The sequence below is a fragment of the Temnothorax curvispinosus genome, unplaced genomic scaffold (genome assembly GCF_003070985.1).
Source record: "Temnothorax curvispinosus isolate PA1 unplaced genomic scaffold, ASM307098v1 QBEX01000740.1, whole genome shotgun sequence".
Classification (NCBI taxonomy): domain Eukaryota; kingdom Metazoa; phylum Arthropoda; class Insecta; order Hymenoptera; family Formicidae; genus Temnothorax; species Temnothorax curvispinosus.
The window spans coordinates 593,775-697,070 of NW_020210520.1; the positions used below are offsets into that span (position 1 = coordinate 593,775).

At 35.0% G+C, this 103,296-nt stretch overlaps 7 protein-coding genes across 18 annotated transcripts in view; 5 read left to right on the forward strand and 2 right to left on the reverse strand.

The window, feature by feature from the left end:
* The first annotated feature begins 420 nt into the window (after nucleotides 1–420).
* LOC112457792 (alpha-N-acetylglucosaminidase) lies at nucleotides 421–6,125 on the forward strand. Of its 5 annotated transcripts, none has more exons than XM_025021030.1 (15): nucleotides 421–622; nucleotides 751–866; nucleotides 1,084–1,250; nucleotides 1,354–1,532; nucleotides 1,626–1,844; nucleotides 1,916–2,143; nucleotides 2,393–2,456; nucleotides 2,527–2,672; nucleotides 2,811–2,895; nucleotides 3,254–3,403; nucleotides 3,922–4,064; nucleotides 4,272–4,431; nucleotides 4,685–4,875; nucleotides 5,190–5,575; nucleotides 5,937–6,125. In XM_025021030.1, exons 2-15 carry the CDS (start codon nucleotides 782–784, stop codon nucleotides 6,044–6,046), a joined length of 2,313 nt encoding a protein of 770 aa, XP_024876798.1. In that variant the 5' UTR covers nucleotides 421–622; nucleotides 751–781; the 3' UTR covers nucleotides 6,047–6,125. The 5 variants fall into 5 exon arrangements, with proteins under 5 accessions (XP_024876798.1, XP_024876804.1, XP_024876810.1 ...); XM_025021062.1 differs by having other exon boundaries at nucleotides 515–622; nucleotides 1,087–1,250; XM_025021036.1 differs by having other exon boundaries at nucleotides 421–866; nucleotides 1,087–1,250.
* An 85-nt stretch (nucleotides 6,126–6,210) lies between these two features.
* On the reverse strand, nucleotides 6,211–9,410 carry LOC112457840 (flocculation protein FLO11). Of its 2 annotated transcripts, XM_025021143.1 has the most exons (5): nucleotides 9,044–9,410; nucleotides 8,817–8,915; nucleotides 8,307–8,387; nucleotides 7,097–7,851; nucleotides 6,211–6,766 (listed from the first exon to the last, which is right to left on the reverse strand). In XM_025021143.1, exons 2-5 carry the CDS (start codon nucleotides 8,859–8,861, stop codon nucleotides 6,385–6,387), a joined length of 1,263 nt encoding a protein of 420 aa, XP_024876911.1. In that variant the 5' UTR covers nucleotides 8,862–8,915; nucleotides 9,044–9,410; the 3' UTR covers nucleotides 6,211–6,384. The 2 variants fall into 2 exon arrangements, with proteins under 2 accessions (XP_024876911.1, XP_024876902.1); XM_025021134.1 differs by having other exon boundaries at nucleotides 8,817–9,410.
* A 2,178-nt stretch (nucleotides 9,411–11,588) lies between these two features.
* On the forward strand, nucleotides 11,589–13,230 carry LOC112457747. The gene is made up of 3 exons (XM_025020966.1): nucleotides 11,589–11,630; nucleotides 12,095–12,313; nucleotides 12,865–13,230. The coding sequence occupies exons 1-3, from the start codon at nucleotides 11,589–11,591 to the stop codon at nucleotides 13,228–13,230; spliced, it is 627 nt and encodes a 208-aa protein (XP_024876734.1).
* A 4,151-nt stretch (nucleotides 13,231–17,381) lies between these two features.
* Nucleotides 17,382–83,946, forward strand: LOC112457810 (calcium/calmodulin-dependent protein kinase kinase-like). 4 transcript variants are annotated; one of them, XM_025021089.1, is made up of 11 exons: nucleotides 17,382–17,828; nucleotides 29,046–29,516; nucleotides 41,629–41,698; nucleotides 65,791–66,374; nucleotides 66,750–66,896; nucleotides 66,960–67,180; nucleotides 70,073–70,433; nucleotides 71,228–71,424; nucleotides 79,915–80,277; nucleotides 81,824–82,020; nucleotides 82,499–83,946. In XM_025021089.1, exons 2-11 carry the CDS (start codon nucleotides 29,477–29,479, stop codon nucleotides 82,551–82,553), a joined length of 2,235 nt encoding a protein of 744 aa, XP_024876857.1. In that variant the 5' UTR covers nucleotides 17,382–17,828; nucleotides 29,046–29,476; the 3' UTR covers nucleotides 82,554–83,946. The 4 variants fall into 4 exon arrangements, with proteins under 4 accessions (XP_024876857.1, XP_024876867.1, XP_024876846.1 ...); XM_025021099.1 differs by having other exon boundaries at nucleotides 66,990–67,180; XM_025021078.1 differs by having other exon boundaries at nucleotides 66,750–67,180.
* Nucleotides 83,947–88,099: 4,153 nt separating this feature from the next.
* LOC112457829 (zinc finger protein 184-like) lies at nucleotides 88,100–97,176 on the reverse strand. Of its 2 annotated transcripts, XM_025021120.1 has the most exons (6): nucleotides 97,093–97,176; nucleotides 96,698–96,952; nucleotides 96,343–96,591; nucleotides 95,042–95,530; nucleotides 94,598–94,951; nucleotides 88,100–88,332 (listed from the first exon to the last, which is right to left on the reverse strand). In XM_025021120.1, exons 2-6 carry the CDS (start codon nucleotides 96,887–96,889, stop codon nucleotides 88,270–88,272), a joined length of 1,347 nt encoding a protein of 448 aa, XP_024876888.1. In that variant the 5' UTR covers nucleotides 96,890–96,952; nucleotides 97,093–97,176; the 3' UTR covers nucleotides 88,100–88,269. The 2 variants fall into 2 exon arrangements, with proteins under 2 accessions (XP_024876888.1, XP_024876880.1); XM_025021112.1 differs by lacking the exon at nucleotides 88,100–88,332 and having other exon boundaries at nucleotides 93,502–94,951; nucleotides 97,093–97,174.
* A 68-nt stretch (nucleotides 97,177–97,244) lies between these two features.
* On the forward strand, nucleotides 97,245–99,484 carry LOC112457853. Of its 2 annotated transcripts, none has more exons than XM_025021159.1 (3): nucleotides 97,245–97,503; nucleotides 97,895–98,010; nucleotides 98,085–99,484. In XM_025021159.1, exon 3 carries the CDS (start codon nucleotides 98,165–98,167, stop codon nucleotides 99,404–99,406), a length of 1,242 nt encoding a protein of 413 aa, XP_024876927.1. In that variant the 5' UTR covers nucleotides 97,245–97,503; nucleotides 97,895–98,010; nucleotides 98,085–98,164; the 3' UTR covers nucleotides 99,407–99,484. The 2 variants fall into 2 exon arrangements, with proteins under 2 accessions (XP_024876927.1, XP_024876922.1); XM_025021154.1 differs by having other exon boundaries at nucleotides 97,245–97,464.
* Nucleotides 99,401–103,296, forward strand: part of LOC112457888 (protein takeout-like) — an 8,327-nt gene continuing 4,431 nt past the window's right edge. Inside the window, exons 1-3 of one of the 2 annotated variants that reach the window (XM_025021197.1) lie at nucleotides 99,401–99,484; nucleotides 101,800–101,896; nucleotides 102,929–103,021. In XM_025021197.1, coding sequence (XP_024876965.1) covers nucleotides 101,839–101,896; nucleotides 102,929–103,021 — 151 coding nt within the window. In that variant the 5' untranslated portion in view covers nucleotides 99,401–99,484; nucleotides 101,800–101,838. Of the gene's footprint in view, nucleotides 99,485–101,691; nucleotides 101,897–102,928; nucleotides 103,022–103,296 lie in introns of those variants that run through there. The other variant, XM_025021190.1, reaches the window with a different exon arrangement.

Below are 103,296 nucleotides of genomic sequence, written 5' to 3' on the forward strand. Positions count from 1 at the left end.
AAATTATTTGCAGTATAAAAATCGATTTCTTTTTTCTAAAAAATAATGTATTTACATTTAATATTATAGTTGTATAGTCGATCCCAATAACCGTTATCAAATCAAAATCGATTATCTATACAATATTATTAAAAATTTTACGCAATATATTTCTTAATTCATAATAATTAATTATTACATAAACAAAATAACAAATTTAATGACACAATATATTGTATATTTATAATAAATAATTCAATTCGTAAATAGTGAATGAGCACTGCGAATACCGTATCATAAATGTAATTGTATCATCATAAGTCATTGAGAAACGGTTGTTACATGGTCAGAGGCCTCAGATAAGAAAGTCAAAGTAAGAGTAGGGATGATAATGTTGCGTGCATGCTGCCCGGTATGCTCTCGAACTCCGAGCTGAAGTGTGCAACGTGCCGTCTTTCCGTCAAGATGCAAAACATCCTTAGCAACGAGCTGTATTGATTTTAAACAACAATTGACGGATTTTGTCTTGAGCTGCTGGACCGTTCAAACATGTGTCCGCGCTCTTCTGTATCGCGACGATAATAAACGCTGAGTTAAACCGCAGTGTTTCCTTTATTTCCGCGAGCGTCGGGAGTGCGAGCGCGTGAGTGTCTGTGTGTGATTGAGCGACGTGGCCAGCGCAACAATAATATATATATATATATATATATATATATGTATATATATATGCGAAACGCACAATTGCTCTGTGTCCCTACTTCTATACGTCAGTCGATATACTGAGTTACTGAGGTTCATCAAGATGGGTATCACAACATCGTGGTTTCGATTATTTATAATAATATTTGGATTGCTTGTACTGTCCTGTCAATGTCGCAACTTGGACAGTAAGTAGAATGGATTACGTTTTTATTTCAGTGTATGCACGTTCTTTTTGGAGTATAAAATATACCGAAGTATCAAATTCTACAAAATGTTTAATAATTATGCCTCTGAATAAATTATTCGATCAACGTACGTTGCATCTTTTATTCGTTATTAATAATTAATTGAACTTTTTTGCAAAATAACACTTAAAATTTCAGGAATATCTGAAAGCGTTAGTAGTGTTTCAGGATACTTTGGGGCATATAAAATCACGTACGTCGCCAGAAATTCAAGCAAAAGCAGCTAAAGATGTCGCGGAAAGACTGCTGGGCAAAGAGATATCTAAAATGTTTATTATGATGCTGGATACCGATTTGGGACCTGTTGGCAAAGATACTTTCAAGGTGCAGTGTTCGTTCTCAAGTGCAAGAACTACACATTTATTTACAAATACCTATTTGCAAAAAAAAATAATCCGGCATTGTTGAGTGACTTCTTTTTTGACAGATAACAAAAAATCCTCTAGGTGAGATCGAAATTCGCGGTACTTCTGGGGTGGCGATCACATGGGGTTTGCATCATTACTTGAAAAACTATTGCAATGTTCATATATCATGGGACGGTACGCAAATTGCGCTGCCAAACACCCTGCCGGAAGTTTACATTAAAGTTATATCGAACGATAGGTGAGAACAAGCGATATTTGATTTGTGATAATCTGATATATCGAATCGCCCATGACATGGCGTATGTATTTACGTTATTCCGTAACTTTACAGATTCAGATATTATCAGAACGTGTGCACTGTGGGTTATAGTTCAGCCTGGTGGCAGTGGCAACAATGGGAAAGAAACATCGATTGGATGGCCCTTAATGGGATTAATCTTGCCCTCGCTTTTACCGCGCAAGAGGCGATCTGGCAAAGACTCTATCAAGAATTGAATCTGACGAAAGAGGAGATCGACGAGCACTTGGGCGGACCTGCTTTCTTACCCTGGTCGAGTGTTTATATTCCCCAAATTTCTCCACGTAGTATTACAATAAAATATACTTATTGCGATAACGTAGGGCAAGGATGGGCAATATTCGTGGTTTTGGTGGACCGTTATCATCAAATTGGCATAATCACACCATACGTCTGCAGCACCAGATTCTTCGGAGAATGAGAGATCTCGGAATCGTTCCAGTATTACCGGCATTCGCCGGTCATGTACCGCGAGGTTTTGCCAGACTTTTTCCAAATGCTAATATGACGAAGATCGACCCATGGAATAAATTTGAAGACAAATATTGCTGGTACGGTCAAAATGATCTGGTTATATTTCGTGCAATTTTCTCTTTCCCAATTGTGATCTTGTTTAAAATAATTTCTCGTTCCGCAAAATATATTTATAACTATATAGCTAAAATGTTGAAAATAGATCAATATTCTCATATTTGCTATCTATCGGATGAAAATATCTCGAATAAAACTTGTGTTTAATTATAATAAAATTAAATCAAATAATAAACTTTCGACTTATCTAAAATAATTGTTATTTTTAGTCCTTATTTGTTAGAACCGACGGATCCGCTATTTCGTATGATCGGAGAAAGATTCCTTCGAATGGTAAGTTAAAATAATTTCGATAGAGATGAATGATGTTCAGAAGTGAAGACATGAAATTTCATTGCTACAGTACATTGACGAGTTTGGTACTGATCATATTTATAATTGCGATACTTTTAACGAAAACGAACCCAGCAACAATGAACTTATCTATTTGAGAAACGTCGGCTACTCGGTTTTCTCGGCCATGAACGCGGTTGACTCTAAAGCGATATGGTAAGTAGGTAAATTGAAGAACAGATAGTTCTCGTTCCTTTTCGACATAAATATTAATTAAATATTATATATATGTACAATATGTATAATATAATAATCATGTTTCTACATCAGATACATCATGTGCGACTTTTCTAGGTTAATGCAAGCTTGGTTGTTCGTGCATGACATTACGTTTTGGACCAAGTCCAGAGTGAGAGCTTTCCTGACCTCGGTACCCACGGTAGGTTCGGAATATTAATAAATATCGATCGTACCTCATTGGCAAGTACGAAGCTATAACGTATAAATGAATAATTTCTGCAAGATACAGTAAATTATCTTTCATGTCTTGTAAATTTACTGTTAACATAATAATGTAATAAATTCAATGTATCTTGCTAATAGGACAAATTTAATATGTAGGACAGAGAAAAACAAGGTACTGATACAAACAAAAAATAGAGAGAATTATTTAAATACATATTTATCTATTTTCTTTCTCATTGATTAAAAAAATATTTTTTGTATATCGGCACATTATGTTATTTTACAACATTTAACTTGCTGGCTTTAAATTGCTGTACTAAAATCAACCGCAGGGACGAATGTTGGTATTAGATCTACAATCGGAACAGTTCCCACAATACGGCCGATTAAAATCATACTACGGTCAACCATTTATTTGGTGCATGCTGCATAATTTCGGCGGCACCTTGGGAATGTTTGGCTCCGCGCAGATCATTAATCAGGTATATTAGAAATCTATGTTGTCCTATATGTCGCTTCAGTTCTTTTTAAGAGACTAAGAATATGATTGCCTTTCGCTACTTGCATTGTTATTTGCATCGCGTGCCAAGATGTAAAAGAATTATTTCAAAACTTTAACATAATCAATTCTTTTTCTTTCAAACGTATCTTGACTTTTATAATTTTATAAAAGATATAATTCTATACCGCTTACAAAATGTTTTGAATTAAAAAAATAAATCTTTTTCTTATGCCAAGCATCGCGACACAAACGTGATTAAACGATCGCATACCTTTTTTCAATATTTAATCCTTCACAAATACATAATTTGCTTAATATTTTATATCTTTATTTAATAGTCAAGAATTATAATCAAGAATGAATTCAAGAATCTTTTGATAATAATAATGAGAAGCATTAAATTCTGGAGCATTAAAGAATGTCCTATCACATAGCCATTAGGATAATGAATTGGGTAGAACATAGATTGCAGAATAATCAGTCAACTCTTTCTTTCAGCGCACGTTCGAGGGTAGAAACATGAATGGCAGTACCATGGTGGGTACCGGTCTGACACCCGAGGGTATCAATCAGAACTATGTAATTTACGAACTGATGAACGAAATGGCGTATCGTCACGCGCCCGTCGACCTCGACAATTGGTGAGGACGCGCTTCTCATGTAATTCAGAAACAGTAGATGCGACGACCGGTTTTCGTTGAAGAAGTGTCGTCCGTCTTACCGTGTCTCGATAATCTATCGACAGAGTCGGCGTCTAATTCGCGATTAAAGCGAGGTTACGCAAAAAGCTGCTTAAGCTCGTTTGATCGATTAAATTGATACGACAAGAGGATTATTGTGATCGGCAGGTTCGAAAGTTACGCTACTCGAAGATACGGCGCATGGAATGAATATGCGGTGGCTGCTTGGCGACACCTCGGCAGAACAGTTTATAATTTTATCGGCACGCAAAAAATCAGAGGGCATTACGTTATTACCAGACGGCCGAGTTTAAATATTTCATCATGGGTAGACACATATATTAATAATCACAACTGATTTACGATCGTTATAGGATTATATAATTGGATTTCCAATAACGCGACAGGACATAAATGCAAAAGCTCGTTTTCATTTTAACGAGGGACAATTAAACGAATAATGGAAATTGGTAAAAATTACGGGGACGTTGGGAGAAAAATTATTCGAATTAATTACATTATTTAAATTGCGTATCAACATTAAATTAAATTATGACATAAAATGATTTCCTTTAATGCAGATCTGGTATGATCGGAAAAATTTTTATTCTATGTGGAACGTATTTCTAAAAGCGAGATATGGTAGAGGGAATAACACTCTCTACAGGCATGACGTGGTTGATATAACCAGACAAGCTCTCCAACTAATGGCCGACGATATCTACGTGACTATATTAGACTGCTATAACAAAAAGAATATCACTGCTTTTCGGTGAGTATATTGATACAATGTCAATATATTTCACAATTATATAGACGCAATATTTTTTTAACATTTCTAAACACAGTTTAAAATCGAATATTAAATACTGTAACTTTCTAAGAAAGAAATTAGAGATAGGAAGAGAAAATCGTTAAAATATGTAATTAATATCATAAAATAAAAGTATAATAAATATCTTTTAGTACGTAATTAACAGCTAAGTCTGTTAAGTGTTTCGTTTAGTCAGTACATAATCCATTGTTACATGAGAATTCGCAATATGTATTTGAAAAATGCTTTACAATTTTATAATAACTCCATAGATCGTCCGCGAACGCTCTGTTGGAATTGTTCGACGATCTCGAATCTATTCTGGCGTCAGGAAGTAACTTCTTGCTGGGCACCTGGCTAGCCCAGGCAAAAGATATGGCCGTCGACGAAGAGGAGAGACGATCTTATGAATATAATGCAAGAAATCAGATTACCTTGTGGGGCCCAAATGGCGAGATCAGAGACTACGCCAACAAGCAATGGTCGGGAGTGATGGCAGACTACTTTAAGCCTAGATGGGAGCTTTTCCTAAAAGCCCTCGAGAAATCACTGGTCCAAAGAACCGAACTCAATCTCACTGAGATTAACGACAGAATATTTCACGAAATCGAACAGCCTTTCACTTTTTCCACGAAGGTTTATCCGATAGAGACAAAAGGTATTATAACTTTTTAATTTCGATTTTCCACGAATGTTATATCAATCATTTTTATTTGACTAGCAGAGTTCTTCGTTACTCTATTTCTCCGGTTGTTCTAACAAGTGCATTTAATTGCTTGCACTGTTTTGCATCAATTTTTTTGTGGATTACAATTCAGAATTATATCCATGTTCCGTTTGTTTTATAAGATTATTGAAGTACAGTCTTTACTTATAGCAAAATATCTATAAAAAAAAAATAGTACAAAATATTAGTTTACCGCAACATTTAGAAAAAATTAAAGTAGCAAATAAATTTTTAAATTTATTTTTTATTAACTTTTCGAGAATCTAATCAATTTTATTTGCTCTCTTTTCAGGCGATACTATTGACATAGCAATGAAAATAATTTCCAAGTGGTTCAAAGGAGAATCAGCATCATCATCATTATCATCATCATTAAAATCATCAAGTATAAAGACATGCTAAAAAGAGATCTTTTTTCTTTTTTTATCTAAATAAGATAAAAATTATATTTCAAAAAATATATCCAACGACATATAATATATAATAAATATGTTTAATAAATATATATTCTAATATTAATAAAATTGTTTTCAGTGAGGTCATACTATAAATACGCATTTCCTAAGCTTTCACATTTACATTTATTGAATAAAAACATTTAGAAAGTTCAGTATCTTTCTATGATCCATAAAGATATAATAAAAACCTTTTATTTCATTAAAAAAATATATTTTTTTATTGCAATGTTCGAAACCTTTATTTCTAAAAATTACAAGAACGTTGCAACTGTTTTAAAAAAATTAGAGCGTATAACGTAACGGAAACAGACGTCTCAGATCCATATTGAGCGCACTGGCAGGATCGTCGAGATCACGCAGCGCCTGCGACGTCCTCATCTTTGCGTCGTCTCTGGTGAGCTCGTTCCGCTCTACCACCTTCTCTAACAGCTGCTTCAGCTGCGGTCCGACGCCACCCTCGGCGGATGACTGCAAAATTTTCAAAATATCATCCGTATAGCCAGCATACCGCGCGAATCCTTGCTTCCGCGCGTCTTTGCTGAGGGAGTCATAAAGGTTCGCCAGTTGTTGAAGAGCCGGCTTAGACGGCACTTTGGAACGCTTTAAGTACTGATTCAAACTTGGACGCGGCACTTGAGCTACTCTCTCGCCAAGTAAACAGAATCTGTAGCGACAAAAGCAAAAAAAAGCTTTATTAAATGTGTGTGTGTTTTTTTTAATGCTTTTTGATACCAGTATTTGCGTACTGTTGTGCTTTCTCTTTCTTTTAAAGCTATGGCACTTAGATTAAATTGTTCTTTTTATATTTAATTATACAATATACATTCTACTCATTTTTATTTCTAAAAATAAAAATTAGATACTTTTAGATGTAAATGCAATGTATATAAAGTTTTTTTTTTAAATAGAACCATATATATATACAAGATTCTATCCTTGAATCGTCTTCCTTACATATGTAATAATTATAATTTTATAATAAAAACGTTATCACCTGGTTTCTTCTTCTTCGTCCTCAATTTGCTCCGACTTTTCAATCGATGTCCCCACACTTTTCGACTCGTCGCTACCGTCAGATTCCTCGCTAAATAAGGATGTGGTTGTCCTCACGATTCCGTGAATTTTATCCACGACGCTGTCGACGGACGGTTCCGTCTTTTTCTGATCATCCGACACTTGCGTGACAGAAGCCTGTGTCGATTGTTGTTGCGATACAACGTCGTGTCGCGGAGTTTGTGTTGTCGATACTTCGCCGGAGGAGCGTTCAGTATTTGATGATTTTTCGGCGCTCTCCTCCGAGACTTCTTGATTCGGTTCTTGGGTCTCCTGTATGGGCTCCGGTAATTCGTGATTCGTTTCCGGAGTGGCCGGTAATTCGTAATTCGTTTCAGTCGTCTCTTCGTTCACTTCAGGTGTCTCTTTATGGTAATTATCGGATACAACGCTCGCTGTCGAAGTTACGAAGAGTTGAGCGATTTCTGTCGAATCGTCGTAAATCTTAGATGATCCTTGACTCGATACCTTATTCGCCTGAGTCGAAGTTAATACCATGGGAATATCTGTCTTCTGGTCATGGACTTTCGCGGTCGTAGCAGTTGGAATTATGGAAATTCCCTGAGGTGTCGTCGATTGCGGTTGCTGATCTTTCATCGACTGGGTCGTCGATGTCGGCGAGGCAGTTACTGTCTCTAACTGCAATAATTCTTCCGCTTGGAGCAGCTTCAATTGCTCGACCGCGTGGAAAATTACCTGATTCAGAAATGGATCATATAAATGGACTATCAATATTATATATTTTTCAAAAACTTGATGTATACAACATTTTACTGAAGTAAATAAAGATATAAAGATAAGAGTATACAGAATCCATATAATACTTTTACACCATTTTAATAAATTTTATTTTGTTATACTATATTAGATTAAAATTTATAAGAATTATATAAGACTTATTCAAATTTTTAATGTTTATACTATTTATAAAAAAATATAAAGTTAATAATAATATCTATCGCTACTAAAAATAATTAAAGCAAAGAGAAAATCAAATATGTATGATAACATGTTAACGAAGAAATATAAACACATAAAATATTTACGGATTGTTACGCGTGAGACAAGATAAAATATCGCAATTATATACGCAAGAAAACCTGATATGTTCAGAATTTCTTATCAAATTTAGTAATGAAGTAATGACTCACCTGCATGGCAGCGGGGAGATACGAATTCGAATATACTGGTGTTGAAAAGGCCGGCGGTTTCCTAACGATTCCGGCGATAGCCTGAAGGAATAAGGAATTTTAATTAACATTTCCGCTAAAGCACGCGAATACACGTAGTTCTCCAAGCCGTTAGACGCGATTATAGCTGTATAAGCGGGTATTTAAATCATTAAGCATAAATTAAGCGAGATTTATTACTATTTACGTTAAATATTAATGTTAATATTTACAGCGCAAAATTGTGCAAAATTAATATTACAAGTTGGATCAAGAATAAAATTTACATTTTTCATATAAACATCTTAATTTTTGTTCAAATTATGTAATAAATTTTGGTTATGATAACGCTTTCATATTTTCGATATATTGAGGTATAAAAATAATTATTTTCTGTAATTTGATATGCAGCAATGCCGCTAAATAACTCAATATCTCACTAATGCGAATATTAAATGTTAAAAACATATCGTAATAATAAATATCACTTACCTGCCGAAGAATCATTATCACCATCAAACTACATAATATCTTCATGACGAGTTATTTCCTTTATCAGTCCAAAATAATTTCCACGTCTTCAAAATGCACCTTGTAAAAGTTCACGAATTTGTTATACTCTTTAGCATAATAAGCTTATCACAATTCAGTAACGAGAATCACTAAAAAATTTTAATGCCTAAAACTATCAAAATCGATGTAAGATGTATCACACTGACCTTGAAAAATCTCAAATCGAGATAAAAAATGATATTCGTGAACAATTCTGAAACCACTCAAATTAAACAATTTGAATCTGAAATATTTTTAAATTGTTTTGCGAGAAAATATATTTCCGAAGGTTTCAGACGACCGCCTAGAAATCCACGATTTTCACGGACTATGTCGAGGTTCGCAGGCGGCCGTTGGGACAAGACTGGTCTCGAAAAGACTCATAACGGTCCCGGGTCGTCCTCGGCGTCGCGCACCTCTACACTCTTACGCGATCGCATATGTAAACGAGCGGGTCCCTATACAGGATTGTTAATTGCGTGACGAGCCGGCTAGGCGCACATGCGGCCGCGAGCCGGTGTTTATTGGTGCCGATGGGTAAATCACAGCATGATGCCTAAACTAAGCCATCATCCGTATGCCATCCACGTTTCGCGACGCGGAGTTGACGTACTTTCCGCTATGCATTCGTCCTCGATCTCTCTCCAACTGAAATATACGGTTTATATCAGGAACTGTGCATATAATTAGAATTGCATACACGGACTGTTGGAATAATATACCTACTAAAGCAACATTATCCTGATCAAAATCGTAACAATGTCAACAGCTTTTTAAGTTACAATTAATTAAACATTTAGAAAATTTTGCAAGATATGCTTGGAAAATAAGAAAATTAGAAATAATAAAAGTTTTGGATTCCTTGTCCAGTTTTAAGGCGAATTTAATATTTATGATAATGTAATTATTTAATTGCCTGAGATATTTAATAAATTGCAAATAAACTTATTAACCACTTTTGAAGATAATTACTATTTGTGCAAAGCCAATGTTTAGCAAAATAGCAAAAACAAAAAAGCTAACACTACTTTTACGTAGTGAAAATATGTATTCGCACTCTGCGCATGTATGTACTATTAACGCTGATCTATAATCCAGTTATTCCTATAGCTGTATTCGCTTCTTCCATTTTCCATTTTAATTAACTCCGAGGTTTAATAACTCAATCACTTCACCCTTCCGAGCGACAGCATTGCGCTTTTTTGTTGCATTCTGTCGTTTTAACTTTTCCTTTATGGCACAAAACCAATTTTTTTGCCAAGTAAGCTACTTCGATTAAAACCGATTTAAACACAGTGAGATCAACGCAAAAATTACAAGACTTTCAGATCACAATATCATATTAAACTTCTTGTAACCAGAAAGTTTAGTTTTTTTTTTGGTGTCTCCTTTATAATTTTTTTATAATCTCAAAACTTTTGTTTAAATCTTTAAAAACTTCTGTACGTTTTCTCAAGCAGTCATTTTTACATTTCGGATACATGTCATCTCTACTTTAAATTAGCCATGAATCGATGGAGTTTCGATTTTCGACCTTCACAACGATTTCGCGAGAACGGTCCAATAAGAGTAAAATTTCTCGGCCGAAAACAACTCTTTCAAGGAGAGTCGGTCACGGCACTTCGTCCCAGAACAATCGACAAAAATGACCCGACCGGTTTTTCGAGCGACTCACGTATCATTCTGTTCGCGACTTCGAAAATGTCGTTGCCTTATTAAAGACTGCTCTGTTTTCACGAAATTCGCGCGATTTCATAAAAAACAGAGTCTCATATCTCTTGTGTTCCGCGAATTAAAAATATTTCGTATTGACAGCAAAAGTTGATTCTGACATGATAGAACAGGCAGCTAAAATAAAACATTCTTTTTGGGTTAAAAACTTATATTGCAACAAAATACCAATATTTAATATAATAACATGTATTCGTTAAATATTGCGTGGTTATTAAATTGTTAAGTAAAAATAATTTTTATTTTACTCATGCAGTTTAACAAAATACAAAGAAATTTCTTCAATTTTTGCTATTCATTATTGTACCAGACGTCTTGTTCCTATCGTTAAAATACATTTGTGCATGTCATAAGATAAGACACAACTATATTATCCAAGTCACCAGTTCGCTTCGCTGTTGTATTTTCAATCAGTTCAGCATGTCATTTTGGTGCAAGGTTGATACGAACGTTGTAAAGTCAACAAAAACAGCGTTCAGTATTCATACATTGACTTTTCTCAGAATGTGTGCAATTTACTGATATTTTTCTTCGTGCATTATTATTAAAAGAGAGAAAAATTGTCGAGCTAACGATATTAAAAAACCTATCGAGGCAATTTCAAATAATATCGTGTCGCAATTATATATAGAATATTCAAGTTTAATGATTGAGTAATGACCGCGTACACCAAATGTTTATTTTCATCGAATCTGGGACTGCGTACCGCGCAATAACGGGAGCATTTCTCTTCGCGATTTGTTACTCAACGAAATACATTTCATGATTGCGACTTGACGTCTGCCGCTATAACACGCACATGTGGGCGCCCTTATGCGATTATATTCTGCTTATTACGCGTGAGACGGCATATATAAACGGTGTTAAAGCATATATACGATGTGTTGCTCGTGAATTCTAACCGGTATACTCCGTATCGCGAGAATAAGTTACGTAGAACACCGTCAGAGCTTCTTCCTTACCACAATATTCTATCTAATGATGGCAAAAGCGACAAGATTTATGTGTCTGTTACTTGCGGCGGTAAGACATTAACCCGTAAATCTCAATAATTTGCCTTAAAACTTGACAGCATATCATATGGACCTCTATTAAATTTTTTTGTCAAGATCAATAATATAATTTGTTAATTAAAATAAAGTTCTAAATTTATGACGTAAAGTAAATTAAATTTATCTGTTTTCAAATTTATAATTACTCTCCGTTTTACGAATAAATATGAAAGTTTGTACTGTTTAAAATATTTATGAGTTGAAAAACGTTTTCTCTAATATAATTTTAGGTTCATCTAATTTTATTACATTACATTTAAAACTGCTTTTATCATCTATTTTATCATATTTAAAGCTGCTTTTTGAGTTTAATGGGCACGTGCTTGATATTAATGACATTGTCGATATATGCAGGCATTATATTAAGTATAAATTAACTAACTCTTCGATAATGTGCTATCGTGCAATAATAAAAGTAAATGAAAATTTCTAAAGGCTGCAATAGCGCAGGCGAAACCGCTGAATCCATCGATCGATGAATCCATCAATGAGATCGATCATGATAACGCGAATCTGCAAAAAAATCCATTCGGATTGAAGAAACAGCAACGGAATTCTGCTTTGCCGACTAACGAGGCATTAATAAAGGCGACCACGCAAATTGATGCTACAAACTCGGCAGCTGGTACCATGATCGACACAACCGTACAGTCCGTAAGCGTCTCTTTGTAAATTAATATTAAAGTCAGAGTACTCAGAATTTAGATTGCAACCATTCCGTGAGATAGTGACGTCTCACGGCTCCATTCCACTAATTAATTATATTTTTAATGAGTATTGTTGATTTCTACTTTATTTCAGTAATTGGATAGCTTTATTCGCTAATTTCCTTTGCAGAAATTACTCGTCATCAATTTGGCTCATTAACTAATTAATTAAAATCAATCTGCCGCATTCAATTATCAATTAACATATTCAATAATTAAGATTATATACGTAATTATAGCATTAGTATGTCTATGGTATTAGTATGCCTAGTTGAAATACGACAAATTAAATTGATAACAAAGTTTATATAGTTTTTCCTTATACTGAAAAACTCTCTTCATATATATATATTGCAAGTAACATATTCTCGAACTAATTAACTTCACAAATAAAAAAGATTCTGTGTAACTTCCGTAGTTTCCCTTCGTATCAAGAAACCATGTTATACAAATGCACTCGAAAAATACTGACGTAAAATCAACTTTTTCGGCAATTAGTTCAAGGAAAATTCCACAACAAAACCGGGTCCATTCTCTTGGTTCCTGACACCGTTAGCGCAAAAAATACAGTTTTCACCATCATTCCTGCAAGATCGCCTGTTATTTTTGAAAGAGGCGCTAAACCATCTGGGCATCAACGTGCTACAAAACGTGACAGCGAAACAGCTAACTGCACCCACCGGTTTGGTGCATTTCTTGGGTCCGACTGACTCTGGTTTCTATACGAATCGGCTGGAACCGGCCGGTTTTCTGGGTGGTAACGGCTGGTTCGCCAACAAGGGCGGCATTCTAGGCGGACCGGGAGCTATAGTCTCCACCGGCAGCCTCCTCACAGATTATCCAACTGCTTACAGAAAGAAATAGGACGACCTATCGTTTATTCAGACCGTCTGTAAATAATCAAAGAGCGAAAACTGCGCTTTTGCATGTAATATAGTTCCGATTGAGCAAGTGTTTTGAAAATTTCAGATTTGTCAAGTAAGTCACTTAATGTCGCAGATTCATCATCTTACATTTTAATCGAGACTTCAAGGAGCAAAAAGCAGTGATATTAAAGAGCGAAAAGCAGTATTTTTTCCATAGCTTCTGTAAGAAATTACTAGTGAAAAGCTGTGACGAATTAAGCTTGAGAAATGCAAATAGATGATATTAAGTAAATTATTCAACTCAAACACTATATAACATTTTTATATATATTTATAATTTATTATTATTATTATTATTTATGTATTCCCGTAATGCAATAAAGCAAATTTGACGAACTAAAGCAAAAGTATCGTGGGATCAGAATCAATTTCTATTTCCTCGCATACTACAAAATAGTTATCAGATGTTATATCGTTAGCGTATATTTTATGCAATTCTTTCGACAGCAGCAACTCGACTCGCGCTCCGAACTTTTAATAAGACGCGATTCTCGAGTTACTAAAGACGAGAGAACGAGGGAGAAAAAGAAAAAATATATTATTAGCCGCGCGAAAAATGTGCAGCAATGCACAGCAATGAAAAGCGCGATGCGTTATTGGAAATGCATAAGATATCCGATATCTCGCGAATTCACAGGGAACGGCTACGCGCTCATCGTACTTTACCGAGTTGGACGCCGCGCAAAGCGGAAGGAATTTCATTTCTGCCAAATTGGGATTCGATCTCTCAAGCCCGGCCGATGGTCGACGGTCTCCGACGATCGGTGTACATACTCCTCTCGTCTACCGTCTACTACTCCCGATGCGATTCCACTACCTGTAATCCGACCATGCTGAAATATCGCCTGTTACACGAGCGATCGCGTGCCGACATCTCCAGAGACGAGGTTTATTAAAACCGATGACTGATTTGTGCGGTTGGTATCGCCGAGGAAAAACGATGCTCGTCACGCATGTTTGAGATGTGTGATAATTGGTAATGTGACCTATACGAGATCAATTTCCCTTGATGCAAAAACTAATCTGATTTTCAAAAGTAATAATAATATAACTTTCAGTCGTGTTCTCTTCATTATTCCAAATTCCAAATTTTCAAACTTTTTATTATGTTCACGCATTGTGTATGTGTGTGTCGGATTTTCTATATATGTTTTTTAAAATTATTATTTTAAATTTATTGTTTCCTAATTTTGCCAAATTCAGGATTGATAACATTTTAATTAAAACAGTTACGTGACGGACGTACATAAAAGTGAATAATAAATTGCGGGAGAATTTCTCAATCGAATTGAAATTCGATCTGTTTAATCCGGTCAGTAGCCATATTCGTCGTTTCCAGTTAAGATTAAATCTGTTTACTGCAATGTCTAGTTCAATACGAAGGAGGAGTAGCACTTGATAAATTGGCAATAATACGCTGCGCCCCGCGCTCGTACGAGCTTGTGTGTAGCTACACCTGTATAAGCAGCCGTGATCGATGAGAGTGGCGACGCAGTTTGCAGCGCCGTGTGTGTCGCTTATAGATTAATTCTGCATGTCGACAGTTTGCCGTCACGCTTTTATTGACTCGTTAATATATGATTACAAATTATGTAAGCTTTTCCTGTTCAAATATTCAAGAATATTTCGAGCGACACGGCTGACATTGAATTGATTAAGCTGTTGCAATTGAAAGTTAATTATTCTAAAAAGACCGTGCATCACGGTATTAATAATATCTGCATTAATCGTCTTCTATCCTGGCTATTTTACGTTGTTTACCTCTACGGTGCGTTGAGAAATTTATTACGTTGCTATATAATTAAGTCGTAACTGGGGCAATGTTAGATGTGGATATACTTAGGAAGTAATCTACGATGCACGCAAATTAAAAGATTTTTATAAGATCTGTAGCTAAGGGGCAAAATGATTACATTGGTATGTAGATCATTCTTGATATAGTTCTCGATAAGATCAATCATTTATTTAAAATAATTTTTTTATCACCTGCACAGTAATTTGCATTTCGTTATTAATAAATGCTCTACCGGAAGTTCCCGATTATCGTCAATAACAGTACGTAACCTTTGAACGCGATTAAAAGTAATATATCAATATACATGTCTTTAATTCAAAATCTACGATACTTTACTAAAAATATCAGTGACAAGTGACTTAAACAAAGTTATTTAAAAAATTAATAACTCCTATACGCGCAAAAGCATAATTTTTAATTCAGAAGCCGACAAAAGATTAGATTTATTAATTGGCTGTTTCCGTTGAGAACTTCGGTTTTCCAACAACTACGTGTACATTGCCCATAAATCGAAGTGTCATTATTAACTATAATATAACTGTGATAACTATTGCGATGGTTGCTACTATTACAATTGCAAAACGAGAACGTGGACAGCTGTGCTGACCAACGTTGTGTGCGTGAATGAAACTTTCCCGAGCCGAGCTCGATTGGAACACGACGAATCGCTAGTGCAGCTCGCGGAACTTTTTAATTAGCGACAACAGAGAGAGAATGTTACAATGGAAAATCCGCGTCGTGTGATTGGACGGGCTTGAAATGGTAATCGATAGATCGTATCCGAGGAAAAGAAATGACGTGGACTATAAACGGACTATAGCCGACTGTGTCCGGTAAATCATGTCGATGTTTCGAGGTTGAGGGAAAAGGCAAGACCATTGAGAGACTCTTTTCGGTATAACGATAATCGCCACGAAGAATTTATACAAGGTGTGTTAGGCAAGGTCTTTCGATCGGCGAGTGGGCGGATTAGCGACCGCCCCGCGCGGCTCACGAAACCGACGATGATCCGCTCACGATCGCCTAGAATTAGGTGGGTCAACGAACGCCCGCGAATCGATGTTCGTGACGTAAATACGCCGCTATTTCGCCCGTAACCTTGAACATAAACTTGAAAACTGGTTTGTCTGCGAGCGAGGGAAATTTTTCGCGCGATATATGTACGTGGTTGACGTAGCGAGGAAAATTTTGCCTTTATATCTTCGCAAAGTTAGCACACCGTTTTCAGAACTTTGAAATATAATATATTTCTATCAATCATATCGCAATCCTGAAGATGGAATATTTCAAACTTTACTTCAGATAGTTGGGTGAGTAAAAAAAACTATAATCAAAAAAGAAAATTATTAAAATGTAATTTAATTATTGTGTAGTGTATAATATAATTAACATTTTATTTAAAAATCTAAGATAATTATTTACTGATAAATAAATTAGAAATAAGAAATGTTTCACTAGTTGATATAAGAATTTTGGAACTTTTTATCATAAAGGTGAAACTTTTCAAACGCTGGCACATTGTGAGACTCTCAGCCTTCAACAAAGTCGAAGACGTAAGTCCTCTCATATATCTCTACAGGTAGTGAGAATTTGCCTGTAAGTACTTTGGGTGCTAAAATTGGGCACAGTCATTAGTTACATAAAAGAGTTTGGCTCAAGTAATTGAGAGGTTTATAAGGCTTAAAACTTTACACTATATAAGAACAATATTCAAAGGTGCATACATTTCTTTTTTTCCGTTGACTCCTATGGTGATTGTTTCAAAGAAGCTGCAGTCATATAAATCAAACGTATAAACACAATAATTATTTCTGTAAAAATAAGCATAATTAAATATAAATGTGTGACTAATTCAATCTTAATCAATCTCGTGTTATAATTTCAGGGGCATATTGCATGACCCTGGAATTACAACACGATCATGAATTTGAGATAAAATTATTGCACCGTAAAATAATTGTACTTTAACAAAAAACTCTTTAATTATCCAGGTGACAAGATCGGCTGTCAATAACACTGTTAATAACGTTAAGCCAACATTGCTCTTTTTAGACAATTATTTTTGTAAGAAGGAACAGACCTTTAATTGATCTTTGGATGATACCGGTCAACTATCAATTACATGGTCAACGACTAGGCTTGCGTTCGCCCTCAACGTTCACGCACCCCCGAGCATCTACGTCGGATCGCGAGTGGGTGTCACGAATGGGGTTTGTCGGGAAGAGGGAGCCGGTGGATTCTGGTGGGGATGGAATAAAATCTCCGAGTGTACGGGGAGGCAGTCCAGTCAAACCAGTCAGTCGACCGAGCGACGCGGGTAGCGACGGTCGATCGTCGTCGATTTCCATTTCCAATCGACTCCGCTCTCAAACTCTCGTAGAAAAAGCCCTGCGAAGGACAGCCGAAAAAGGCGGAGGGGGGTTAGTGATCATGCGTATACGTAGGGAGAAGTAATCTCGCGTCGAGTACGATACCGCGAAAATTCTCGCTCCAAACAACCCTACGACAACGACCAACGCGTATCTCGATCGGCTCGCACCCCTATCGACGCGTCGCGCTTTCAATCGTGAGAAAAAAGGGAGAATCCGTCAATCTGGTCGACTATTCTCAGCCTATCGGTGTCCTCGGCGAAGGGCACTCTTTCTTTGCTGAAAGGGATTTCCCGGCGCGATTAGTCGGGAGAGAAACGAAGAAGGAGCAAAGTTCCTGTGAGAGATTGCTACCCTCGTCTGATATAGCGAGTAAGTAATAAGAACATTACAACCCGAACGGAAAAGTTCCCACCCGCGCGTGTTGCACTGCTCTCGATCACGCTCTCGCGTGGACCGAGAAGGGAGGACGGACGTCCACGTGTGCGTGACGCGTAGATCGCGAGAGTCGCGTTTGTTTACGGATCTGTTGCACCGACAGCACTACAGTTCTGTTCAAGTGGCTTTGATTGACCAATTCCGGCTCTCTTCCTACACAACCCTAATAGTTACATAAAGTTTACCTAAATTGCACGAATAAAAGTCAACTTCGCGCTATTTTAAATAAAAATTGAGAAAACAAATTTTCAGCTCGTTAGTTTTTAATCGTACTTCAATAAATTTCCACAGATATCGAATTGTTCTATAAACTCCGTTCTAATTTACCGAAAATTTTCTTCCTCTTTCTCTCGCTGTCAGCTATTTTAATCTTTGTGCATCTATATAAATGGAAATGTTAAATAAGGGCTTCTTGCAATATGTGCTTGACATAAAAATCTTCCTTTCATATATCTAAGAAGACATAATGCACAAATGAGATGACCCAGAATCAATATTTACGTGGAGTTTTATCGTTTCTCCTTTTTCTCGTTTTATTTATTAAATGTAATATTATATGAATATTATATATATTATCTGACTATATATTTTGGATGCATCTAGTATTACAACAGAAAAATTAGTACGAAAAACATTAAGGTTATTATCGCTAACTGGCATTAATGTAAGAAGCTGATCTATTCTAAACATGGTTCTCACGTCAGCCTCTTGATTATTGCTAACAATTGTTCCTTTTCACTTTTCTTAATGCTTTATTTGTTTATTTTATTGCTTAAAACGATTTATCAATCTCTCGCAGGCAAAAAATCGCATTTTGTTTAAGGGACTTTTTTTTTGTTCCTCTTGTACTAATCAAAATAATATTTGAATTTATGTATATTAATAGAGAGAAGGAGAACGAATGAGAGAGAGAGAGAGGAGGAAGACAGAGAGAAAAAAAGAGAGAAGGAGAAAATATCAAGACGTTCGCAAATTTATGGTGAACATGAATGAGGACAAATGTATAGAGTGGATGGATTTCCTATTTCCTATTAGAATTATCTTATAAGCTACCGTTCCACAAAGATTCTTTGAATTTTGCATTTGGCCCTCTTTTTACATATGACAAAGCATAATCATAAAGACAAAGCTCGAAAGATAAAATAGAAAATTAGTTGAAAGTCTTTTAGTTTTCGCAGAATAAAACAATGATTCCGTGTGTGCATGTGTGTGTGTGTGTGTGTGTATGTGTGAAACGCTTTTTACTCTCACACTACTTATTATAATTACAAAATACAGTACGAAAAAGCAATTTTTCAAATAATAGTTGTTAATATGCAATGTCATATATCTACATGCACCGCGTGCATGCATACAACAAAATTTATTATTAAATGAAAAGAAGAAATAAGTTAAATCGTTCTAGAAAATCTAATAAAATAAATATTAAATTATATATCCCTTTTTTACATCAATTGAATTAATGTTATAAAATTTATTATCTTATACAATTACTTATTTATATTGTTGAGTAATTAATTAAGATATGATTCATTGTTTAAAACTAATACGTGGTTTTCAGTATTGTCATTAGAAAATACATACATATACTACTTTTCCCGGAAATTTTTACTGAAAGAAATTTCATTCCTTTGGCTTGCGTCACAACGTTAAATTACGCAGAATATTTCGTTACTCTTCTAATATCATAAAATTCTTTTAATAGCATCTCTACATCTTATTTTTTTTTTAACCTTTCAATTGATTGACTCACACAAATGACGAAAAATAAATAAAAGATTTATATAGTAAGATATAGATTATCCTTTACTCACGGATATCTTTTATTGACTATACTCACTATATAGTAAATTGCAGCTCTCTAATACTATCTAAATATCTAATAGTAAATATTCTGGCCACTAAACTTCAAGATAAATTTCTATAAATTTCAATAAAGTTTAGTTAAACTAATCGATGGATATTTACATATTCTCTTGAAATTTGGTTCACAAAGATTAAAAATATTGATATTAAACAAATACATAATTATTAACGCTAACAATAAGATATTGAAATAGCTTATACTATTTCGTTTAATACAGTTTTAATTACCACTAATAAAATTATGCTCCATTATCTCTTTTCCGTAAAAAAAGATTAAAATTGAAGTATTGCATTACATGCATTATATGGAAAAAAAATTAAAAACTGAAAGGATAAGCATACGCGGCAGGTGAATAAAGATATTATTTCGTACGATATTATGTGAACGTGAAATCCATATATACGCAAGAAAATGTCCGTACATTGCAATATGTGAAACATGAATAGGTATACCAACGTATTTTTAAAAACGTATACATAATATGTCGTATACATAATTAATATAATTAAAGTTGAAGAAATGTGATAAACAAGGTCTGTTAACGTTCTCGCTGAAAAAATTTCCAAATTTGCTATTTTAAATAATAAAAGAAATAATTTTGTGGAATATTCTGTATAATGTATAATGTTTTATGAAAACAGCTAAATTCTTTCATGACCAACTATCATGCATTATTTATTAATTAACTGTTAACATAAAAGAAGCAATTGCATTACATTTGATGAACACGCTAACGATAACAATTTTTTTAAGAGTTAGTTATAAATTTTGAAATAGCTGAAACAAGTTCCATCTATAATAACATCATATCTTCACTAATTTATTAAAGTATCCATGTCTAGCGGTGTTTATCTCGTTAAAGAAGTTTTCGTAATTCCGACATCTGATTAAGAAGAAAGATATTTCTAAGAACTCGAAACTTTCGAGATCAAAAAATGAGAGACCAGATTACGTTAAATCACGAATGAAGTTTGTGTTAACAGATGCGAAATAACATTTCGTACACTGTTAAAGGTTAGAGGGTGAAATTTAAACCAATACCATGAGTTAGATTTATTTTGTTATTTTTAACTACCACTTGTGCGTCACAATTTATTAGTTTGAAACAAAATAGGATTATTTTAACTCCATTGGTTTAATCAAATTAACATTGTTTTAGTTAAATTAACTACATATTGAGTAGGAGCAGTGGCGACCTATGGAATAGTTAAAAATTACTCAAAATTGAGTTTAATTTAACCCTATGAATTTAACAGTGTATTTATTTTACCATTATGTATGTGTATTGTGAGCAGAACATGATAATATTATCGATATTATTATGTATTCATTTTACGGTCGTTTCTCTAATTCACCAATGCGAGCAAGCCGTGTTATATCATCAATTTCTACTTGCAAATTAATGATTTTGCTCCCTGCAAAAGTCATTAATACAAATTACCATTCTCATTTCAATACATGTAACAAGTAGCGATATAAAAAGAGACAATAGAGAAGAAAATTTTAAAATAATATATCGACCATCGATTTTCTTTTCATAAAATGAGATGTAATATTTGTAATCGTGAAAATAATGTAATGTAAACAGTGTCAGAGAGAAAAAGGATTCTTTCATCTCGATTGAACTTCGTCTCAAACCGAACACTTGACTTCTCACATCCAATTCGCTATTATCCCTAATCACTCGATCTTCCGGGACGTATAAATTCTGACCTTGTTAAAACTAAATTAACCCTGAATCAAGATAATCTCGATGCTTCTATACATTTCGCATCTTTCCTTCGCGCGAAGAGATTTTCATATCAAGCGACATCGCTGCAAATCCAAGTGTGTTGTTTTAAGGACGTTCTCTCGTCCTTATACTAGAGAATATCGATTTTCTTAGGAATTTCTTGAAACTGTGAATATACGTTAATTTAGGTGTGCTTTATGCGTGGTATAAATTTCAGTACCTCTTCCGGTATAAAAAATCAAGATACTGAGCCTCAAAATTTCAACTTTTACTAATAAAAAGGTTTTCCAGGCCAAACGGTAAAAGATATGAGGTTGGCCAAGAGGACCAAAGTTGCTCCTCTCGTCGAGTTCTATAAGGAAAAAATGCCAAAACTAAAAAAAATTAAATTAAAAAAATTTTTTTTGAAACTTTGAGGCTCAGTATCTTTATTTTTTATACCGGAAGAGGTATTGAAATTTATACCACGCATAAAACACACCTAAATTAACGTATATTCACAGTTTCAAGAAAATCTTAAGAAAATCGATTTTCTCTAGTATATAAGAACGAGAGAACGTCCTTAACTGAAGCTCTTCTTGCACATCATTTCTTGCCGTTTTAAATCACGTCATTTAACATGGTTGAACGTATTAACTTTTAATTTAATACGATTAAACGTGTCAATTTAACACGTAACAAAACATGTAAAACGAGCTTTAGTCAAATATGTTATTTCTAGACATATGCGCGTGTAGAAATAACACACTTTTGGATCTACAATGATATTTTCGAATGTTACGCAAAAGTCAAATCATTCACTCTTCACCAAAAGAACCAAAAGAACCTTGCTTGACATTTCGCCACGGTGACAGGTAATATAACGTAATTTATTGATGATTGAAGAAGCGTTCGATCGGTATCGCGTGAGACATTATTCGACTTTAACGTCAATTTTACTGTCACATCCTAATGTCGCTGCGTCCTACGTCTATTAATAATAGAAAAAGTAAGCTTATTACCGCTAAACGGCGCAGCCAATTTCTTAATAATTTCCTGAATTTGTGATAAAGGGGCAATAACCATTCCACTCTCAAATTAGGAATGGAACGTACATCCTTTTGTTATATCTTCTCAACGCCGCATTTGCTTTTCCGTAACAAATTCGTCCTAGACAGCTTTTGCCGTATTTATTTCGCTTAGACGCGTAATTATACCCGCGTCACCGCTTCGCAGGAATCTCTCTCTCTCTCTTCATTCTTCCCAGCCATATACTCGGAAATATAATCCGCTCGGTGAACATTGCAGGCTCGATTACGCAACATTATTATGCGGTGGCGACGAATTGCGAATCAGGGAAGTGACGTAATCTCACTCGATTTTGGATTGCGCGACTCGATCTTCGTATAGAGATTCAACATAGGTACACCCTATTACTTCTGAATTCAGTCAATTACATCTCATTGACTTTACCAGCACAATATCATTTGCGTAGGCGTCGCATCTCTCCACTTTAGCTCTTCGTTATTCCGTTATTATTAAGGGCGAAGCATATATATATTACGGACGCCCGCATAACTCCCGTTTATGTAGAAAGCCCGAACAAATTCGCGGCCGGAGCTTCGCAGCACGCAATCCAGAATCCAGATCAAAGATGATTATATATCTCAAACTTCTTCTCGATAATAATTTGGTTATATATTTATAATCTGTGTTCGGTAATTAACAAAAATGAAAACATGTCATTGAAAACAATATTATAATCTGAGATTAGCAGAGAAGCCATCCCCTTATCGGTATTTATATATCTTCCAAAGTAAAAAGGTGATCATTTTTATTTCACAATTTTTTAACTTCTTACATTAAACATCTCTGATAATTAAACATTGAATTAATAATGGTCCGCCGCTTGAAGTTTATTTTGAGAGTCCTATTAGTTTTATTTCTTTTATAACGGCCTTAAAATTTTATCAACATTATGTTGCGGCATTTTGTTTCCTAAAATGTTTTCGATGTTTATATTAATGACAGCAGCTACACATACATACCCTTTACGAAAGTAGTTTAAGTTCAACAACCGGTGAGATTACAGGAAAAGTGAATTCCCAAATCTGAGAGTATGTTTTTGCTCTTCAAATAAGATGCTCAAGAAAATCGATAGGCGCGTCAAGGACAGTTTCGCGTACTTTCGTGCCATCTCTTCTAACGCGCGCTTCATCACGCCGCGCCGCGTGCCGAGGCCGGCCTGCACAGAATTGCACGTGCAACTTCGTAATGAGCTGTAATAAGAATCGACCATGCACAGAGCTGTGGTCGATTAAATCCCATTACAACTCATTACGGCTTACGAAACGACTACCGACAACCGCGAGACGCAAAGAACAGTATAATGAATAGTTCATGATTATTCAGCTATATTGATTCAATTCATATACCGCGTATGAAATAGACGTTTCTATTGATTAATCTTTTCGTTAGTGTATTATAGACAATTTATCTTCAACTGCATGTAAGCTCGATTCGCCAACAGATGTGAAGCCAAACAAAATGAAGATAGCGCGGTTTGAAGTTCGGAAAGACGATGACTATATAGGCATCGGCGGTCGTAAACCCTAAGATTCTTTGTGACTATATAATAAAAAGCATAACGCGGAAGAGAGACCGTGTGTATACGAGCCGACTGGTTGTCGCGGTTACGTAGAGTAGAGTCGTCCTAAATCGATAGAGCCAGAAGCGAGAGCATTGCCGGCTGGGACACACGACCGTGCGTCGTCATGCATATGTAAATAGTAGACTTAGACTTTGACTTCCACATTTCTTCTTCACGCGTTTACGCGTCAGTTTTACTCATTGTCAGTCTACTTTTTCCATACACTGTCGTTTCATTTTACATTTTTATTTAAACTCAAACTCGTATCCTTTGTTATTTTACTAGGACGCATGTATTACTGATTATTATTTCCATCGCGGTAATTACAATTAAAATCTAATATATAAGAGCACACACACATAAAATTTTTTAATAAATTAAAATATAACAATTATTGATGCAATTAATTATTCGATTGTATGCAAAGAATTATTTTCATGAAATTGTTGTTAATCAATAAATACATGAAAATGCCATATTTTAAAAGTGTACATTTTAAACTAATTTTTTATAAAGCCAAATAACGAATATTGAAATAACTGTGGCGCATTTGCAGAGACAGAATAAAATACGTAATAAATATCTTCAATTAAAAAATATTGAAAGTTAATTTCAAACAATGTCGATGTTGCATGATTAAACATAGCGTGCATAACTGTAGCTTTGCTCGAAATTCTGGATGGTGTAAATTATTCGAGGCTGCAAATGCATATTTACAGAAGCCGCGTTTAGGTATGTCAAAGAGGGCACGTAACTACCATGCGAGACAAACGCGGACTGCAAGCGAATATATACCTTTACAATATGGTCACAGAACGTATCGTTCTGGAAATGTGCATACGACTATCTCTCTAAACTCGGCCCTTTCACCAATTTAGACACATAATAATGTGCGCGCAATCGAACTATAACGCCACGCGTCGCCGATGCGACGTGACGTAAAAGCCAGCTCCTCATTTAAATACATATTACCAACTTTGGACACCTCTGTATCTGTTTCCATCGACAGATATCATTGTTCTGTACATCGCCGCGATACAATGCGACAACCATAACAAACTACGTGGCTGTACACGCGGATATTCCCCGTTCTGACGAAGCGTGGGACCGTTAATAAAGAGTATTTCCCTCTATGCGTGCTCCCTAATATCTATATATCCAGCATGAATTTGATGGTCGAATATTTTCTTTCTTTGACAATAAAATTCCAGCTTTTAGATCATCTTTTTTTTTCATTATGCTTTTTATCGCTATTATAGCTCGTACTCTTTATTCATTATTGCACTTATCGTTTTACGTTCTTGTTGACGACGCAAAATGTCTGAGGTGTTCAATTTCATCTTAAATAATCGACCATTTCTCGGTACTCCATCAGCGCATACTTTACGCCGAGGCTGAAATGGGAGGCTGGTTAAATAAATGCTCGCGTTCGCGAAGTAGTCGTAGATAGCGACGTAAATTGCTAAACGCAAAATGTGGAAATAGAGTTCCACTGCGTCATGCTGCATCAACTATTTGCGAAGACACATCGTCGGTACATCAAAGGCGTCGAGAATAGGTGCGGTCGTCGGCGACCAGGTTTGGTCCTTTGAATATAGCGCCCGAGGAGGTTTACGTAAGCGATGACAAAACTGGCAGCCTCTGTATTTGCTCACCATTTTGGTGAAGAAAGTTTTTAATGCTGTCTCACATGTTTTTGCAGAGTTTCTTTCTCTTGGTTTTTTAACACCATATATTGCGAGAAAGAGAATCCGTTATGCTTTTGCCATCAATTTTATCTTGATTTTAGGTGATAACAGTCATTTTTCATGGTAAACTTTTTAATTTGTGAAATTTGCTATAATAGTACGATTAATTTTAAAACCTAAAAGAATATCGCATAGAAAGCAATTAGAAAGAAAATATTTCTTATAAATATCAAATCTAAAAAGAGCATGTAATCATATAATTACATTACTGGCATTATCTATGGTTGTTGTGCTATATCGCGGATTTTCTTAAGTGCTTCAAGCCTACGTATTTATGAGATGCGTGGCCTTTTATATCTTGTACTTTTCGTAGCGATGACGGCAGCAAGCGGAACGAAAATACTCTCTCTTCCGTTTCTGCGAGTTAGAGCAGTCGCCATCTTTCAGTCACGATTCAGGGAGCAGAGTGATATTGTTTGCCTGTCCAATATTTTTCGAAGAAAAATAATCTGTCTAATGGCGCTATGGAAAGAAAGGAGATTCTCGTAAAATTCCAACATGAAAATCAGATTAACTGTATCAGTTTTGATAGCTTCACGACAAAGGTTTATAATATAGATTATAATCGCTGTAAAGAGAATAAGCTTTTCCGCGACACTGTCAGATGTTTTCTTTAGGGACCATCTTATGTGACATTTTATTTTAGTATAATAATATGTATAGCCTTGAATTAAAACGTTACAGTATATGATTTACAGATAAAAAAAATAGAAATCATCTATTCTTCCAAGATTGTACAATAGATTAGAAGCACGGTCAATATTATCTTCTTAAAGATGTAAGAATAAACATTTATAAAAAAAAGCGCAATTTTTAGAGTTTAGAATATCCAATGTTCTTTCACGGCATGAAAGAATAGTATTTTTATGTACATATGTAGCTAGGAAATCCGATGTGATTCTGTGGCTTAAAGATAAATACACGAATTATGTTCATTACGTTCAGCTATTTCGCTTTGCCTCCAAGCCACAGAATGACGCGGGTTGTGGTGGCTCAACGCTTTACCTAACATATACTCTAATTCTAATATACTAGGTAAACATATCAAGCGCAAAATTAAACGCCCACAAAATTCCAGGTAGCCCTAAATCTACAACCAAACCCTCATATAATTTTACTTAGTTTTCACTTCACACTCTAGTTATATATATCTTCTGCAAATAATTAAGTTCTATTATACAGATTTCATTAACGTAATAATTGTGCATTTTCACACTGCGTCGAATATTTCAGATACGCTTATTTCATTAAAATATACATATATACTGCTGGTATTCTCATATAAAAATTAAATTAATAATTAACGATCATTAAATACGTATTAAGATCATGTATATGTTTTGACATAGGTAGAATGCAACAATCTTCCCGCTTTTATATATACGCATTATATATTGTTACGCCCGTGCTGTACGCCCGTTCCGTGCGCTCATGCGGGTCGCCCCGTAGCGAGAAGTCGCGAATCGTCCTTAGAGACGGCTGTGTTATTGATAATTACGTCTGTCAGATTTCGCTCCGGGTTTCCGTCACGATCGGACGTGTTAACCCGAGCTCCGTGTACAAACGAATTTTCATTAAACGAGTTCCTTTTATATAAATAACGAGCCTTATTTATTGAGCGAGTGCCGGAGTGCGCGTCGCGAGTGTGTGCAAGAGCGAGAGAGCGGCTAACGCTCGGCGAGCGTAACAATATTATCTATGATATTGCATCAAATGTTTCAATGCTACATTATATCTGATTAATAAGATCCAATAATGCAATTTTTGCACGTGTTGGGGGCGCGCCGGTAAATATTAATTCCGAAATAATAATCACGCGAGGCAGGAGAATCGCAATCTCGCGTTACGAGCGCGATACAATATAGGATTGTGCCCAACCGGAGCAAGAGCACGTTGGAATTGCCGGAATACAATTGCGTCATGTTATGCTTCTCAGTGCATTCGAGAGGATCATGTAACACGTAGAGATACCAACTCTCAGGTGCACCGACACGTTACGCAATGCACGTAGCTGAAACGACCGATTGAATCTGACAACGCGTGTATACCGCAGTTCGCATTCGCAGTTTGCCATACTAAAATTCCTTAATTAGATCGTCAGCGCGGTATTTCGAGATAAAAAGTGGAAAATAAGTCAGTCGATCCGAACAAAAGAGCGGGAGAATCAGAATCGAGATACTTTTTAGTCCGCCTGAAAGAAAATGAGATGCAACTGCAATATTTAATTTCCGCAAAGCAAGCGAGTTCCGGCAAGCGTAACCTTACCCGTCTCGTTAAAAATTCGTAAATCTTGCAGAAAGCGGCATCCGTCCGATTGCTGTATTATGCAAGCGAGAAAAGCGGAAAGCTGACTACTCGTATTAAGTTATTTCCATGCCACCAGTATGGTCATGATACGTTAAACGCAACAACGTTATCTTACTGGCGCGTGGGTTATACTTCCTTCCGAAACACCTACGGCGTAGCTCGTAATCAAGTCCTTATCCTTCTCGAAAGGTCAGCAACCATGTATCTCCAACCCTAAACTAAAGCTGACACAGATATATATATATATAATATATATGTATGCGAGAATTTTGAATATTACCACGCTATATTATCCTCTTCATTTGATCCTATCAATTTTCAGCACAAATTATGCTTTGAATTTAGTACGGAATTGTTGCAAACCCCGTGCGTGCAAGGTTTATAAATATCACACATATGTAGCACGCGTATTACACGCAGGGCCCTATTTGTTACGCGCGTAGCCCAGCGTAGGCAGGTGTGGTAGGGCGGCGTGCGGGCCCGGCAGAGCGAGCGTTACAGCGGCACGCGACGGATCGCAAGCTCGGAAGCTCTCAATTTGTAAAGCATATAACCAATAAAGAATACGTTTTCAAGTAAACTCGGCAGCCTACACATAGTACACAATTTGCTGCGAATTACATCGCGAATTACATAGTACACAATTTGCTGCGAATTACATCGCGCAAACATAATGCAAAAAACGTTTAATTAGCATACTCCATTTAGAACATGTATATTTCCACGGTCTATTTTATTATTCTAGATTTATTTTACAATATATCCGGATATACATACGTCACAGTCGCATTTTTCACGTTTTAATTTCCGTAATCTTTGATGATCAATAACTATTAAACTTTAACCAGCGTCTACTTCTGTTTTACAGAGACGAACGAAGCATCCCCCTCCAGAGACTATCAGAGATAGATCGTTTCAGGACGTATTTGGCACGAAGAATTGAAAGAGCCAATTTCGTCGAGCGGCGGCTTCATCGTGCGTTGAAAATCGAAAAATCGGTATAGAGATCCAACCGACAGTTTGAAATCGCTTCGCGGAGAATAAATGTTTCAAGTCCAAAAAGGAACGTTAATTATGATCCATCACACGATTAAGATTACACACGAGTGACAAGTGCACGTGACAAATCAACGAGTGTCCGCGAATAAACGCGGCAAACGAAGTAATTGAGTTGTCAAATCGAGATTAAGTGTGAAGAAGCGAGAGAAAAAATGAAGCTTAGGCGATTAGTGTCGAACAATATTAATCGGCGCTTAATGAGTGCCGCGTGAGTGTGCGGAAAAGAGGACCGCTATCGAGATGAAACTGGGAGTCTTGGGAGATGATATGACTATGGAAGGTGAGTAAATTCTGGCTAGAATGATTGACATATTAATTATTTTGTCGGCACGTCTGATGAAGAATGATTTGTCTAACTTTAGAAGTGTCTAACAAATTATATCTAACTTGCTGCTTATGTATATCAGAATAATATCGGATCGGAGACCCATCTGCTTTTCATGATTTTTCATGACTACGAAAATAATGGAGTTTCTATAATTTCCGACGGATACTATAATTTATTTAGAAAAAGTGCAAAATCAACTAAACTCCTCCGCGTAATCTGGTGTGCTGCATGAATATTAATCTTGGGGTGCGTTCCGTTTCACGCATGATGCGCATAATGGAACACACCCCTGGATAACTCATTGCGTGATACAAATTGGTATTTAAATATTGTTAGAAACATTAGATCAATCTTGAAAATTTTCACGACTGCATCTGCGGAGATGAAATTTATTAACTGTTCACACTTCTATCTCACTACCCACGTGTTTTTCTTCGTGGACGTGATGTTCGTCGAAACGTGCTTCAAATTCTTTGACATCAGCTTCTCTCGCGCGACCCTTGATCCAGGACTGAATCCGACAAGATCGTGCAACATTTGTCAGGCGTTAAACATGCAGATACGACGAGAGCTAGTGAATACACGAGAGCACGTCAGGTTTTCGGCAGCAAGATGAACAGCGCGATTAATTTTGAGCTTGACAAAACTGAGGAAATAAACTCAAAATTTATAACGCGCTGTTTTATTTACATGCATGGAACATATTTTATTTTATATTCCGAAAACGCCACATGAAATTTCTTTTGGGATCGTCAGATAAAATAAACCTGACGGGTTTTAAGATTAGCTCGGAAAAACACGATATAAGGCGACATCTTGAAGGACGTTTATACTTGCACTATGCAGCTATAAACTAAGTTTATGCTCAAGCTTGTCCTGAATATGCCACGGCATGCTTGTGAATCGTGAATATAAATAATGACAATTTTATTTATCGAGAGCACATAGGTAACCCTTGGAAGATAATAAATAATTCATTTAAAGATGACGGAGCGACGTTAACTGTTTATTATATTCAAGCGAGGGTATATAGGCTAGAGTACAAGCGTAGGTGTTTGCAGGGGTATTAATCAATACTCTCTAATTGGAGTGATAAATATATATATATATATATATATAACATACACATTGAATTTACATAAAATATGTATGAGGCCTTCGCAAAAGGTTATCTCTCAAAATGTTTTCTTAGCATCATATAATTTTTCAACAAACGTTGCAATCTACAACTTGCAAACTACAACAGATGTATATATAAGTGAAATACACAGTTCGTACCTCGAAATAATTAATTTAATCGCTAGACGGCGAAGAATAGCATTTGATGTAGTACAGCGAAGCAGTTGACGCGCTTCGCTGAGAAAATATTCACCCGTAGTAAAACGGATAAAGCATTTAAACGAGACGTAATTTACGACTGTAAAATGGTGGTAAACTACAAATGTTCGTGGCGCGAAAATTATTTGGAAAAAAATCTAAATTGCAGTACATTTTACTGCCAGTAAAACGTATAGAAATGAAATATTCTATTGTAAAAACGTCAACGATTTCTTATGCAGCTTTCAATATTAGAATCCATATTAAAATGTTAAAATGCAATAACTTACTTAAAGTTATTCTAGAAATATTTATATAAAGCAAGATATAACACGGAAGGAAAAGTTCTAAAAGAAGGTTTTTAAGAAGCTTCCCTGTACAGAAAGCAAAAAATTACATTATTGTCGCGAAGCAGTACTACCTTTATTTCACACTGCTGCAATTCTTGCACATATAAAAATAATTGTTTTTTTTTTTATTACTTTTTCATTCCGTTTTATATTTCCTTGTTGCTGTCTTGATAAAGTGTGTTATTTCCTTTTTATGCAACGTTGCTTCGACAACGGCCGTCGCAAATAGTAATTTTTCTACCGGTTATCTAAAGTGCAAGTCGCGTTAGAGCATATAATTTTTACAAACCTCAGCTAATATTAATTTTAATCAGGCGTTCAGATTATCGTACATGCGTCACAGATATTGCATTGATACTTTCTTGATAATGCTGACAATAATGTTTGCGAACCGCAGAATATCGCGACATTTCATATCTATGATTTGAGTATTAAAATTATTTCATCAATTATTTTAATTTGGAGAGGTAGAAAGTGTCAAATAATATTTTATATTCAAATTCATTTACTTCTTAAGTTTCATATTCTAATTTATATAATCAATTATAAAGCACAATTAATATAAAGAAAATATAAAATGCAGAAATATAGTCGCTATAAATCTTTGTCTAATTTCGCTAATATTAACAAATATAAAAATATCACAAAAACTCAAAAATGCAATAAAAAACTAACTAAAAAATAACTAAATTGTGCTATATATCAGCATGCAAATTTGCTGAATTGCTTCAAAAAATATGTTCCACGATAAGTTTCTTCGTTGACATCGTCAGTGACCCTGACGAATGTCGGAAACCTCTTTGCGTTAGCAATCTAACTTTTCTCTGCAGAAAAGCTGCAAAAATGCTCCTTGTGACATTTGAGGATCGTCCTCGACGATCCGGAAAAGATTTCGCGACTATTTGTTAAAGGAAGAAAATTCTGGTTCGAAAATTTTTTACGTTTCAATTTACCTTAGGAAATAAGTTTTCCGATTGTTTCTGTTATAAGTTTTCGCGTTGTAACAAATACGATTAAAATATCAATGAACATAATATTCTTTTATTTTGTAAATTTTGTTAAAAAATTATATCTTTATTTTACTTTTCGCGAATTCAAAGCGACACGTCATTATAGTTATAAATTTAATAATATAAGCTTTAGTTTCCCAGAGAATATCGCGCTTATCCAAAAGCCATTGTTGATATATAATTTCGCATTGTACATACTGGAATTACTTGGAGAATATCCCAAGTAACGTTTCAATTACATTGCCGCGAAGCAATATTGATGTAACGAAAGTAAATCAGATTAAATTAAATCCCAAAATTCCTCGCTCACGAAAGAGAGAGGAGAGAATAGGGCGGAGGTCGGAATATCACGACTCTTAATCAAGTTTGCACTGATTAATAGTCTCGCTGTCGATTGCAAACGATCGAACTATACTTCTCTCTTTTCTCCCTCTCCCTCCCTCTCTCTCTCTCTCTCTCTCTCTCTCTCTCTCTCTCTTTTACTCTTCTTCGTTTTCTATCATTCTCTCTTTTCTCTCTTTTCCCACCATTTTAAATCAACGACGAATTCAGAAATATCATTGATGATTCGATATTGCCATTTTTTTCTGTGCTAGAACAATTTTGCTTGAACAATATGTTGAAATGAACGATTATTTTCATACGCATTCAATGCACTAATTAGCAACTGCACGCAAATGTTATTAGCGATATACAATAATGTAGTTATATAGTTATCTTGTTTATATATAATACCTATAAAATACTTTTAAGTAATTAAGTTAATTTTCACTAATTTTTCTATTGTTTCAAACAATTTTTGCCGCCAGTCAGGAGTTTTTCTTTGGATCGAGTATAGGTATACAAAATGTAATAGAAAATAATATAATATAATTTTAATATAAATATAAATGTAATTTTTTGATAAAATGAATTAAAATATTTGTATGCATTGCACTTTTGTGCCAACTAGCTTTTGTATGTTCAACATAGTTTATATTTCTGATATTGTAATGCGAGACGTATGTCGATTCTTTTGCTTTAAAAAAAAAAAGATACATTTTTCTGCTCTAAGTTTGATAACGTTTTTCTGAAAGTAACTGGCTTTCGGAGAGCTAGTTCGTAACTCTGTTGTGCTGATAAAACATTCACTGTGTAATACTTCGTCTGAGAGCATCTAGAGCATACAATTTAATAGTTTTATCTCCAAGTTCTACTTACAAAACTTCGGCGGTCCTTGTACAGAAATGTTTAATCTTACCGCAGGTACGCGGTAAGCCGAGATCGAAGTGCAATTTAGTTCGCCCTTTTTCTTCCGCATCACTCAGAAGGAATTTCATTAAAAAGCTTTCGAAGTTATCAGAAAGATTTGACTATTACGTCACAAAAATAGCTTTTGTTGTTTAAACATTTTTAAGATTCTCTTTATTTGATAAAAATAAGTGTGATCTTTACTTATAGTTTTTTCTCCCTTTCTTAAATTTCTAGTGATTAACCCATTGAGTGGCAGAAAAATAAGCACCAAACGGACCAAAAATGGCAACATAAAAATTCTGTCAGATTTTCATGAAATTTGATATTAATAAGTTTTTTGGGTCACTAAATACGAATCTAGGGTCAAAGTTTGAAAATTCAAAATGGCTAATTCAACTTCTTCTGAACTAATTGACCTCTTTTGAACTAACTTGATCGACAGATTTGACAGAATGACTTGACCGAGAGGTTGATCACTCGAATTTTGAGTGTACGCCAGATTTCAAGATCTCTCGGACTTGACTGTCATTCTTTAGAACGCAGAAGTTTATTGTATTATTCCAAATTTAGGAGTCGCCATATTAAATCCGCCATTTTGAAATTTTGACAGCAAATTCGTATTCAGCAACCTAAAAAACCTAAAAAATCTCCTAGTACCGAGTTTCAAAGAAATCTGCTAATTTATAAAAGTTTTCGAAATTGTGGGTCGCCGTATTAAATCAGCCATTTTGAATTTTGTAATTCTGATCCCAAATTCGCATTCCGCGAATTCCCCAAATAACCTTTAAGTGGCAAGTTTCGTGACAATCTTGCTAACTGGAGAAAAATAAAACGATGTGTGCATATATGCGTCAATGCAAGGGATTAATAAGTCAGTTCGCACTAGTTTGGTGTTACATATGAGTTATACTGTGTAAATAACAGGCAAATTCTCGATGACTTTGAAAAGGATTAAAAATAACTGTCAATATGTTATATGAATTGTGCGTCAGAGAAAAAGCCATCAGCTTTTTTCCAATTTCCGGACACTAACAGTTTGCACTGTGAAACGCATTTTTATGAAACCAGCTACACGTCCACCTACACGTTCTTTCGACGTACCAAGTCAACGTAATCACAAACATTAAACAAACCCGGCTTTTGACATAAAAAATAAATGTTTCTCAACACGACAAACACTCAAATGTCAACAAGTTATACTCTCTCTGTTCTCGGAGTCATAGCTTGTGACAACAACATTCAGGTAATTTCACATAGTTATTTCACTAGAAATTACATCAGAATTCCAGTTGTCAGAATAAAGATTTTCTCAAATTAATTAAAAAAAAATAACAAAAGAATTATCTCGCTTCTAAAGTCTGTATCTGATAATTTAGCATTCTATCTTTTAAATTAAACTATAAATTATTAATAAAAAGTGAGACAAATTTAATGCTAAATTAACTTTTAAATTACATTAAAAAGACAGTATTAAAGATATTAAGTAATGATTGGCAGGATAAATACTCGTGTTTCCTCGAATTTTATTATCTATCTACGTACGTTCGTTTTTGCATTTGCGCTTCTAGTTAAAAGTTAAAACGCGGTAATTTGCCATCCGTATTTTGCTTGTGCTCTTCTACTTTTCTTCTTTGACAAAGTCTCAAGGTCTCATTACACTTAGAAAGACTTTGAGAGCAATGCAATTGCAATGTCGCGCAAAAAGCAATCCCGCGAAACGTCTATAATATAAACGGCAAACACACTCCCCCTTTCGTTTAACCTCTTCCTCGGTTCCTCCATCGTTATTTCTCGACCACGTCATCCTCTTATATTACGCTTTTTCCTAAAGATCTTCCTTTTTCGCAAACGGAAAGATACAGAAATGTGACACGCACGATATCATTCAGATTAGCAATGTTGCATAATAAAGAATCTTCTTCTTGTCAGATAAGCGTCATCAATCATTCTAGATAATTATTTCGTAATATATATAAATAGGACTTTTTACATCAAGAAAATGTAGAACTGTTTCTCACAATAAATTCGAAAGAAAATTACTTCGACGGGTTCAAAAATTATTACTCTGAAGAATACTTTCTGGAACGTTACTTTAGTACATCCGCGTCGCAGTAATTACATTTTAATTCCCATTAAGAGCAGCAAAGCCCACAAACTAATCGAATTAAAATTTTTGCGGTTAATTAACTTTTTCGTGTAACGTGCTAAACGGCTTAAATTATTTCCCAGTATAGATTGTAAGTAGGTGCATAAACATGACGCAAATAGCACGCCAATTTGTCGACCCTTTCGCAGCCTGGCGCTCGCTTTGTCTTTATTTCATCACCGTTCCAATGCGGCATCACTTGCCGCAACCATTCGCTTTCATCCCGATTGCTCTTTCTGATGCTCCGACCTTTATCGATCCTCTCACGGCTCAACTTCACACCAAACGTCAAACGAAAAAGCGGATCTAAGTCGATTAACATCGTCTTCCAGGTATTCGTCACTTCTCTGCTCCTCGTTTTTTCGTGAAAAATCATTTCTCGCAGTTGAAATCTCAATTTTGCCACGATTCGTCCATTTAAAATCTATCTTACTTTATGACTACGCTTCTTCTGATTTTGTAAATATTTAATTGTTTTCACTAAACAATACACTTGTTTTGAATTACATTTTCGAAGTCTTAATAAATGTTAGTCACTCGAAAGCAAAAATGAATTATAAAAATAATTGTTTTGATTATGTGCATCCTATATATACTGGTATATTGCTAAAAAATATGTTCTAGATTTATTTTTAAAAATGATAATTAAAATTCAATAGTTAGAATAAACAAGCAAAGTGCAATTCTTGTCAAGACTCATCGACGATTATAGTGACGATGACGCTTCATTTCCGCGGCTCTCCCGATCAATATCAGGTGTCACCGGAATAGTTTTGCCGGCACGCCGAGGAGTTAGCGAGAATTGATTATAACCAGAAAGGAGGATATGGCCAAGATAATACGGATGCGCGGTCACCGCCGCCGGTCTCTTGACGATTTAACAATTGACTTACTCATGCGCCTACGAATCGTCTGTCGGATAATTGAACACGAGATGCACACACACTCTTGCACTGTTCCCTCTCGTATTTGCATTCTCATCCAGATTTCCTCGCCTAACTGCTTCCTCCGCCCGATACCCCCCTCGTGAAAATCCCAGACGCTTTCCAGAATCTTCCGCATGAAGTAATTTGTTCTTCTAATCACAATAATCATACGGATTTCGCTTTTATGTAAATAAAGTTACCATTTCTTTAAAGATAAAATATTCAAAATTTGCATTATTATTATTCCATAGCTATTATTAACATTATTATTATTAATAATATTAATAAAATAGAAGCTTGAAAAAATATCAATAAAATAAAGTTTGAGAATAAAATATTTTGAATTTCTAAATTCAGAAATAAATTCGTACAATTACAATTACATGTACATTTTCGTTTGTCTACAATTACGTGTACAATCATTTTCTTCATATTTTTTTTCTTAAGACGTTATAATTAATTAACGCAGTGTAAGAAAGACTAGAAAATATTAGACCTCTAGAAGAAAAAGAGAATAAAAGAATTTATTCGCCATATAACTTGAATAAAAGCAGGTAAGAAACAAAAGCTTCCGTGCTTGGGGTTAACATCTAGATAACCGTAACAATAGCATTAAAAAGTCCTACAATTGGGCATTAAATATTTTTATGTTCTTAATGTGATTTATGACTGCGTTTTAAGAATCCTTTCTACAACGGCGATATAACGCACAGTGTACCAAAAAATAGTATCACTTATTTTACTTAAACATAAATCAGCGAAATTACAATTTACATCTTTTGTTTAACATGTACATTTATCAAATTAATGCTGTTTCAATGTTTTATAAAAAAAAATTAAAAAATAAGAATTCTTTCTACTATGGCGATGTAACGCACCATTGTGCCAGAAAATAATATCACTTATTTAACATAAAGCTATGGAATTACAATTAACATATTTTGTTTAACATGTACATTTATCAAATTAACGCTGTTTCAAAGCATTTTATAAGAAAAAATTAAGAAATAAGATATTACGGAGAATTATAAACATTAAATTATTGTGAAATCAATTTATATAATATTTTATTTTCAAACTTACTTATTTATTACTTCTAAAAATTGTAAAAATGCATTACGTTTAAGAATATTAAAATAAAAAGCGAAAGAGATGAAGATAAAAATACATTTGATAAATTTCTAATTTTATAAAGAACTTAATTATTTCAGTTCAATAATTCCGAAATAATCCTGTGTTATCTTTTACCATTAATTATCCCGTATCCCCATACAAGATGAGAACCGTCAAGCTTTTATTTTCATGTTAGCAATTAATTATCGCCTAATTATTAATCAATGTACGCAGTAACGAAGTCTCGCAACATGTAGTGCGGCAAACTATATTGAAAACAAGTATTGTAAATGTACACCTTATTCGATAAAATAAAGCAGCCATCGGTATATATATTCCCTAAAACAAAATATACACTCCCTGAAACAAAATATATACTCCCTAAACAAAATAACATCGAAAAATATTTTTAAAAAATAGAAACATAAAGTAATAAAAAAAAATTATAAAATTTTACAATTTGCAAAGTTTCATGATTTTTTCACTTATTCACGCAATAAGCGCAATAAACGTTTCATAATAAACAATAAAAATAATTCCAGTGCAAAATAATTAATTGCAAAATCTGTTATAATATGATTTGTAAAACAGATTATCACGAAAATATTTTAAAAATATTATCTCTCCGTTTGTACATTGTTCCTATGTTTATTATGTTATTTGAGTGATTGAAAATCCAACTTTATTTAGCCAACAATAACATAATTATCATAATTTCACTAATTAAATAGTTGCGGGAAATTTTGCTAGCAGGTACGCTCACGTATCAATAAAACAAAATTACATGAGAGAGGGAGAAAAACAGAAACAGTGACGGAGAAAAACAGAAACACTGACGGAGAGAGAGAGAGAGAGAGAGAGAGAGAGAGGGAGAGAGAGAGGGAGAGGGAGAGGGAGAGGGAGAGGGAGAGGGAGAGGAAGAGGGAGAGGGAGAGAGAGATTCTCGAGCACGAAATTTTATGACTCCCAACAGGGCAGTCAAAGAAATTAAAATGTTTGTGAAATGATGCAGTTATCAAGACCTCACCAAATTTCTTATAGAGACACGATTATTCTTATCCTGTTATTTTATACATAAAAAATATGTAATTGTGTAATTATATATACATTGCAATACACAATAATAATATTTTCGAATAAATATTCGGATGTAATTTTTTACTCACAACAGATAATAAAAAGCATTTTTTGTTATTATTCTTGGTCTGCAAATTTAATTTAACTTTCAAAAAATTTAAATTGTGTAGAAATAGATGGCGGAACAACAAACTGTAATTAAATAATCCGCTAAAAAAGTATATCTTGATTTTTTATCGGATTCGTGTACAAGTATTGTAATTACAATATAATGTGATACATTTTGATGAATTCATATAGATTGTCGAGAGAAAGGGATAAGATCTCTAATTTCACTCATATAATAAGTATAACGACTGTAACAAAATAAGTGAATTTAGAAAAAACACAAGCTGCGGCGCGAGAAAAAAAATTACTGAATACGAAATTGCTGGCAGTCCGCAAACTCACTTGTCAGCTGTCGCATCACTATTCCAATAAAAAAAAAAGAATTTCCGTAATCAATAGTAGATTTATCGTAGTGATAAAATTTCAGTGTCAATTTTACATTACTTTCGCGCTGTCAACATTGGATGCAGCTCGACTAATGAATTTCGATAATTGCAAAATACTTCCTATCTTCAATTTTATTTTTCCATTTTTATGTAAGAAAGAATTGAATTGCCATTTTTTTTAAAGCTTGTTTGCGTCTCGAAGAACAGTGCAGTGTGTTTAATATTCACGTAAAATTGGAGTTATTGGTAAAATAATGATGTAAAAACTAGCGTAAAGAGTTATCAAAAAATAAAAGATTAATGATCGTTTAACGTGCGCCGTAAGGCAATTTCGAAAAATTGCCTTATTTGCGAAAAACGCAAGTTTGCAAATATCAAGCGTGCCACACGCGCATTTTAATCGCTTGTGTTTGCAATACATCAGGAATTACTGTAATTAAAATTATACGCAATATACATAATTTATATAAAGTAATGTAAAGGCTATTTATAGTAAATTCAACGTCAACATACACTCATTAATCATGGGTCATCGCAAACATATACGTCGTATGTTCACAAATTCTATTTTAATTAAATGTTTAACGAATATATACGTTTTCTCTCGTGTATATTAAACTATAAATTTAGCGACGCAGTATTTTTTAATCGTAACGCACACGTGCGTATCGGATATAAACAGTGAACATAAAAAACTTTTTAACGATAATTTTAAAAAATGCACGTATTGTACTTTAAAAGTAATAAAAATTTCGGAAATAGAAAAAGAATTTAAATATTTTAATAACGCGTATTTCTATAGTGTTTGCGAGAGAAATTGCGGTATTGCAAAGATTAAATCGTTCGGTTGCATACTCGATTATGCCTGCATAATCGATATCACTTCGTGACTTTGTAAAAGCGGAACTTTATAATTAGCAAATGTCGCTCGTGTAACAGGGTGAACCTTTAATATCCGTTACAGGGCGGTATTCTTAGAGCTTCGATTAAACTTACCGTACTTGCTTTCTTCAACGATTCTTTCAATATTACGCCTACCTATTTGCTCTTAAAAAGCTCACGAGATTGTTTACTTCACGAGCGGTTGGAAATATTGGTCAATTCCTATAAATTTTTTATATTTATATACATATAGATAAACAATACTATATAAATATAAAAATAAAGTCTGTCACTAATGCGCACTAAAAAAACATAGAAAAATATATAAGAACTTCCGAATTTTTATTTTTGGAGTAAATTTTATCGATCGCATATACGGGATACACAACTTTTTCATGACAATAATTTCTTTTTTAATTTGAAGATAAATATTGAGGAAAAAAATGAGAATGCTACATATATATGATATGTTCTGCAGAAATATTATTTCTCAAGCGGAATTGTAAACTCATGAAAGTACACTCAGCAATCAAACAACCGATCTTCCTCATCGAGATGAAGCCATAAACTGAACGTACGATGCGATAAACTCAGCAATCAATATTAAACTCAATTTCGCTGATTTACTCGTTCCATATATTACAACAAGCTTTCCGAGGAACAAACTCTGTAGTGAAACATTAAGAATGATAAACTGACATGAGTTAGATAAAACAAATTTTAAAAAAATTAAAATTCTTTTTTTTTTTTTTATCTGATATCAGTCACGAAATTAATCGCTGATAAAATCTGCATCTAATGCTGATAAAGTAAATAAGTTCCTTCAAATCAATCTCCTCTATTGATTTGAGCATGTAAAATTGTTTGCGTTTCACTTATTGAAAACTATCGTGATTTGTATGGAAATGAGAAAGCGATATATAACATCAGACACAATTGTGCTCGATGCCCGGAAGAGGAGCTGAATTATAGGAGGCAGGCGTGGAAATGTGCCCATCTCGTGGAATTGATCCGCATAATTTCATTGTTATGGACGGAGAAAAGACACGCATCCGCACGAGACATTCACCAGATGCTAGATAGCTAGAAAACTATAGCTTCCTTCGATACACGCAAATTGTCACGAATTGTCTCTACCGCGGATATTCCATTTTTCGCACAAATATTCGCTATTTTTGGACAGTTCGATAAAGTCAAACTAATTGATTCCATAAAAAAAGTTGCCGTTTTATAGTTCGTTTGAAATTGTGAGGTAATCTATTTTAATAACTTTACTCTAAACAATGTAATATTTGGGAAAAGTTTTCACGGTGCTATATATAGAAAGGAATAAATAACTATTTTAGACTTTCGCAAATATCACATAACTTTTATAACTTTGATTTAACGATGTTAAATGTTGAGTGTGTAATATTCAACTGGTCTATTCTTTCATATCAATGTTCAATTTTGCGCAGTAACGCCACGCATTAAAAACCATTACCGCGTTAGCTCAAGTACTTTTTTAATTTTGCAGCTTGCAACGTATGGAGCGACGTGGGTAGTCCGCGAAAGTATCGGCCACCGCGAATCGGCGACATTCCACGGTAAGTAACTTCAAATTGCTTCTTCTACAAATAAAAAATCGAAAAATCTTGATCGAAACTTTCTAACGTGAAGAAAGTATATTAGATATGACGTAACTGTATTATTTAGCTGTGTCGAATGATGATTATTACGATAGCGAAAAGTCCTATATATTCCATTTGCGTCATGTGTATTCTTATATTTAGGATAGCTGTAATATATCGAACTGCCCGAACTGTTTATGTACACGGCATACTTGTTTTGCGACGTTTATCATTCATAACATCGCTCATCGGGTCGTTTAATAGCTAACTAAAAAAAAAAGTATCTTCGTTTCGAGAACGGGATAATATACGATGACAATGCACCCGCTTACGCAAACATGCGATATAAATGCAGATGTATTTGAGCGAGCATACGTTCACAGACGTGTGCATAATACAAAGTGGATGAAGTGCGCGTGGTATTGTGACAGTAGAAGAGATGAACTATGCAGTTTCCGCTCTTGTGGAATAACGACGACATGACGTATGTCCCAGAAGATTGACGAATACCTATGTCTCTAGATGGTCCTTCAGAAACAGATGCATATATATATGCACATTTGGACAATAGTTTCAATTAATATCTCGATCAATGTTCCAGGTGCATATTAATCCGTACTTGGCCCAGTTTCGATATAAATGTAACTCACAATCAGTCTAACTTGCTTTTGTAAGCTACACGAATATGTATTGTTCTTTACTGATAATTTTATCTTAAAATAATGTTTCTCATTAAATTGACGAATTATTTTGTCACAAATCAAAAGCGAAACTCAGACAAATAAATACCGAGACGTGATAGGAGATCGATCATTTCATCGATACTTCCAATATTCTAAATTTTTACATTTAATATAAACACGAAGCGTTTTATACCTTTGCTAATAACTATCCATTGATTAATTCCGACCTTCGACACCATCGTCCTGCACTTGATCGAGGAAAAGGGCGAAAAAGGAAGTTCAAGGAGGACGGCCTAAACTGCCATAATGCATCCAGGCATGCGAATAGATATTTTTAACCACGTAGCTGAAGCCGATCGATATGTACCAAGGCGGCAGAGATTTGTGTCTAAATAATTGCACCTTTGCCCTCGTTAAAGGCAGAAACTACGTTGAATTATTTGATGTCGCTTCTTTGAAGATACGATATACGTTGCCTTTCTTCAAAGGAGTCCTTAAGTCACTGGCAACTTTATGATCGATTCGAGAAGAAGTTTATTCGAAAATTCACGAATATTTACAACGATGCAAACGATTCATGAAAGCGGAGTTTTCCTTTAACAAATAATAGCTCTCCGTTACAAAGGGGTTAACGATCCTATCGATAAACATTAATTTGCCCGAGTTAATGTTCCCGACAAACATCGCCGTTGCTGTACAGACTGTACAGAGACTACAGAGCAATGCACAGAAGCGATGGGAAAGAAAAATAAGCGCTGGGAAATCGCAAGAGCGGGCAACGCCAGATATTTTAAACTCCAGCCGAGCGTCGATCGATGACCAGGCCATTACTGCTTAAATTATTGAATCTTGCGGGACTAACCGATACGAGGTACGAGCGCAGCTACGCGAGAGAGTGAGAGCGAACGCAGCGAATGCCATAGTGATCGGCCAGACCTAAAAGGTCGTCTAATTTTTTCCCGTTTCTTTGTTTTCTTCATTTATTTTTTTCCCCTATTGCTTGCCGCTCTCAGAGTGCCGCTCACGTTTATCTCACCGCGACACGAAGCGACAATGCATTGCGCAATACTCGCCCGCGTATTCCTGCGGCGACGTAGCTTCGAAATCGCACGCGACGGCGACGTTCCGAATGCTATGCCGCCTGCATTGTCCGAGATAGGACGATCGCAAGAGTAACGCGGTTACGAACAACTGTGTCAACAGGATTTCGTCGATAGGAGTTTCGTAATATCTGTATCGCGCCGTGTATTGTTTTAGCTAACAGCTGAATTGTTGATATATACATATGCATGCGTCATGTCCGTATTGTTAAATTATAATAAGAGAAGGAAAGGGTATAAGGGTCAGACGCAGATCTCCGTGCGTAATATCAGAAATAACTGATTTATTGGTCGTTGTGATTTACATCGATCCGCGCGTACGTTTCAGCTAAACTTTGAGCCATCTTCAGCGGTATAAATTAAAATAATATATTCAACGTTCTCTAAGTTTCAGAAACTGTGTTGGAAACATAGACCAATTGATCCAGATCCATATCAATCAGTCTAAAAAACGTGGAATTAAGAGCCATACGTAAGATGAATATAAACTATGGCAGATAAAAATACTCTCTGCGAAGAGACTTATTAACCCTTAATTAGCACACCTCGGTTAGGCCAGCTCAAATGCCACACTAGTGCGATTTGACATTTTGACAACTTTTAACTGTCGTATCTCAGTCATTTTTAATAAAAATTTATGTAAAATTTCCCTGGCAATCGAGTAGTGCTCTTTATTTTAGGAAAAAGAAGTAATTTTTGTATGAAAAATTGAAATATATAAAGTGCTAAACAAAAAAAAAGTGGTGCGAATTAGCACATGTGTGCTAATTGAGGGTTAACGATCTTGTCGACACGACACACGACAATGATGATATTATTTTAATTTATACCGTTGAAGATGACTCAAAGTTGAGCTGAAACGTACGGATCGATGTAAATCACAACGATCAATAAATCAGTTATTTCTGATATTACGCACGGAGATCTGCGTCTGATCCTTATAGCCTTTACTTCTCTTATTTTAATATTTCGAGGGTCCTCATACTATTTTATTAAATTATAATGTTAAAGATTAGCTAATCTGGAATAAAATTTAAGGATCGCCGATTCTCACGGATTCTCGATTGACAAAATTAGATTAATAATAGTTTTTATTATATGTATAATATTGGGTTGGCCAATAAGTCCGTGCGGTTATTTATAAATAACATTTATAAGTAAAAAACCGCACGGACTTATTGGCCAACCTATTATATATACTACATGTTACAAACACAAGCACGCACGCACACAGAGAATCTTATTAAAGAGTAAACATACTAAACTCGAGCTTAGTATCCTTGAAAGGATACTCAAATTCCTACGGGTAAATTGAAACGCGAGCAGTATCAATTGCGGAAAACAAATATCATGAATAAATACGAGATGTTTCTCTTTCAGACTACTAACCACGATATTTTAGTAGCAGTATATACAGGGAGACAGCATATCATTGACACTCCATTTTCGAGAATCATATAACGTATATCAACGGGTCAATTTTAGTTATGTCCTCATCTCAATAACAATTTTCTTTGATGTTATAAAAGTGCTTCTACAATTTTCGCATAAAACCGTCATATTCTTCTATGTGTCCGACACAAATGTAAAATTTGACAATTTGAAAGACTTGTGATTTGAAAAAAATTTTTATGTATACTTGCGTACAGAATGTGATATGTCATATTATATCTTTTTTGTATAAAATATTTGTTATTGACAAAGTTGATACGAACCGTGTATAGAATGCATCGCAAAAGCCTGAAAGATTATTATTAATGAATGTTCAGTATGATCGTTATTTTGTCTCACGATCTCTGGGAGACGGACTCTTACTTTAAAATGTATGACATTTTGTGTGCTCCACTCTATATAGATGTACAGCAAATATATGTTTTGTATATAATGAAAGCAATGTTCGATGTCATTCACGTTCTGTAATTATATTACGATATTTTCTTTTTTATTTTCTTTCAAAACTTCGGTCCTCAGGAAGAATAATCTCATAATCAGTCTTGACAGTTCGAATAAATAGTGAAAAGGCTACGAAAAAATTTTGCGAAAAAGGATAGTAAAACGATGAGAGACACGCGGGGAAACAGGAAGAGGGCGGAAAAATGCACGGAGTTTAACCGCGCAGGCGGAAAGTCGTCAGTCTCTGCGCTTCGTTGAGCTTGCACTCGCAGAACTTTCGGTTCGCTGGAGCGCATCAAAACCGAGCTTTTCACAGACGGGGGTCAGCTTGCATCTGACGCGCACTCACTCCCGCAATGGGCATCGCCGATTTTTGTTCGTTATTTCTCGAACGAGACGAAACAATATTGAAAATATCAGTCTACTGTTGCTTTCAATATTCGGAAATTTTAGATTTCTTTCTATCGGCAAATCGCTTTCGTTGCGTCGCCATTGCAGTAAGTTATTTTGTGTATGTGAAATACATGAGTATTAAGATTTATACACTGTAAAAAATTTAATGTCCCAGAAAGTCCACTCTAAATTTTGTGTTAAAATAACTCATGCATTGTGTTATTTTAACACAAAATTTAGAGTGGACTTTCTGAGACATTAAATTTGTTACTGTGTATGTAAGTACTATATAATATATAATAACTTGAAATTGAGTTTTTCTTAAATTTCAATCCGTTAATTTTTGTTAACATATATATTATCTAGCAAGTCTAAATATATATCAAAGATTTTATATCATAATTGAAATTTGTAGCAGTCTATTTCGCAACAAATTGATCGACGTGTCAGAGACAAACGATTTTTCGAAGAGATTCTTAAATACTGAAGAATATCAATTTGAAGATATTCTGGGAAATAAAGCATCATTTCACGCATCAGTGCGCAGTCTGCCAGCGTTTGTAATTTGTGTGAAATTTATTCGAAAACTTCGCATTTGCCTCAAAGAGAGTTGACCCTTCAGTAGAAATTGATCCAGTCGATATCCGATTTCTCCTACCGTGAATAGTCTCGGTGTACAATTACGAAAGCTCTCTACGTCTATACGAGAGATTTGAAAGGCGAGAATTATGAGAATATCGAGATATAGAGAAGAGTGAGGAACACGCAATGAGAATACACATATATCTGTTGCGTGATTAATATTTATAATACGTATGCAAAAATTTTCTTTTGAAAGAGATCTTAATTCGTTAGAAAATAAACAACTTTAACTGAAAGGTGTTTTTATTGTATGTCAAGTATTTTTGATGAATTCTTATCTTCAAAATATGTACGCTTTATCAGAATTCGTGTTGAAGATTAAAAGTGTTTTTAAAGAAATATTTATACAGCTGTCGAATATAGAAAACCCGCATATTTAACAGATATAAAAATGTTCTTCTCAATTATCAATGTGTATTTCTTCTTAAGGCAAAAGTACACTTAAAGTTTGAGACTGAAATCATAACTCAATTTAATAAACGTCAAAAGATCGCGAAAGATCGCGCGGCTACCGTCATTGTATAGTGAATAGTCTAAATTCAAGCCAGTGCGAAAGGAGTGTGCTTCGGTGCTTCCGACTTGAAATTATGACAACCTCTTCTTATACAATATAATGTCTTTCCTCGAGTAGCTCTCCTCGTCTTTTACCTTATTCAAGTTTCCGTTCTCCTCGAGGCAATGCACGCTTTCATTACAGAAGCCGCTGCTTGTCAGAATACCGAGAGATTAAATTCTAGAATACCAGACTTGTGCCATTCTCCTTCGCTGTTTCTCATTCTATCGTCACTTGTTTGACACACCATGTAGATTCTACGAATTTTGAACTACATTACTTTAAAGACACTATTGTCATATTCTGCTATATTCATAAGATAATAAATATTAAAACTAAATAAATAAATGTTGAAAAACAAATAAATAGAGAACAGATTTCAGTTTCGATAAATCATATAATATAATGATTTCTTTTGTCTCTATTTTATTTTATTTTCGTTATGTTATTCCAACTGAGAGCCTCTGCACAAGACTTTCGTATATGATAACGTACTTAGTGTAACGAAACATGGGTCAACGCACAAGAAACGTATCGATTACGACGTTATACGTCAATACGTTTCTTGTGCGTTGATCTACGTTACGTTACCATATGAAAGTTTTGTGCGGAGGCTCTGACTGTGAAGTAGTGAGGCTCCTTTAAACCCGTCTTTTTCTTTGGATTATCTGGCTGTCTCTTGTTTATAAATCTGAACGGTTAAAAAGTTAGTAAAATGAGATAGGTATTTCGAGACCCTTCGAGATACTTATCTCATTTTGAATTCCATAATGTACATGTGTATTATGGTGTTTTTTTATCTTTAACCAAAAATGATATCACTTTTACACTTTTACGCCGTCACAGAGAGTCCAAAGAGAAATTCGCCGAAATGTGAAAATTTCATTCCACGGAATAGGTGGATCGCAACTAAATTATTTCACTAAGCCTTTGGAAATTGATTAACAAGGGGACCTTCAGGCTAAAATCAAACATCAATTTCCCAAAGTATTAAGGCGCGCTTTTCAGAAAAACTCGGGAAAATCGACTTTGAAGAATTCCGACCGCGCTATGTACACAGAATTTTAATTTTAATGTAAAATTTATCAAATCCATGCTAATTAATATTTAATTATCGTTTTCAATGAAAAACTTACATCTCCTTATTTTGAATATTGGTACAAAAATGAAAAACGTCAGGTAGGAAATAAAATGGTTTTATATTTTTGAAAATTACGAGAAAATACAGCGCAAAAATGATATTAATAAAAATATTGTTTAATTTTTAAAAGTGAATTATATGATATGAAATATATAGTTTAAAATATATTGTATACAGTCGTTTTACACGTCAATATTGCACGAACCAGGATGATATTCTTCGTAAAAGCAAGGGAAACAGTAAGTTTTACGGCATCTAGCACACCGTACGAACGCAGATATTTTACAGGCGCAAGGTTTTTTTAAAATGTCTATTGGAAAACATACTTCATTGACGTTCATAAAAATGTCTCTGTCATCACAAAGTAGGCGCAATTTTGAAGTGATTAATCGCGAGCGACCATTTAAAGAGAAAGAGAAAGAATAAAGAGACATATTGTTATATTAAATTATACTCAATTAGAAATCTATATCCATTTTTAACAGCAGAAAAAAGAGTTACGTGATTCTAGCATACATTAAAATAAAAAATGTATTAATTCATCGTACAACTTTCTTCTATATTAATGATTTCTAAAATAAAATTGAATAGTATAACTTTCTCCAAAGTAATTAATTCCATTATATAAGAGCTATAGTTATTATGAAAAGTTTATTTCCATAAAATTATCTCTTTTACTAGTTTTCGTTGTATTAATTAATTTTATCCTATAACAAAATTAAATTAATTTCTGTTCTCATTGTTACATTTCCAATTATTGCATAAAACTCTATGGAACTCCCACCACGAAAAGTGCATATATTCTCGAATTATCTTAGTTTGGAGGTTTCGAACTTTGCCACAGTATATTGCGCAATATACTACCAAATTAAATGTGCAAAGTGAGACATCTTTGGGATGTGTCGAAAAGAGCCTTTCATTAAAGAGTTTCATATGTACGAATAATTAAATTTCTTTTCCTCTATTAATGTGCAAAGTTCTTCACAAAGTTCGCACAGTTAAATTTCAAAAGCACATTGTCTGCCGAGATTGGAAATTCGCTCGAAAAATCGACTGGAAATTGGATTGGCCTATCAGCCAACATTCTCCGAAACTTTTCGATTTGCAACTTCTTGTGTGAGAAACTGATAATAAACTTTCGCACATTAGAGAGTCTACGAGAATCCTTTAAATCTATCTTCCTTAAAACTCACCGAATAAATTTAAACAACTGAGGATATTTTAGGCCGCCATGACGTAGGAATGTCTATTCACAAACTGTTAATCGTGGAGATGTAGAAGGAAGTTTGCGGCGGCGTTAATAATTATCACAAACATAGGAAGTACGATGCTGCGCAGTTACTCAGAAACATCTGGTATGTTTTGCCGGATGCGTATGTAAATGGGCATATATTATCTCGACGATCATTTTATACGACCGCTGCAGCTTTATCGAAAGGAATTCTCATCAAAAATTTAAATATTAGCGATCTTTTAAATGACTACTTATTTTAGAAATGTGTGTTTATATCTCGTACATCAATGTCTAAAATATGTAAAATATTTTATATTTTTAATGCGTAAAGAGTAATATAATGATTATTAGTGCATGGTTATTTACTCAAAAACATCTCGACTATTTGATAAAATATTGTGTTTCATATTTTTTACATTAGTTATGAATTATTATATCATCATAGTGTTCTTAAAAAAATAAATAAATTACTATGTTCAAGATTTTCTATTTCAGTAATCCATTAATAATTACTTTTTAATTTCATTTTCTTTCTCTTAATGTTATGAACTAAATATTAAATATACTTCAATAAATTGATATTGTGGGAAGGCTTATCAAGGCATTATTTCTATTATTTGATTTATTCAATTACGTTTAGTTTTTTTATAAAATTAATCTTCTGCGGTATTTCTAAATTTTGCGCGAGAAAATCGAACATCACCTGCCGTGATTAACTGTATGGTCGATACGTGTTTGGCAACCATAAATATCAATGATTTGAATTGTACAAGTTCCACAGTGGTTGCCAACAGAATGTCTCAGCATAATTTACATCGCTGCGACATAATAGATGCAATAATGACAGCGTTTCCTACGCGAATTACAGTAGCATATTGCCAAGAAGGTCAAAGTTATAAATTATCGCTTTTTTCTAGCAAAACTGCATAACTATTATCGCCGTATCGAGACGTTTTGATATTCCTCGCGCGTCTTAAAGCGATTCTTTCGCGACCTCTCTCGTTGAGGCATTATTGCAAGCATGCGACAATGCGAAGTAATTACTTTCGAGTCACTGAGGAATGTTGCGACGAAAAATATATATTCTTTCTCGAGAAACTTTCCGAGTTCCTCGTATCACCATAGAACTTCGAGCAAATTGTCCGGAAGTGACAAAAAAAAAATAATCTTCCGTAATTTCAAGTACAAGATATCTATAACCTGCGAGTATATTTATATCGGCACAAGAATGTTCACCGAATGTGAGAGTTCGCAAAAACATCCGCACATCATCGAATAAAAGAACTGTATTCTCCAAACAGCGAGGCTTACGAGCTCAAATGCGCCCACACACGCCCATACTTCCCAATATACGCATGTGCCACATGGAAATACGTCGTTGCAGAGATGACGCAGGTCAGACTGGTCGAAAGATCCAGGGGATACCCCACTTTCTACGATCAGAAGATCGTTGTGGATCAAAGACGAGTTCAGGCACGTGCAGACGAGCGCGTTACAAAAGGGCACCAAACACAAAAGCCGAATAATAAATTTGCAAGAAAACACGAAACCCGCTTTACATAAGCTCAATCGTTCAGCGTCTATGTGAAGCTAGTCGTTCGGAAATGCTTCAGCATGCTTCTTACAAGATCATGGGTTGAGCATATCCAAAGATAAAAAAACAAATTGTTGTAAAACATCAAATTTTTCTTTCCTTTATCTACGTTACTCTTTAAAAAATTTGTCGTTTATATTATTACAAATATAATTTAATAATACAATATTTTAAAGTCTTTTTATTAAACCACGTAAAACGTTGCCAAAAGTTAATATAGTTACCAAATCTTCCCGGGAAATTTTCTCAGTTGTCAATGATAAAATGAGAACGTTTTGCATATTCTTTCATATTTCGAATCGGCCGGATCAGGGCTCTATCGCGGATGCTGCACCTCCGTGCGCGCATTCTCTTTCTTTTCTCTCTCGCTCTTCTCTATCTGTCATTATTACGCAACACGAGATCGGAGCGGAGCAGGCGGGTACAATATACGACTGGAGTATCGGGCCGAAAGGCCGATGGTGGGAAAAACACGCGGTCGGTCCAAACTCCGCCAGAGCTGCATGTATAGTCGGCGGTCGGAGCGGAGAGCAACGCGATTGAACAAACGAGTTCGTCCCCGGAATCCGAAGCGGATGTGTACGAAGCGTCGGAAATAGAGTACGAAAATCGCCGGGTGCAGTTTTCATATTATGTTTTACTCTTTTTCGAAATCCCGCTCGCAAACGTGAGTGATCCGATTGATCTCTTCGCAGCTTTAATTAAATATCGCGTACGACCAAGTAGCCGATGCTATCGAGCGTGAAAAGTACTTGAGACATTCATCAGAAGTGTCAGGGAAGAGGAGATCATTCCGATGATGGATTGATGAATGTTTGTGAACCATTGATAAATTGCGGCGATAGATCGACGCAGATTGGAAACGCGTGCAGTTATTGGAGACTTTTTTGATAGGTAAGAGATTTTTGTATAAACGAGGAAGTAACAAAGTTCCAGTAGTTCATATATAAATAAAACTGGGATTATATTTAACCGCTGGTTTGTTTATCCCCCAAATACGATGGTCTTTTTCATAAAAAAATATACAGCGATTTTTATAATTTATACTTAAAATTAAGATTATATAATATACTGTTTTGAAAAGATGAGTATAAAAAAAACTCCAATGAAAAAAAGAGAATAATTAGAGAATAATTGGATAATTGTCTATTATAAGCATAAGTTATTAGCAAATTCGAAATTCCTAGGATAATTTGACGTTATTGTGTATCTCAACATTTTTTAAGTGATTATTTACGTGAAAATATATGTTGAAAGCTGACATGCATAATTCGAACAATAAATAATTATTGGAATACAAATTATTATCCGAGAATCTATTATGCAAATGAGTTTCTATTAAATTAAAAACTTATTCTGTTTTCGCAAAGCTCCTCTTTTCCATTTATTATTTATTATGCAAACAAAATTATATTCAACACTGTTGACAAAAGCGCATAAAAGTTTTATCTTTACGATCGTTCGTAAACTCCCGCGCGAAATCCTTCTATCGTATACATTGTGAAATCGGATAATCTCGAAGCGTGTAATTCGTGATGCTTCAAAAGTTTTATGTCCGCAAACCGCACACAGTTGCGAACGAGTGTAATAGCATTGTGTAGCCAGGTAACAATCTGGCTAGCTGCGAACAACTTCGTGATGATACACGTGAACTGTAATGTCAATCAGGATCAATTAATAGAACGTTATTAATTCGATCCGGGCTTTGAAGACGTCGCGAGTCGTGCGCACTCACGTATAATGCGATAAAATGTGTCGCATATAACTCGTCGACAACGAGCAGTCTCACCGATTAATAAGATTAATTGAATGTTGCGGCAAACTGCGGAGAATTACTATGCGCCATTTCGATATACGAGGATTACATGCTGATGTATCGCCGATAACTAAGGAAATGTGAAATATCGATTTATGAAAAGTTATATATTTTACTTATGATAATTACACAATATTTTATTTTGCCAAATGATAATGCTGTAAACGATAATACAATAAAAAATAATGAATAATATGGAAATGAATAATATGGAAACTTAAATATTGAATGGATATATTTATATGCATATATTTTGTTATTAATTACCAATATTTTTAAATTTGATGCATTTTTTTATTCTAACAATGTAAATATTATCATAAATTTCAATTTTAATTTTATAAGTAAAGCATACAAATGCACATCATCTCGCATGATATTCTAAGCCGAAACGGAAGAAACGCAACAGATTAGTCTGACTAATTGCATTTAACCACAATTAATTGAGCTGTTGATCGCATTAAATCCGACCAACACAATTCATCCCGTGCCATAAACATCTAATGCAAATTAAATGCTGAAGGATAATTATAGCGCTTAAATGTTCACGTAATAGCACGGTAGATGAAAAGATGAACATTATAACTATAACGAGATCTAAAATTTAATTGGCAAAGGATATATTTATACTTTATCATGATAATGATAACGCTTTACTTTTAATATCTTTTTCATTGCATCGAAAACCGTTTTAATTATGTTTGCACAATAAATGCAAAAACTAAGCAAACTAACGATTAGAAAAATAAGTGCAATTTGTTTATACAGAAGATAAGAAATTTTAGGTAGACTCTGAAGAATGCTAATAGCGTGATGATTCTGCAGGAATCGAATGCAAAAGTCTGCAGGAAATGTAATCGATTTAGGAAAATACGAAGCAACGAGAAATGTTGAGCCGATTGTATCGAAAGAACATGATTAATTTAAGACGATAACTTCGCCACGAGCACCGGCAAGACCGGTGACGTACTTATCGCGGGATCATTTATAGTCTAAAACGTACCCCGTGTGCAACATGCATCGGAATCGATCGAATCGCAATATCGATTTGCGTCGACGATAGTCGCAAACGAACGTGCTGGTCGACGGCGCGACGCATCATTAATTCAGTCTGCCGGCTAGGGTAAAAGGAATGAAACGGAGGAATGATGCACGCAATCGCAGTTCGAAATGTCATACTCTGAGGATATATGCGTCTGTGCGCGCAGTGCATCTCCATTTAACGGAATCGTGTGTAATTCCGAAGTGATGCGAGAGTGGTGCGATACGTCGACCGTGATATCTGTGTCCGGTAGCTTCAATACTAAAAATTTGTGTGAGTGTTATTAAATAATATATATTGTATAAACGCGCTTGCAGAATTTATGGATCAAATGGTCGTAAGTTACGTTGATTTCAAAATTTTCAAAATTTCTAAAAATTTATGAATAAAAGAATTTGTAAAATGTGCGAGGTGCAATTTATAAAAGAAGGAATTGGTAAAATGCGATGTACAACTTTGGAAATTTTTGTATAATTCCGCGTAAACAGCTATGATCGCAAACTTCCCATCCCTTCGGGTTTATAACAACAAATGAAATGTTGTCAAAGAGCAATATTCACGACCAGGTGTTAACGATCACGTTATTAATGACCGCTCAATTGTTCGTATGACATAGTGCAATGGTTCATGAAAGTGATGTATAATCATTGGACGTCTATGAGCTTGTACTTTATCATGTTAATCAAAGCGCTTTAAGCTAACCGTTATTACAGAAACTTGAATAGACGCTCTGTTATTTCAGTTTTTGAGGCTTTTTCCAGGGTCGAGATTTCACTTTGTGTTCTTTGTTAACTTCACGAATTTCATTTTACGGCGACTTACCAGCAAACAATGAGTCAAATATATGTTATGTTTGAAATAGACAATCTTTTTACTATGACTCCTTTACTCTATCCAGTACAGAAAATAAAAACAATTTTCTTCTTTTGAAAACTTTCGTAGTGAAATCAACGCTAAGATACTAAATTCTTTCTTTATCCCTTAGAAATTATTAATAGGTATCTATACCTATAATAATGCACGAAGAATATTATAAAACATATATCTAGTTTTCTTTCATTATTTTCATCTTAAATTAAATAGAGATGTATTAAAATATATTAGAAGTAATTTCTTCTTTCATATTATTATATATATTCTCTTAAAAGCAGAAATTTTTTTAAAAAATTTGCACCCATTAATTATAATTAATTCGAGTACATCTTTCTTTTTCCGAGCTAAAAAAGGTCGCCTAACGCATTTTGTGATCCCTATCGCGAAAAATGACACGGCCCTCTAATTGCGAATGATATTGATCGTTGATGCACACCGCTGTAACAATGCATGAAAACGATATACAGGAGCTATAGGGAGTCACGTACACAACCGTGTCGTTAATAACGCCATTAGTCGAGACACCGTCACGTTAGTAACTGACTAATAGCCTGCAGGAGACACTTGGGTCTCCTCTCCGTCCCCTTGACTCGACTCGCCTGTCTGCATTATACCAAACTTAACATTGTTATCGTGAGAGATATACTCTTTTTTTGCGCGACAGTCGCTCGTCCTCTCTTTTATCATAATTGACTCGTAGCATTCAAATAGTTCTGCCTGAATTACTGCAAGAAATAATTAATTATCTTTCAGAAATGTCCGACAGTGTACGTTATTTGAAATTAATATAAAATATCAGACGTCTCCCGAAACATTACTCCTCGGAATATTTAAACAATTTAACAGTTTTTATAAAAAATTTAATCTTTATCAGAATTGAATATTTTAGTAATAATTCCCAATTTATATAGAAATGATGACCGTATTTTTCGTAGATAAAAAAATAATAATTTTATCTTTGTTACTTTTATATGCGTATTCAGTTCACAAATTATTAATGTTTTATTCATATAAAATGAAAAATCCTTTCTATTTTTACCCAGCATTCACCAAATGGAAATACGAAAGTAATTTTTCTGCGATAATATTTGTTCGTAGTTGAACAATTGTACGTTAGCCTCGTACGAATAATGTTATTAGCCAGCTAAGTTCCAGACCGTTAAAAGCGCCGTCCTTTATTTCATTTTCATACGGTCGTACCTCGCTTAAGTTCACGCGCAAATTCGAGCGTCTCTAAGATCACGCGCCCGCTGCGTGCACATCCATCGAGCGAGCGAGCAACAACGCGAGAAAATAAACATCCCCAAAACCGACGCGTTTACCTCGCGATCGCTCTCTCAGTCAGTCGCTCGTACCGAGACCAAGCATAGAGTCGACTTGGATCCTACCTCAATCGCTCCGTTCCTCGCTCGCTCGCGGACTTCTCTATCCGAATCAAGCCTGTAATCGGGAAGGAGAATCGAAAGTTTTATTCTCCACTGCGTTTTGTAATTGTGAGTGAGAGTGCGCCCGATGACGCCGAACTGCCTTTCAGCGGTGCAAGACCCCGGTCAACGCCCTTAACAACCACGAAGCGCCAATAGTTCTCAAGGACTGGAGAAACGAAGAGCTATCATCGCTCTCTCTCACTGCACTGTTATTTGGAGCATTAAAGTTTGTGTTATTACACTCGCATTATTATCTTTTGCTCCCGAATATACCCACCGGAATCCTCCGAGGCACACCCGCGCCGAGCTCAAGTCTGAGCGACCCGGCATCTCAGGCGATCTCATCGAGATCGCGCCTGAACAATATTATTATGTGTAAAACATCCGTTTTAACGATATGTTTATACAAAACAGATATACGTAGATTGATTTGCATAGAAATATTAGATATATAATTAGAAGAAAGGATATGTGTAATCCAATGTGAAACTCGGAGTAATCCGGGTTACGAGAGATATCCATTGCGACGAAATATATTGTTTAATACGAGATTCGTGTTTCTCTCTCAAGAAATAATCTCTTTCCACAAATTGTAATAAGTCAATTATTCCGTATCATATCAACGTTTACCAGTTTACCAGTGACGACGAGTCTGGTGAAGCAAAAACTTTAAAAACATCCTGGATCAAATTGATAAAAACATATTGATAAAATACTTAAAAAGATACGAATGTGAATGTTGATGTTAAAATTATCGCTACCATATGTATGTAGAATGTGATTCAATGTCAAGCTATTTCAGTTAAAACTTCAAATAATAATGATAAAAACGAAAATAATATTTTAGTTACATAAATTTATTATGTAATTTTGTAATTTATAAAATTTTTAGCTAAAACAAAAATTAGGTAAAATCTAATAAAATCGATATCCCACTCGATATATGCAATGCGTTGATTTTTCTTTAACTTTCTAGTGAAAAGAAGATTTCATTCATTTCATATTTTTTGCTTTTTTTGGTCTTGCAAAAAATTAACATTTTAAGTTTTGCAAGAGGCTTTTACTTTTATACTTATTGACTGTTCGTAACGAAATCTTTTAGCCTTTATTCTATAGCGGAATGTCATTTTCGTAACTTTCTCTGAAATTAACGAAATTCTCTTACTCGAGGCTTCTCGAGTAACTCGACACTCGTCTCGTCGAAGTTCGCTAAGGACCGCGTTTAGTATTTCGTGTGCTTTCAGAAAAACTTTTCGTAGAGGTTAGCAAGACCGAAGTGTAGCCAAGTTGAAAAAGAAGTTTATTCGTCGATTAAGGTTCCGCATTGCGTTTGCGGTTTCCCAAGTATTGCGTGCCAAACGAAAATCGTGAGATATCTTCAGGATATGCCAACGAACCGATCAAAAATCTATAATCTATAAATTTATCATAATTTTGATGTAATGCATCGTATATATATTTCACTTGAAAACTTGAAATATGATATTTCAATGGACTAATTATAGTAAGTGACAATAAATTATATCGACAGATGATTGATTGAAAAAAGACATTAAGTCATTGATATAAGGTTCGATATCTTTTGCAATAATTTTCGAAACTCTATTTCTTTAATGTACGTTATTCTAAAAAAAAAAAAACAATAAAAAAACGCAAAAATATTTAATTAAATACTTCCATAGACGTATTTATGGATACTTCGATATATTCCATCGTAAATAAATGTTAATTAAAATACAGCGTTTTTTTGGTTTCAATTGCACAAAGTCGCATTTAATTTTATATAAAACACTCACGTAATTATATACCAATATAGGTTCTGATACATATTCGATCACATGAATTATTCTCGCGATCGAGAAACCTTTCAGTAGAACAAACTCGTTCGATCAACCGCGATATCGGTCATCATTATTCTCTTCAGCACAAAAATGGAGACTTATAGAGAATTTATGTTGCCGTTATTTCTCTCTTTCTTTTTTATTTTTGCGACAGTCGCACATATACTTCGGTTTCCACTTTATTTCAAAGTCATCAAGAATTAGTGCGACGTAAGATTTTTTATCCTTATGCATAAATTCTTTAGAAAATAAAATTCCAAGAAAATACAGTCAGCTTGAATTTAAATATAAAGTCGTTTAATTGTTTTCGAGAAATATTCAAATTACGAAGAATTCCTAATTCCTGTCGCTTACTTGAAAGTTATCGATGTTCCGCATGACGCCTTAATATAGAAGAAATCTATTCCCAAGCAGTAAAATAAGAATCTGCATTTAAAATTAAGCCCGGCGTTTTTAAGAGATATACTATACTAGAAAAATAATGGATTTATGGACTCTAGTGCTTCGTATATTTTAGTAAAAGGTAGCTGCGACGTTGTAAAGGTTTCTCTTGGAAACCTTGTGTCAGAAGTCACGATGCAAAATATCAGCAGCGCGAATAAGAAAATAGCACGGCATCCGGCAATGCTTTGAAGGATTTATCGTATATTGTATTATTTGCTATACCAACTGTGCTATATGAACCGTGATGCACGCATCGTAAAGCGGCAATGTATGGTTCCCTGAGGCCTTTGTTTTATGTCAGGAGCAAATAATACAGCGCATTTACTAAAACTCGAGACCCGGGAGTTGCAGCTTCTACCGCGATTAGATAGATCCGCATGTCGACGGAACGCCAGAACGTTACATCGTAGGAGCTTTCAATAATTTAAAGATAGAATTACACGGATAGCATTAATTAATGGACTCCGCTTGATTTAATGTCAAAAGTACAACTGTCAGTCAACAAGAACTTTTCCGCTTCGCATTTTAGACGCTTTGAATGTATATCCTATGAATGGTATCGTATTATGTTATGATATAATGTAAAATTATAAAAATTATTTATATCACCATTTTCCATTTTGCAAAATACTCTATGCAGTTAAAACCGTAAAAATATCATGTTGTACAATTGTCATTTCATATATTTCCCTCAAATTTATTTTATTAAATTACAATGAAATTTCTCAACGTAGCAGGCTTGGTGTTTGCATTGACGACATTATTTGCGCGATCCTAAAATTGTGCACTTTCGAGATAATTGCGCCAGTAAATAAATCATACTTGTAAATTCGATGATAAACAACGTGCGCTCAGTACGTTCGTTTATTAGACACCCGCATGGGCGAGCGAGTTGCGTGACGCGCGCTGTGAGTACGCACAATGTAATTACAGTTTAATTAATATATTGGTTCAACACCCACCATCATCCTGATTACGCCGAGCTTGTGGCCGATTTGTCCTTCGGATAAAGGAAGAATGTAAATGTGTACACTAAACGCGCGCGACGTGTATGCTCATTCCCGGAATAACAATTAATTATTCGGAGCTCTCAGCATGCCGTTCGCAGTTGATTAATGTCTCGCAGGCATGAATCTTAATTAAGACACGTCCAGATCAATCGCGGAGGACTTTACGACCTCTCTTCGATTAAGAACTTTAACTTTCGTTGCGCAACTTTTTCCGATCGTTTCGACAGAAGTAACCGAAGCTGAAAGTTTCTGCTTTTCAACGATTCTTTGATCATTTCTGTACGATGATTTGTTCAAAAGATATGAAATTTTTAGTGCGCGCGTGCGACGCTTCAATTTATTTGACGTCTGTCAGCGCGCTCCGTAAATTTACCGCGCAGCGTATATCTTGCAAAATTTATTACGTGAAAAGTATTGCTTGTACAAAAAAACTTATAGAACATTTTTTGTAGAGAATTTTATAAGCTACAAATTTTGTAATAACTATTTTTGCCGTAGGACTAATAAATAAAGAAATATTCGCGAAAAACTGTTTTTCTTTACCTTTGACCCTCTGTAAAATTTTTAGCAGGGGTCACATCGATGGGGACTTTTCACATATTGTTTTTAACGACGAAATAAAGGTCCATGCAAAAATTTAGCTACATGCGAATTATTCCGCAGAAAAATCCTAATTTTCCTGTACTATTTTAAAGCGCGGCAACCGCAAGTCTTGATCGATTTTGCTTAGGCAACCTAATACCACTGTGTTCGCAATAAAATTATCTTTATTTTTTGTATAGTTCAATTAAAGAAAACAGATGAGTGTAAATTAGTAATACCAACTCACCTGTTTATACCTGGCAACCCGGTAATAGGGAGCAGTAAAAGAGAGGCAACCTAACTTTTCCTTTTTACTTATTTTTTGTACTTTCGATTGGTATTGAATGTTTTGAGAATACAAATGATGTAGAAAAAAAAAAAATTAATTAAATTATTTTTAATTAAGAGTAGCCTTGAGCTGATTTAATTAGGCAACCCATCTGCGATTTGTTTGTTTATTCATTAGGTTTGATAAAAAATACCTTTTATTAGGAAAACAGATGGGTGAAGGTCGATATGTAGGTTGGGATCTTAAACTAATAAAACAACAGAAAATATTAATCTTTTTGCTAAACTTTTATTTTAAAGATAAATTCAATTTCCATCAGACTTCCATCAGTAGAGGACTTTTTAATCATACTAAATAAGCTTTTATCTTTTTTTAAGAAAAAAAAATTAATAAGCTCTCAAAGCGAAAGAAAAATAATATTTTAACACGCAAAGAAGTGTTCTCAAAAGAAATATGTTACAGAAAAATAACTTTTTAGGAAACTAAATTTTTTTAAAAAACTAATGCAATAAAAATTAAAAAATTAAGTATTGATGAAAAAATAGCTTTTATATATATATCTCATTTTAGAGGTAAAAAAATTTACAACGTAGGCAAATTGCTTGGCTGTCGAGTCATCTAACGCCTCTCGATTCTCATCGGCACTACGCCGACCGTGTATTGCAATTTACGTTGCATACGTGCGCGTATCGGTCATTTGTCGGTCGGACGCGGATGCAACGGCGAGACAAAATGTAGATAAATACGCATTCCGCGGTCGTACGTGCTTCACGTACATAAACAACGGACACGCGTCGCCCAGTTTTTGCGGCGATCGCGCGATCACGGGATCAAAACCTGTATGTTCACATTCGCTCGTTGGCATTCGCGGATCGTTCGCGGCCTCATCGAGTGTTAAAACGTTTTTCTGCGGAACGCTGTAACGTTCCAGCAATATTCCTTGCTGATCGTAATAGGTGACAACCGGTTACCGAGATATGTGTGCGTTTGTGCGAAGAAACGCGTGTAAAAACAATTTTCCTCGTTCGATGTGTTCAATTATAAATGAAAACTTGTCTCGACGCGAAGGTGTGAAAGATTTTTTTTTTCAATCTTACAGCTGCACAATTTCCATGAAAAATGTACGATAAAATTCTTGAAAATTTACGAAGAACTTATGACGAAAGAGCTTACACGCATATGTATGTTTGATTTCATATTAATTACGAGCCATTTCAATACACAACAGAATTTTTTAAATTACAAAACTTCTTTTTACGTAGCTTTACATTATTATATCAGACACTCGTAACACAGTCTCCTCAGCGTATGACGACGCATGTAATTCTTCAAATAATAACATGCATGTTCTTACGCGTAAACATGTGTCACTGCGGCCAATTTTTGTGCAACATCGCATATTTCTTCTGCATTTTTACACTGCTAAATTCATAAGGTTAAATTAAACTCAATTTTGAGTAATTTTTAACTATTCCATAGGTCGCCACTGCTCCTACTCAATATGTAGTTAATTTAACTAAAACAATGTTAATTTGACTAAACCAATGGAGTTAAAATAATCCTATTTTGTTTCAAACTAATAAATTTTGACGCACATGGTAGTTAAAAATAACAAAATAAATCTAACTCATGGTATTGGTTTAAATTTCATCCTCTAACCTTTAACAGTGTACGGTTCAAAAAGTTGAAAACTGTATGTAAAAGTATAACTTGTACAAACTGAACTATTGAGAAAGGCTAATAATACCTAACAAGTTTAATAAGAAAAGTTTTTAATAATGAGCAAACTTATAATTCGAACCAACTTTTCAACACATATCTTTCTTGTATAAAAAAATAATCTCTATTTACAATAAATGTATATAAGTGTGACTATCACAGAAGCACAGAATATTGTGTTTCCTTTTTCATTAATACTGAAAAATGTTATGATTATAATTTAATTAATTTTATTAACTTTAATATTAATAATAATTTAATATTACTCTAACATTATGATTAAACTTTAAAGTTGCTCATGTTTAATTTAAGATAGCTAGCAATCTATTTATTTTCCAATAGTAAATACGATAATTAAATCCACCGTTTGTTACGTCAGACTAAATGATATTGAAACATCAAAGTTATAATTAAAGCAACACTCGAAATTGTAGTGTGCAATTCTGAATCCAGTATGCAGTTTGTGCGGGATAATACGGGAATAGTTTGATAGGTTTGCGCTGAACTACCTCCCCTTACTCGACGCATTTGTAAGCGATGATGCGCGCAACTATTCCCTACGCGCTTGTGTAAGCAAATTGTCGAAGAACGCTTCAGCACACCGTAGTGGGATTTGATTCCACGAGGGAATGGCTAATTATGGCGAATTCCGAATATAGTTATATCTTTATATTTTGATCCTCTAAGGTCTTTATTATATAGTAGAAATAAGAAGAAAATACAGAGATAAATCTAAGAGAATAAAGATAATGATCAAATTAAGGATGTTTTCGTATATTTATTTTATCCTTATTTTCATAGAAAATAAAGATAAAAAAATACAATCTTCGGTTGGCAGCAGTCGGAAAAGTTCTCTAAAATTAAACTATGTTTAATTATGGATGGACAGAAAATGCTTTTTCTATGTATTTGCTATAAAAATATACATTCACACAAACAGTTCAATAATATAATTTCTTATCTTATCCTTTTCATTAAATTATTCTTTTAATTTTTAGAAATTTTAATCGTATAATATATTTTTTCATGCAAAGGGATGACATTCATATTATCCCTTATTCATATTCATATTATATATGTTAAGTACTCCTTTATTGTAACTTTATCAACATAAATTTAGAAGATTGATAGTTGAGTCGAGAAATGCAATATCACGATTCTTATTAGAGTTTCAAGTTTGCCCATCTCAGACGGCGCCATCGCTCACAACCCCCTTCGCGTCGTAGGAGCATATTTTGAGTTTGATGCAACTTTGTCCATGCGGCGGCGAATGCGGATCTTGCATCTCGCTATTGCATTCATTGGCCTAGTTTGGACCGTACAATTGATCCACATACCCGAGCACCGGCTTCGTGTCGAATCGCACTTCACTCCCTGGGTGCATCAGGCGGGCAGCAAGCGGCGCCTCGCGTGCCGCGAAGTATAACGTTGGGGCCTTCCATTATTCCATTATCTATATACGAAAGATGAAAAATGGACTACCGCGCATTATCGGTGTTTTGACTGTCGACTTTTACGCCCGCGAAAATGCTTATGATGTAGACGTAGAATTACAGTGCATGCTTCTCCACAGGAGGCGAAGTAAAGTTCTGACAAGTTGCACCGTCACGCGAAAGAAAGATTTAATCTTGACCAAGTAATAGTCACGCAACTCTTGTTGAAGTAATGGTTAACGTTAAATATTATATCACATGTGTGTATAACTAATTAATAAATAAATATACATTTTTTATATTGTCTATTTGTGTGCAAAAATATCAAAAGTCGTAAATTTAACTGTTATGGGCTAAGGGTTACAAAATGATATGATACATAAGGATAATATATTCTTCCTTCCTTCATCAAATTAGCCTGCTAGGTTTCTTAATTTTCAACATAAATAACTACATAATAACGAATTTAATTTATTAACAATGTCACGCGAGATCCAGCAAATTGGATTAAAATGTTTCATTTAATCACATCCTAATTTTGCCTCACTTCGTGCAAAAGATATTCCGAAACCTTGTCACATACGACGCGAACGAGAGGAAAGCTGGTTGCCATTGTATTGAAAAGAACGTGAGCTCATCGTCGACACGTGTCGACAATTTTATCTTATTTTGCTCCACTTTATCTCAGGGAGCTCAGGGCAAGCAGGAGACCACAGAGCCGATTTGTCATTTAAATTTCATATTTTCACATTTCAACGCGTGACCGCATCGCTAACAAATCTAAATTGCAGATTGCTCGTCTCTGCCGTGAACGAGCACATATTTATACGCGACTCCGTAAAATTTGAAATTTAAGGAGGATTTTACCGCTCGACTCTTCAGGGTCTCAACGTCTCAATTTACATGATGTTAAACTATTATCTTAGTTACCGTGTCCGCACATTGACTTAATTTAAGAAGCTTTCTAGCTTTATTCGACATCAGACGGAATTAACGAACGTTTGGCGTTTACTGTACACCAAATCGCTTTAATAGCAATTATCATAATGTCACTATTATCATTCTACACGGCATCAAACATTATTAAACACACACATACAGACACAAATATATATATATACTGTTTGTAGAATAGGTACTTTTTTGTCTGTAATGTATTTTCCAAAATTGATTGAGAATTTTAAGATTAACAAACATAATCCAAGACTATAAGTTCGAAGTCATACATGTCACGTTGCTTTGTTCCGTAAATAAGACAATAATGAATAAATAAGACAAAATCGTTCTTATTCTTTCGTTGCATTCTTTTTATTGAATGCATCAACCACAAAAATTAGTTTTCTAACAATAATATTGATATTACTATGTAAAATTACAGTTTTTTGTAGCTTTTTCGTTCAGTTACGATCATTTTCTCAATGTTATTTTATCAGTAATAAGTTCAAAAAATATAATTATGATTCACATAGTTTTGTACTAATTTAATATCTTGTTTGTATTGAAATTATTAGAAGATATTCGGAAAGAGATATATAAATAATTCTTCTATAAAAGGATACGACTTTTGCGCAACTGCAATACCTTTCATTGATATTATCAATGAAAAATATAAGAAACGCTATTGAGCGTGTTAAATGAAAAATGCAAGAATAAGCAAGGTTGTTTAAAGAACACCAGAACCGTTATTTATTCTCGACTTTGATCTATCGGTATTTTGTGCCTCGTTATCAACATAACGCAAGCCAATAAATGAGCTGTTCATGTATCACGTCACATGAGACTTCATCCATTGTCAAAGCTCTATTTATGTCGTTCGTGGTCATTTAAAGGCGTCTAATCGCGTGTCGATGACGTTCTTTCTCCCGTTCCGTGATTATTTTATGACGTCAAGTATCGTACCGATTATCTCGATAAACGATAATCCACTATACTGCGCGTTGGCTGTCTGACATTTTCTTATCGAGCTGCAAGTATGCATTTTTAAACGTCACGGCGCAATAATACGGAAATAAAACTTTGATAAAAAAAAATCTTATAAATTTTATAAATGGTATACAAATGACATATGGTATAACCCAAAGTTTTTAAAGTAAACTTTTACTTATCATAAAATTAACGTCGTAGAAGGACGTCCGTACTATTAATAACACAATTTTTTACTACAGAAAAGAGTTACGTCAATCCGCTGTATTGTGAAGGAGCATAATTTCCGATGACAAGAAATGGCGATAATGTAAAAAAAAAAAAATGCTGCAGGATATAAATGTAGTTCCTAAATGTTAAAAGTTTTATCGTATAATTGTAAAAGTTTTCAACAGTGATGCACACATAAAAAAATTCGCTCTTTTCTTTCTTTCAGAGGTTCTGCGGTCGAGAGCTCTCCCACAAATTCACCCACTACGAAAGGTACTTCTGACGCTGAACAATTATCGACGGATGCGCCGGGTCCATCGAAAGTACTGTCGAGCCCGGAGTATATCCAAGAAGTACGCAAAGACAGCGCCCTGTACCTTGAAGAGGGAGAGGGTACATTGAAGACTGCGACACAGGCCACCACTGATGTTCTTCGAAGACAGAGCAGCGGCTACGTGAGCCGTCGAGATAGCTTCGAGGATAATAGAAGAAATTCCGCAACGGGCGGTGATACGCAACAGCAAGAGAAGGAGAGACACAAATCGAAACCGATAACTCTTGGAGCCTTGATTAAGGATCTTGCTGGTAGAAAAGAGGAGAACATTGAGGAGAACATTGAGAACATTGAGGCGTCCACAGATACAGCAAAGGGAATGCCGACGACGGAGATACACAGAAAGGTGTCGAGCTCCTCCGGCCTCGACATGCCCAACGTTGATGAGGCAAAGGAGGTTGTCAGAAACAAAACTCTACCGCGGCAGAGGAGTTTCCAGACCCAGGAGATCAATGATGGGCTGACAACGCGTCTCAGTAAGTAAACGTCGCTACCAATGCGAGCTATAATAGATTTTCAAATTAGATAGAGCGAAATTCTTGAAATTCGTGGAACGGGTAATTAGAGAATCTTCCGGATAAATATCGTGGATGAAAAGATTTAACAAAAAACGGCCTAAAATGTTCTTATATATATAATCAATTTTTTCATCAAATATATACATTATTTTTATTTAAAACAGATTACTTGTCTAATATAATCTTATTTTTATAAAACTTATATTTTTCGTCCCTCTCAATTTTATTACTTAATGGAATGCTTAATGGTAAGACAAAAAATGACGGAATAAAATGTGTATTTTCTTCAAAATTAATTTGTCAGAATTTTCACCGTTGTCAATATCTTCTTAGGCGAAATCCAAGTGACGTCTATCTTCAGGAACCCCAATATTTATCTTCCGTGCAATAACGACAAAAATGCACCATCAGACGAGGTGGACACGATTCAGCGAGTGGTCGACACAACCATCGATCATTCTGCTAGCGGCAACTCGAATTGTAAGAATGTGCACAAGACAAACGTGGAAACTATTATTGCCTCGGATAATAATCGGACTATAGATTTGAGAAAATTATCCTTACCCGACGAAGCAGGACCGAGCCAGCGACTGTTCGAGAAAGCTGATGTCACCTACAAATCCGTTCATTCTCGCTACCCTCACGCCAGCCCTCATAGATTGCCCAGGAAACACATCCGAGCGCTCAATAGGGAATGCTCCGTCGATAGCCAACATGACGGCCAACAATTGAATCAATACAAAGTGCTGAACGAAATCGGAAAGGTAAGATTTTAATTCCACTAAAATCCATTCAAAACCAAGAAAGAGAGATAATTATGTCATTTATATTTGCCCCCAAAATCTTTATATACCTACGTACACTTAGTCGTTTATATAAAAACTATTAGAAATCGTACAAATATATCTTTATTAATATATCTTTATTAGAAAGGAATTAGTTTTAAATTTGTCAAATCTATATGGAAAGATAATACGAAATACTACCGTAAAATTTATTTCCCAAGATAATACGAAATACTACTGTAAAATTTATTTAAAAACTTACTAAGTAATAAATAATTGTTCAATTGTTAAAGTTACGAGAAAGTGTGAAAATTTCATCTCTTTGACCTAATCTATATAAGTGAAAAATATTACAATCTATTTTGCGCCAAGTCAATTTCGTGGCGGACATTGGACAGTTTGCAACAGTCTAATACCTTTTCAATTATGGTCGCGGCATTTTAACAATCAAACTGTATTTGTCGATAAGAGGATCAACAACGTATCGCATTCCTCTCATTGAAGAGCGAAACCATTTCACGGCGCTCACGTAACAAACGGGAGAATGATATAATTATCGATATCGAGCACGGACGCTTCCTCTCCAATAACCAATAACTCGTACCGCGAGTCATCATTTTCAGCAATTTCCCCTTCTGTCCATCCTTCGTACTTGTTAAGAAGTAATTAACAGCTGCGCAGTTACGGAATTATTACCGATAATCACGTTATATCGCACCCGGTAACGCAGCATTGCCTGTAGGGAACGGAAATTCGAACGACGCAGAAATTATTAAAATCGTCAAGGCTTTTGCCGCCGTCTTTATGCGCATTCATTCGCTTAATCATTATAATTGTCGATGTATTTACGAGATAAATGATTGCAGTTTTTTTCCTGTCTATCGGTCTACGCTAATTTGCTGACGCGTTTTCTCAGGAATTGTTTGCTGTGTAACTCTTATCTAATGAGTTGAATTTCTCTGTTTGAAATATATACATTTATTTTTCATCTCTGGCTTGACTTCTTTTCTGTTGATATTTCAATTGATTAAATGAGGACTCAAAAGCGACAACTTAAATAAAAACGTTTAACCGTCTCCGCGCGAGAATTACCTAAGGAAATAATACTGAATAAACTTGAAACGTAGTATAGTACAAAAAGGTTAAAAGTCGCTCGCCCCTCAAATGAAAACCCACACAAATGCCCGCGCGAAAATGAGACTGTGGAGCTCAATACTTACACACCTAGTATAACGTGATAGGATTCAAAATAAACACGAGAAAGAGAACGAGACAACCGCCGCAATAACTTCGCACTTTGCTATAACTGAGTGAAAAGCGCGAAGCTTCCAACTGCGAGAGAAGTTTGCTGCGCACGATCTTGAGGTTCGCGCCAGGGATTCCCGAGATCGTTTCCCTGGGGAGAAAGAGAAAGAGAGAGAGAGAGAGAGGGAGGAGGACAAGCAGAAAAAGAGAGAGTAAAATACTTTTTACAAACAAGGGCAAATGTCACTCCGCGCGTGAGATTATCTTCGATGAGCGGCAAATAGAAAAAGAGAGAGACAGACTGGCAAAGTTCACGATTTAACTTCTCTTCCCTTACCGTATCGTTTAAAACTGCTTTCGAACTCGAGATTGAATTCCTCGTCGAGGTAAGAGCCATCGATCGGAATAGAGTTTAATGCCGACGATTAATTACTTCAACCCCGTGACATTGAAGTGTTCGAAATCGCGCAATCGCCGCCGTCATATGCATTTATAAATAGTATATTAATGTATCGATCTGTTTCCTTCTCGGCAATATCGTTACATCGATCCTTCTTCGCTATACATAATTATACGGTAAAGATCTTATCGAGATAAAAAAAAAAACCAGATAATCATTATACCAAGTATTACATTGTGTCAAGAGCTATTTCTGATAATTAATCTATATCTCATGAGTGAATTAACTACTTCTAATTGATAACTGCGTAGGTGATACGAATAACATTCTAATCATAACAAATCATTTTGGCAAGCTATCCTTGTCAACTAATATAAATTTTCAAAACCACATAAAGTCAACCTTGGAAAGTTATATTCATTATTAGATGCGAGATTAAGATACATGTTACAGATACGTTATTAAATTTTGCTCTCGTCGCTTATATATTTATAACGAAATAACGACCACGACCGGACGTGCTCAAAGGTGACCATACCGTGAACTATAAAATTATGCTTCCACTCCCGATAGCATCGCCGACGACCTTCGACCTAGTCGCCACGGTGATATAAAGCGCATTATGATAACAGCGCAGCTGAACCACAAAAAGGGTTGCAAGGTTAAGGTAAAAGGATGCGGAGAGAGTCATGAGATTATCGATAAAACACACTTCCTCTTTATAGAAAACCTATTCATGTCACGGAGTATTACTTAATAATATTTTTCGTATCAATGTCACTGTTCCACCTGAAACTTGCGTCAATGAGAAATCGTTGAAAAGAAAGAAAATATACTCTCTAACAATAAAAATAATTTTTGTTAAAAGACAAGTTATATAAATACGGTATTAAGAAATATTATCATTCCATTGAAATACTTAAAATAATTTACTATTTTTATCGAAATCAAATATCGAGTTGTAACTTAATGCAAATAGACTATCTACATCGCGTAAATAAAATTGTTCTTCATGTTGACAATGATCTTCTCAAGAACCCTCAATAATGCATTGGTTTGTCAAGAATGTCGAGAGAATTAAAGGTTGAATTAAACAGTAATAATCGAGAATTCCACGCAAAGAAAACCCCTGAAAAATTCAAATGTCACCTCGCTTGAGTACAGAAACGCGCTGTCAACTATGTGCTTTCGCGCCTTCACTTATGCATCACTTCGCACGTGCACAGGGCTCCTTCGGTGTCGTGAAAAAGGTCTTCAACGAGGAGGACGGCACGTATTACGCTATGAAGATAGTGAGCAAAAGGAAATTAATGAAGAAAACGGGGATATTTGGGAGGATACCACCGCGTAGAGCCGGCGCCGATCCCTTGGCGAAAGTTTACAAGGAAATCGCCATCCTGAAGAAACTCGATCATCCCAACGTCGTGAAACTTGTCGAGGTGCTCGACCATCCTGACAAGAACAATCTCTACCTAATTTTCGAATTGGTCCACAGGGGTGAAATTCTCCTTATACCCACCGACAAGCCTCTGAATGAGGCAACGGCCAGGCGTTATTTTCGCGATGTTGTCATGGGAGTCGAATATTGTAAGTTATTATATCTACATATATTCTGTTTTCTTAGAAATTCAGATCTATTGCAAAGAAATTTTTCCTAAAAAATCCAAGAAGTTTTATACATATACTTCGTCAAATTATTTATTATTAAAATTAAATGCTTTATGTGGGGAATAATAAATGCATGCAACGTTTTGAAATTGATTTTACTCATGTTATCACACATTGAATAATAATTATTGAGATTTAAAAATTTATAATTTTTTTCTTTTCAATTTCGTTTTTTTATCTCCTGAAGAGATTTTCAAAATGTAGAGGATTCGCATTTTAATCACATTGCGTATAGTGTATGTCCACATTTGGCATGCACCATGTTTATCACGTACGCGTTAAATAATAGAATGCAAATCCCCTCGACATGCGGATTTGCGTAATATATCTGGTGCCTATTATGGATCACAACGTTCATCGCGGATCAATGACGAAAGAGGCGTCACATGCATTACGTAAACCCAGTAACCGCGTTAGTATACTTTACACATGAGAGTGTAGTATAGTCGTGTCAGACACTATTCAATAAAACATAAAGCTGCGCTTAGATAATAATCGACTTAAAAACTTGTAAGCCGGTCTAATTTCACGAGCGGGAGGGGGGATAAATAAGATGTATTTATTTGTTACGTAAATACGATGTCTATAACCTTATCTAGAAATACTCTATGTAACTACAAATATCTTCAACATAATATTCAAATTTTTTAAACTAAATTCTAAAATCACGTTCGTCGAAAAAGGTATTATATGGTATTTACTTGTTTTCACAGTGCATTATCAGAAAATAGTACATCGTGACATAAAGCCAAGCAATCTACTGGTGGACAAAGACGGCAGTATTAAAATCGCTGATTTAGGCGTCAGCACGGATTTAAGAGAATCTGGAGAGTTATTGACAGGACAAGCTGGCACGCCGGCCTTCGCAGCGCCCGAAACAACCGTTGCTAATGCGCAGTACTTGGGACCGGTGAGTATTCGTAGCGTTATATTATTCACCCAATATAATGTACGATTGATGTTCGGTGTCTAAAAAGAAAACCCGGATCAAACGGAATCTGAATAATGTAATCCTCCATTATAGAAATAAATCTGCAGCGACACATAAGTACTTTATATTTATGAAGTAATATTACTTTATTTATGAAATACTAAATTAGTGCTAGTTGTCGTTATCGTTATATAGCCATACAGTAAGTAGAAAACTGTTGCGTGGCCACATGAAAATATAGCAATAACTAAAAATTATTGCCTCTGATACGGAAGAAAAAGAATACTATTACTCGCAAATTTTTTTTTTAATACGCGACCCATTTTCTTCATTATATAATTCGTATAATTGTTCCAATCTCTCTCCTCTCTCTTCTCTATTATCTCACTTATTGAAATCGGATTTTTCTGAACGCTGGACACGCGTCTCTGTCCCGCTCATCCATTCGCGGAATCCGATACGCTCGCGATACACATTCGCAATATTCACAACGAGATTCACAACGGCGCGGGGCATTGGAGTCGCAGTGAAACAGAGCCGGACAAAACAAATAACGCATGTGCACAGCGTGCATCGTGCATCCAAGCGGCCGATCTCGTTCCGCGGGATTAAAAGTCGATAAATCGGCCGGCTATTACACGTCACTTCCACCCGCAAGCAGTGACCTCTCAAACCGCGGAGCCGACACGTGCGGATTGACCTACATGCATCGGGAGAGAGAGGCTCCCGACCAAGGACCCCTCGCGCCACGCATAAACGTTCGTGTGATTTATAGATTATAGCAAAAAGAAATTTTTTGGCCGCGTCGCTCTCAGGCGTCGGTCGACTGATTAAATGCGCTTCAATTAAAGTTAAACTCGCGCGCGTCGCATCGCCTGCCCCGAATAGTCTCCGTACGAACTGAGCGCAGTGATGCAATGTTACGAACCGACAAAGAAAGCGAAAGAAAAGCGCGACAAAGTGGCCAATGCAGCGACGAGGCAATTCGCGTGTCCCAGCTGCGTCAAGTTCATTAGGTTGCAGGCTAAGGCTCTAAGCCCGGGGGAAAAAAGAACGGCATCGCGGATTAATTCTGAATTTTAGAAAGTTTTGCATTTCACAAGCGGGACGGTTTTGTATACTTAACAAGAGTGTCTCAATCAGCGAAACGACAGGATTATACGAGATACATATATTCAACGTTACAGGAAATGACTTTTACACAAAATACTTACGAAGTACACAGCCCTCTCTTTGTTTTAGTCACGATCTCCTCTCGATCGAATGGATTTTCCCTGAGCGAAAATTTTACAGCACAACCAGCTTTTTGTTATTCGCGAATAAACTTGATATCGATGTTTCACGGAATGAAAATATGTGCTCGTAATACACACGCATGTACATACATTCGAGAAAACATGGAGATAATAATTGCCAAGCTTGAACGGTTATATATTTCATCCTGTTTTTCTCTTTTTCTTCAATCAACGCTTTACCATGCGATACAATTTACGCGAGTGTATTCCTGTGAAGTCTCTGAACATTTATTGCAACAAAAAATAATCGAAATACCGCGATTGAATTTTAAACTACGATATATCATGTTACGCAATAAATGTATATTTGAAAAAAAAAATGTTATAATAAATATATAAAAATACATTATATCAAGATTATACTATTATCGAATGGTCGTAATTTTTCGTATTGTTTATCTATAAATTTATCATATCGTTATTTATAAATTTTTCAATTCTCTTATAATGCATGTGATCGTCGCTAATTTCTCTGCAGTTATCTTAGCCCGGCTATGTTACAGTTAATCGAATTAACCTTGATGTACGAGTAAGATGTCTTAATTCTTGCTTTACATGCAATGTATTATACAAAAAGCTGAGCCAACTGTTATTTTTTGCTGTCTCTTTAATGCGCAACTATCAGGAAAGGTCACAGTTCAGTTATCTCTCAGTCTAGATCACATCAACCTTTTATTCATAACTCTAATATAATCATCAAGGTTTTCTTATCAACGTCCCTACTGTTTCTTTTTATGTCTCCGGTTTCCTCTTTTCGTATCTCTCATTTCTAATTATATCTTTTGCATCTACCTCAAATGCCAATTATAGTAACATATATTTCGTCAACGAGTATATATGCTTGCACGCACGTTAAAGAAGTATAGCACGCGTACCAACTAAATCAAAATGTGTTTGTGTTGAAAAAATTGTCGTATCGCAACTATGTCGCAAAAACGATACAAATCTTGTTTGGTTAGAAGCGAGCATAAAATTAACACTGATCAATCTTGTTATTACTCCTTTGACCGTTCGAGAGGGAGAGAGAGAGAGAAAGAAAGCGAGAGAAAGAGAGAGGAGTATAATTTAGCACGGCAACTATAATTCTGTCCCCATATATCTTCAAGATTACTTGGCCGAGACTACTGTTATCGCGTGACCTTATCGACACACCACGGCCGATCGCTTGAATTTCCGCTGCGTCGTCGTTGAGGAAAGGCGATATCTATAATAAGAGACTCACGACCCGCGAGACCACACGCTCGATTACGCTTAATCAAGTCGCCGTGGCAAAATAAATGGCCACTATCCTGACGAGACGGCGGTGCTTACGTGAAAACGCCAGTTTACAGCAATACCTGCGAAATCGTTCGTGATCCTTAAATAAAAACGCGCACAGCCGCTCGAAATCTCGTGAATTTCGATGGAGATGCGAGAAAAATGGGAAGATCGTGATAAAATTGGAGCAATGTTCCGCTAAGCACACGAAATCTAATTAATATTTTTCTTTTTATATTATTTGAATATTGACTATGTACTTTTTCCATTGGCCAGAAATGTCAATTTTTATTCTGCGTAACACATTCAATCGAACCTCGATATTTATAATTTCCTGAAATAATAGCTTCCGCAATTTCGCATTCTCGTTAATATTTTTATTTATTTAATTCTCGCTTTGATTTTTCGATTAAAAATGTCATCATGAAGTAGCAAACATCAATTATCCCCGGAAATTTAATCAATAAAAGCTTTTATTTGACAAAGTATTGAGTGAATTAATTTTATTTTGACTAAAATTTGAAATAAATCGTTATCTTTATATTATATATATATATGTTTTTTGTTTTTCGGTATAAATTAAATTTCGTATCATTAATATGATACACATATTTACATTTAACGTTATAACCCTTATTTATTAAGATATTAAAGCAATAAATCCAACATTTACAATACTTTTTCAGATAAACCTTCATGTATATATTTTTAAATTTTATAAAAATTTTAGATTTTTCGTATCCTGTGCTATTTTTTTTATTCGCACAACGTTATTTTAGTCTAATATTTTTTCACAATATATACGTGGTTCCGCTTTTTTATAATAATCGCCAGTTTCATAATACACTTTTTCCGCTCATATTTACAGATATCGGTTTTAGATTTTACCTTTTTTCTCGACAAAGAATGTTTTTAACTGCTTTTTATTACCGTACTTCATGTTTACGACAAAAATGTCTCGAATCTTTCGAATAGCTCGATTCTCAATTTATTCTACGTATGTTCAATACGAAATGCTTAACTTTTATCGTAATTAAAATACGATTTTCAATCATCTTCAAAAAGTTCGTTTTTAATTTATTTTACATTTGCTCTTGAAAAACGCAGAGATCGATGGACGTCATACCTATTTACTACAAAACCGGCAAATCTATTTAAGAATGCGTTAGCTAATGGAACGGATGCGTTAAAGCATTCCGTAGGGAAAACTACATCTTCCAGAAAATTTCAAAATTTAATAACACAAAGCAAGTTTTCGAGATACACGTATTATAGATAAGAAATCTTATTAGTTGGATAATCTTAAGCATGTGTCGAACCTTAACAAAACCTTACACGAGGCAAGATAAATCTTTAAATAGGGGTTGCAAACTATAAAGTTTGCAGCTTGCGCGTTCTCTTATGAATTTTCATCTCAATCCAAAAATATATTTTATTCATTCATTCTAACAAAAGGGTTATTTCAATTGCAAAAACGTGCGCGACAGAAAGAGTGACATACAATAGAAACACGGAACATTTGCAAATCAACTCGCACTCGTTTACCGCGCACATTACGTTTCTACATATTTATTGAAATACCCAGAAAAGCTTAACTAATTTGGCGGTTAGCGAGTTTGTTCAATTGAGGAATATAAACGTACGCGATTGCATTACAAATTCTGAATCTTATTCTCGGAATAGTTGCGCACATGCATTTGGCTCGAGGTGTTTTCTTCGAAAACCACACGGGTATCGCAAAATACAAAACCGTTTTACGGAACGATAATGTATGGCCGACGATTTGAAGTAGATGGGGAAAGAAAATAGTACGGGAGTTAATCTTTAAAGATCAGATAGATATTATTTATGCGTCATTTACGCCTGACGCGGCTGAGAGAGTATTTTTTAAATGTCATAGTGTGGAGTTCACGGACGTTGAGTTTAGCTTTGTGAGACAGAGGCTCGATTCCCGTAAGCTTTTTTTTATACATAAGAAACATTCCCTTTATGGATCTAATAAACATAGAAGCTTGACATTTACAGATTTACGGATGGCACGCGCGCAGGAAAAATTTTTGTAAAAATACAGGCAATATCTCTTTATCAAAGTAAGCAATTAGCAGGATCGTGGACAATTAGCTGAAATGTGGAGAATTGTCATTCATGGAAAAAAAATCGACGTGAAAATATCTTAATGCATCAAAAGGAAGAGAATATATATATAGCCATTCTTACCGCGTTACTTCGCTCTCGTGCAATGAAGGGACTTTCTTAAAAGAATAAAAGCTTTTTTGAGTAAGCTAAACAATGGAAAGAGATAATTATCGTTTGTGTCCCGCTTCGCTGAATTCACGCGGCACGTTTGCGTCGTCCGTGCCAGCGTTTCGCGCAAACCTCATTTAATTAATTGCCTTTAATTATGTACCGCCGACATCGCGTCGTTATTGCGGGAACTCGCGATTTTCGCCGTCGCGTCGGCGACGTGATTTCCGCAAATGAAGCATCCTCCTCACTGCGTTAAAGCGCATTGTATTCTATTCTCCGTTTTACGTTAATTTTGCGCCGCGCATCGAGATGTATTTTAGCTAACAGTTTCCTGGTGTGTGTCGCTCATTTAATGGCATTAATTACCATATTTCAAGAGCTGCTACACTGAACACGTTTCATTATTCTCAAACGATCGCTAACGTAACGAGCCTCATTATCGTGTCGTGTACGCTCCGTATACGGAGCTTCCGTAGATTGTTAAGATTTTTTAAAATAAAAAATACTAACTTCAATAAGATATTTTCTAAAATGCGAAAATTATATCGAGATTAAATTTTGTAATTGGTTATGTTTAAATTTTACGCAAAGTTTAACGAGCCTAATAAAAATCTTTCCATCGTTTAAAAAAGATATATTTTATCATAAATAAATAACAAATTAAATATCAAAGGCTCAAACGATTAATAAATCAACTAAAGAAAGTAAAGAGCATAGAGTCGCAACCGGGTGTTAACATTGAAAACTTGTATTCATGATAAAATCAAAAACTACATATTATACATACGTTTCGATCTGTTATCAGATCATCTTCAGTGTAAAATTGATAACGTCAAAGGTTAACGGTAAATAATCAATTTTGCACTGAAAATGGTCTGATAACAGACGGAAATGTATGTATAATTTTGATTTTATCATAAATATAAGTTTTCAACGTTAACACCTGGTTAGTAGACTCCACGCTCTTTACTTTCTGTAGTTGACAAACAACAAACTGTCTTTTATTCTAAAAATTATCTCGACAATATATATTGCCTAGAATCTCTTAATCCCTCCTTGACAATCTCAGGCAATTTAAAGAAATTTATTTTGCTGTTTATAGCAAAATAACCGTGGGGGCCGTGGAAGATCGGAGAAAAAAGAGAAAATCCCTCTCTCCTTGCGTCGAAAAAAAATTCCAAGAAATAAGCGAAGCACTCACCGTCTCCCGGATATCGCGCCGTCCCGCAGCCTGTTTTGATTTCCGCGATGATCCGTCGGTACTCCTCGATGGATATCAATGCTCCGAACGGTCCACTCGATCAACATTGAATTCGCGCATTAATCGGCGCACAGATTCGCCCGGCACTCCCGACTCGACGAGGCGACGATCGACATCGATCACCCGCGCGAAACGATCGCGATCGTCCGCAGATCCGTCCCGACACTTTTTTGTCACGCGCGACCGACGCGTTCTCGAGCGACGACGTGAAAATCCCGAGGAAGTGGCGAACCGACGACAATTATCGGCGGACGCGAACGCCGACCGGTTTTTATCGCAGGGATCACTCTGTCTCGTCTCCTCTTGATCCGGCTCGTGACGGCTCCTCGGGCCCTTCGAGCATCCCTCGAACGTTCCTCGACCGCCTCGACGCTCCGAATTAATGACACTCACGACGCTCGCCGAACGAACGGGGATCACGCCGGATTACGCGCGCGTTTGAAAAAACGGAGCCTCTCGAACGTCTGCGTCGCGTCGGAGCTCGACGGAATATGCGAAGCGGCGCCGATCGCAAACGCGTCTCACGAATACCGGGAAGGTGCACGATCGCGCCAGGGTGAATCGCACCAAACCGAAATCACGCCCCGGATAATCGCCCGAACGACGCTAGGTTACAGTATAAATATAGATACGGTATGTTCATCCATGCCGAAACCCGTGAAGTGGTTTGCACACTCAACAATATGGCGGTCAACGAAATGGAGAAGGATAAAGATCGTATGTCGGTCCTTCTCCACGAGCGATGGAGAAGGACAGACAGATACGATTTCCACACTCAGCATCATGGGCCATTTCACTTACGATCAAAGGTGCCGACACGGAGTGAGCATACTGTATCTATAATACTTATACTGTGGCTAGGTCGTTATGGTACTCTGGCTCGTACGCGAAATTCTTCCGCGACGAATGAACAACCGCGCGAGAACACTTGCGTCACTGATCAACTGATCGCCGGATTGAGGATGCGGGACGGGACGCGGCTCCCACTGCATTTTTCTCCTCTCTACTTACGCACACGAAGACAGTCGTCACACGGACAGACAGAGCGTCTTTGGCAGTCTTTGGGTACGTAAGTATGAGGAGAAAAACGCCGCGAGTCGCATCCTCGATCCAGTATCACTGAGCAAGAACGTCGAATGACCGCGATTCGTCTACGTGCCGCGCCGGAGCAACGGTGACGCGCGGTGTGAAGTAAGCGGTGCGTACCCCTACGTGATCGCGACCAACTTCGCGCGGCCATCCGAGTAGAGCGTCCAGTTCGAATTCTTTAGCGACGTGATTAAAGAGAATATCTTAATTATTAAGATAATTCATGCACAGAGAAGAATAGATTTAATTGACACTTCTTTTTTTATTGTTATCACCACTTGTAAAGCGATATGTGAAAACCCGGAAATTGGTATCCTTTAATTAATTTTTTAAATTAATCTTGTAATTATTTTTTTCAATCAAGAAGAGAGAGACCATAAAATTTTTAATTGTAAAATTGTTTCTATAACTGTTACACGAGAAAAGTTAAATTTTGTTGAATGGTTGTTTTAGTGCGCAGCAAATTCAGTTTGCTAACTCAGTACAGATTTTTGATTTATAAATTTTGCAGTAAATAATATCACGCTCTGGTTATTTACAAAAGAATCATCGAGTATCACTTCCAAAAGCAAAGCGGGAGAAACGATAATCTCCCATATATTTTATCTAGTTTAATAGCAATGTTTTTTAAAAAAACTTTATTTTTCACTCTCTGATGTAAAATACGCCAAAAAATCTGTTTGATGCAAAATTACAGAGAGAAAATGTCGCGACGGTAAACAATAATTCAATGCTTTAGCCGACATGGTCTTTTCGTATAATCGAGCAATTTAAATCGACCCACGCATTATACAGATTCTAATTCGCGTATTGTATAAACGGCTATTATAATGACCACCTGGTTGAAATGCCCTCACGATATTTTTCCCGCTTATCACTACTATACCTATTGATTTTCGTTTGGCTATCGCATTGTAGATATAAAAATCGTTTATTTAAACGTAAGAAAAATTGAATTGTATAACACAAATCGTACATCACGACTTGGATACGCTTTCAAATTAAACTCGTATTGAATGCTGCGAATACGAGATTAATTTCACCATTCGATAAATCGGGCAGATATCTCTGCTAAATCAATTGTGCATGATTTATCTACAGCACCAAAAATATTACTCCCCGTTACTAAATTATTTATCAATATATGTACTAGAATACTTTACAATTTAATAATTTATCAATAAATATCTTAAATTTTTAAAATAATAAATACTAAATATCTTTCAAACAAAAATAAAGCGATAGAAATTCGACTATATTTCACGCATACATATCTACCTAATAATTGTAAATTAACGATAAAATTTTATTTAATTTCAGCCCTGCGATATATGGTCGATGGGGGTAACGCTGTACGCGCTTGTGATCGGAGATCTTCCTTGGCGCGCTTCCGATAGCACAACCATTCAAGGGGTTGTTCGTTCGAAACCACTCGTGTTCCCCGACAATCGCTTATCTACGGAATTGCGATATTTAATTGAGGGAATGCTGGATAAGTCGCCGGAAACCAGGCTCACGCTCCCGAAGGTAAAGCAGCATCCATGGCTGACAAATAACGGAACTGAACCACTGCCGGCCGAGGTCGACAACTGCCGCTTACGGGTCACCGTCACCGAGGAGGAGGTCATAAGACTCGGCACCCTGCTCCTCGTCAAGAATATGCTGAAACAGCACAGCTTTCAGGTGAGTGGAGAATCTAGATTTATACATATAATACGACAACGCTATGAAAATGATCTTAAAACTTACACAAACAAGAAGAACTGTGAACAAAATACTGAATAACGTCTATTTTATCTTCGTCAAAAAATGCGAAATATATTCTTTTTTTTTCCACGACAGATGTGAATACGATACTAATACATTGCTGACATCTTCCACGGTAGCGATAATCATCATTAACATAATCGTGGCCGTAGCCTTTCACGAGCAGCAATACAAAGAGCGATTTGTTCATAGAATGCCGATTATGATGCTCGGATATCAAAAAGCAGCTAGTCGCATTTCTATCGCGGAACAATTTGCGTTCATCGCATTCATTCAAAAATGGAAACGGAGATGCCATATCGTGTCGCGACGGAAGGACCGGATCGCGTAAACCTATGACCGTTCTCGCGAAATCTCGCAGCAATATATTCTGACTTGTTTAACTTTGACATAACGCCGCGTGCCCACGTGAATATTACACGACGGCGGGTTTCGACGGGTGCACGTCAATATAACGTATACATTTAGTGTTACAAAACATGAAGAACTGATGGCGACATTTCGCGCGACTGTACATTCGTGCTCTTTAATAACATCGAAATTACCGAAAGTGCAATCAGCTGGCAAATGTCAAAGGGCAATCATTTAAATGTATTTCGCTTTCGCTCGTTTTCGCTTTCACTATCCGTCTTCTGTTAAACCTAAAAAAGAAACGTGTCACTGAAAATATTTATCAACTTTTTCTGTGATAACATCTTAGGATCAAGAAACTTAGACTGATGATCAACGGATGATTATATTGAACATATTGATAGATATGTTGAACAAACCAGACGATTCGATGCTAAACATACCGATCGACTTCTTAGACCTAGACCAGTCACGCGGATCATACCATCGCTAACAATACAATTAAATATGCAACATAACGCCATATTTATACAGGTCTTAAAGACCAAACTGGCCGAATAGACTATTTCATCTACACTATCCAATGATACATGTCTACATAATAATTTAAAGAATTATAATTGTAAGATTATGTAGAATAATGACACATTTTATTATAATATTTTATAAATAAGTATAGAAGTCCAAACACTGATTTTTTTCTGAAATTTCTGATAACACAAGAATCAAGTGAGATAACGGGAAAAAAGCAACGATGTGAATAGTCGACTTCAAGTCATTCAAGCTTTTCTTAAGAATAGAGATGATGGACAGTCGTAATTAATTAAGAACGTGTTTGAATGACCTCAAGCATGAAACCATATTCTTACATTCAAACTCACGGCGCGGCGGTATCGCTTTTCACGATCTGTCAGGGACGCTTTGCCCTTCCTCTATCATTCATGTGGATTGAGACTCGCGCGAAGGACCAGCCATTCGAATTTACATTTTTATTGCCGATGCGGATGACCGACTTGCGAACTTTACGAGAGAGAGCTCGAACATCTCGTCCCTTAGGATTACTAGGGTATAAAACGGGGAAATAAGCGCGCGAACTATATCTGCTCCCTAGAATCCATTTCTGCCTAAGCGGCTCGGACGGACAGCGGACAACGACGCCGGCACGGAATCCCCGGCGGCTGGACCAAAAAGTGGGGTATCTCCCTCGGCGCAGGGTGACACGATGAGAGACGCGAAAGCGGAACGTTTTCACGAGGCCGGGAGAAGCAATTCCGCGCCAGATTCCTACGATTGGCACATAAGCGGCAGGTAAATACGTTACGCTATTCGGAAAGAGGAAAAGGGAGTCCTATATATTTTTCAAATATCGCTTTAAATTCTCTTGCATCCGTTATGTACTGTAACTGTAGAGCTTTATTTAGTAGAATCTCGCTGAAACAGGCATTTGCCGAAGTAAATGCAAATATTCGACAGGGGATTTCTTTTTCGAGCGATTTGTTTGAAAGGTTTCTCTGCAATCGTAAAATGTTTTCCGTACCCGAGATATTTTATTCAATTTGTAATACGCATTGATGCTTTACATTAAAAGTGAACGATAATACGCATTTCTTTTTATCTTTATACGTCGAAAGAATAAATCGCGCATAGCTATTCATGACATAACATAAACCAACCGATAGTAATAAAAAGCAATATAAATGTATAGTGCATTAGCATCCCCTCGTGCTTATCTGTTTTTCAATAATTCCTTCCTTAATTAATCCCTCCTTTATTTGCGTGTTGGCAGACAATTATCGGTGGAAAATCCTTTATCGCCCGTGACGGAAACTGAAAGGAGGTAGTGCCACTGTCGATAGAAGTAGCACAAAACCGAATCCCGATCGAAAAACGAGCCGACGTCAAACGGAAGATAGAGTCGGGACTGATCATCGATCGCGATTCAACAAGCGACGGCGATATCAAAAGGCGAAATCGTCGAACGAACCAACGAAAATTTAATCTTCCAGAGAACCGTTATCGATTTCACTCTCTCGTCGCTTGTATCGTCAGAATCACGGGGCATTGCCTTCAGTTTCGCATGTAAGAGCTCCATGAGTTATTTGTGAATACGTGAAAATTTCTAACCGGCGAGGCTGACGAAAACAGCGGATCAAGGATTTGTTGAAAATGTTTCTGCTAGATCTCAAATGATTTTATATGATTAAAAATGTAACGTCGCGTTTGAAACGTTCCGCATTATATTACGATAATATTCAGTGTACCTTTGGCTATTGTTGTTATTTGACCATGATAGAATAGGAAAGATGTTATTTACAATTAATCATCTCGCGCATAAATAGCTCCATCATACATTCCTAAAAAAAAAGAAATATAGAAAAATTATTATATTTACTTCGCTATTGACTGCCAATATTTTCTATTTAAATAAAAAATTCGGCAAATTTTTTTTACTACAACATAGTAACATTCGGTATAAATAATCGACCAAATATCATTTTCTTTTTTTTTTCTGCTTTTCATCTGGCAACATCTAAAAGCAATTTGTATCAGTAATGAAAAAATGACAAAAAGACACGCGCCCACACAGCAAGCATATCAAAAAAACGTCCAGAAGATATTTCGAAGATATTCTATCGCCTAAATATATCTTCGGGATATCTTCTGGACGTCTTTTTCAATATCAATACATGCTGTGTGGGCGGATCACTATGCCGCGTTTTGTTAAAGATTGACGAAGCGATCAAATATTTATAAACGTTATAGCCACGTGTGTAAAATAACGTAAGGTAACGAAAGTAGATAATACATTTATTGCGGAGGATGATCCGAAATTAAGACATGCCTCGCCGAAGGTTTTCATTCCATTAATATCTTTAAAACAATATGCGTCCAACGCGCATATTTATAAATAATTTCAAAATTAAAAATTGTATATATCCAATCCAGTACTGAAGAGAACCACTGAAGAAACATTTTATGTTTTTTGTACGTCATAATATAAAAATGTCATGCCAAAAGCTTGGCAAGAGCAACATACGAATTGAAATACTTTTTCCTCTTTTTTTTTTTAAACTTGTTTTTGCATTGCTATAGTTGCCACGCTCAATATCGATGAAATTCAAGGCGAACATCCATCTTACAAACACGCACATTCGTTGCTAAATTTACTAAATTTTCATCACAATTTAAATAAAACGACATTTGAAAAAATAGAATATTTCACGTTGACGGCTAATTTGAATATTTTTTAATAGATTCTATCGGCAAATATGCTTGTATAAATATAAATTATAAATAGTTTATGAACACGAAAAATATGAAACAAGAGTTTAACGAAGAGATTTTTTATATTAGTAAAGAAACTGTAAGAGAAAATATTTAATTACTATTTAAGCAAAACAGAAACAAACTGCGTATGTTTAAAATCAGAAAATTCATAAGAATAATATCTTTTTAATACATAAAAAAAGAGAAAAAATTTCTATAATAATTTTCTGATTATATCCAATCATTTTATATATTTATGCAAAATAATTAAAATTATAATAAAATATTTTAAAAATAAAATTGATGAAAAACTGAGATTAGTCGTATTATATATTATAGATTAATATATAGAATATATACTATATATATATTTAATTATACATGTTATAAACATTAATAATATATAATATATATAATGCTACATATATTATTATATGTAATATGATTAATCTTATATTATAATCTTACCAAATAAAAACGTAATGTCTAATATAATAACATAGTATAAATAATAATATACGTTTTTAATAAAATAATTTGTTATTTCACGATTTACATATTTTAAAATTTCATATTTGAAATATATTAAATTTTTTATTTTGTAATTGTTTCATATTTTTTAAATTTTGTTCAAGATTCTCTTTCCTTTCGTTATCTTAATTTGCATGTCATAAAATAGTCAATCTATTTGTATTTAATTGTTCGGCGATCATTTTACGCAGTACGATAATAATTGTGTAACTCTGAAATCTCGATATTCTTTCACTACCCGTATATGCATATCGCGTATAAACATGCATAGTTTATAAACATCAACGCGAAAATGGAACATGTTGCGTTTTTGCGTCGTGACAAAGTAATCTCTCTTGTGTATACCTATCCGTACATAACAAAATATTCTATTTAATCGACATATTTTCCGCTGCAAAATAATCATGTGGCAAGAGATCGCTCATGCCTGAGATTTTATGATCGTTGTATCTTTCGCAGTTCACTTATTTCGATTTACAAGGTGCGTAGGTTGCATAGATATTGTATATAAACAGTGTACGTATATTATATTCATATTTTATATGGATGATATTCGTATTTTTTAAAAAGTAGGCTCGTAAACGAAAACCCGCGATACAACGACGCCCTTCTTTAGTTCGTGCCATTAAATATACGGATGAGCTCTTGTTTAATATTAAATTTTGTATTATGTAAGTTATATATATCATTTATGATATTGTTTTTATATATTTTTATGATTATAGAATATTATATAATTTTGCATAATTATATTCATATAAAATTATATAATACATATATATAAATATTATACAATAATATGAAACAACGTAGGTCTCGTTTATTTATATAGTTTAGTACTTTAAGTTATGGTATTTACACTTTATATCTTGAATTCCAGTTATTAGAATAGTAGAATTATAATTGCAATTTATAATTCGCTTGCGTTCTAAATTTAAATAAACTTTATTTTAATTACTTAATTTTAATTACTTTGATCATTTAAATGGTGAATAATTTTTATATAAACAAACATTTGTTTTATTAAAGATAAATTGTCTCTTTTAATTATTTTTTTATTATCTCTTATTTTCAAGAATCTTGGCGTTAAATTACAAGTAATTAAGAAACTGGAAATGATTTAATTGAATTCAATTTATCGTATTCAAAATTTATGATTCACATTAACGGCGCCAAACGCACGACCAAGAAAAGGCAACCAAAGAGAGACTCGTGATTTTGTCGAACCTTATTGAGACACGGGGGACCACAATACAAACGTTATGAATTTAAGAGATAGCTTTCAGAGCTCACGGTAGCGGACGATTCGAGACGTATCGTGTCCCGAGCCTCGCGCGTATCTCACTCTATTTCAGCGCATACAATTGCCACTCGGAGACTGCGACGGACTTGTTATTCGATAGGAATAATTATTGAGCACACGCGTTTTCATGACTTTCATTTGGCCGTGACAATTCCAAGTCTATGCGAACCGACTCATCCTCCAGATTATTGCATAGGCCAGGAATAACGAGCCTTATAAAAGTGGCGAATCTCACCATGAAGAAAACCAATATACATACACTTCCTAATATGTTTACATTTACTAGATATATTCGGCGCCTCATAAATTAAGATCTGCATGGCATCGTCGCGTGATTAATCCTAAATACGTTTGTCTAATTCAAAGCGCGGGCAGTTGCATTTAGAGTTAAAGGAGAGGATGCTAATGTGGATCCAGAAATCCTTCCAGGAATACGGATGAATCGTCTACTGATAACAAATGCGTTGAAATTATACCATATTTATTATTATATGCAATATTAATTATTTTAGTAATTAATTATTCTAATAATTAATTATTCTAATAATTCTGTTCTACTTTCTATTGTATTATGCTATTATATAACTATTTCTCTACGCTTACCAATTTGTAGTAAAATTTAATTTTGTTCAGTTTGTACATTCAATGATTAATTAAATGCATTTTGACGCGTATTTCGATGCGAATTGTTGTAAGTAGACATTTTCCGAATTGTTACGGGTATACAATTATTGCTATTTAAACGATTATAGATATATATATACATTCGTATGTGCATTTTACGAATTGCGATATACTCTTTATCACAGATTGCACAAGATATTTTATATTCTGTATTAGAGGCGCACTCTGTTTCTAAATCTCGCTGTAACGATTAAATATAGTATGCACACTTTATGCAGACTATATATAAGTACACCTTAAACTTAGATTACTATCAAACGATTTAGATGTGACGAATCACCGCATTCCGATATCGCGACCAAAAGTTCTTGTGATGCTCAACCGAGGCATTAATAGATCTGATTAGAGTTTGATTTTACTCTCGACAATCAATGTATTATGATATATTATTTCGATACGTCTATTCTTACTTATGTAATCGTGAATTCGTGAAATCCTTCCGTTGTCAATTTTCGAAGATCCACGACTCTAGAGATGTCTGTAGAAACTTAAGAAGCTGCAATTTTTATCTTCTTAACACTTAGATGTCACACGCTTCGATTATCTATTTCTCTTTCTCTCTCTCTCTCGCTCTCTAATGTTAAATCTGAAATTTTACAAAATTTTACTTACTAAATGACAAATTGTGATTCTTGCGAGTCACGATTTCACATAATCGTAATACTTTAGATATCGTGCAATCCACATTGAAACACATCAGTTCTTCCCTTAATTAAATTGATGATATCAATTTATATATGCATTTGCGAAAAATATGGACTGTTAGCTTTAATATTTCAAACAGGGATTGCACGATGCCGCGGTTATCGCGCACAAAATTTTTGATCTAATACAAGGACAAGGTACGCGAACAAGAATCAATTCTGCACGCTTTAAAAACATTGTACTGTCTTACTATTTGCTATATCTACGATAACTTTCCACAGAGTTTTCGCTTCTAGCTATTTGCGATCCACCGTGAAAAAGTCGAAATTCTTCTTATGCACATCTGTAGTAACTAAGTACTGTAATTGTTCGTCTGTGTAATAAATTCTTTTTATCTTTCCATTAACGTCATTTGCCTCGTAAAACTCGACTCAACTATTAAATCTTTCGTGATTTATCTCCGAGTGCTGCTGCTCTCCCTCGCGTATCAGCCCCTTTCATTAAGCCAACGTAAACTCTCGTAAAAATTTTATTAACGTACCACTTTAGCACACCCTGCAATTATTTCCTCCCCTCCTCCTTTTCCGTTAATTGAAACATTATCTTCGATAATCTCTCTTACTCTCCGTATTATCGAATCGATACGTAATGATCGAGCAAACTCATAAGATAAGCAAACGCATTCCTTAGTCGTGTCTCAATCGATTTATATTTTACATTTTAATGCTCGCCAAACCACAACGAAAGATTCTATTGTTCGCAAGTTGGTGAGTAAAACAATTTCGTAGAAAGACACGTAACTTTTCCTTTCTTTATATCGTACCTACATCTGAGTGTTCGAGCATAAAGGTAAAAAAACACACCAGATCAGCTTTTTCATCAAGATAAAATAGTCCGCGATCTCGTACAAAGGAATTTAAATTGTATCGTTACCGCCAATGATCTATGATAAGCATAAAAACTTGCCCCCCCCTCCCCGTACCCGTCGGGGTTCTTATTGTAAATTTATACTACATAAATATATATATTTTACTCACGTGTACATTCTATTATCCACAAATGTTTTGTTAAATAAATCACGCTTTCTGATGATATCAGAGGCAAAAACGAAACCGTCCTCCCAAGTTTCATTTCCTCCCTGTGTACGCTGCAGTTGGTATTTCATGAGAAGACTGACGTAACTTCATCCACTGAAAGAAGCCATTGAATATAGTTATTTCGTTTGCGCTCGATGCAAATTTTCGCACTACACGAATTTGATATAATGGAAGCGCTGACATAATTGTGGCAATACCTTGACCTGCCATAAAAATCGGTGACCAATATCGTACACTGTTCGGACGAGCCGAGCCGATTTGGCCACGAAGCAACCATGCGTGCCACGACTATCAATTCCGTTGGGCAACTCCATGGGGACGGGTTCGCAGAGGCGCAGGCGAAAGACAATGTGAACGTAAGCCACAAAAGCCAATAAATCGTGGTGAACGCTTACGCTCTTGCATTGCACATAAGTATAAAAAGGTTTTGAAATCGAAGGGGGCCTTCAGTCGATTGTCCGGACCGTCCAAGAAAGTCGTTAATCATCCATATCAAAAAATATCTTCTGAAGCATGAAGCTTTTGGGATATTGTCTTCTTTGCGTAAGTACCTAATTACCTCAGAATTGATTAATTTCAATTTATCGAAACCATAAATTTCTTCCTGTATATAATTTTTACACTTTTTGTGAACAATATGTATTGTATATCAATTTATCGATAGAGACAACACAAGAAAAGACTCTTTTAATTAATTTTGAATATAATATTGAACTATTTTTTAATCAATAAAAAAATTTTATATTTTAAATAAAACATGAAATTCTAATTTAAAAAAATATTAAATTCTTTCTAGTCAATATAGACTTTCTGGTATAAATTTTATAAAAATTTATGAAAAGCTTCCGGAAATGATTGTCCAAATATATATTATCATCTTTGCTAAAATCATATTAATTCCAACTGCGACTTTTTATAATTATTTGTTCTAAATCTAAATTCTACCATTTTATTTCTAGTCGATTTTATTTGTAAGCTGCTTTCTTTATAAGGTTGTAAATTCGTGATTTTCTACCATCAGGACATCCGCTAAAATTTACTTTAACCGAGGATCTCCCAAGAATCTCTTTACGATCAATTTTAATAAACTATTAAACTCTTTCTGGTTGCACTAACAACACATCTGATATAAAATTTATGCTTCGCACGAAAGCTACGTGGAAGTTTTTGGCGATTTTCTATTGACGGAATATTTTATCAAGCAAACTTCTTAATACCACCAGAAAGAACGTCGTATGCTAGAAAAGGTTTAAACATAATTATTTCTATTTCGTAGTGACAGGTTCTTTCCACTAAATAACATTTATTCTTAATCAGAGCGTAAAAATCGTCAGTTGCAACCGCGATTACAGACGCGACTTATAATTTTCGTGAAAATGAAACTACCGCGTATCGCTGGTAGATCCAACGAATGAACGTGTTGCAACGCACCATTATGTGTTGTATCACCTATCCGCGGTCTTACAACATCACGCCTGATAAAATTCATGTTATGAAGAAGATTCACTCGACTGTTGAATAATATTTCTGATCCTGATAACTTTTTACAGGAACCTGATAATCTCTTTAATAAATGTATAAGCTTACTCCGACAATAAAATAAAGATAGAGATCTCGTATAATTTTTAAATATAATATTTAAAAAATGCTCGTGTCAAGATATGTAAAATTGTAAACTCCCGTAACTTTTGTCTCGTAGCTCTTCGCCACGAGAGTGCAACCAAAGCCACATATAACAAAGCTATTCCCAGCGGAAGGACTAGCGGCGTATCACAAACAATTCAACAACACCACGAAGTCGCTGGATAAAGTTTGGGAAAAACTACGCACAACGTACAACTTTGTTTTCCGTCAACCCGGCAACACTAGCAACGTAGAAAAGACCCTGACGAAGAACGCATCGGAACCTAATTTGCAATCCCTAAGACTAATCTGGGCTGACACGCTAAAAGCAGATAACTATACGAATCTAAAGTATCCCAACAATAGCTTCCTAGATCAGGTAAAGTCACTGTCGACAATAAAGAATCACAGTAACAAGGCAAATTCGAGCAATCTCAAGAAGGACTCAACCATCGAAATAAAAACGAACGAGAACAACGTGACTTCTACGAGTTCCAACAAAACGAGTTCCGATAAAAGGAAGACACTGCCTGACGACGATTGGTTTAATGACATTGAGCCTTTGGGGCAACTGGAGCTGCAAAACGAAGAACTGGATAAGAAATATGAAGTGGAAATCGTGACGCCAAACGACCTTCCGACGACGGTGGGCCATCGCCTGCTCGAGTGGCTTGGATCTCTTTTCGGCTTTACCTACAGCATTTATACGAAATTATCGAGCGCTTATGGCAACGAAAAGGTGACACACTGATAACAAAACGACAGAAAAATAAAATAAAATAGATCAAAACCTCTATGTTATGTTAATTTAAATTAAAATAAAATAGATCAAAACCTCTATGTTATGTTAATTTAAATTAACATAACATAGAGGTTTTGATCTATTTTATTTTATTTTTCTGTCGTTTTGTTATCAGTGTGTGAAAAATAAAATAAAATAGATCAAAACCTCTATGTTAATTTAAATTAACATAACATAGAGGTTTTGTTCTATTTTATTTTATTTTTCTGTCGTTTTGTTACATTTTGGACTTACTTACAATTAGTAGATTTACATTTACAACAATTGTTGTAAATGTAAATCTACTAATTGTAAGTAAGTCCAAAATGTACGTAACATAGATATCTGCAATTGTAATTTATATCTAATATAAAAATTGCGTTCAAATATAAATAAATAAAAACATTTACATTCACATTTAACGCTAAATGCACACCAAAAGTACGAGAAAACATGAGAATTTAATCATCAGTTAAGTACGTTTGGTATAAAATATAATAAGAGGAAAAAGGGGGAGCGAGGGCAGCACACAGATATCAAATAATTTTATACCTTTGTACTGCTGTCATATTCCGCTCGCGTATTCCGCTGTAAAAATATATAAAACAAATAAAATTTACGTTATACGAGATTAAATAATGGTGCTCTTTATGCTTTGCTAATTCTCGAATTATACGAGTAACGCAATGTGGATGCTTATATTGTACGAATATGAAATATTATATCGTCCCGTTGAAGCTCCGAGTGCAAAGAGTTCGTTCTGAAGGCGACATAAAGTTCAATGTATTAATATTTCCGCGTTAGTGTCACAGACGATCATTTCGTTGTATGACATTGCGTAAGACTACATAACGCTATTTTCTGCGGCGCTCAACCACAGACTGCACACACTCGTCGCACTCGATGCACTCGTGAGAAGTACATAGAAATATCTTGCAATCTTTTATTTACATTATATATATTTTATTCAAAAATATTTCGATCTGAAAAATACATGTCATTTTTTAGCTATCTTTTTTTTGTTGTTACTATACAATAACAATTCTTTAGCTGAATAAATGCATAAAGTCTTGTAAACGCACATCTTCACTGCCCAAAACAGTGCTTAAACATGAGTCCTATAAATGCACATTCATTGTTTAAAAAGTTCTATTAAATTACATTATCTCTAATCTCAATGAGAAAAATTGAGAAAAACCATGGTGAAAAAATCATCGCCTTATCTCGAAAAAGATGTCCCATCGATCCTTTTTCAAAGATCTTTCATTCAATAAACATTATTAAATTATCAGGATCTTACAAAGAATTAAAAAAAAAAGACCCCAGTGCGAATGACCTAGAATACTGCTATTCAACATATGCGTGTGTGTATGAAGTCTTTGGTAATATTACTGATACCAGAGTTCGGTATATGTGTTTTTAGTACCGTCTTCTAATTCATATATCTAATGCATACATACATAATCGCATATGTGTCGCATACACATAAGAGAACGTTAGAGAACTATAATTATATTCGCGAATGCACAGTACATGGAAGTCCTTCAACGAGCTCTCGCTCTAGTATATGTATAAATTAAAATTGAAGCGCCGAACAGGCGTTAGTATCCTAAAAATAATACCAAATGCAAAACGTTCGTTTAACTTTAGCCACTAATGCCCTTTTTCACCAATGTCGTTTAACTTGAACCTTAGTTCAATTCACTCTTTGTCTCTTTGGATTAAACTAAGGTTCAAGTTAAACAACGTTGGTAAAACGGGCATTTAATATCTTTTAGAAAAGAGATAAGGAATGATAGATTTAGATTACAAAAATTATCTGAATAATTGACAAATCAATGCAAATGTCATTTAACGAAATTTCGATTAGTGCATATTTTTCATGTATAAGAATACCAATTTTGAATTGTAAAACTGTAGCATTCATTTTATGTTGTATTTGGAACACATTTCTGTATTATGTAAACATAAATCTATAAACATTATTCGAGACATTTAGTAGAATAAAATATTAATTTCTTAGATATTTTCGGTAAAATTATTGCTATTCTGAAAAAATGAGTTTCAACACTCATCGTAATGAATATTTTGCCAGATAGATATTGTGTTCCACCTGACAATAATGTACCTATAACTTTTTAATAAAATTTCTGGCAGTATATTATTTCCGTTTACCATTGACAGTATCTCAATCCTCGTATCGAAATGTCTGCTAATATATCAGTTTAGTAAGAGTGTGTCAGAATTTGACTAAATTCGCAAGCATTATGCTGTTATCATCTGTCCATATATTTATTAATAGATTTGTTTTCCGAATTCAAGATATGAATAAAAAAATATATGCAACAAAAGTACTACATATGAAAGAGCGAGAAACTTCCGAATATCTGGACCACGGAATAATTATTCAATGGCATTCCTTTTTAAAAGGAGACATCTTTTATCTATCGGCAAACTTGCTTCTATCGATTCGATATATTTTATAGCAATATCTCTCATAATTATTCCTATTCTTAATTATTTACGCAGGTTTATTGTAAATGCGTTTTAGTTATCGCGAAAGTCCAAATGTCCAAAAGTCTTTGCATAAAGCAAGTAACTATTAAAATTAAAAATAACGACAATGGACTAGAATTGTAGATAATAACTAATGTTCCCTATGACTAACTTAAGTAAGGCAGACAAGCATGCAATTACATAAATTGGCCTTCTCTTACTTGTTAATTCCTCTCATCGACTTTCTATTCACGTTTTAAAATGTTCATTTTATATAGGATGCAAGAAAAATCTTAGAATAAATAAATTTTAAGGAACCAAGAGTAGGCAATTAAAAAGTAACAATTAATAATTAAGGCAATTAAAGAAATAATTAATATATTAACAATAATCTTTTAATGTATTAACGATTTCTCTTTCTTTCGAAATTTATTTAAGAACGGCAATATGCGTGTACTCGCATGAATGTGACTCATTAGTAATGTTTACGAAAAAAATTATAACTTAAAACAAAATTTTATCAAATAAATGCTTCTCACATTTTTAAATATTAATTTGTAATTAATATTTGCTTAGAACTGTAAAACTTAATTTTCAAAAGATATAAAAATGATACGATGAAAAGGAGATGACGAGGAAGGATGATAAGAGATAATATAAGGACAATGATGATAAATTCAGGTAATCACAGCTTATCTCATAGCTTAGTATAATTATTTCCACGTTTTATCGCATTAAAGGTTTGCGAGATTGCTATGTATGATGTACAATACTCCTCTATTCTAAGTTTTCCTCTACTCTATGTTAGCTTCCTCTAAACTGAGTTTCTCCTCTTGTATTGCTTTCCCGCAACTTGTATTACATGATCAGATAACATATTACGCTATAAGTCGTAAATCAAGCGAAAATATGATCGTGCAAGAATATCTTGATATCTGTATACGTGATATTAGTATAAAAATGAGGATTGAGGAGAAATTGTAGAATAGAGAAAATGTGCTCGGTCCCGATTACTTTAGAAAAGAGGAGATATGTATGTATGATATCTGTACGATATCTTTATCGCGATACGCAATATATTTTTTTCAATTTTTTTCAATTTTTTACATATGCCTTTAATCCGATGTTAAAACGTCTCGACGTATTAAAATTAAACTATAAATAGTCATAGTCGTTCCAATAACAAAATACGAATTCGAAAATTGAAATTACCTAGGCGGCCCCATCACTTGCCATATATTGCTGCTTTGGAACATATTTTATCTACAGCTAAGATGGCATTAAATATCTTACGTTTTCATTCGTATTACTGCTCTGTGCCTGTTCAAACGTATTTACATCTTTCATCACATGTTCCTTAATGGAGGCAAACAGAGACGCATTTTTTGAACAATTCTGCATGTGCTGCAGAAAAGTTTCCTGCTTCAGTAACAAACTGTCCTTCAGAACATGACTTACCTCCTGCTTAGGCGTCACCGGGAAATCGGTGTTATCAAATACTCTTGTTGTATCTTTTTGATCGACATAATAAGAATCATCCTTCATTTTATTCTTACGAATGCCAAGATGCGTTTGAAGATGCTTGTTCAAGTGATCTTTACGCGAAAACGCTTTCTGGCAATAGTTGCACGGAAAATCCTTGTTGCCGGAATGGATGACGGTGTGTCTTGTCAAATGTTCATTTCTCTTGAACGCCTTCTGGCATACGTCACATTTATAAGGTCGCTCATTCGAATGACCTCGCATGTGCTGATCGAGATGCTCCTTTCTTTTCAACATGGCACCACATTCTTTACACTGATACTTTCGTTCCTGAAATAAATTGAAATTTTTTACTAAATACATGATATTTTTTAACAATCTTGATCTCCAAGAATCAAAGACAATGAAATATATACATACTTGTAAGTGGGTCTGTATATGTTGTTCGATGTCCGCCTTGTCTGGAAGCCCTAAATTGCACTCCGGGCAACAGTAAAGCGTAGTGCCATCGTAGCTAAAGCTGACCTTAATCTCGCCCATTTTCGCTCGAAATTTCGACTTTTTCTCGATTTTCGGCAAATCGGTTTGTACTTGCTGCTCGACTTTTAGGACGTGTCGCAAACTATTTTCAATCTCTTGTTCATTTTGCAAATTCAGATCATTCGGATTAATGGTCACCGTTATCTGATCCGAGTTCGCGAAATTGTTGCCATTTTGTAAATAGATATTCCTGATATTTGGTATGTTTAGAATATTATTCTGCGTGTGCTCTACTTTCTCCTCCCGTGTCTTCTCCTTTTTCGCTTGTTCCACACACAGTTCAAATGCTTCCCGCATATCAGGTGATAATTTCTGGAGATATTCGATCATGGCTGCTGTTTGCTGTTGCCTTACCAAAATATCAGATTCCTGGCAACAGAAATAAATAAATATAAATTTAATAAAGAAGCTAAGTAAAAAGATCAACGGCCAAAAATCTCTGGTTAGGTATTAACATATTTTCGCCTCTAAACGACGAAAAATGCTTCAATATCATTGATTAATTATTGATTTAATCCATTTATGTACACTTTACCCTAATGGTCAATATTTCTATTTTATAAACAATAGGGGTATTCAAATAAGTTAAAGTTTAACGGTTTGACAGGTTATGTCGGGTTAAAGTCGAGTAAAAAGTTAATTAATTAACTTTGGGCGCGCTACTCTTTAATGTTATGCAAAATACATAAGTGTTTCATTAACCTATCACATTAATCTTTGGGTTAAAAATGTAAAAATTAACTTTTTACCCGACTTTAACCCGACATAACCTGTCAAACCGTTAAACTCTAACTTATTTGAATACCCCTAATGGTTCCGACTTTCACCATAATTTCTCATCAAACTTGCTTTTGTTGTGTTTTCTATTCTGTATTTACTCATTGTTACATCATGTAATTTCTGTTTATACGTCTTCTCTTTCTTTTCATTAATTTTTATTCTTGATTTTGTCATCCATTTTTGCAAGTAAATTATTATTGCTGAAGATTAAGTACATTCAAAATAGTTCAATGTTTTTATTCAACTATTGAGAATAAATTAAATATCACTTCACATTACATATAACTTAACATCCTTATTTTGCTCATATTTTGACTGTTGATCTTTTCACAAGTAAATATATCTTTGCATTATGTAAAAATAATTAAAAAATTTAACCATATTTACTGAATACCTCTTACCTTATCTAAATTCTTCTCTTCTTTAGGCTGGATATCAGGCTCTTGCTTTACAGTATCTGCCTGCGACGTGGAAGGTAAGCATAGATTGTTGATAAAACTAAAATTGCTTGATTGTGCACCGAGTGTCCCGTTATTTTGACTATAATTCGGGACGTTAATTGTCTGACCAAGGACTTGCTTCTGACATAGTTGAATCATATCCTGCCAGCCGTGTAGAGGCGTCGCAAAAAACTTGTTGAACGTACTCGTCTAAGAAACAAGAAAAATTTTACATATTAAATCGCAAAACAAGATAGGCAAAACTGATGAGAAAAATGAGAGGAAATGCGGCGCAAAGAAACGAGGGAAGACTCACCGACGTACGGTCCTGCGGGAACGTTACTTGGGCAGTGGTTTGCATCCCCTGCGACTGCATATTACGGCCGTCGGCTGCGGCGATGGCGGCAATGGCGGCAACGGCAGGCATCGAGCATAGTTCGGAAAACTGCGGTAGCGTGCGGGGACATTTAATGTGATCGCGAGACATCCCGCTCCCAGGTAAATCCATGACTGCCGCGTGTAACCCGTGCGGAAGATGTGCCCGCGGCGACGTCCTAACGGCAAACCTAACCTAAAAAAACAAAGTCCGCGTGGAAAAACGAGATCGGATCGTGCGATCATCCGCATCTTGCGCAGCAGAGCCACAGAGCTACGCGAATTAGGATATCACCTACGGTGTATCGTCGCGCGATACATCAACGCGGGTCTTACCTAGTTAAATTTAGCTATGTCTAAAGACCGCGCAACACGTCCATGGACGGCGTCCCATATGATCATGGCGACCAATGGCGAATGGCGACGCGTGCGCGCGCCGCGCGCTCGCCGCGGCAGTGAAGCGTCATGAAGTTGCCGCGAGTGGAATTTTTTCCATTTTTTTTCCGTACCGCGAGCAAACGCTCGAGCAAATTTTAACAACGCGCAATTTTATATCACAATCTCGACGAAACGCAACGTTTTTCTGATTAACGACAATCGAGTTGGATGCCTGAGAAGAATGTGTCTTTTAGAGTTTGGCTAACCTGGAGCGTCCCTTTTTGTTTGTTTACAGTGGACTCGCGTCTAATTTCGCGTCGATGGCGATTAGTATGTATTATGTATCCGAAGTTTCGAAGCATGCATAAAGTACGTTATTGAGAGCGAAAGTTCATAAGGGTATCGTGATAATTTCAATGGGTTTCTTGCAGAAATTGTGAATGAATGTTGAATAAAACAAAAAAGCTAGGTTAAGAAAACCCACCCCATACAATCATGTATATATTGCATTGTATATCCGTGAAAAAAAATATTTATAATGTTGCAATGTTACACGTTCAAATTAATTTTAATTCACAGGAGCTTGGGTCATTAAAATAGCCTTGATTATTAATAATAATTCTCATGTTAACATTTAATTTAATTGTATTAATATTTAAACTGGACTTCTAATAATGATATATTCTGCACAATTAAAAACGATCCAATTTTGCAATATAATGTTAATGACAATCCGCCTTAAACTTTAAACATGTGGTAGAGAGACGATGAATGACAACACCAAGAAAAATTACAAGAAAGGACAAACTTGAACACGTGTTGAAGATTCTAAAAGAGTCACAACGTTGAAGTGAAAAAGTTACGTTCGCAAACACTGTAAGTATATTTTGCGTACAAGTAGAAATATGAATCATTCTTCAAGTAACTTAATTTTCATTATTTCTTTGCAGATCTTTGATTGACTAAAAGAGTCAATTAGAATCTCCAGAGTATTTTCAGTCCAAAACGTGCAATCACACTAGTCTCAGATATGTTAGCATCTGGAAAACTCACGCTGATGTCTAAGAAGCCCCGAGAACAATGCTCGAAAGTCGCACCTAGAAAGCCAGTAAAGGGTTGTTATTGTCGTTTCGGGGTGAACGAGACGCACGCAAGATCGTCGAGAACTCGACACAAATCCGTGTCGCCCTGCCGTCATTGCCGAGACGAGCTCGAGCTGAAACCCAACGGAGAGACTGGTGACAAGGCAGCAAGACTGACTTCGCCGATCAGCTGCGAGACGCTCAGGAGAGTTCAGAAAATCGACTACGCGCCCAGATCTCAATTTCTTCGCAATGTACAGAGCAAGATCTGCGAGTTACGGGCCGCGGATCAGGGAGACTGTTTGCGGGCATGTCCGCGATCGTCCAGTTACCACCGATTCATGACGAGCGCGAGGACGCGGGATACCGACAAGAAAACGGCATTGCCGGGTGAACGCAAGCGCGTCGACGAGAGGCGGGAATCTCCGACATCCCCGACGGCGCCCGCAAATTCACTGGCGAGCGAACAAAACGGGTTCGACGACGTCGCCTGCGCTTCGAGCAAAAGAACTCAAGTGTCTCCGCGAAAGTTGTCAAAGTCAACATTACGAAAGACTATCAGATCCAGGAGGCAGATACCGGAGTCGAGCGAAATACCCGCGTCGAAATCGCCGGTGCGAGGTAAAAGAGCAGCGCAGTTGCGCAAGCAAGATTGTCCTTGTTGCTGCAGAAGCGAACTGGAGAGGAAGACTGCGAAACTTCGCGGTGATAAGCGTGCAGAAAGACGCGATTTACCGGAATACTGCGAACGACGAGAACGATGTTTGAGGCACGACGATAGTCCCGAAGTTGAGGATTCCATGGATGAGGAAATGGAGAATCTGAGAAGGTATCGAGAGCAAAATTATTTTGAGACGCATGGCTCGAGCAACACCTTGACGTCATCTCGATCCTCGGGATCGTTGCAGCAGTATCTGCTGAATGAGCGATTGTTCCCGGAGCCGATAGGCAGGATTCACAAGCAAGACTTGGTGGTGACGGTGCCGCCGTGCGCGACGACGCAGAGGAAGCGCGTCCATTACTTTCCCAGATACGTAGTGCGGCAAGAGAAGAGTGCCTGCAATACCAGTTATAGGCGTAAACGATGCCAGAGCTGTCCTCTCACCGGGCACGCCGTTGATCTCGGAATCCTGAAAGCTAGACCGCCGCTAGATAGCCTGGCGCTCAAGTACCAGAAAAGAGCTCTTTGATGAAACCGAAGTGATATATGATGTCTTCAAACTTTGATTTTTATCATAGGACTCTAGGGCTTTGGGATACAGAACAAGGTAGCTTCTTTTATCTCAAAGATTTGGTAATAAAAATATCAACATTGATCGCGTCTTAACTTTTATATATTTACTCTTTTACGCGGTGTATGTAAATATATCTTGAATAAAAATGCATTTTATATTGCCACTTTATTTCTAATAAAGAAGTGACGCCGTAATATCATTTTATTTTGGCATTTCCGTTTGACAAGTCCGTTCCGTTTATCACACGTATATCTAATTATTTTTTTATTATCTTATTTCAAACATTTAATATTGTAATCTACATATATTTATTTTAAAAAAATTTACATAATTAACATAATAAAAATTTTATTTTACACACTCACTGTATCTAATAACGATATATCAAGCTTATATTTATTCTGTTAATTGCGATTATTAAATCTTAATGCGCAAAAAATATAGCTCTTGATTACATGTATTTATTCCCAAATATAAAAATCAAGAAAACCAATAAAAAGTACAAATTAATGTAAAAAAAACCATTAATATTTAATTTGGATCTTTAAATATTAATTAATTAATATTTAACTTGTATAGAAATTAAAGACTTCTTTTCTTTTTCTACATGTATCAATTTCGTAAATTTGCATGGCGTATATGTCTTACTGGAGGAGTGATTCATAAACCATTTTTAAACAATGTCAAGGCCATTGCCGAGTGTTCTCTGAAATTTTAAGGAGTTATTCCGTTGAATAAAGCAATACGTGCTTTTCACTTTGAGTTGAGACAGATAAGTCATTTAAATATCGCAATTAAATTCACACACACATTTACATCTTTCAGTAATTTAGAAAAAAAAAACATGCACGTACACACGTGCGAAATAGAAATTGAAGTCTAAATTAACTCTACAGATTATTTAAATAAAATGCAATTGGAAAATAAAATTACAGGAAGACATTAGTACAATTAGTGAATTTAATTTGTAAAATCTTTAATGTATTAGCACAACTGTATTAAATATCGTAACTTTTGACATTTCTCTTCTCTTTGACATTTATAATATTTTAAGGTTTTCTCATTTTATATATTATTAATTTGACAGTTCTCATTAACTTATTTCGTTTTTGCAAGAATTTTTACTGCAGATTTTTTCGCTTTTGACATCACAATCTGTGATAGTAGTAGTGAATGAACACGAGTCTTCGCAACAGTAATTTAAATAACATAAATTATTAATTAGTACATAAATTTGATACTATGGCCTCAGAATCGTCTTTGTTTTACCAAAGAAAAAGAAAAGAGTAAGTGAGAGAAGATTGTCAAATACTACTAAAGTAAATAAATATTTTATTATAATTATCTAATGTAAAATAGCGTTAAAATAGAATAACGTTGTAATTCAAAATTTTTTACTAAAAAAAATTACAGAAGTAATTAATCTGTGCTAACTTATTTAGCGTTCGGTGAATAATGTATAGGATCGTACTTACAAGTCGTAAATGCATAAACGCGTCAATGACAACCTTTCGTCAAGATTCAAATTCGGCAGAGTAAACGCACGGATGCAGTAGGGGCTTACAAATATCATAATTCTGATAAAATCCATTCGCAACGTTATCTGCGACACGTTTGCAATTCTTTTATTTTTTTTTTCACTTCCAAAAACATTATGAATCACTTTAAACTGTTAATCCTACAATCATTCGAGGCAAGTAGGCAACTTATTTCGAGTTTTCACCTGTAGATTCAGATTTGAACTGAATAACTGCTCGAAATAGAGCATGACTGTAATGGACTGGAGGAGTAGAAAACATTAAACATTCCAGTTAAAATTTCGATTTCTTGTTATACGCGAACGGGAAAATATTACTAACGCAATTTCATAATTGAGCGATCAAAAGTAATCGTGTTCTTTATCGTGAATATTCTCATAATTTTTTATATATTATGTTTAGATTAAAAAATCGCAAAATTAGGATATATTTTGCAAGTAGGTTGCAAGTAGACATGAATGAGTCTTTAAGATCGTTCAAATGATGCGTGATCGATTTCTGTTACAATTACATAAAATTACCTTTATCTAATATTCATTGGTACGTCAAATAATCACTCGAGCGGATAAGTCACGGCGACTGATAGTTGACCTATCCTGGACATGTTACTGGACAATAACAGGTGTTCACTTTCTATGCCTCACCCTGAATGCATGTGTATACATATATACATACATATATACATACACAGTATGTATAAACGATGTCCAGTATAGAAACTGGTGGGGCAAGCAGTACTTAAACAGCCTGCCTGGATTTGTGTCTACGTCTTCCAGTTCATAACTTTTAACTTTGCTGAATATTTCGCAGACACTTCTTTTTTGGTCGAGCGGAGGATAACATTCAAGAATGATGAGGACAATTCTCTTGATCGCAGTGATTGCAAGCACGACGGCGTTAGATCTCCGTAAGTAATATAATTGTACTTGTACACCATGTACCTTCCTTTTGATCAAGACATTTTTTCAAAAATATTGCTAAGAGAGCTTATCAAGCTATTAAATATTAAATATTAAATATGTTTGAAGTAATATATTACAAATATACATGTGACAAATTTTGAGATTTTTAAAGATTGTAATAAAATATTTTAAATTTTTAGTATAAATTTTAGATATTTTAAATATTTTTATATTTTTTAATATTAATAAAACATCACAAAAAGTTTATTTTATTTTAATTTTTTCGTATATTAAATAGTTAATAATCTAATGACACTTTAATTGTATTGAAATTAGTCATGATTACTCTCTCTCTCTCTCTCAGACTTTTCCCAGTCTTTGTTCGGGTTTTTCTCGACCATGAACTGTCTATCAGTTAAGTCATTCCAAGTCATTTCATAATCAATTGCTAGCTAAAGAGGTCCTAAGTAAAAATTAAAACTAGTTTTATGATTTAACTATAGACTACTTCGTTAATGTTATTTCAAATTTTCATTGAATTTAACACAATAAACTTTGATTTAATATTTTAAATTATTTAGATAAATTAAAATTTATTTAATTAAATTTTCGTATATCTAAAATAATTTTAATAATAGTACATGTAATAACAATAATAATTACATGTATATGTAAATTTTTATATTTCAAGAAATATATCATTAGAAAATTATATAATAATAAATTATTTTAAAACGTGGACTTGTCTTACAGTTCTCAGCCAAATACAATAATACATTTTCGATCAAAAAATCAGTCACGTGCTGAATCATAAATAGTGTCACATCGAAATCAACAATTACATCCATTGGTGATCAATTTTATTGCTTTTATTAAATTGAGTTAAACTGTTGACCGAAATTAACATGCGTGCAGGTTTAAAGAGAAAGCAGCAACCGTTTAAAGAGTAAGCACGCAGGTTTATATTGGATCTGCAGCAATGCAGTCAGTTATATAATAACTTACACACGACAGTTTTCTCTCTTTCTATTTTACAGCCAGCAATTTCAAGACTTGTAAGAAGTCGGACCCGAAAGTACTAGAATGCATTGCGGATGCCGTTAAAGACGCAGTCGTCTCGTTGGCGAAAGGTAAATATATATGCGTCATTTCTTTATCACCAAGCGATATTGTAAATTTGAAAATCTTAAGAAAATATCAGAGAGAATTATATGCAATTTTTTTTTAAGTTGTAGTTTTCCGGCTTTCTGTGCACACATAATGCAAAGTATGTTTTTACATTTTTTTTTTTCCTAATGTTGAATAACTTAGAACAAATTGAGAAAAGCTTAAAATAAATTAAATCTATAAACAAACATACACACACACACACACACACACACACACACACACACACACACACACA

Coding starts and splice junctions, on each gene's coding strand:
- LOC112457829 (XM_025021112.1), bottom strand. CDS start 96,889: ATGGATTTACCTGGGAGCGGGATGTCTCGCGATCACATTAAATGTCCC. Junction 95,531..96,342: donor AAGAGAAGAATTTAGATAAG/GTAAGAGGTATT, acceptor TTCTGTTGCCAG/GAATCTGATATTTTGGTAAG. Junction 94,952..95,041: donor ATATACAGACCCACTTACAA/GTATGTATATAT, acceptor AATTTATTTCAG/GAACGAAAGTATCAGTGTAA.
- LOC112457853 (XM_025021159.1), top strand. CDS start 98,165: ATGTTAGCATCTGGAAAACTCACGCTGATGTCTAAGAAGCCCCGAGAA.
- LOC112457747 (XM_025020966.1), top strand. CDS start 11,589: ATGGCAAAAGCGACAAGATTTATGTGTCTGTTACTTGCGGCG. Junction 11,631..12,094: donor TGTGTCTGTTACTTGCGGCG/GTAAGACATTAA, acceptor AAATTTCTAAAG/GCTGCAATAGCGCAGGCGAA. Junction 12,314..12,864: donor TCGACACAACCGTACAGTCC/GTAAGCGTCTCT, acceptor TTCGGCAATTAG/TTCAAGGAAAATTCCACAAC.
- LOC112457810 (XM_025021078.1), top strand. CDS start 29,477: ATGAAACTGGGAGTCTTGGGAGATGATATGACTATGGAAG. Junction 66,375..66,749: donor TGGGCTGACAACGCGTCTCA/GTAAGTAAACGT, acceptor ATATCTTCTTAG/GCGAAATCCAAGTGACGTCT. Junction 70,434..71,227: donor TGTCATGGGAGTCGAATATT/GTAAGTTATTAT, acceptor TTGTTTTCACAG/TGCATTATCAGAAAATAGTA.
- LOC112457840 (XM_025021143.1), bottom strand. CDS start 8,861: ATGAAGATATTATGTAGTTTGATGGTGATAATGATTCTTCGGCAG. Junction 7,852..8,306: donor ATCTCCCCGCTGCCATGCAG/GTGAGTCATTAC, acceptor TTTCTGAATCAG/GTAATTTTCCACGCGGTCGA. Junction 6,767..7,096: donor GACGAAGAAGAAGAAACCAG/GTGATAACGTTT, acceptor TTGTCGCTACAG/ATTCTGTTTACTTGGCGAGA.
- LOC112457792 (XM_025021030.1), top strand. CDS start 782: ATGGGTATCACAACATCGTGGTTTCGATTATTTATAATAATATTTGGA. Junction 2,896..3,253: donor TCCTGACCTCGGTACCCACG/GTAGGTTCGGAA, acceptor AATCAACCGCAG/GGACGAATGTTGGTATTAGA. Junction 3,404..3,921: donor CCGCGCAGATCATTAATCAG/GTATATTAGAAA, acceptor TCTTTCTTTCAG/CGCACGTTCGAGGGTAGAAA.